At 29.5% G+C, this 120,323-nt stretch overlaps 9 protein-coding genes, 2 long non-coding RNA genes and 2 pseudogenes across 12 annotated transcripts in view; 8 read left to right on the forward strand and 5 right to left on the reverse strand.

Moving 5' to 3' along the window:
* Window positions 1-400, forward strand: part of LOC101500992 (protein S40-6) — a 1,198-nt gene extending 798 nt beyond the window's left edge. Inside the window, exon 1 of the mRNA XM_004486101.3 lies at window positions 1-400. This exon is cut by the window's left edge and continues 798 nt beyond it. Coding sequence (XP_004486158.1) covers window positions 1-2 — 2 coding nt within the window. The 3' untranslated portion in view covers window positions 3-400.
* A 9,575-nt stretch (window positions 401-9,975) lies between these two features.
* LOC101501306 (ATP-dependent (S)-NAD(P)H-hydrate dehydratase-like) lies at window positions 9,976-14,153 on the reverse strand (annotated as a pseudogene).
* A 7,451-nt stretch (window positions 14,154-21,604) lies between these two features.
* LOC101501623 (MYB-like transcription factor ETC1) lies at window positions 21,605-23,007 on the reverse strand. Its single transcript, XM_004486102.4, has 3 exons — window positions 22,830-23,007; window positions 22,636-22,717; window positions 21,605-21,930 (listed from the first exon to the last, which is right to left on the reverse strand). The coding sequence occupies exons 1-3, from the start codon at window positions 22,879-22,881 to the stop codon at window positions 21,837-21,839; spliced, it is 228 nt and encodes a 75-aa protein (XP_004486159.1). The 5' UTR covers window positions 22,882-23,007; the 3' UTR covers window positions 21,605-21,836.
* Window positions 23,008-38,194: 15,187 nt separating this feature from the next.
* On the forward strand, window positions 38,195-47,722 carry LOC101501937 (peptidyl-prolyl cis-trans isomerase CYP57). The gene is made up of 10 exons (XM_004486103.4): window positions 38,195-38,624; window positions 38,783-38,961; window positions 39,302-39,403; window positions 39,540-39,646; window positions 39,751-39,892; window positions 40,168-40,390; window positions 42,192-42,243; window positions 44,785-44,980; window positions 46,692-46,832; window positions 47,123-47,722. The coding sequence occupies exons 1-10, from the start codon at window positions 38,405-38,407 to the stop codon at window positions 47,261-47,263; spliced, it is 1,503 nt and encodes a 500-aa protein (XP_004486160.1). The 5' UTR covers window positions 38,195-38,404; the 3' UTR covers window positions 47,264-47,722.
* A 155-nt stretch (window positions 47,723-47,877) lies between these two features.
* Window positions 47,878-50,839, forward strand: LOC101501724 (probable inactive receptor kinase RLK902). Its single transcript, XM_012712774.3, has 2 exons — window positions 47,878-49,479; window positions 50,031-50,839. The coding sequence occupies exons 1-2, from the start codon at window positions 48,165-48,167 to the stop codon at window positions 50,558-50,560; spliced, it is 1,845 nt and encodes a 614-aa protein (XP_012568228.2). The 5' UTR covers window positions 47,878-48,164; the 3' UTR covers window positions 50,561-50,839.
* A 2,849-nt stretch (window positions 50,840-53,688) lies between these two features.
* Window positions 53,689-63,993, forward strand: LOC101502269 (uncharacterized). 2 transcript variants are annotated; one of them, XM_004486105.3, is made up of 11 exons: window positions 53,689-53,882; window positions 53,964-54,089; window positions 54,373-55,882; window positions 55,998-56,352; window positions 57,515-57,599; window positions 57,834-57,890; window positions 59,841-59,900; window positions 59,986-60,213; window positions 60,659-62,125; window positions 62,329-62,406; window positions 63,039-63,993. In XM_004486105.3, the coding sequence occupies exons 3-11, from the start codon at window positions 54,445-54,447 to the stop codon at window positions 63,522-63,524; spliced, it is 4,254 nt and encodes a 1,417-aa protein (XP_004486162.1). In that variant the 5' UTR covers window positions 53,689-53,882; window positions 53,964-54,089; window positions 54,373-54,444; the 3' UTR covers window positions 63,525-63,993. The 2 variants fall into 2 exon arrangements, with proteins under 2 accessions (XP_004486162.1, XP_073225773.1); XM_073369672.1 differs by lacking the exon at window positions 53,964-54,089.
* On the reverse strand, window positions 57,947-60,661 carry LOC140920828 (uncharacterized). The gene is made up of 3 exons (XR_012163391.1): window positions 60,376-60,661; window positions 59,821-60,270; window positions 57,947-59,425 (listed from the first exon to the last, which is right to left on the reverse strand). It is a non-coding gene; the product is annotated as an uncharacterized lncRNA (long non-coding RNA).
* Window positions 63,994-64,377: 384 nt separating the features above from the next.
* On the forward strand, window positions 64,378-66,221 carry LOC101502783 (ATP synthase gamma chain, chloroplastic). Its single transcript, XM_012712899.3, has 2 exons — window positions 64,378-65,893; window positions 66,024-66,221. The coding sequence occupies exon 1, from the start codon at window positions 64,685-64,687 to the stop codon at window positions 65,813-65,815; it is 1,131 nt and encodes a 376-aa protein (XP_012568353.1). The 5' UTR covers window positions 64,378-64,684; the 3' UTR covers window positions 65,816-65,893; window positions 66,024-66,221.
* A 3,781-nt stretch (window positions 66,222-70,002) lies between these two features.
* On the forward strand, window positions 70,003-86,370 carry LOC101503104 (starch synthase 3, chloroplastic/amyloplastic). The gene is made up of 16 exons (XM_004486106.4): window positions 70,003-70,317; window positions 70,429-70,480; window positions 70,564-71,910; window positions 72,672-72,886; window positions 73,703-73,973; window positions 77,211-77,386; window positions 78,371-78,478; window positions 78,846-78,955; window positions 79,574-79,679; window positions 80,398-80,568; window positions 81,016-81,144; window positions 83,339-83,521; window positions 84,039-84,170; window positions 84,281-84,392; window positions 84,579-84,702; window positions 85,858-86,370. Exons 1-16 carry the CDS (start codon window positions 70,243-70,245, stop codon window positions 85,991-85,993), a joined length of 3,447 nt encoding a protein of 1,148 aa, XP_004486163.1. The 5' UTR covers window positions 70,003-70,242; the 3' UTR covers window positions 85,994-86,370.
* Window positions 74,845-76,078, forward strand: LOC113784076 (cationic amino acid transporter 1-like; annotated as a pseudogene).
* Window positions 86,371-88,257: 1,887 nt separating the features above from the next.
* Window positions 88,258-90,465, reverse strand: LOC101502053 (nuclear transcription factor Y subunit C-3-like). The gene is made up of 2 exons (XM_004486253.3): window positions 90,314-90,465; window positions 88,258-89,086 (listed from the first exon to the last, which is right to left on the reverse strand). The coding sequence occupies exon 2, from the start codon at window positions 89,070-89,072 to the stop codon at window positions 88,401-88,403; it is 672 nt and encodes a 223-aa protein (XP_004486310.1). The 5' UTR covers window positions 89,073-89,086; window positions 90,314-90,465; the 3' UTR covers window positions 88,258-88,400.
* Window positions 90,466-100,253: 9,788 nt separating this feature from the next.
* Window positions 100,254-101,387, forward strand: LOC101503430 (protein S40-1-like). Its single transcript, XM_004486107.4, has one exon. It carries the CDS (start codon window positions 100,675-100,677, stop codon window positions 101,164-101,166), a length of 492 nt encoding a protein of 163 aa, XP_004486164.1. The 5' UTR covers window positions 100,254-100,674; the 3' UTR covers window positions 101,167-101,387.
* Window positions 101,388-108,458: 7,071 nt separating this feature from the next.
* Window positions 108,459-109,943, reverse strand: LOC101503768 (uncharacterized). Its single transcript, XR_012163393.1, has 2 exons — window positions 109,075-109,943; window positions 108,459-108,989 (listed from the first exon to the last, which is right to left on the reverse strand). It is a non-coding gene; the product is annotated as an uncharacterized lncRNA (long non-coding RNA).
* Between the last annotated feature and the right edge of the window lie 10,380 nt (window positions 109,944-120,323).

Consider the following 120,323-nt stretch of genomic DNA (forward strand, 5'->3'; position numbering starts at 1 on the left):
GAATGTCCGGTTCAGGTGGTGGCTTTTTTCTTGTCTAAAAAATGGTTATTGCTTCCGCCTTGTTTGTAATTTTGTTAATTATTAGTTAGTTGTTGTTGTTATTAATATTGTGGTTAATTAATTAATCATATTCCACTTGGTGGTTGTTGGTTAATACTCCTACATTTGTTTAATTATTAGAATGGGTTGTTTATTTTATGTGGGCAATGATTCGGTTGGGTGGACTTGGCTGAAGAGAGTCCAACTCAGTGGCCAGTGAGCCTAACTAAGCAGCAAGCAAATGCTAATTAGCATGCAATAATTGGAACAATAAAAGTTGTAATTTGAATTGCTGAATTCTGATTAAGAATTCAACATAATGATCTCAGGCTAAGGTCACTTTAGTTTTGATTTTGGTTAATTGTGTCTTTCTGTTTGTTCAGGTGAATTAACTATTTTTTTAAGATGATTAGCTATTATTGTTAATTGTAAAAGAGAAAACAAGATACTTTGTATATAAACGATATGATATACTTCTTCCGCCACGAGATATAAAATAAAAATAATATATTTAAAATATATAATTTTATTATATTTTTATTTATAATTTGAGATGAAATAAAAAATGCTGAATATGTGCATAAATTTAGGTTTTTTTGCAATTTCCATTGACTTACATATATAAAAGCAGTTGCAAACAAAAAGAAAATTATTAATTTTGTGAAAGCTAAAAGAATGTAATTTATATTAAAGCTTTTATGCTTTGATGATGAGAAGAACGAGACAAGCCGCACCATCTTCTTTCTAAGGACACTTTGGTTTGGTCGGTTACCTTTGCAAATAATGAGAATCACACAAATTGTTGCTTTTTTGATGAAAAAAAAATTATATATATATATATATATATATATATAAAAGATTTAAATATAAATTTTAATTTCGTACACGGTATAAAGAAATAATTTTTTAAAATTTTTTTTTTCCTCCTAGGTCATAATAATGAAGAAAATACACTAGTTCATAATGTATTTTATACAGTTTATTATATGATGTCAATTTTTTGTATTTAAATAATATATTTGTATATATATTAAGTGGTCTTCTTGGTTTCATTTTTTTTAGACGAAGAACTAAAAACGCCGTTAGTCGTGTCGAAGTTATAAAACAAACCCATGTTAATTTTTAAATAAGAATATACGTTTCCTTGGCACAAAATAGTATTTGACTTGCTGGTAAGGTAAAACTTACTTGCAAGTTTAAAAAATGAAAAATCTTAAAACGTGTTTGATTAAAAATTTAATAAAGAACATTTTATATTAAATATGTATAAAAATTGTGAATGTATTTTTGTTTTAAGTTTAAATTGTGCATATATACTGCCATTATTTTATAGATTATGAAATTTATGGATGGAATAGAAAAGGAATAAATATATGTTTAAAAGAGGTGAGTAGTGAGAGAGAATTTTAATTAAATTTATGTTTTGTTTAAAGAGAGATGAGTAATTTTATCTGGGTTATAAGTTATTTTTATCCTCTTCTCTCTACCGAGACAATTAATTACATCAATATGTCTAAAAATACAAATTCACATATTAGAATTTGGGAACACACGCTTGATTTCAAAAGCTTAATTCTAAAAAGAAACAAATTCAAGGTTTTCATAAACTAAATAAGTCTTTTCATACATTTCGATGTTATTAAGATTTTGCAAATTTAAATGATTTAATTTTTCATCTCACTGTCGGTATTTTACTAGTCCAACAAATTTATCATTCTATTTACTTTCAAACGATCATTACCGTTCAAGTGAATCTAATTACTTTCAGTACAATTAATGAGTATATTATTATGATTTAATAATCGGGATTTGTTTGTTTACCATTTCACCTCTCCAACTATATATATATTTTATAAATTTAATTTCTATACATTGATAATAAGTATAGAAAATTTTATATTATTAATTCATTACAATTAATTATGTTTATGATTTTAGAGTTAAATATTTTTATTAATTAGACAATTATGTTTAATTGATAATATAAAATATATTTACACACACTTAATGTATATAAATTAAATTATAATTATTATTGATTATCTTATAATATAAAAGTAGTATTAATAAATGAAAACAAGACCCCAATAATTATCGGTATAATCATTTTTTTTTTCTTTTCTAATCTTTTTCTTATACTTTCTCTTACAAAAATAATACAAGGCAAGGACATAAAAAAAAAAAACAAAAAAGATTTCTTCATGTGCTAGCCATAAAACGTTTCAATTGTTTGCAACGGAACAGAAGTATAAATAAAAAAATGAAATTGTGAAATATTATTTACTTTTTAAAACATAAAAAGGCATAGGGCCCATTTTTTGTGTTTTAAATACAATAATTCTTATTATTTGGTCTTTCTATTTTCTCTTTTTTGTATCTCTCTTTTTCTCATATAGTATATATGATATTAACATCATTATTAATTTTTTCTCATCACGTAGTATATATATATGACATTGACCAATGCATGAAAAAATGGTATTGGACTAATTTTGTTTTTGTTTCTGTTTTTTGTAATTGATAGGTTAATCCACCGTAATTTTAATTTAAAAATAATGATTAATTTTTGCTCATGTAGTAGAGATGACATTGACCCACTCATTGAAAAAAATGACATTTGACTCAAATTTTTTTTAATGGATAGCTTAACTCAATGTCATTATCATATTATCATATGTAGTGTATTTACTATTTCTTTCTATATACAACTTCATCACTTTTTTGAATCACAAACATTTCTTTAAAAAACACTAGTTGTAATCTTTAAAAAAAAAAATGACTATCAGAACACTAAAACTATTCATCTCAATGTATGTGTTAATCACTATTACGGACCATTTCATTTCATCTAAGAAATGGTTGTATTTCACTTCTCTGGTGACTTTGAGGACTCTTAGTTTGAAAAAGAAACATTCATTTTCTACTAATAAAAATCTCCATCACAACAAGTTACATCAAAGCTACTAATATATTTTAAATGTCCTTATTATTGAAATTATCTACTACTACTACTACTACTACTACTAATAATAATAATAATAATAATAATAATAATAATAATAATAATAATAATAATAATAGTAATAATAATAATAAATAATAATAATAATAATAATAATAATAATAATAATAATAATAATAATAATAATAATAATAATAATAATAATAATAATAATAATAATAATACATTAAAATGGGATCGAACTAAATGACATTGTAAAATAGTGCTTATTATAATTAATATCTAGATAATGAATGTGCGGGCGTGCACGGCTGCACGTTTACGTTTACATTCACATTCACATGATATATTTTATTTTTTTATCTATGTATGCAAAAGAAAGAGAGAAAAGAAAAATGAAAATATTAGTAATAGTAATAATAATAATATGATCTTGTGTTATCTTGTTAACTTTTTGACTATTTTTTTTTATATGACTAGATTCAAAATATAGGGCCGAACCTTAACCTTGCTTGGCCAGATTTATTTGGCAATGATGGCCAATTCTGGGAGGACAAGTGGAAAAAATATGGAGTGTGTTCAACATTCATACCAGTGGACTATTTTCAACACACCATGACTCTATGGTTTAAATACAATATCACCAACATGCTTGTAGAGGATGGTGTCACACCAAGGGCTTGGTATACTCGGCAACAAATCATGAGGGCTATAGAGAAAAAGACTTAAACTTCACCCGATATTGTTTGTACGAGTCAATATTTAAAAGAGATATATGTCTGTCTGGATCCTACAACAGCAACAACATTTGTGGCTTGTCCAGGACCACCGAGTTGTCCTACCTGAATTGAGTTTTAGGCATGGTAACTATAATATATAATATATGCTTTATAGTTTATATATGGCTTTGGTTGTCCACTAGGACTACCTAGTTTTCCTGTCTGGATATACTTATAGGCACAGTAACTATAGTAATATATGCCATACAGTTTTTATATGACTTATGCAAAGACAATTTCCAATTGCTTTTGATTATATATATGCTTATAATATTTGTAGAATTTATATGAGTTTCTCTATTCTATTCAAATTTAAGTTATAGAAACTTTTAAAGTTAAAAACTTAATTCAATTTAGTAGATAAAATTAATGTGTGCCACGGGAATGATGATATCATACTATATATTTAAAATTATTTTGATTATCTTTATAATCATAATCTCATTAAATATAATTTTTAAAGGAATTGGAAGGTGGAACAACCCTTGTATTTCTTTTAAAAAAATCATTTAGTTGCTGAAAGAGATGCACTCATCTTTTCACAATGGTAACGATAATTCTAATGATTCTTTTCATAAGAATAGTTTTAACAATAACAATTCATATCATTCATTATTTAGAGAGACATAGCATTCTCTAAATACACATATTATCCAACTATATTACATAGATCTTATTTGAGTTAGATAATATATTAAAAAATATGTATTAAAGAATGTTTATTTCAATTAAATATAAAAATAAATTAAAAAAATATTAAAATCAAATATATGTTTTTGAGAACATAATTTTATTTGAAAATTACCGAAAAAATATTAAATTTGATTTTTCTAAAACTTTTGACAAACTCAAGATTTTGAATTTTTCAAAAACCACCAACACTCTCGATTCTTTCTCTTGTTTCTTTTCGAAAATCATGAGATGATGTTGGACTCCGGCTAAGGAAAATCTACGTCTCTCTTTTATTTATTTATTAAAATGTCAGTTGTTATGCCATTAATTACAATTTACAAACAAACAATGCATTCTAAATATTTAAAATTTCAGATTTCTTAGAACACATTTTTACTCTCAAAATCACATGTATTTTAAAAGATTAAAATTTTAGACGCAGTTTACTTTTAAAAATAATTCTAAATTTTATGTTCCTTTTAGTTTTGTTAATAAGGAAGTATGATTTATGGTTTATATATGACTTCGGTAAAGATAATTTCTTATTTCTTTTGATATAAGATGGGATCGAATGAATGGACAATATTGAATGACATTGTAAAATAAAGCTTATTATTATTATTAATATCTATATAATGAGGGTGCGTGCGTGCACGATGCACCTTTACGTTTACATTCACATGATATATTTTATTTTTTATCTATGTATGCAAAAGAAAGAGGGAAAAGAAAAATGAAAATATTAGTAATAATAATAATAATAATAATAATAATAATAATAATAATAATAATAATAATAATAATAATAATAATAATAATAATAATAATAATAATAATAATAATATTAATAATACATTAAAATGGGATTGAATTAAATGACATTGTAAAATAGTGCTTATTATTATTAATATCTAGATAATGAGTGTGCGGGGGTGCACAGCTGCTCGTTTATGTTTACATTCACATTCACATGATATATTTTATTTTTTATCTATCTATGCAAAAGAAAGAGAGAAAAGAAAAATGAAATTATTAGTAATAGTAATAATAATAATAATAATAATAATAATAATAATATAATAATAACAATAATAATAATAATAATAATAATAATAATAATAATAATAATAATAATAATAATAATAATAATAATAATTTTCTTGTATGCCCTAAGATAACTTTTACAACACCACATTTTCTATAGAACAAGTACATAATATTATTACTGCGTCAGGTAATATCTTTCTTTTGATACTTAAAGGTAATATCTTTCTTTTGATGTTTAATCCAATGCAATGTTAATTAATTCTTTTGATGCTTAAAGGCAGTATCTTTCTTTTGTTGCTTAATCGAATGCAATGTTAATTAAGCGGGTAAATTGAATTTTGTATGCAGCGATGGATTATAATATATGTCTCAATTTTGCATAGGAGATATTGTATGAAAAAATTGTATGGTTACTGATTTATTTACAAGATATTCTATGAAGAAAAAAAGCTTCAAAACAATAAAAATAATTTAAAATATTTGTCATATATATATATATATATATATAATAATAATAATAATATTAATTCTATTATAATTTAATGTCTCAATTAATTAACTAATCACTTATATTAATGCATTTATATTTTGTTTAGACATTGGCAGCTCCATCATTTCACCACTACACATCGGCTCAGTAATGACCACCAACTATTTGCTGGAATCCAACACGGAGATGCATATCTCAAATTCCAAATTTCTTCTCTATTCATGCCCTATGGCCATCGAACCAGTATTGGCCACACCCATCACAATGCAGTTCTTCTGAGATATTTGTTCTCAGCGATGTGAGTTTATCAGCTCAATTAATTCTCATTTATATGATCTTGTGTTATCTTGTTAACTTTTTGACTATTTTTTTTTTATATGACTAGATTCAAAATATAGGGCCGAACCTTAACCTTGCTTGGCCAGATTTATTTGGCAATGATGGCCAATTCTGGGAGGACGAGTGGAAAAAATATGGAGTGTGTTCAACATTCATACCAGTGGACTATTTTCAACACACCATGACTCTATGGTTTAAATACAATATCACCAACATGCTTGTAGAGGATGGTGTCACACCAAGGGCTTGGTATACTCGGCAACAAATCATGAGGGCTATAGAGAAAAAGACTCAAACTTCACCCGATATTGTTTGTACGAGTCAATATTTAAAAGAGATATATGTCTGCTTGGATCCTACAACAGCAACAAAATTTGTGGCTTATCTAGGACCACCGAGTTGTCCTACCTGAATTGAGTTTTAGGCACAGTAACTATAATATATAATATATGCTTTATAGTTTATATATGACTTTGATTGTCCTCTAGGACCACCTAGTTGTCCTGCCTGGATATACTTATAGGCACAATAACTATAGTAATATATGCCATACAGTTTTTATATGACTTATGCAAAGACAATTTCCAATTGCTTTTGATTATATATATGCTTATAATATTTGTAGAATTTATATGAGTTTCTCTATTCTATACAAATTTAGGTTATAGAAACTTTTAAAGTTAAAAACTTAATTCAATTTAGTAGATAAAATTAATGTGTGCCATGAGAATGATGATATCATACTATATATTTAAAATTATTTTGATTATCTTTATAATCATAATCTCATTAAATATAATTTTTAAAGGAATTGGAAGCTGGAACAACCCTTGTATTTATTTTAAAAAAATCATTTAGTTGCTGGAAGAGATGCACTCATCTTTTCACAATGATAATGATAATTCTAATGATACTTTTCATAAGAATAGTTTTAACAATAGCAATTCATATCATTCATTATTTAGAGAGACATAACATTCTCTAAATACACATATTATCCAACTATATTACATAGATCTTATTTGAGTTAGATAATATATTAAAAAATATGTATTAAAGAATGTTTATTTCAATTAAATATAAAAATAAATTAAAAAAATATTAAAATCAAATATCTGTTTTTGAGAACATAATTTTCTTTGAAAATTACCGAAAAAATATTAAATTTTATTTTTCTGAAATTTTTGACAAACTCAAGATTTTGAATTTTTCAAAAACCACCAACACTCTCGATTCTTTCTCTTGTTACTTTTCGAAAATCATGAGATGATGTTGGACTCCGGCTAAGGAAAATCTACGTCTCTCTTTTATTTATTTATTAAAATGTCAGTTGTTATGCCATTAATTACAATTTACAAACAAACAATGCATTCTAAATATTTAAAATTTCAGATTTCTTAGAACACATTTTTACTCTCAAAATCACATGTATTTTAAAAGATTAAAATTTTAGACGCAGTTTATTTTTAAAAATAATTCTAAAATTTATGTTCCTTTTAGTTTTGTTGATAAGGAAGTATGATTTATGGTTTATATATGACTTCGGTAAAGATAATTTCTTATTTCTTTTGATATAAGATGAGATCGAATGAATGGACAATATTGAATGACATTGTAAAATAAAGCTTATTATTATTATTATTATTAATATCTATATAATGAGGGTGCGTGCATGCACGATGCACATTTACATTCACATGATATATTTTATTTTTTATCTATGTATGCAAAAGAAAGAGGGAAAAGAAAAATGAAAATATTAGTAATAATAATAATAATAATAATAATAATAATAATAATAATAATAATAATAATAATAATAATAATAATAATAATAATAATAATAATAATAATAATAATATTCTTGTATGCCCTGAGATAACTTTTACAACACCACATTTTCTTTAGAACAAGTATATCTTTATGTTGATGTTTAATCCAATGCAATGTTAATTAATTCTTTTGATGCTTAAAGGTAGTATTTTTCTTTTGTTGCTTAATCCAATGCAATGTTAATTAAGCGGGTAAATTGAATTTTGTATGCAGCGATGGATTATAATATATGTCTCAATTTTGCATAGGAGATATTGTATGAAAAAATTGTATGGATACTGATTTATTTATAAGATATTCTATGAAGAAAAAAAACTTCAAGACAATAAAAATAATTTATAATATTAGTCATATATATATAATTATAATATTAATTCTATTATAATTTAATGTCTCAATTAATTAACTAATCATTTATATTAATGCATTTATATTTTGTTTAGACATTGGCAGCTCCATCATTTCACCACTACACATTGGCTCAGTAATGGCCACCAACTATTTGTTGGAATCCAACACGGAGATGCATATCTCAAATTCCAAATTTCTTCACTATTCATGGCCTATGGCCATCGAACCAGTATTGGCCACACCCATCACGATGCAGTTGTTCTGAGATATTTGTTCTTAGCGATGTGAGTTTATCAGCTCAATTAAAGCTTATTATTATTATTATTATCTATATAATGAGTGTGCGTGCGTGCACGATGCACGTTTACGTTTACATTCACATGATATATTTTATTTTTTTATCTATGTATCCAAAAAAAAGAGAGAAAAGAAAAATGAAAATATTAATAATAATAATAATAATAATAATAATAATAATAATAAATCTCTATAAAACGTAAGAAATTTTGTTTAAGACCCTACATAATAATAAAATATAATAAAAAAATCATTTTTGTCATGTGTTATAATTCATATTTTATAATTATTATATTTTTATTTTTATGTAGAAGATATAAAAAATTATTAACGTTGACTAATTGATTAATAAGAAATTATGTTCATGTCGTGTATGAATTATATGTTTCAATGATTTCTTTAGCGACTCATTGTCAAACAAACAATAAAAAAATTATAATTAGTATATTATAACTGTTCTTATATGTTGATGGTGTTAAAATAATACTAATTTTAACTAAATTTTTTATTGACAAACATTTGTCTCTGGATGATTTTTATAATACATTTGTAATTAATATATTATAATTATTCTCATTTTTATTTAAAAGATATAAAAAAATACTAAATTTAACTAATTAATATAGACAAACATAATGAAAACATGATTTTGCATTACAAGATCTCATTCAACAATCTTAGACCCTCACTTGGGTGAATGTAATAAGGATTGTTGTTGTTTTGTGCAAGATCAAGATTGACATTGTTGTTGTTATTTGATCTTGTCATGGTTGAAGATGATGAAGGTCCTTAAAACAGGCTCAATGATACCATATTATGAAACAAGATAAACTATTTTTATTGAATAATTTCTCATATATTGAAAAAAAAAATAGAAGAAATTACTTTACAATATAACATCTTAGTCTCTTTATATACAATGAGAGAGAAGAGATATGAAGTTGTGCAACAACCATAATTGAAATAACTAACTAACTAACTTATAACAACCTACTATAATATCCTATAAGTCATTACAAGCAAGCTTACAGTTAGCTTGACTGACTAGAAACTATCAAACTAACTGTGAGACTGACAATCTGATGCAAATGTACATAATTTACTATAATATTAAAAAAATTATTAAGTGGATTGGATGGATATCCATCCATTAAATAGTAATAATCAATGGATTGGATGAGTTTTATTTTTAATGGATGAATTTGGTTGGATTTTTTCTTAAGAATATTTTGTGAATTGTAAATGGATTATTTTGATAGTAAGGTATGTACCGGAATTCTTTAAAAAAAAGTTTTTTGGAAGTTACCGGAAATCTTTTTTCTGACTCCAGAAAAGATAAAATAGAAAAAAAAAAAAAAACAAAAAAAAAAAGTAACTATGAATTGGTACAATAGTAAAAAAAAAAATTGAGGGTATAATTGGCATTTTCATAAAATTATAGGGTTATAGGTATGGAAGTTACCGGAAATCTTTTTTCTGACTCCAGAAAAGATAAAATGGTTAAAAAAGAAAAGTAACTATGAATTGGTACAATAGTAAAAAAAAAAATTGAGGGTATAATTGGCATTTTCATAAAATTATAGGGGTATAGGTATAAAAATGGAGTACATGGTAAAACTTTCTCTAATCAATTATAGTAGGCCCAACAAATTCCTCCCTTAAAACTGAGTTATAAACACATGAGACAACTGCTATAAATTCAACGTCTAAGTGGAAAGGGTTACTACTGGCTACTTCTTTGCAAACCTGTATACAACTCCATATGCTAAAATGAAAGCATGCCTCGATGCAATTCTTCTATCATCAACATCTCATGCACAATCACTGTTTGTGTATGCCACTAAGTCTTATTTTTTTTACTGCCTGCATTGAATTCCAAGTTAATGGGGCCTCTAACATATCATAGAATTTGTTTTGCTGCTTGTAGATGCAATTCAATGGGTTTCTTCATGTATCTACTGATTAATTACAAATCAAACATCACCTCATTGTAATAGTAAAAGATACCTAGGTGCAGACACCTCAATGAAAGCAAAAGATTCAATCACAACAAACAAGGAAATGAATGATTGATTCCTCTCTTCCTATTTTTTTTTCATGGATGAAGCCTTTAAATATTTCTTCAGATTTTTCTAGACATCTTCATTTGTTTCTAGAATGTACTTATAGATAACAGTAACAAACTAACAAGGGAAGGAGAAGATAAATCAATGATAAAAATAAAAACTCTATATAACATAAAGAAGAACAATTTAAGTATAATGAGAATTGAGAACACCGTATGACATAAAAAAGAGCAATTTAAGCATACATACCGTATCATAAAGTTTCACAAATACTAGTATCATGAAAAAGAAATTACTTGTCTTCCAGAAAGGATGTCACCTTGGCCACCACATCGTCTAGAAGAACCATAGATGCTTACTGATTTGACAGCACAAATAACAGCTCAAATCAAATGGTTTCCACAAATAACATTTTCTCTCATCTATTGTAATTGTTTTTTCTAGAGCTATTCAAGGTAGCTTCTCAACACAATCCAAAATTTGACTTGTCGTTTTCAAAGTCTTAACCAGAACATGTAAGCTATTCAAAGTCTTATGTAAAAGTGTTTTTTTTTCAAAGAAAATGGTCAAACAAATGCAATCATTTGCAAACTTTCACTTTATTAGATTATCTTGTATATAACATGTCATTCGGCCACGTGCAACTGTAGTATGGCATGCGGCGTGAACATTGCATTCTTGTTGGAATTGAAAATGACATTCATAATCCCACCCCCCATAAAAAAAGAAACAAGATAGTAAGGAAACCAAGATTTTAATATATATCGAAGATCTACCTGTGTCACCATCACTTATTAGATCGGATTTTCCTTTTTTTAGGATAGTAACACCACCAATTCTGCAAAACGCAGTCCACAATTGTCAGTAAACTTCTGAACTTATTACCAGATAACAATGAGAAATCACTCAAAGTATCTGTAATCCAATCAGACAACTTATCCGGCTCTAGTTCTTTATGTTGAAAAAGCTGTTAATTATCTTTTACCAAGAAATCAAAGAATCATAATCAGCCTGAGCATCAAGCTGATTACACAGTTATCGATACAGTACATAATCAAGAAAGATTAAAAATTAAGAACTCATTCTAGTTAGAATTTAGAGATAATAAGTTCTCAGAGCTTTATAGTTACAGAGAGGGCTCAAAAAGAGTAGAATGATCTTACTGTTTGGCAAGAGATAGCACTTGCTGAGTGGCATCTTCATCATTTACTTCAGAACTCAGGACTTTCTGTACAAGTCTCTTATATTCATTGACATTTGGGGTTAGAACAGCTAAGGCATAGCCACTAACAAGGTCAAGATTATTTGTAACAAGAAAAAGTCCATCCTGAAATATGCCCAATACAGTAAGAAATAGACACATGTTAATTAATCAGACTACAAGGTGTCAAAACCTCAACATACATACCCCATCTATCACAATTGGGATGTTTGACTGTCTTGCATGTCTCATGATTTCACTCACACAGTCCTGATAACATTGTACAACTGTTAGTTAGTAGTAACGATGGAGGACACGGGCAACAGGTAAGGTAACAGATATATATACATGCATGTTAGCATATACATGCATACATACTGAAAAAGAGAACAACATTTATAACAAAGCAAACACAAGAAGCTAAAGATAAATATGCCATTTCCAAGTGTATAATAAAACCGGGATCAAGTGAATCTTATGAAGAGAAAGCATACTAGAAGAAATGGGTCTCTTCCAAGGCCTGATATCATTTTCTTGTCCTCTTCCCTGAAATCAGTCTCCCGTTAAAAACAACATTCACTTGGTATTGTTTGAAATGTGCAGTCAGAAAGATGAAGATTCCATAGAGGTCATACCTGACACTACGATTCTTCCAATACAGGGTGGACAATCAACTCAGGTCTATAGCTTTTAATGACATGAGCAGCATCTTTTGTACAGAATACATGAGACAAATCTGCACCCTGAATGGATGAAAAAAATGGTAGAATGATTTTCATTCAAGAAGAATAAGTATAGTAACTTAGAAAAAAAAGTAAGAAGGAAGAGTACAGATACTAACAATTTTTAAGGCTGAAATAGCAGCAAAATATGGGGCCCCTGTATATTCGCCAGCACCCACCAATAACAGCTATATTCCCTGATTTGAAACAGAAGTGAATGTTTTTTAGATATTTCTTATTCTCTATCAAGAAAGACACAAACATACATATAAGTAATACAAAGTTAGTCCTTGAGACATAATTGACAACATATTACTTTCTGAATTACCTTAGATAAACACAACTCACCACAGCCTTGGTAGGGCTCCAATTGCCAAATGAAATGAATGAGATATAAAAAACCAAGGACATGGAAATGTTTAGAAAATATAAGGCAAAAGAAGGAAAAGTCGAAATAAACTAAGATGTACAAGTAAATAGGCTACCACATGTCTCCGAGGCATAGCTGAAGTGGTTAAGTTAAGACACTAGAAGGAGTTTGAGAAGTCGGTTTAGAGTTAAAACCTTGAATATTAACATAACATACTAATACTAATAACTAACAACTAACATTTGCCTATTAACAGAAAGGCTAGCACACATGGAATGACATAAAGAAAACACATATTTTATTTTCCTTTGATATCATGTCATCACCATCACCATCACCATTTATAAAAAAAAAAGTGAAATATATTTGTAGTTCCTACAAAAGTTAAATTTTTTGTTTTTAATTCCACTACTAAATTTTCAGTTCTACAAATTAGAATGAAAAACATATTTATAATCCTAAAAAATGATGAGATGGATTTGCAAGAATTGTGTACCTGCCTGGCCTTTATGTCTACTAGAATCTAGGGCAGGAGTAATTGCTCTAATAATATTCTCAGCATCAACCTCAACAGAGTGCATTTTTCCAGAACTATAATTGGTGTGATGATCAATGCCACCTCCACCTCCAAGAGATCTTATCAAGAACTGTTGCCTTCTGAAAACAGGTGAACAATCCAGTAGCATACAATTGTTTGCACAACGCAACAAACATAACTTGGAATTCATTAACATCACCAAACAGCAATCCCTATTCACAACCCAGTCATCATTATCTTACAAACACGAACCCCCCATTTCTCATACCAAATTCATATAAAGACTTCAATTTTTTCACATAACATAGCACACCAACACAACTAGTGAATAAAGGGAACCAATTAAAAAAAAACTTACCAAAAAGAAGCCTAGAAAGGAACTAAGCTCAGAATTCAGGAATAGTGAGAAAGTTTCTCTCTTTTCGAATTGTTTTAACTATTTGTCATAGAATGAGTCACGTGACGTCCACGTGTTCCCAATTTGGAAGATACTCAAAACGACACGTCGTTTTCAACTTTTTTTTATACAATATCTAGAAACATCCACATTCAAAAGAGAGGAAATTTGTGGTTTTTGTTGTTGAATTGAAGAGGGTATGGCTCCGATTCCGAAATCAGATATGAAGATGAACGCAATTAGGTCAGGGATAGTGGTGTTGGGAGCAATAGCGTTTGGTTACTTGAGCATTCAAATTGATTTCAAGCCTTATCTCGAGAAAGCTAAACTTCAGCAGCAGCATCAAAATCAGCTTCACCAATCTGATTCTCATTCTGATTCTGATTCTGATTCTCACTCATCTTCAACTTTCAAGGAACCCTTCTCTTTCCCTGAACGCAATTCGTAAAATTATTTGCTTTCTTTTTATTGTATTTTGGGAATTAACTGCTTTTATTCTTTTTATTTAGTAATAATAATAATAACTGTTTTATTTCATTTGGTTTCATAATTTTGTGGTCATATTGTATATATTGAATCGTTGTGTTGCCTTGTGTAGTTTGAATTGGTAATAATGTTTTGCTCATTGATCCAAAAGAACAAGAAAAAATTATTCTGCTTACCCTTTGTATAGTTGTTTGTACTAGCTATTTGTAACTGTGTGAGTTTCTGAAGAATCTATTTCAGTTAGAGATTTGTTACATATAGTTGGAGTTGATAGTGTAAGTTAGTTTAATATATAGTATGTTAATTGTAATCATACTTTTCTATTGAATTAATTCCAAATAATTAAAGTCTTTAGCATAAGTTGTGTCAAGTAGGAAACAATGTCATATTTTCATGTGACAAGATGGTGTTGAAACTTTGTTATCTTTTCTCTATACGAGACATTAAATAGTTTGTGAATGTATATGAAAGAGAGAGAAATATAAACATAAACTAACATGATAGGGATAGGAACAAGAGGCAACTTTGGTAGTTCCTAATGTATTCATTGCATTATGTGAATTGACGCAGTCTCATAGTCGGATTGAGCAAGTATTATTCAGTCACAGAGAAGGTATCAATTAATTTCATGAATAAATTTCTAATGTTTTGAGTTTACAACAAGTTACAATTGTATTCAACTTGTTTCTTTCCGGTATTTTCTTAAAAGTACTCTATGTTAGCTGGTTACTATTGTATTCAAATTTTTTTTTCCCATGTTGTAATCTATGTTAAAATTTAAAAATAATGATATGTTAGCTGAAAAGAGCTTATTAGTTGTTTTTGCATATCATACAAATACAAATAGACACTTAAAATGCCTTTTCATAAAAGTTAAGACATGGTGCTTGACAATTGCATGACTCAATCTTTGACACTGACAATATGTATGTTAATTACTTATAAAATTTAAAAGAGAAAAAGAAACAAAAAAAAGGAAGACAAAATGATTTTTTTTTAAACAGCTAAAGGACAAAATGAAATTAAATCCAACATTCCTTAGTGTTTGATGTCTAAGAAACACTTAAGCAATAGGTTAATATTTTCAACCCATTTAATTAACATAACAATTAAAAGTAAAGAGATATTTTGGTCTATGCCTAAAAACACGTGTGACACATTAGTTTTTTTTTTTAAATAAAAGTTTTTTTTAGTTCCTGTAAAAATAAATATTAGAATTATATAAAATTAATGATATATACCTTTAAGTCATTAACAACGAACTTTCTATATGAAACTAATGAAATTTGTATATTAACAAACTAATAACAATTTGGGGTCATTATTGCTAAATCAATATCACATAGTATAGAAGTAAAAGTATCAGGTAGCAATAACTAAAATATGTCAAACATTATATAATAATTTTTTTTTATAATCAAGAGATATATTAATAATCCGCTAAAAAAAGTGAAATATGTTAATAATAAAAGTACAAGAGAATGAGAGATACTCCAACTCAATATATTATATTCAAAATGACGGAATTTGATTGATTATTTTGAGGGAGCGAATGTTTTTACTTATATATATTAAACAAAATACTTCATATATCATTATTTATATGATGGAATATTGATATAGTATGTTTTTTTGAAGCATGTGGAACACGTTTTAAAACATGCAAATAATATTTTTCCGTAATAAAATGTAAAATGAGCTCACCGATGGGGTTGAGTCTAGTCGAATACGTCTCAAATAATATTTTTTTCACAATAAAATGAAAAACGAGTCCATCAGTGGAGACTAGGTCTAAAGGAAGGGGTTAGACTCAACTCTTCAGGAATCGATTTTGCATCTCTAGGATAGCAAAACAAAACGTTATCTCTGCGCTACCCAATCAAAATTGACATTTGTGCGAACATTTTGATATATATACATCAGACTAGTATTTTTAATTTGTTTATTTTCAATAGATAATAAATATTTAGAGGAGTCGTGACCCCTACCCGCCACATAAAAAGTCCACATGAGTAGCTTTCTTTTGAGTCGCTAAACTTCTCATAAAGTGTAAACACTAATTAAAAAACATGTATACTGAATTCTCACCCTGCTTACAAATGAACTATCCCTATGATCCCACGTTTGTGAAATTGCACATCTTTATAAGACTTTTAATGGTATATCCCCAATCCACTTTTCCTCTCAAATAGTATTTCAGTGTCGGCACCAATTTTGGTATGCAACCTAAAAAACTCAAGTAGATGTCAAGCCTAATTCACCATTGAGGTAGAGTAAATCCGACAACCATACCATCAATTTGGTTTCAGGCAGTAGAGGGTTATGTGGTCTATAAATTAATAGACCATATTTATATACTAAAAACTCGTGTCATGTAGCATAATTTTCCGTTAACATCCCATCCAACACCATTTGATAATAAAGACATATTTAAAATTTCAATATTCTTTATCTCCAAACCACCACTCTTCTTGGTTTGACAAACCATATTCCAACTAACCCAATTGATTTTTCTTGTTCCGTTATCACCACCCCATAAAAAAACTCCTCTAGATATGAAATAGATCATCTAAAATATATGCATGTGGTCCAATATGCATATGTGAATCCAGTGAATTTGACTTCTTAATATTTAAGAAAATAGTGACCCTTTCCTAATGCATTCTTTAAGTATCTGAGGACCCTAATTGCTACTTGATAATGTGTCTGACTAGGACTTGCCATGTACTGGTTGAGCTGTTGGATTGCAAAGGTGATGTCAAGTCTTGTAGTTGTCAAGTATATTAATTTAGGAATGAGTCTCATGTATTAAATAACATCTACACTGGGTGTTCCGTCTTTGTAGTTGTAATCTTAAAGATGCATCATTGGTGTTGAAGTAGGTTTGCTGCCCAACATACATGTTTTTATCAATAAATCCAGGCAACACTTCCTTTGACAAAGGGATATACCACTCTTAGATTGTCCTACTTTTAACCCAAGGAAAAATATCAAGGATCCCAAATCCTTGATGCCAAAAAGCTCATGCAATTTATCCTTGATTTGTTGAAATTCATCCAGACTGTTCCTGGCTAGGATTACATCATCCACATAAATGGCCAAAGTTGTCAAAGTTTATGAATCACATTTAATGAAGATTGAGTGATTCGATGTTTCTTTTTGAAAACCATAATTCAATAATGTAAAGAGTAACTTCTCATGCCACTGTCTGCTAGTTTGCTTGAGCCCATACAAGGATTTAATTAGCTTGCAGACTTGGTTTGTTTTATTCCTAATAATTCTAGATGGTAATATCATGTACACATTTCATGTAGGTCTCAATGTAAGAAATAATTGTTGATGTCAAGTTGGTGAAGATGCCAGCGAAAAATGGATGACAATGCCAGTCAAGCTAGTGATTGGACTAAAAGTGTCAAGATAGTCCAATCATTCTCTTTGATTATATCTTTTTGCCACAAGCATTGTTTTGTTTTTGTCTATAGTTTCATCCTACTTAATTTTGAGTTTGTAAATCCACTTGCTCCCTATAGGTTTAACTCTAGGGACAGGTATGCAATCTCACATGTGTTGTTGGTTTCTAGAGCCTTCAATTCATCTTCCATGGCTTTATTCTAGTATGAATGTTTCCTTGCCTCCTCATAATTCTTTGGTTCTGTTTCATTTGAAATTTACAAAAAAAAAAAAAAAAAAAACTCCTTATGAGATGGAGATAAATTAGCAAAAGAAACATAATTACAAATAGGATAGGGTGAGTCTGGTTTGATTGTTGAGTGACTTGTGATTTGGCACTCATAATCTATTAGATAGGTTGGTTGGTATCTTGCCTATCCTGATCTTCTGATGCACTGATTGTCATTATTATCTTAGTCTTGTTGAGCAATGGAATTAGAACCTTGCTCGGGTTCATAAGGCTGTTGTGCAATAAAGTCAGCACCTTGTTCATATTCATAAGGTTGTGAGCTTGGGGTATGCTCCCCTTCCAAATCATAATGGGCTTTATGTTGCTCAATAATAGTAGGTTTACTTGTATTAAATTTCAGGTAACATTTCAGTCCTTTAACTTTTTTTCTCGATTTAGTTTTTTATTTAATTTTAAGTAACAATTTGATCATTTATATCTTAAAATGTCAACAATGTTTTCGTTTTTTTTACAAAAACTTCAAACAAAACCCTTAAAATTCAATACCAATTTCAAGAAAATTCATAGATTCATCAAATACATAACTCAAATACTCAAATAAACTCATATTTCAATCCCCAATAACATCAAATTCATCAAATAAAGAATGAAATTCATATAACACAATTGTAATATTATGATTTGTATTTTGCATAACATTTATATAAATAAATTCAAAAATAACAAATAAATCACAAAGTTCAATCATCTTAAATAAAAATTGAAATTAATACCAATTTTAAAATTTTTGAAACTAATATAATGGAGAATATCACAAAATAGTTTAAATAAAATAATATTTATTCAATTATGTCACTAAAAATCAATTTATTATACGAGTTATCAGAACATCTCTACAATAAATCCGTATTTTGTTGAGTCACAAATGTTAACTATACATGTTTGAGGTAGTTGGATCAAAATTAAACTATCTAAATTTTAATATCAAATTAACAAAAATAAAAACGACATCTAGTCTATTTCCTCCACAGCTATATAGATGGTGATGTTTGATTGGACACATCTAAATTTTTTTTACATAGACAATAACTATTTTCTTTCACTTACATATGTACTAGTTTAAAACACAAAAATTGATGGTTTTAATCTTAATTGAAGGGATTTTGATGACTCTTCATCATATGCATATTTTCCCACTGTTTTAGTCTTATTTATCTTCAATCATCAGTTAAATTAAGGATTTATTTGATACATTTTGTTGATTTTTATTCTTTGAGTTAATAAAATGTTTTTTGTTTTTATTTCGTTGATTAAGTAGGAATTTGTCGTAATTTTACATTGCGTTTTGTTTTAGTGCAGTGCTGAATTTTGGTGAAAAATCAACATGACATATGTGGAGTATTTCAGTCATATCTGGCGTTCTAGATGTCCAATTAGTGTCACTCCAAGTGCTAATGAAAGCTAAGATCCATACCTACAACTTTCATGAAGACACCGGGACCAAATTCAGACGCAAAAGATGAGAAAAATTCAAAATACATCAGACAACATATGAAATGCGCCTGGAGCGCGTCCTGGAGCGCTTGGAGCGCATTTCGCAAGATTGGACTCTGCCAACGCGCGCCTGGAGCGCGTTTTTCCGCGCCTAGGGCGCGCGACGCGCACCAGCAACCATAAAAACGCAGATTTTTACTGTTTTAGGGATCTTTTTGACTCTGGGGAACTTGGGAGACTTGTGCCCTAACATAGAAACTCAAAGACAGCCGTTTCTAACGCCATTGAAGCAGTTTTATCAAGAATCATCCATGAATCATTTTTGTAATTCTTCTTTATTCCTTATCTTTTGTATCTCTGTCATGAGTAACTAAACCCTATTTGTTAGGGATGAGTGTAACCAGATGAAACCCTTATTTTTCTGATTTGATTTCTAGTTATATGAATGAATTTATTGAATTGTTTTTCTCATCTCTGTGCTTAATGCTTTTTATTGTTTGATCAACATTAAAATGTTCTACGATTTGTATTTTGAAACGGAAGTGGACTTTACGAATGCTTGAGATGAGAAATTCATGAATTTGTAGTATAGGGATAGATGCAGGTCATGAAACCAATTAAATTAGTTGCAAAGCAATAATTTACAAGAGAATTTCTATACGGTAATGCTTAATTCTAATCTTAAATCCACTAAGAAATTAGGGGTTACTTTGGAATTAAAGGTTCTGTCACTAAGACATTAGGGCAAGAATAATAAAGAGAATTCGGTAATAATTCAATAAAGGAATTCAGTAACTAGGATCAAATTAGACACCAAGGTTGGATTCGAAGTGAAACTCATCCCTGACATTTTTCTCATTATAAAAGGTCAATTTTATTATTGTTATTAATTTCAAACATTATTTCAATCAACTTGGGAACGTTTTTGTTCAATTCTAGTAATCAAATATAATTCAATAGTAAAACGCAATCCTTGAGTTCGACACTCGGTACTACCGTTTTATTATTACTTGCAACGATTCAGTACACTTGCTGAAACGCTATCAGATTTACTCAAATCCGTGGATAATTTTTTTTAGATATATGAATGTTTTCTTGTAGTAAGAAGTATTATCAATATTGTTTTATGATTTTAAATGGTTGTAAAATTTACAATCTTATTTAGTATGATGGATAATTATATCATGTTAATATTAGTTAATTTCTAAATAATTTCAATCATCATATAATTTTTAATTTTTAAAGATACAATTTTTTTAAAACAAAATTATCCGTACTCTCCTTAGTTGTTTAGTAGTTCTATTGATTTGAGCTAAAAGTAGTTGAAGGAAAACTTGATGAATTAAATGAACCTTGATGAAATGTTAAAGGAATACTCATAACATGTTTACTAAACTTTTATATCAAAATCTACAAAGAACGAGACTTCAAACACTAGTGATAGAAAAATGAGAAAGTTCTATTCTAAATTAATTTGATATTTGTCGGTATATTTAATTTTTTAAATTAATAGTTAAATGTGTATGTTTGAAAGAAAAAATAAATTATTTCCTTTCATTTAAAAGATTACAATTATTACATGTTATTTATAAAAAATGTTATCAAAATAATTTTTTTTTAAAATTTTATTACTTATAATAATAAATATTCAATATTTTTTGCGATAAAATGTAAAAAATTAGTATAATACTTAAAAATAATGAAATAATAATGTCTTATCTTATGAAACGATATTTTTGAAGTACAAAAAATCTACAACTAACTCTTTGATTTATAAATATGATTGCTAATTTTTTTTATTTAAAAAACAAATGTACCAAAACTATTTAATTTGTAAATGTACCACATAAACTACTTAGATAAAATAGTAATATTTGCTGATAAAGAAAAATATGTATACATAATTTTATTTCCATAAAAGAGCTCATATAGCAATCCATTTAGTAGATTTTCATCATATAATATTTATCCTAAAAATGCAAGCATCTTAATAACAATTACAATAATAATTAAATAAGAAGTTGCTTAAATAAAATTACATAAGAAATTACTTTTATTTATTTATTTCGACAGAAAATAAGAAGTTTCATTTTAGGTAAAAGAAGATCTCCATTTAATTAACTTTGGATGAAGAGCCCTTTGAAGTCCAAAACTTTTCAATCTCTTCTGCGGTTCTTCCAGGGATTCTCCCAGCAATGAGATGCCATCTACAATAGGTCAAACACACTTTAGACCTTCACTGTACTTTTAAATCTTCCATACCAAAATTAATACAAATTGGATATAGGTACCTCATACTATCTTATAATTATATTTTAAAAACTATATTATACTTTGAGTTGAAACTTACATACTAATTTATTAATATATTAAATATTCTTAAAATTTTATACAAAAATTTACATATATAATCATAGATTGTTTAAAAACTATTATTTAGATAAATTCGATCAAAAAATTTAATACTTTCTCAAATCCTTAATATAAGAAGAAATTATAAAATCGTAAGAACCAATAAACTTATTTTATGCTATATAATTTAGATGTTATTCCAAATATACCCTAACATTAAATGTCTTATGTATATTATGTATGAGTTTCTGACAAAAATAAACCTTACATTAAATAAAGGTATAAAAAGAATTCTATCAATTAATTTAATCTCATACACACACACACACACTATATATATATATATATATATATATATATATATATATATATATATAAATATATATATATATATACATATATATTTTGTTTTTCTTATCAACAAAACTTGTATTCAGTTCAAACTAACTTATTCGAAAATCAATTTTTTTTAACTATTACTAACAATATATATATATATATATATATATATATATATTAAAACAAAAATTAAATATACAGTAGTATATGACATAATTAACCTTTTTCCAACCAATCTAAACATTTTTGCAACAATATCTTCCTCTTCCGGGGAGAATTCCAGCACAGCCTCACGTTTCATATCTAAAACAAACAGAGAGATACAAATTCATCATTTAGGAAGAGGTGAATAGATTAGTTAAAAACATGTATAAATATATGTATGAATATGAAGGTGGTGAAGTTGAAGTGGTACCTGAAACATATTGGGCATTGTTTGTAGTGGTTACATGCTTTGAGTCACTCATATTTTTGGGCAGGGAATGGGTAAGTATAGTTAAACTCAGTTTGTAGGGATAAGCAAACTAGCATAGGTTTGTATGTTTATATAAAGTGAAGTATGCTAGCTAGCTTGTTTACAAATAGACAAATAAAATGGGACAAAGCTAGAGTATATATTATAGATTATAGGTAATAGATTATAGATGTCCATGATAAAATGAACTATGTGTTCGGAAAAGGACGTGTATATTTTCTCCAAAGATAGGTTGTGGATGAGGTTATGTTGGAAAGGACTCGAACTTCGATATACAACACATACATTCTTGATAAGGGGCGTAAGGGTGAGGACTACTCAACCCAACCCTACAATTATGTCCTGTCAACGTTGTATTTGACCCACAAAGTACTACCTTTATGTAGGTAAAGACAACTTAATTAGTCAGGATCCTGAACAATTTGTCTGATCCAATTTTATATGTAGGTCAAGGTAAGATTCATATAATTCGTCTCTACTCATCTCTTATCTTTAATAATGACGCGTGTATAAATAAAATATTCTCGAATTTTATTTTATTTCAGATATAAATTTTGTAGTAAATAATTTAGATATATATATCTCGAATTCTTTAAACCGATGTAATTGATTCATGTTGTACATTAAATTTATCAATTTTTGTTAATAAAATAATAACTGCAATTATTTTTTATAAAAAAAGACTAGAGAGAGTATACGGTAACATATTAAAAAAATTCAAATTTTTTCTTTCACATTTTTGTCATGGTAAATATGGTTAAGTGTTTATTATAGGTATTTAAAGTTTGTTAAAATGGTCAGTACTAGTTACAAATTAATTAAGATATGTGGTTGAACTGGGACCATTATATCTTGTCAAAAGAAAATGGGACCACTAAATAAAATGTTTACTATGTATATATAATATTTTTTGTTAAATTCTAAAATAATTCAATATTTGTTTTTAATTATTTCTTTCTTTCATGATTCAACCATTGTAACATGAAATAAGAGTCATGACATCCATCATGAATGTTTTGTTGCATCCCCTTAAAGAGATGATGATCTTCTTCATTTCATAATATTTTATCAATCATATTTTTCTTCTCTAAGTTCTTGGTTACCAGTTTTCTTGCTGTTGTTGATGCCGCTCTTCACTGCACTTGGAAGGCTTTCAAAGGTGCAAAGGATCAACACATGAGTGTTATAGTCTTTAATGAAATTTTATTTAATGATGTTGTTGCAAGTAATATGAAATGTTTTGGACACCATAGGAACAATATCATGGAACTGGTTTATTTGTAAATGTTCTCATCCAACATTATATTCTCAAATTGGTTCAAAAACCCTTTGGCTTACTTTCGAAGTGATTAAGTAACCATTTTTTAATGGGTTGAGATATCCCTTGTACTTTCATTAACATATTTGTTATAAAATAAAAACTGATGGCTATCTATTTTCAAGCCTGCCTGATTATTTTTTGGGACATACAAGTTATTTTCTTTGGTGATGTCTCATTATTGTTTCATTCTATCCAGAGATTGTTGGCGTTGTCGGTTGGTTACTCATTATGTTTTTACTCTAGGGTAGTTACTCATTATTATTGTTATCATTATTCTTTCATTCAATATACCTACAAATTCAACATCTTATTCTCTCAATTACTCTCAAAATTTCATCTTATTCATCATTCATGTTGATTTTTGAGTGCAAAACTCCGAGTTTATGGTGTAAACTCCAACAAACTTGAGATCCTTGATTTTTTATTGGAGTTAGTTTCGTAGAAATACAAATAAAAAAATTAGTTCAAAATAGATCAACGATTTTTATGAAAGTTATGCACCTTAGTCAATACCATTTTCTTCATCATTTTTATGTTTAGTCAATGTAATTAAAATTTGTAATTTTTTTATATAATTTTTTTATTAGTTACAATGTATTTTCTTTTTTCTTGAATTGTACTATTTTTCCTAGATTGGAAAAATATTAATCCACACTTTCAACATGCGGGACTATTAGTGCCTGTCAATGTAACACCCTAAAATTTTCATATATATTATATGTGTATCTTTTAGTAATTGCTATTATTAAATTAATAATTATTCTATGTGTAAATAAATTAAATTAAATTTTATCACATTCTATTCTACCTAAATAATTATAATCTTCATTTTTATTTAATTGTTTTGACGTGACAATTACATGGGGACTATTTATGATGTCATTATTTCATAAATGGACATTTTTATTTGATTAGTTTCGATAATCATGAAATTGATGGGTTAGATATGTTTGTTTTATTTTGTTATGTGTGAGTGGTATTCTTGTCTTGCTTGATTTATTTTAGTTGATAAAATATTAGTTGAATTATTTAATTAAATTAGAATTTATATAAGTTATATTGTTTGTTAGTTTTATTTGCAACCAAATAAGTATTCATTTTTGGAGATATTATAGAGTTAGTTAAACGAACGTATAAGTGTTTTGAAAATATTTTTGGTCCATCCTATAAAAACAAAAATTAGTTACTTGATTCATTCTTTTACTCTCATTTATGACAAGATTTTATGACAATTCATTGTGTTTTTGGCATAATGTGCATTAATTCATTTTAAACACCTTTAATTTATTTTTAAAGGAAGATTATAAATTTAATTATAAGCTTTTTTGTGCAATCAAGAGAGGACACAAAAAGACTATTGTCCTTTTTGTATCTCATGCATTCATCTCTTTTAAACTAAAAATTATAATTTTATTATAATTGTCTACAAAAATAATTCTATGAAATTTTTGGTTTCGTAACTATTAGATAAAAAAATTAAAAGGGTGATGTGACAATCTCTAATTTATTTATTTAATTAAAATTAGTGTGTGACACCCTTCAATATATGGTGAACTCTATTAGTTAATCCAAATTAACTCATACATATAAATACACATGATTTCAATTGGCTTTGTAACAACCTAATAAAATTAAAGAAATAGTAATTATTGGTAGTATAATGTTGGAATTAAGTGCACTTCAATTTTAGACAAGAAATCAATGGTAATAGTGCAACGTAAATAGCTTATATGTTCATACGTTTCCATTAGGCATCTTGTTGTCACACCTATTTGTCATTCGTACACTCTCAAAATAATTTTCTGAGTCGTAAATTCCAATATCTATCGGTGTTGAATTCATTACTGCCCCATGAGCTATTTCTCGTGCAAATTTAGAGGTGTTAAGAAAGAAAGCGCCTAAGGTAAGGGCTTTTCCCCATGCAATGTTAGGCTAGATATTAAATTAATAGTTTGTAAGATATTGATATAAAACTTGTTGTCTTAAAAGAAAAATATTGATTTTTAATTGCCTTAAAGAATTTAACTATAATATTTTATTTTTATGAGTAATATGTTTGCTTTGATAAACTTAATTATAAATTTCGATTTTTATTATTATAACATGAGTAATATGTTTGATGTCATATATTTGATGTAAAGTTATTATTTGTGTGTTGTTTATGTGTACTTAATTATAAAGCTATGATTTTTATTATGATCTCATGAGTAATATTTTTTAAGATATCTTTTATTTAAAGTTTCGATTTTTGTGCTATTTCATTTCAAAGTTTTGATTTTTAAGAAATCTATATGAGTCTCGGGGGAATTGGTGAAAAATCTTTGTGGTTGCCTAAGTGGCTGGTGATTTGTGTTTTAAATATTGTTATCTTTGTGGTTGCCTAAGTGGCTGGTGAATTGGATTTTAAATATTGTCATCTTTGTGGTTGCCTACGTGGCTTGTGATTTATGTGATTATCTAATTGGGTGGTGATATGTATCTTTGAGCATCATTATCATTTCATGACATATCATATGCATCTTTGTGGACGCCTGTGTGGCTGGTTTAATTTTCCCCATTGGTATGGGTGACTTCTGTGTGGACGCCTGTGTGGCTGGTTATATCCGGATCATATATGTTTAGGAGCATGCATGACTTGCATACATTTTTATGTTATTTTATTTTGATCTAATTATTTGATATACGATTGCTACTTGATTTATTTAGATACATTCTATGACTTTCGATACATCTTTAAGAACTATTAAAGAATCAATTTTTTTAAAATCTTTTATTACGAAAAGATTTTATATTCATATTTTATGGTTGTTAATTTATTATTTGGTTTAATTTTGTTGTGGGATGAACTGACCCCTTACACCAATATTTAGGTACTAATGATATCAAAAGTCGTATGAATGATGTTTGATTGGTGCACGCGCGTGGGAAAATGAGACCTTTACTTTAAAAATAATATTTTGTATTACTAAAAATTTTTGTGGTACATCGTAAAGTTATTTACTTTTCATTATTGACTTTTAATAGAAATGCGGAAGTGAGATTCCATTTGCTGGTAAATAATTGAATGTAATTAATTTCAGTCAACCTTGCTTATTTGGAATTTCAATTAAAGAGATTTTATTTTATTTTGGAGCATAAATGAATATTGATCTAATAACTGGAATATTAATTTTGCAAATAAATGAATAAATAATATTTTAGTAAATTACATTACGTTCTTTTAATGAGAAAAAAAAATTAATTAGTTGTTTCTAAAAGAAAATAAATATTTTTCAGTAATATTCGTATAAAAAATTTGGGGCGTTACAGTCAAATACATATGGAGGCTTAAGACAAATTTTAATAAGTATTATGAAAGCTATAATATTATTACAATTAAATTATTATATTTTTATTTATTTTTTAAGCTTTAGAATGTAAAAAATCTTTTAGTAGATTAATATAATTTATTTTATATAATATTCTTTTTTTAATTTATAATATAGTTAATTGATTTAATATTTGCTGACATGATATGAGTTTTAGATAAGATTTTATTAGCCTTACATTTGGGCTAGCCCTGAGCTGTTTGTAAGTTTAATTACAATCACTGTATAACACATTTTCTATTTATATTTTAATCAACTTTGCTCGATCACAAAATAATTCAATATTTTTCTTAATTATTTTTCTTTTTCTTAGACTCAATTATACTTCTCAACAAAAAGTGTAATAAATTAAATTTATCACTATTATATTTGATAGCAATTTACATAATATTGATTTAAAATGAGAATTAAAAATAATAATAATAATAATAATAATAATAATAATAATAATGTTACAAAAAATTTAAAACGTAATTATTTAAAGATATTTTTATTTCGTTAATGTGACAGCAAAAATAAGACGGGATAAGACAAAATGCAACTCTATGTTTGTGTTTTGCACGTGTTTTTCAACTCTAGTTGCTTTTAATAAGTGAACAAAATCAAAGCACCTCGTTGTGTGAACTAAAGATACATTGTTACATATATGCTTATTCATTGGACATAATTTCATTTGAGTCTTGAATAAGTTAAGAAATAATGGTTTCCTTTTCTATCTTTATTTGTGATAGTCATTTATCCGAATATTTTAAAAAATCACTGTCCTTATTAAATGAGTTGTCTATATTTGGGTTCATTTGATCTTGTACCATAAATTTGACGTTTCACGCGACAATAAATGTAATTGAATTTGTCTAATATGAAGTGCAGCATCATGTTCTCAAGACTAAGTTAGCTAAAACTTACGACAGAATTATTGATGCCTCCATACATTGCCATAAAGAAACCATATAGCAATGGCTATAGTACTCTTGTTAGTTTGTTTATAGTTCTGCGCTTATGGCCCCTTTAATTAACAACCACACATGTCTCCTCTACTTTGTCGGTCGTGTCAATTTCTCAACGGCGCCTTCTCTGTGTTTTTATGAGCTCAATAGTATCTTTTTTTTAAGGAGAATTTTCAATAGTTTATTCTTCTTCTTTTAAGATGGTGTAATTATCACTATAAATTTATTCACAATTATAGAGTTTTATATTTTAATTTATGATATGATGTCCAATTTAATAATATTGATATTTATCAGTTGAGTCAAAATTTAAGAAGAATTTAATAGTATCTTCTATTTATTTTACAAAAATATTTGTTTAAGTATATGAATTATGAGTTGTTTGGTTGATAGAATACAGGAAAAGTTAAAAATAAATGTAAAAATTTGTAAAGAAAGAAAATAACTCTAAAATATTTGTCACAATTTAATATTTGATAAAACAATAAAAAATGATAAATCTTGGCACTTAATACTATGTCAATTTAATAAAATTTGTATCTTGAATTTGAGCAGGTTAGAAACTATCAAGATACTTTTTTTATTAATTTATCTCTATAAAAAATATAATTTAAAATATAAAAATTAAAATATAATATCTAAAACAATATAAATAAATAAAACAAAAAAAAAGGAATTTGATATTAAATTAAAAATAAAATATGTACGATTTTATAGCAAGAGTAATCTATTTTATTTATATAATCTAAAAAATTAAAAACCAATTGATATCGAATTTTTTAAAATAAAATTATTATTAAAAAAAATTATGGATATTAATTTAAATTTCTTAACATTAAATATAATTTTTTGTACGAGTTGCCATTTACATAAAAAATATATTATGTATTCATTTAGTTTATGTAACATATATAACATAACGATTTAGTTAATTGTGATTTTTTTTTGAACATTTTTATTTTTATTTTTATTTTGTAATGTGAATGATTTTTTTAAGTATTTTTTTGTTAATTTATATTATTAAAAATTAATTTATAAAAAATACCTAATTGTTTCACAAAGTTAATTTTATCATTTAAATATAACATATATTATAGCATGTCTTTGTATTATTTTGTTTGTTAACATATGAATATCAAATATATTTATATTATATCATATTCTTATCCATCTATCTATAATAAATATCCTACCTATCAAACGAATCATACAATATAAAATAGTAAATAAACTCCTAAGTTGGATTTACGAATATAATATACTGACCATTTTGAGCATATTTATGGTGTGCAATTCACATGGTCCCAAATTTTTAGGACACAAAAGAATTTTATAAGTAATTTTTTTTTAGGTCAAAGTTTGATAGATCCAATTTGTTTTTAACTGTAAGTCCAATATTCTAATTTTACAAAAAGTTAAGCCTCTTTACACTTAAATTTTTCAAAGTTGGCCCCTTAATTAATTTATTTCTAGAGCTATAAATGGTCAGGTCGGTGCACTTATTTATTCTTCATATACTATTTCTCCTAACTTTTCTCTAATACTATTAATTTGCATGAATCCTTCGTCTCGAGATATGGTGATAAGGGAACGCAACCATTTTCAATTATTAAAAATAAATACTAGGCTAAAATTTTATGCAAATGGCCACAAGCAAACTTTTAGTGTGCTGACGAGTCTTCTGTTGAGGCACAATCATATTTATTATTATTATTATTATTATTATTATTATTATTATTATTATTATTATTATTATATATTTTAAAATTTAAACTATTTATAAGACTGTTTTTAATAATTTGTAGCATTTTATTATTAACTAAATAAATTTACAAAAAGCTTTAACTGTATTTCTTTTTAACTGTATCCATTTTCAGACTGGTTGACATATTTCCACCTAATATCTAATTGTGCTTTATGATAGTGAAATTCTTGCATAAAAAAAAAAAAAAAAAAAAAAAAAAAAAAAAAAAAAAAAAAAAAAAAAAAAAAAAAAAAAAAAAAAAAAAAAAAAAAAAAAAAAAAAGAGAAATCCATTCATTTGATACATTTTTATTTTGTTGATTTTTTCTTATTAGATCCCAAGTAATTTGATTCAAAAAATATTGAGTGTTAGCATTTGTACAACCCCCCCTCCCCCCCAATTTAAACTTATATCCCTCAATTTAATGTTTTTGAGTGAAATACCCAAAATAACTTTAAAAAAATCAGTAAAAGTCAAAATAAGAAAACAGTTTACCCCCACACTTGAAAAATCCGGAAAAGTGAGTTTTTCTGAAAAAAAGTTTTTACCGGAAATTTCAAGAGGATTGAAATTTCCGGTAGTTCAAAATGCATACCGGAAATTTCAAAAATGAAATTTCCGGGAAGACAAACCGGAAATTTGAAAAATCCGGTAGTTCAAAATCAATACTGGAAATTTGAAATTTCCGGAAAGCATTCCCTTCCGGAAATTTCATTTTTGAACTACCGGATTTTTCAAATTTCCGGTTTGTGTACCGGAAATTTCATTCCTTTTTGAAATTTTCGGTACACTGTGTAATTTTTTTATTTTTTTTTATTTTTTTATTTTTTTTATTGAATTTTGTTAGTGAGGACCAGAGGAGGAAAAACTGACGGTGATTATTCGCGAGTTCGGTCTCCTACACAATCAAATAGGAGAACTGCTATTGAAAAAATGAGAAAGAGAAATGAGGAAAGGCAGGCGCCCCAGGATGAGCAGCCCCAGCAAAATCCTATGTTTGATGCAGAACAGGATGAGCAGCCCCAAGATGAGCAGCCCCAGCAAGATCATGTGTTTGATGATGAACATGATCAGCAGCAGCAACAGTTTGATGATGAACATGGTCAGCAGCACCAGTCTGAAGAACCCATGTTTCTTGGAGGTCCTTATGATCTTTCTGTCCTTAAAGATTATGAGCATCATATTGCAATTAATGTGTGGAATGGACAGGTTAGTAAATAATTTATTTTATTACATATTATAATATATTTGTAGTATAGGTTATTTTATTACACATTATAATTTATTTGTAGTATAAGATTATAATATATTTGTAATTGTGTTATTTTTAAGGCTAAATTACATTTGTGGTCCCTTAACTTAATTTAAGATAACGTTTTAGTCCTTTATCTTTTTTTTCTTTCCGATTTAGTCCTTTATTCCTAACAATATCAAATAAAGTATGAAAATATGAGTTTATTTGCAGATTTGCATTACGAATTTGATGAAATTTGTATTATACTGAAGAATATAATTAATTTTATGAGTTTTGATTGATTTTTTTTTTGAATTTTTGTATATAAAAGGATAACATTGTTGAAATTTTAAAACATAAAATATCAAATTGTCACTTAAAATTAAAATAAAGGACCAAGTCGGGAAAAAAAAAAGATAAAGGACTAAAATGTTACCTGAAATTAAGTTAAGGAACCACGGATGTAAACAGGATAGACGTGCCTTGAAAGTTGTTTCGAATGGCAAAAAGCAAGACAAATTCATTGATATTAGATATCATTTACCTGCTCAAATAGATCATTGGATTAATATATCTGGATTACGTCATCTGAGAAGATGTAGTTTGCATATGATTGACGGTAATATGATATCTGCTTTTGCTAAGAGATGGCACGCAGAGACTAGTTCATTTCACCTGTCATTCGGTGAAATGACTATTACTCTTGACGACGTCAGGGGTCTTTTGAGCATCCCATGTACTGGAGAGTTTTTCACACCTCCCGCAAATGTCAATGAAGATTTGGCAATTGTTGCTGTTGTTGAGTTGTTGGGAGTTGCATATGATGAACTTGTCACAGAGACTAGGACCAATAGAGGGGCCTCGTATAGTTTTGAGTGGTTGAAAGAGATATTTTTTAAGAAACTTCATGAACGAAGATATGATTGTGCAGCTAGGGCATATCTACTTCATTTGGTAGGGTGTACCATTCTTGCTGATAAAAGTTTTACACTTGTATCTGCAAAATATCTCTTTCTGTTTCAAGATCTTGATAGTTGTGGTAAATGGCCATGAGGATCGGCTGCACTTGTTGTGTTATATGACTATCTTAGAGATAGTACATTGCCTGCAACCAAACAGATTGGAGGATATTTATCTTTGTTTCAGGTACTATTATATTTATTATACTTATCATTATTTTTTTTAATTATTTCATCACCTTAATAATTTTACTACATTTCAATTATTTACAGACTTGGATTTATGAACATTTTCCTGATACTTGTAAACGGGATATGGATGAACATATTTCCTCGATGCAGGATACATTTGTTGGTGTTTCACGATGGTTTTGTATTTACCCGAGAGGTGCATACGACATTTTGGGTATACTCAACACATTCCTCCTACACCACTGATGCTTGTTGCACGTGATGTCGACGTTGAACGGAGTATGTACCGGAATTTGTACGATCACTTCGAGTTAAATTGCACCCAGCTGCATATCCACATGAGTGTGTTGAGGGATACATCCAGTGGTATTATAGGATATCTCATCCTCAGATGATCCCTTATGTTGGTGCATATGCTGGTCCTAGTTATGATGCTGATGCTGGTCCTGGTCCTAGTCCTGATGCTGGTCATAGTCATGATGCTGGTCCTAGTCATGATGATGGTCCCGATACTAGGTATACACGGTGTCACGTAGTTGGTGGTCTTATACAGCAGAGTTTAGATTTGCATATGGGTGGTCCTGAAGATCAGATGTGTGTCTTATTAGAGAGAGCTTTATACATTTCTAGAGGAGGAGATTATCAATAGTATTATAGTTGTATTATTCAGACTTATTTTATTATTCGCGAGTTATTTGTTATTCAGACTTATTTTATTAGCGACTTATTTATTATCCAGAGTTATTATTAGCGACTTATTTATTATTCAGAGTTATTATTAGCGACTTATTTATTATTTATTAGCGACTTATTTATTATTCAGAGTTATTATTCGCGACTAAATTTCAAACAACATTTAAAGTGACAATCCTATCATTTAAAGCAACATACAAATTAAAAGTGGCAATCATCTAAATTGAATACAACATTTAAAGTATCAATCATATCATTTAAAACAACATACAACTCAAAAGTGTCAATCATCTGCCAAAGACATATAATCTGAATTATTTTCTAAATCTAAAGAACCCTAATGTTGTAGACGTCCTGCATAAGCGATGGCCCATGATGTAGACTCATCGCTACGATGCTTCTTCTAATGCCATGCAAGTGGAGGTAACAGACATGCAAATTTTAATTTAACTTGAACCCAATGATTTTCGTTAACAAAACCAACGCTGATAACACGATCACGTGACAAATCTCCATTATGTGCACCCCTCAATGGGAAAAAAGTCAAACAAAAAGTTTTTGCTAATGTAACAAGAACGAGATTATAGTTTGTTGCTATCACGTAACCCATATCATGAATGGTCATCCACTTCTCGTTAGCTTGGTTTTCCAACTCAGTTACAAGTAAAGACTCTGTCACTTCTTGCAAACATTCCTTGAATAATGCAGCATATAAATCAGGTTTGAACTTAATCTCTGTATACAACTGCCGACGTATAATGCTCCAGTATTCTTCACCATAACCAAGTAAAGCAGCAATAGCACGATATCCACAGTTTCCATCTGCTTTAACATTAACTATGTCTTCAATATATGGATGAATTAAAGAAGGAAACTCGTGGAAATATTTTTTAACCTGGTGGGAGACTTGTTTGGATGCTTGATGGGAGACTTGTTTGGATACCTGCTGGGAGACTTGAGTATCAACATGCTCAAAGTATGATGGGTCGCGATATACGTCATATCCCTTCGGCTTATTGCCTTTTTTCTTAACACCACCTTTTGTTTTGATTTTATCCACTGGTGCACACATTGATGTTGTCTCCGGATATGCTATTTCACGCAACTTGCTCTTTAAAGCCCTTCTTCCAGCAATATTAAGTATTTTCCATTTTTTCCAAATTATATCCATCTCCGATGTAATGTCCAACTCTGAATCATTTGTCAACTGGTCATTCTCTTGATCACTATTCAAGGTTAATTTCCTCCAATGTATATGAACAGCATCTAATGGGATTGGAACACCTTTCATCTTGTATCCTGCTAACTCACATGCACAAGGTAATCCATGAGTCTTTCTAAGTATACAACAACACACATCTTTGTCGTTACCGACATAACTGACTCTCTTGTATTCTTCAACAATATCACCTAAGGCTTTCTTGGATACCACCCAAGTCAATTTCTCAAAGAATGGATTGTTGTGTATATGCTTTTTGCGACCCTTACTTATCTCAAATGAACCTTTGATCTTAATAATTTGAAACTTCAACATGTCATTCATACCATTCCATGCCTTACAAAAATCTCCTTTATTGTGTTCCAAAAATCTCTTCAATAACCAATGAGCAGACTCAACTCTAATATTTAAACAAAAAAATACAAAATGTGAAGTTTTAATCATATATCATGCATAAAATAAAATACAAAATGTGAAATTTTAATGACATACCTATTAGTCGTAGTATTTCCTAGATGCAATACTCGATTGGTCCATGCTTCAACAAATCTTTCCTTATGAGGATTCAACCATGTGTCTCTGACGTAGTCAAAGAAAATAATATTATCGACACATGCTTACTCAAATATTTGCAAAAGTTCCTCGTACTCCTGCTCTTCAGAACAATAAACAATTTTCCTCCACAACTCAAGAATAAGTTCTTGCATGTCTTTCTTTAATATATACTGTTTGCATTTGGCTCCAACATTTTTGTTAATATGAAGTTGGCAAAGTAAATTTGTTGAAGATGGAAATACAACTTTAATTGCATTCATTAAAGCAAGTTCTCTGTCAGTCACAATCACCTGAGGAAATGGCGTGTTTGAAAAAAACAACTCTTTTAACTTCTCCAATGCCCACCAAAAGTTGTCTTGACGTTCAGAATCCATATAAGCAAATGCAACATTAAATGTCAACCAAGTTGAAGTTACACCAACAATTTCAAACAACGGTAACCTATACTTGAGGAAATGACGCGTTTGAAAAAAACAACTCTTTTAACTTCTCCAATGCCCACCAAAAGTTGTCTCGACGTTCAGAATCCATATAAGCAAATGCAACATTAAATGTCAACCCAATTGAAGTTACACCAACAATTTCAAACAACGGTAACCTATACTTGTTGGTTTTGTAGGTGCTATCCATGATCAATACAAGAGGGAACATGTTAAGCAAAGTTATGGAATCTGTGTGCGTCCAAAACATATCCCTCACAACGTTGGAGTCCTCATGAGTCCTACTCCAACAAGTATATTTCTCAGCTTCAAGTAACTTCAACAAATGTTGCATATCAGTTCTAGGTCCCATCAAATTCTTCCTGTATGTACTTCGTTGCTTGTAAATTTGATAGATACTAGTCACATTCTCTGTATTTTGATCTCTCAAATATGACAAGATGTGTCTCGGTGCAACGTGATATTTTGTCAACTCGTCAACATGTTTCTTATCTTCTTCTGTTAAGCGTCCCATAAATGCATTATTCTCAAAAGTAGCTACTAACTCATGGTTGTGAAGTCCACAAATTAAACTAATAATCCATCCTTCATCATTTTTCAGTGGTCTCGATCTAAGTTTAAACAGACATCCACACCTTTTAGTTGAAGTACTTGTGTCATTTTTATTTGACTTATATTGTCCACCTCTATCACAACCAATAATTAATTTTGACTTTCTTCCTCTCTTTCCAGTCTCTACGTCTGATCGAGTAATGATAACTGTTACTCGATTTTGTCGACCTATCTCTCTTGCCCATGATATGACAGCTTCTCGTGACTCAAAAATTTGATCAGTTGTAAATGCTTCAGTTAAATCTATAATTACTGGTTGTGTGTTTTCCACAAAAAAAAAAATTAAAATAAAATAACAAACAAATTAAAAAAATATTCAAAAAAATAAAATTAAAAAATAACTACCGGATTTTTGAAATTTTTGGATTAACTACTGGAAATTTCAAAAAACGAAATTTCCGGTGAACAAAAACTAACTACCGGATTTTTCAAAATTTTTGAAATTTCCGGTATTGAAAATACAACTACCGGAAATTTCATTGACCAAATTTCCGGTAATAAATATAACTACCGGAAATTTAGTTGCAAAAAATTACTTACCAGAAATTTCAACAAGGGTTCAAATTTTGAAGTAATTTTTTTTTACCGCTCACGTGAATGAATTTATTAAAGATAAAACTGAGTTTTTAACAAATTAGAGGTACAAGCTTAAATGGGAGTACAAAAGCTAACGGTCAAAAAGATCCCAAGTATAACTGATTAGAGCCCAATACGAAAATATATCTATATACTATTTTAAATTTAATCAAATTCCGCTTATTTCTATAATTTTATTTATTTATTTAATCATTTAAATTATACATATTTTTATATATATTCAAATATTTGATATTAAAAATTCTATGCAACATTATATTTCTAATACAAATCTTTATAAAAGCTTCACCAACTACTTTTTATGATTTTCTTTACAGTCATTCAAATATTCTATAAATTTAAAAATCAAATAATTACAATTTTTTGATTAAGTTTTAACATCAATAATTTAAAAAAATTAAAAATTAAATTAAATCTTTAATAAGAGAAAACAAATTACAACTTGCTGTGATTTTACTATTACAACTTTATGTGATTTTTCTATTACAACTTTTAACATTTTATTATATTTTAAAGTTTAATCGTTAAGGATAAAAAATCAATTAAAAATTATATTTTTTGCATTTATTTTTCAAAAATGCTACCTACACCCCTCACTTTACTACTCAAACCCATCTTTTTCAAAAAAAAAAAAATAGATTACCCAAAATACCTTTACCTATTGTCTACATCTTCATCTTCATCTTCAAAACCATAATCTTCATCTTCATCTTCAAAATTCTAATTTTCTTCTTCATCAACATCTTCATCCATATCCTCAAAACCCTAACATTCATTTTGCTCATTTTAAAAGTACGTTTATTCAGTTCAAGTACGTTTACGTGAACTCAGTTCACATACAAGCTGACATTTTTACAATTTTACAATGTACGTGAACTCAGTTTAAGTACGTTTACGTAAACTCAATTCAAGTACAACTTTAGATTTTTACAATTTTACAATGTATGTGAACTCAGTTCAAATATGTTTACGTGAACTCAGTTCACGTACAACCTGAGATTTTTACAATTTTACAATGTAGTAGTTTACGTACTATATGAGATTTTTACCATTTTCTAATGTACGTGAACTGAATTCACGTACCACCAATGAGTTTCAAACTCCATTAATTACGCAATCTTAAATCACGTACGTTTACGTGAACTTAAATCACCTATTATATGATATTTTTACAATTTTACAACGTACGTGAATTCAGTTCATGTAATGTTCTCAGATTTTGAAAAAATTTACGAACTAAAAAACAAAACAATAAATATAATGTGTGAGTTATGATGATTTTGTGATATGTGAGTTTTGAGTGGTTAAAAATGGTGATGAAAGAATAAATAAAATTAAAAAATATTATAAATATGTAAAGACAATTTGAGTATTTTATTTTTTTTTCAAAAAATAGAAGGAAAGTGAGGGGCATAGGTAGCAAATTTGTTTATTTTTTTTGGTCGAGGGAAAAATCATCGATTAATTTGATTTGTGAAATAGGGAAAAGTAGTGCGCGAATCACCGTTCTGAAATCGAAAAGAGAGAACCAAACCTCCAATTCCTTTGTGCAACTCACCGGTCACCTTACAGAATCAAAATCAGTTGCTGCTTTAGATTCCGTTCAGCAATTGCAATAGCAGCAGAAGAAGAAGATGTCAACGGTGTACGTTTTAGAACCGCCGACGAAGGGAAAGGTGGTCGTGAACACCACCCGCGGCCCTATTGACATTGAGCTATGGCCTAAAGAAGCTCCCAAAGCCGTTAGGAACTTCGTTCAACTCTGCCTCGAAGGTTACTACGACAACACCATCTTCCACCGTATCATCAAAGATTTCCTCGTTCAGTGTGGCGACCCCACCGGCACGGGCACCGGTACACAATTCTCTCTTCCTCTTTCCTTTTTTCATTTTTGCCTCTAAATTGAAACTCATTAGTTATCGTTTTCTTTCTGAATTTTTCTTGTGATTGATTGTTTTGGTGTTTATTTTTAAATGAAGTAAAATGAAATGAATTGTTTAATTATTGTGTAGGAGGTGAAAGTATTTATGGAGATGTTTTTGCTGACGAGTTTCATTCGCGTATCAAATTCAAGCATAGAGGTTTGGTTGCAATGGCTAATGCTGGAAACCCTAATTCTAATGGAAGTCAGTTTTTCATTACTCTTGACCGGTGTGACTGGCTTGATCGGAAGCATACCATTTTTGGAAAGGTAAATCATGCAATTGCAATGATTTTGTAGCAAAATCATTCTCATAATTATTATTGTTATAAGGAGGAGTAGGGGAGGTAGTAGTGGTACTTGTAGTATTAGTATGCAGGGTTTTAAATAGTGGTCGTGGTAATGGTTGCGTTGCAATCCTTAATATTGTGAAGAATCACAGTCAAATATGGCTGATGCAGCCTCAATTGCAGTTGCATCTTGGTTTCGGCAACATATAAAACTATAATGTTGCAGTCTAGATCGCAGTCGTAGAACCCTGATAGTTGTGTTTATGATTTGTAGGGATGCACCCAATCGATTGATTGTTCTTGTTGTTATTTGTTTTTAGGTGACAGGAGATACAATGTATAATTTATTGCGACTTGGTGAAGCTGAGACTGATAAGAGCGACCGGCCTTTAGATCCAGCCCCGAGGATATTATCAGTTGAGGTGGGTTGTGGACTTGTGATTTTGATTAATATCACAGAAAATAATTGAAGAGGTTGTTCTAGGTGTTGATGAACTTGAACCCTTTTGACGGGAGATTCTAACTTTCTTTGTATCTTCTTAAACTACTTGGTTCTAGGTGTTGTGGAACCCATTTGAAGACATTGTTCCAAGAACACTTCAGAAATCTCAGACTAAAGCTACACGTGATACGGATGGTAAAGATGCAAAGAAGAAAGGTGTAAAGTGAGACCTCCTTATCACCTATGATAACTGTCTTTTTAGAACTCAATGCAATGCAATAGGTTGCTTATTGTTTTTTTTTTTTTTGTTGCAAATTTAAATTGCAGAAATTTGAACTTGCTTTCATTTGGGGAGGAAACTGAAGAAGAGGAAAAAGAATTGGCATTGGTGAAGAAAAAGATTGTGAGCAGTCATGATGTCTTGAACGATCCCCGTCTTCTAAGAGATGAAAATCTTAATAATGAATTGGTAATAAGTGAGGCCTTTCATTTAGTTTTTCCTTCTGATTCCCATATAGAAATCTTTCCCGACATCCTGTGGATAATAATTACAAATTTTTATTATTATATCTTTCTATAATTTAAGGAAGCTGTTTTTGGCTTACAGCTCCCGGTGTCAGTATTATGTAGTTATTTACTTATTTTATTAATTTCACCCTGAAAGTTCATATTTTATTAAAAGTGTATCAAAATAAATTTTACATCAAATGGCCACACATAAGCGGGCTTTAATTTATTTTGCAGAGTTCTTCTGACAGTAAAGCAAAAAGGAATCTGCAGTTATCTGTAAGGGATGCACTTAACTCAAAGAAAGAAGAACCTCACAAAGATTCAGAAGCTGATAAGTTGGCCCATCTTAATTCCAGCGATGACGATGAAGCAGATTTTGATGCAAGAATGCGCATGCAAATACTCAAAAAGCGGAAGGAACTGGATGATCTCCCTCACAAACCAAAGTCGCAAAATGGTATCTTATTTACGTTCCATCTTTTACATTCTAACTTATAGAATCTTAACCTCTGATTTAGGAAGTGTTTGGTTCTACCGTAGATTTTTCACGAGCTTTTAACTTTGACACTGTGTTGCTATAGTAACTTTCCGACTACCATGTTTATTTTCTTGACATCCAAATAGAAGATTAATTTATTGCCAATTGTTTGGGTCACTTCCTACCTAATAGCTGTAAAATTTGAATAAATTAAGGTGCTTTCTGATAGGAACTGAGAAGAGGAGTTGGGCCAGCTGCCACCCAATCATGTGGCCTGGCGTAAGATATGCCATGTTTACTATAGGAAGCATCTTAAGATTAGGAGGCTGAGCTGGCAGGAAAAGGAGGGAAATGACAGTAGTCGGATAGTTAGTTATATAAGGAATAAGGGGAGGAGTGAGAGAGGTATGACGAATTCTGTTATAGGAGAGGGATCACCGAGAATTTTCTCTGTTCTTTAACCCATCACTTGTAAAGTACCAACTTAATGGAATCGAACTTCTCCCTCTTTTGACAATGTTGTCTCACTAGCATTTGTAGCATATAGTAATGGTAAACATCTGAAAATAGAATTAGGAAATTGTGAAAGCACAAGGTCAAGTAAAATCAAGTCATAAAAGTGGGCATTTGGCACCTGTCAAAGGGAATATTATATTTGAATGACATAAAATGGTAGTCTTTACAGATGATAAAATAGTTAGAAGATGTTAAGTTTACTATGTGAATAATTAATTGAAATACCTACCATTGTTTATGGCATATTGGATTTTTATGTTTGCTATGAACTATAAAATTCCTTTTTGCTTTATCAACAGTCTAGTCTAGGAGAATGTTTAATTCGTCTAGAAGTTGCAAAAGCAAATGGAAGTGCCAAACAAACCAAGTTGCTTTAAATATCATTATCATAGTGGTAATGAATTAATGCTTACTGTTAGTGGGATTAGGTAAGCATTTTAATTTATAAATCTGATAGAACCAAGCACACAAAAAGAATATAAAGTAGCTGTATTGCAATTAACTGAAAACAGGGGATGTATCCCTTTCTTATAATATGGAAAAGTATGACCTAACAAAAGAAAATGACTCATGGACTCTGGAATCGAGATGAACTCCTTGCAAGATGATCAAAATATAATGACCGATTCTATCTAAAGAGAGAATAGCTCTCTATTAACCCCAGTTCCTTCCCACAACTCCACAATTCTTGCCTAACCTCCTATTTAACCACACCTCTCCATTATTGGAAACCGTAGAAGAGGGAGTTAATGGGACTTTCCCATACAACATTTTTACAAAAATCCACTTCCTTTTTATTGGAATCGAGATATTGCAATGCTTCACTTCAGTACATCAAAAAGTACATTAGAGTTGGGGTTGTCAAGTCTACTGTGCCACATAGACAATAAAGTGGAACTATGTGTGGAAACATTGTTATTTACATGTAAATGTAAATTCTGTACTAGAAACTGAGGGACTGAGTGGTTATTTGAAAGTAAATTTGTACTAGGTCTTGTTCAAACCCAAAAGCTAGCTCAAGTGATGAGGATTGTCTAAACTCTAAACCTTGTAAGGACTATTTTGGCCATATCTCTTGTCGACACGGAATGGGATGTCTATACTTTTAATGCTGTAACCTTTAAACTTCCCAACGCTTTAACTACTCATTCCTTTGAACAAATAATAATATCTCATTATTTTATTTATTTATTTTTTTAATATTTTTCTTATTCAAAATTATTGTTGTATTGTCAATGCTTGACATTTATCATTTCATATGCAGGAAGGTCCAGGTCTAGGTCCAGTCCAGACAAAAATACTGTGTCAAGAGCCAGGTAATAGTTACAACTTTAGAACTTGAATATCCGTTTAGCAGTTGCCACAAAGGTATCAATGCACCAACATTTAAATGGTGATGGTTTAACTAATGGTATAAAACAAACTTAGGGCTTTTAAATTGTATGAGTTGAAATTGTGGGATTTTAGAGAAAAGGAGGAGAGAAAATAATAAGGGTTTGAATATTATTGATAATAGTTTAATGCTTACTTGATTACAATAGGTTCAATATTAATCTCTATTTATAGAGAAACATAGACTAAATCCTAAATTAGGAATAAATCATAATAATAATAAGAGATATTCTAAGATTCTCTATAATTATAAATTGATCATAGAAAATAACTCAAGATACTCTAATATAATATAAAAGATATTATAAGATATTTTCTAATATTCTAACACTCCCCCTCAAACTAAATCTTACTAAGTTTTAGCTTGTTACAAGAAAATAATGTTTTGCTCTGCAAAATAATAAAAAGGATGGAAAAGCAACTCAGGGATGCAGGTGAAGTCGGAGAGAATTGCTATAAATATAGCCTAGCCAGATAGCCGATATGATCATCAGCCTGAGAGAAATTCATGGCAAGCAATTGAACAAAGCGAGGTCCGTTCTTCTAAAAACTGCATTTGGAAGCTTTAAACCAATAATATTGGAGAGACGTGCTTCAAGGAGAGAAAGGCAAGGCCAGTAAATCTGGGACAAAGATGGGGCCAGTGCGTCTGGGACAAATTGTCATGCTAAAGTGTGAGTCATAAAAATAAAAGACATCGTCAGAATAATCATCAATGGGAAAATAAGTCATCACTAATATGATTCATCAGTGGGAAAAGGGACACCACCGGAATGATCATCGGTGGGAATAGAAGCCACTGTTGTAATCTATTAGTAAGAACTAAATTGCATGACAAACACCAAAGAGGAAGCAGCGCGACTCTAATGAAACGAAGCCATAATCGACAACCGAAGTGAGAAAATGCATCCAAAACAGGAGAGACAGTGGTTGTTTCGGAAAACTTTTCTAGCAGCGACGGCAGGCAGCAGCAGCAAACGGCGGCAGCGGCAGTAGCAGACGGGGCAGCAGCGATGATTGTGGACGGAAGTGATAGTAGTCAGAAAAAGGAATGATCATGCTAGAAAAGAGAAACTAGGATTATATTCCCAAACTGTTGGGAACTTAGCAGCGGAACAACGACAAGATTGTTCAAGGAGGATCGAAATAGGCTCTAGATACCATGTTGAAATTGTGGGATTTTAGAGAAAAGGAGGAGAGAAAATAATAAGGGTTTGAATATTATTGATAATAGTTTAATGCTTACTTGATTACAATAGGTTCAATATTAATCTCTATTTATAGAGAAACATAGACTAAATCCTAAATTAAGAATAAATCATAATAATAATAAGAGATATTCTAAGATTCTCTATAATTATAAATTGATCATAGAAAATAACTCAAGATACTCTAATATAATATAAAAGATATTATAAGATATTTTCTAATATTCTAACAGTATGATTAGTCTCATTTATGTGTAGCCTGTGGCTAGTATTTGCTCCTTGTTTCCCTATGGGCATGGTGGGGAACAAAACTATTTGAACTTGTGGCCATGGAGGACACAAGGTGATAGGAACCTGAAATTTAAGAGAAGAAAACATTGTATTACTGATAGAAAAAGAGATGTATGACAGAGATAAACCCCTGTAATCCCAGAGTTATTGCTCCTCAAAAAGAGATAAAATCTCCCTTTGCCCAACCTTTGACGGTTCTAAATTGAAAATGGTGATAAATTGGTCACACACTATGTGCACCTCTTCACACCCGTTAATAACCGAATTGGTCACACTCTATATGCACCCCTTAGCCTCTGCCACGTCACAATCCTTCCCTTCATTCCTATATTTCAATAACATTACTCCCCACATAATAGGCTTGGGCAACTGGTTATGCCTATTTAGGCCCACATTCACATATGGAATCCTAACACAAGGTTGAGGCGTTTTTTTAGATGGTTGTACATGGATGCATGTCACATTAAGTTCAAACAAGGAACTGTACCTGTGCTTAATCTCATACATGGTTAGTAATTCCTAAACATTAAAATGGTTCTTGTAGTATGTTATCCAAAAGTCAGTTATTTTTTTTTTTTTGCATATAAAATCAGTGATCGTTGACATATCTCCTTAAAAAATGTTGGAGATTCCTAATTCTTGGTGCGTTACCTAAGAAATCCGCTTCAGTTTGGTCCCTGTGTCTCGATTTTCGTCTGGCCCTTAAAAGTTGCCAATGTCTAGCACTATTTATTTAGAGAAGCATTATCCGCCAACAGAACATTTTTAAAATGGCTTCTAGTTTGGCTTACCAGCTGTGAAGTTTGCTCATAGAATATAGATTTAACAGTTATATACTAATTTTCCAAATATGGAGTTTATGATATCGATTGGATGTCCTACATATGTGAGCTTGTTTTGGGGTCTTACTATTATCTTAAATGGTTTGTGATTGGTTTCGTAAATGGTTGAATAACCTCTTGCCAGGTCCGGTTCTGTAAGTGCTGATGAGGATCAACCGAGAGTAGAAAAATTGTCCATGAAGAAAAAGGGAATAGGATCCGAAGCAAGAGCTGAACGAATGGCTAATGCAGATACAGATTTGCAGCTACTGAATGAAGCTGAGAGAGGAAGACAATTACAGAAGCAGAAGAAACGCAGACTTCAAGGGCGTGAAGATGAAGTATGTTGTTATTTTTTTATTTATACTTTCTTCCCTCTGAATTCTTATTCCCTCGCGTTCTTTCTACCGTCTAATGTGCTAGAATGCTCTAGACTATCAAGAGACATGATCAACAGGGGATGGTAACTAGACTGATAATCTGAAATGATATGTAAGAGTAATATGCTGTAAAATTGTATATTAAGAAGAAAAATGCCTGAGCTAGTTGAACTTATTTTGATATGCCAAATCAATGCTCCATGAAACTTCCCATTTTTAGATTGACATAGTAGTTGTGTTTTTACTGTCTTGAATTGAATTTGATTCTATGTTGTCAAATAGCAGCTACTGTGGAACTATATCGTTGCAGCGTAGTGGAATTTGAACAAACTGCTATTTTCTGCAATCACCGATTGACAGCATTTATCTGAACATTTCTTGTATCGTTTACAAAGAATGTTACAGATATATATACAAGAGAAACGATGTCCACATTCCTGAGTTTTGGGATCAAATCAATCAGCCTAGGCTATTTATGGTAAATATGAAAGTTAATACAAGAAATAAGAGGAAAAAATGACAGGAAGAAAGAGTTAATATTTAATACTAATCTTAGGCTAATCTTATAATCAGCTACCCAACTAATCTAGTTATATTGAGAAGATAATTTTACTTTCTAACTAATCTTCTATATCGGCTTTGATTAGGAATTTAGGATAGGGTTCCCTATGATAAGGTGGTACATTTGGGTCTATATCTCTAGTTATATTAAGATAATTTAACGTCCAAACCAATTTGCTATATCAGCTTGGATTAGGATAGAGCTGCATATGATAAGGTAGAAGCTCTACACTTGTATTCATAGGAATATCAACATGATCAGCGTCTCTTCCAAAATATCAAGGTCTTTTTTTTTCTTCCCGAAAAGTAGTTATACCTGTCTTTGATTGAGCTGCTTCATTCCCAAGAGGAGTTGGAAGAATGGTCCGTGTATTATTGGATTCCAAGGTGATCATCTCATCAGTCATCTTCATCACCCTGGATGGGTACTGCTTTCTAAACATTATAGAAATGGTAGCATATGATAAATCATAGACACAAATCACAATGGGAAGGAGATAATCACTCTAGAATGCTGTAAATGACATGAGCATTAGGATTACCATGTTCACCTTTGTAGAGTAAAATAGGTAGGTGAGTAGAAGTTTCAGCTGGACTGTAGTGGAAGAAGGAATTAAAGTGGGAGCTGAAACACAAGAATCAATAGTGGGAGCAATATTTGGATCTTCGTGATGTCGGTACTCTGAAGAAATATCAACTTGAATGGAATTTGAATATTTCATGTATTATTTACAAAGAATTGTACAAACACATATACAAGACTAGAGTGTCGAAATCCCATAAATTTGGGTTCTAACCAAGCAGCCTAGAATATCTATAGCAACTATGAAAGCCTATCAAAAGATAAGAAGAATGAATAATTTCTAATTGTTATTACAATCAACTAACTATTTGGAAGTGGTGTTATGTAAAATTATCTTGTCAAAGGAGATCACTAGAGTGGAGATAGTAGTAGCAATGAGTATATAGCTGAAAACGTTCATATTATGTCATTTATGTTTTGTTAAGTTTTTAATTTATAATCATTTGTGGGCTTTTTTGTATATAATATATGGGTACTTTCAATCACTATTCATGTGTAACATTCTTCTCTCTGTATCTCTATCTTCAGCTTCTGGCAAAACTTGAAAAATTTAAAACCTCTTTATCATCAAAGGAGACACCTACAACTGCTGAATCTAAACATGTTAATGATGAGGAATTATCTGACTGGAAAAGTGTTAGCTTAAAATTTTCCCCTGCAGCTGGCAAGGTCAGTTTTCTCTTGCCATTCCATGATATGAAATCATTGCATTTTCCATCTACATCGGCGTGTCTTACTTATCTTTTGAGTTTTAAATGCATAATATTGTTGAAATCTGCACACTCATGTGTTAAGACACGTTAATTTTATAATTTGAAATAACCCTTTCTGAATTCTACCACCAAGTTAGTTCTTTTTTAAAATAGCAACACAGGTCTCTTTTAGACGGAGTTGTCTTATTGATCAAACACACAGTTACTCCTTTTCTACTGTCTTAAACTTTTCCTGTAAATATGCAGGATCATATGTCTCGCACCGAGGATCCAAATGATTATGTTGTGCATGACCCTCTTTTGGAGAAGGGCAAAGAGAAATTCAATAAGATGCAAGCCAAACAAAAGAGACGAGAACGAGAATGGGCTGGGAGATCCCTTACTTGATTTTGCAAGTGTCAATCAACTATGTGAATTTGCAAAGCTGATTGGTTTTCATTTTTGAAGGTTGATACATCCTTTCAGCTGTGGGAGCACCTTTTATGTATTAAAAACAAAAACTTGCCCTCAGAGAAACTGAGAACTTGTTGCACAGAGGATGGTGGGCTTGGTAGGCAAAGAAACTAATTTGAAATGTAGGGTTAGTTGAATTCAAATGATGAAGATCTAATGAAAGGGTACCCTCATGAAAGGACGTAGTTTGACATAATTGTAGTTTTGGTGCAATGTTCATAGATGTGTTGTTTAGCTTTTTACAGACCTACTTGTTATTATATTTTTATTTTAATATATTACACCGGATGATGTATTATTATTGTGGAAGTTGGAACCAACGTGTTCAGTGGTAGGCTTTATTTGCACAACAATTTCTTTGTTAGACTAAATGAATCAGAACTTTATGGTTGATGTGGGTGGGAATTTCGAGAGGTTCTATTTGTAGCCCTTATTTGAATAGAGAATAGACTCGTCCAACCCTTCAGGTATTGTTATCAAACGAAATAAAATCACATTATTTTTCAATATAAAATGCTGCTGTTTGAAGTCCTCCAACTGTTGTCTAAGTCAGTGGAGATTTTAATTTTAATATCTTGGCATAGCACTAGTAAATCGTGATGTCAACATCCTTGCCAAATGAATGAAATTGAGAAGGCGGTGACATTACTAATTCCACCTGCCGGCCTATATTTGTCAAGTATTAGTTTTAGCATGGACGGCTTTAGGATTATAAATCAAATTTTCATTGTAATATCAGCCAATTGGACCAGTTCCATTTCCTGCAAAACAAAAGCAGAGAGCTTATTAGTCCACATAAACTTATGCATCAAACACCATTGCATATTCAGTTCAAATGGAAATAATTTTGAATATCTTGTTGGTCTTCTTGGTGACACCCTTTTTCCTCCTAAACATGATTAGTTGTGAGGATGACGAGGTGAAAAAGACACTGATACAGTTCATGACACAACTCTCAGGCCAGCAGAATAACAATTCCACTTTGGTTTGGAAACTAGAATCCGATCCCTGCAAGGACCGCTGGTATGGTGTATACTGTGATGCTCAAATGTCTATAAAGAGGTTGAATCTTTACAGGCTCAATTTGTCAGGGACTCTTGATGTGGCCTTGCTATGCAACTTGCAGCCTCTAGCTGCATCTCTCACCTTTCTTAGTCTTGATGACAACAACATCAGCGGTCGAATAACGTCCGAGATTGGAAACTGCAAACAACTCACCCGCCTCCACGTAAGAGGAAACCAACTTACTGGAAACCTTCCTACTTCACTTGCCATGTTGAACAACTTGAAAAGACTAGACATTTCAGACAACAGGTTTTCGGGACTGTTGCCGAACGTGGCAAGAATCTCCGGCCTCAACATGTTCTTAGCACAAAACAACGACCTCAGTGGAACTATACCTGCATTTGATTTCTCCAATTTCGACCATTTCAACGTTTCCTTCAACAATTTCAGTGGCCAAATTCCAGATGTGAATGGTCATTTCGTTGCCGACAGCTTCCTCGGTAATCAAGGACTATGTGGATATCCACTACAAAAAAATTGTTCTGAGAAGCCTCTGAGTAGTACTGTTAGTCAAACATCAGAAGAAAAATCAAAGGGTCCTTCTAAAGAACAGATTCTTATGTATTCAGGCTATGCTGCATTAGGAGTTATCGTAATCCTTTTTGTAATCTTGAAGCTGTGTACAATAAAAAAGACAGGAAAGAAAGTTGAAGCAGCACTGAATGGTGATATTGAAAAATCCAGCTATGTTTCAAGTGAATCCAAAGCAGAAGAGTTAAACAAATCTGGATTTTCAGTTGCATCTGAAAGTGGAACGGTCTCACAACAATCACTTATAGTTCTTTCAAAGCCAGTGGTGAATGAATTGAAATTGGAAGAGTTGTTGAGAGCACCTGCAGAATTGATTGGAAGAGGAAATAATGGAAGTCTTTATAAGGTGATGCTAACCAATGGTATAATAGTTGTTGTAAAAAGGATTAAAGGTTGGAGTATTTCTAGTGTTGATTTCAAGCAAAGAATGCAACTTTTGAATCAAGCAAAGCACCCTCATGTTCTTTCACCTCTTGCTTTCTATTGTTCTAAACAAGAGAAGCTTTTGGTCTATGAATATCAGAAGAATGGAAGTTTATTCAAGCTTCTACATGGTAAATTTTTAAATACCAAATTTTCATTTTGTTTTCATTTATACTACACATTATTTGTTTTAACAAGGAACTCGTCTCTATTTTATTATATATAAGGTGTTTTTGTTTGGATTGATTTTTTTGGCTTATCTACTAATATAGACATTTGTTGAACTTTTTTGGAGAGCTTATAGAAACAACTTATATTATCTCTATAAATTGTTTTAAGCTTTTTTTTCATAAGTTCTCCAATATAGCTTATGAAAATCATTTATAACTTATATGAAAATTGTTTGACTATTTTATCTTTTGTTATAGAAATAAATTATACCTAAGCACTTACATGATAAATGCTTATCCTATAAAGCACTTAATTAAACTCTTTACTATTTGTGTACACAACTTTGAAAATGGGAAACAAGGTAAAATCATGTGCCCATTTTGCAATTAAAGTGAAATCAGAAAACGTTTTTTTAAACCACAAAAAAGATTATTAATATTTTGCTTGAAAAGTTTAATAAATTTGTATATGAAGCAACATGAGCTAGCTAAAGTGCTACGTATGCTTTCAGGTACTTCAAAAACCTTTGATTGGACCAGCAGACTTGGAATTGCATCTACAATAGCTGAAGCATTAGCTTTCATGCACCAAGAGCTAGGCCAACATGGTATCATTCACGGCAACATAAAATCATCAAACATTTTGCTAAACAATAATATGGAACCATTTATAAGTGAGTATGGTGCTCTTGGTAAAAATGATCAACAACAAAGTTCAACTCCTATTGATACATTCAAAGGAGATGTTTATGGCTTTGGTGTTATTCTTCTTGAACTTCTTACTGGAAAATTGGTGAAGAATAATGGAATTGACTTGACTGATTGGGTTCAATCAGTTGTAAGGGAAGAATGGACAGGGGAAGTATTTGATAGATCATTACTTTCAGAGTATGCAAGTGAAGAGAGGATGGTTAATATGCTTCAAGTGGCTATAAGATGTGTTAATGATTCCTTAGAGGCTAGGCCAAGTATGAACCAAGTGGCTCTTATGATTAATACTATTAAAGATGAAGAGGAAAAATCATTGATTTACCAAGTTTGATTGCTTAGGATTATTATACATGAAACAATAAGAAACAAGTGGAGAGTCTTATATCCTCTAAATCAATTTCTTTTAGAATATTTATAATTCTATTTGAATAACTTACTTATCGATCAGGAATGCATAAAGTCAAAACTACATATTATGCAGTCAAGAGTTTTTAGCCATCCAATTCATTTAAATTTCAGATTATTAAAATAGTCAATCAAATTTAAATTTAAAAGACTACATGTTGTTTTAAATACATACAATACAAATCCGGATCGAAACACATATTAGTAAGAGACTTGTGAATATATTATTTTTACTTGAATTTTATTATGGACTGTTTAGTTTAACTAATAAGTTGCTTTGTATTAAATTGTTAAATTTATAATTGTATATGAGTCAGAGTTCCTTTGTATTCCATTAATAAACTTTTGCTTGTAAAAAAATTACTTTTTTTATTCCTAAACGATGTAAATACATATAAAAAAGTATCTTTAAATGTTGACATATAAAAAAGTCTCTTTAAATGTTGACTTAAGAGAATCTCATCCCAACACAAACACATATAAATATAATCAATAAACAACTTAAGTGCATTAGTTTCTTTTAATACTAATCTTCCCTTAACAAAATATCAAGAGATTATTATCATACCATAAATTCTACAATACATTCAACAGTTCTATGGGTATCGATGTATATGATCTTTAAATCAATAGTTAAATTTTGTTTTAAACAAAAAACTAACTCCTGTTATTTAAAAAATTATAATAATTAAATAACATTTACCTAAAGAGTTGGTGAAATAAATTTTTTTTTTTTGAATTTTTATTATTCATAATACTAAATATTGAATATTTTTTACAATAAAATATAAAAAATCAGTATATTGTTTATAAACAATGAAATGAGATTTTTTTATATGAAGCGATTTTTACTAAAATATAAAAATTGACAAATAACTTTTTAATTCATAAAAATAATCATTAATTTATAGGTTTAGAAAATAATATACAAAAATTCTTTAATTTGTAAATATACCGTAAAATCTCCCTTATCATAAAACTAAAATAAAAATCAAGAGATTAAATAATGTTTCCTATATTTGAATTAAGATTTTAGAAGTGAAGGAAATGTAGTTAAACATGTTTCTCTTATTGGAGCCTTAATTATAAGAGGAGTGGCAGCAAATCGGATTGTAATTTTAAAATATAATTTATGCAACATGTAATTTTAAACAATTATAATTAAAATGATAATGATAAGTTTCTAGATAGTCTATTATGATAAATTCAATCATTTAAAGCACTGATAATACGATAAATATTGGAGCCGATAATAAATTTAATTCCTGTTAATATAAATTAAAAGAAATAAATATAAATTATTTATAAATATTAACTAAATTTTAAGATTTTCTTTTTATATTTTTTATGTTAATTTGATTTCCTTCATTTTTAAAAATTAAATTAAATACATTTTATTTAAAGTATCCTTCACGGTCCAATCAAACACCATGTATGTGTTCTTTTACCCACTTGATACTAGAGTATCCCTATAACACGTTTCTTAATTAAATATGAAAAATCAATAAGTTACAAAAAAACACTGATTAAAAATATACCACAATATTATTTTCAAATGTTTAGTAAATATTATAATAATATTTCAAAATAATGAATTCAAAAATATGATTGAATTAGATATTTGTTGTAACGAAATTACCCAAATTTAAACAAGTATAAAAACTTAAAAAGGCATTTTGGACTATAATGGGACTGCAAATAGTTTTCTTTTATGTTGTTTTAAATAATTTGACAATAGTCAAATATAAAGTTTCGGTGGTGCAAGATGGATCCACAAATTTTAATTAGTTGAGTAAAATCATATACTATTGTTTATATTTATATATATATATATATATATAAATGAAAAAATAATGACATATGTTTTAAGTAAAATTTAGCTATTACAAAATTATACTATTATTTACTCAAAGAATACAAAATGTCTATTAAATGTAAATTATATATAATTGATCTTTACAGATCTTTGTATTTTTTATTTTATTTTTAATACTATAATTTTTTTTTTGTTTGATGATGAACAAAACATTCAATAATTTATTTTTCATGTTGTTGTACATTTAATTCTTTATAAACAAAATTATTTAATAATCTTTAATGTATATACTACTTAATTTTTAGTCTAGAAAAACAAAATCATTCAATAACTAATAATGAAATTAAAAATATAGTTGGACAACTATCATTAATATCTTTAAAATTTAGGACGAAATTTTGATTGAGAAAGTGGTTTCTTTAAAAAATGTAGTTGCATATTATTCTTACCAAATAAATTTAAATGGTTATTTTATCATTAATATAAGATAATATATTAATATATTTTTTTAAATAATTTACGATAAAAGATAATACCTAAATTAAACTTTTTATTTTAAAATATTATTATTATTATTATTATTATTATTGTTATTATTCAACTTTTCATAATTTTATATCTTTCAAGCATAATTATTTGTTTGCTTTATAATGTTTTAATTTAACCATACTATATTTTATATATTATATATGTCAATGTTATATAAATTTTTGTTTTAATTATTTTATTGTAAAAATTAAATCTCTCAATTTTATAAAATATTTTATACGATAATACAAATAATTAATATTTATATGAAATTAATGATAGTTGTCAATGTTATATAAATTTTATTTTTCATATAAATCAAAAATTAATATATTTTATATATTATATATGTCAATGTTATATAAATTTTATGATTTGAATTATTTTATTGTAAATTTTAAACTACCTTCAACCCATATGTTTACCATAATTACCAAAATAAAACTAGTTTATACTATGCATCGCGCGCGTTGTGTTTATAAGTTTCTTTTGACTTATTGTTAATCTAGTTTTTTTTAATAATTTTATATATTTAGCTTTTTATTTTTAAAAAACACTACAAATCATGACTTTGGTCGTAGATTTAAGATTTTTTTAAAATTGTCGTAATTTTTCAACACATTATTATTAACAGATAAATTTAAAATTCTTATTTTTTGCCTCAAAATTTTTCTTTCCTATTTCTTTTTATAAAAACAAAATATAAACTTATTCGGAATTAATTCTCTTCCCTAGAAAAAAAAAAGCTGTTTGCTTGAGAAAGAGCATTTGATTTTCCAACTGAATTTGAATTCAGAAAAAAAAAATCTTAAAACTTTCACTACTTGCTTAACCACTTTTGATTCTCACCTCATACAACTTTTTCCGTCTTTGATCAACCTCGATTCTCAGAGGGGCAATCTTGGTAAATTTCAATCTCCCTCACGCATTTGTGTCACATTTATCGATTGTGATTTATAATTCAATGGTTTGGTTTTGGATTTAGGGTTCGTAAATTCTGAAATTCCGTCAAGGTTGTATTAAACAGAAAACTTTTTGACACGACGGTAACGACTTGTCGTTTATGGAAGTTGCCACGTGCTGAAAACGACGGTAATGGAAGTTAGGATTGGTGAGTATATATAATGAATAGACAAACTTTGTTACTGATTATTGTTATGCTTATAATACCTAGATAAATTGTTTTCTGCAATTTAGGTAATGTTTTAGTTATATGGTTTAATTTGTTTTTCAATAAAATAGCATTTGATTTGAAAATTGAAATCAAGTTTTATTGCATTCATTTTTGAAGCAATTGGACTAGAAGATGCGTGTAAACGTAAATCACATGTATGCATTTGATAGTGGATACCTAATTGAGTTTCTTATTTACATCTGTTCTATGCTTTCTTCAGGTTCTTCAGTGAAATTGACTTTGGTCTTAAGGTTCTCAAGCATAGAAAATTGATATCTATTGTTTATTTACAATGCCTTTAGGCTCTAATACTGGGTCGGTGAAAGTTGAGTTTGCTGCGAATCAGAATGCACTTTCGACTAGTGACATCCGTGAAAGGGCTTTGAAACCTGAGGATAAAGAGGAGGAGGAGGAAGAGGAGGAGGAGGAGGAGGAGGAGGAGGAAGATATAGACTTTAATCCTCTTTTTTTAAAGGAAACACTTTCAGAAGCTTCATCAAGTTTGAGTTCTGAAGGTGATGGTTTGGATGGTAATGTTGTCGATAGTAGGCCATCTGTGGGTATAGAGTTGGCAGAGGTTACAACTAAGGAGCAAATTTGTAGCGCAGTAGATTCTGAACATGGTGAGGAGGAAATTATTTTACAACCGTCGGGTATGATCTCTCAATCGGAGACTGATAAAGAGAAGAACAATGACTTGACTAGGGATACTAGTAATGGTTTTAGGACAGGAGAAATAGGCAACACAGTAAAATCTCGAAGCACTATAATAGATGTAGATAATGAGGATGCTATCTGTATGCGAACCAGAGCTCGTTATTCACTTGAAGGTTTTAGTCTTGATGAGCTTGAGACCTTTCTTCAAGAGAACGATGATGAAGATGATCTTCAAAATGCCGATGATGAAGAAGAGTATAAAAAGTTTCTAGCAGCTGTGTTAAAGGGTGGAGAAGGTGATGGTCTTTCATCTCATGAAAATGAAAACCCAGATGATGATGATGAGGATAATGATGCGGACTTTGAGTTAGAGCTTGAAGAGTTGCTGGAGAGTGATGGTGATGAGAATGCAGTGGTAACAGTTCGGAACGAGTATGATGGAGCTGGACGACGACCAGAGACTAGGCAAAATAAGCGTCGAAAGACCTCTGCCCAAAGTGATGGAAATACATTAGGAGAGGTTAGGAGGCCATTGCGCCCCATTTTGCCTAGTTGGATTAATGGACACCTAGCTTCAGGGAATGGTTTGATAACTGAAGCTACTCCCAGCTTTCAATCTTCTGCTTCAGGAAATGGTCTTGTTAATGGCTTTACTCCCCAGCAGATTGCTCAGTTGCACTGTTTGATACACGAGCATGTGCAACTTCTTGTTCAGATATTTTCTCTGTCGGTTCTTGAACCTACCCACAAACAGGTAGCTTCTCAAGTTCAGAGTTTGCTTTTTGAGATGCTTCACAAACGGGATGAAGTATTAGCTTCAAAGAGAACACCATATCCCGCTGTTTGCTTTACTCCATATTTTTCCTGTGCATCTGTATCCAATGGGAAGTCCAAATTCGTCCCAGGCCAGTGCAACATAGAATCTGCTTCTGAAGGTTTGAATGGGCAAATAAGTTGTTTTCAAGATACTGAGGGTTCTTTCTGGTTTCCTTTTGTAAGAGGCCCTGTTCTATCTATTTTAGACGTTGCTCCTCTTAATTTACTAAGAAGATATGTAGATGACATTAATTCTGGTAGGTCATATTAAATATTCTAAGTATTCTCCATGCCTTTCCATTCTATACTGGCTCGTAAGATCAACTTTTACGGTTTACTTATTCAAGCATTGGTTTGAAATTCCTTTTACAGCCGCACAAGAGTTTCGAAAGCGATTCATTGAATCTGGTTATGATTTAGCTATTGAAAAGGAACCTCTATTTCCTTTTTCTTCATCTGTTGCTGGAGCCAACAATGAAGTTTCAAGTGGAACCATCTCTGGAGTAAATAGTACAGTCTCATCTTCACCTGGTAAAAAAAAACCCAGGAAAACATTGGCTGCTATGCTCGTTGATAGTACCAAGAAGCAGTCAGTTGCTTTGGTACCAAAGAAAGTTGCAAACTTAACTCAAAGATTTTTGGCCTTTTTTAATCCAGCATTATTCCCTCATAAGCCACCCCCAGCAGCAGTTGTAAATAGGATCCTTTTCACTGATTCAGAGGATGAGTAAGTTGCATTTCTCCTCTTTGTGCTAGACAACTATGTTAAATGATTTACTGTGAAAAAGCTAGACACTTAATTCTGTTTACATGGTATTAACATTATCATTCACTACGTATTTCCATATGTATGGTATTTTTCTTAGGTAAATGTTTAGGTACTCATGAGTTTGGTTGGTTCCCAGTATCCTAAGGCAAAGTCAACTCAAAATTTAAATTATTTGTTAAATATAAAATAATGACGTAGTTTTATATGATTGGTTGAATACCATATCCCATAGGTTCCCTCCACCGAGAGTAATCTTATTCAAGACGCGTCGGTCACTAAATGTAGATACATCTTCCAGCAGAGATTCGAACCCAGATTCGCTGTGTTGTGAGAGTCTAATCCCTTCTGCTAGACTCAATTCCGTTGGTGTTTACCTTTTTTTAATGTGTAATATATATGTGTGGGGTAATTTTTGTGTGGGCCAGAATCTTAGTCCTCTCTATGTGTGGTATTTTTTTTTTTATTGTGTGCAATATAATAATAGTATGAAGAAAAAAAATCCCCAAATCAAAGTGGAGGCCATTGCCTGCACAATGGCTAACGTGGGGCCGTCCCTAGCTCCGCTAGGTTTAAAATTTTTGGCGACTCATGCAATGCTTCTTAAAATTTTCACTTTCACCTATCATGCTTTAGGTGAAATAGATGCAAGATTGATTTTACTTCTCTAATAAGTTCCCCTTCTCAACCATTCCTTCCATTGGTTAATAAACTTTCTAATTAGTATGTTTTCCAATTTTCACCTATTAGGATCTGGGTTTATTGCTGGACTTGCATTCATATACTCTGTTTTACTTATACTTCGGCTGACATCATAGTGTGTTCCCAAGATTTATCTCCATACTTCTAAGTTAACTTTCCATTTATTTCTACTCTTGACTCTCCAACGAACTATGCCATCCGCAAAAGCATGCACTGAGGTACTGTCATTTTTCGAATGACAAAAATGCCCTGCAGACCAACATTTTCTGTGATGCAAAATCCGCTTTGTTCTTCCATTGCAGCCCCGTGGCCGCATAATAGCGCCGTGTCTCTGCATTTTCAGCACTTAATACAATTGTATTCTCATTGCTCAAGATAAGCTTGTGGTTTTTGCATTTCATACCTATATATTTTATTGCAGATTACTTGCCTTAGGGATAATGGAATACAATACAGATTGGAAAGCAATTCAACAAAGATTTCTTCCCAGCAAGTCTAAGCATCAGGTGACTATTACTGTTGGCTAAATTTTTTAACAACTTCTTTTGAATGTGAGACAGTGGGTGGACTCTTTTCTTGCATATAAATAATAAATGCATATTAGTTTCTGTTGTATGCTTTCTTGAGATATTTCTAACTTGTGAGCATTCTCATTTTAGTTGAATAATTAGTTCAGCAATTTCATTATGGTGATCAAATTTGTTGCATATCTAATATGACACTGAATGGTCTGGTTACAGATTTTTGTCAGGCAGAAAAATCGTTGCTCTTCAAAGTCATCAGATAATCCAATAAAGGTAAGTAAACATATATGCTTAATCCATATATAATCAAATACAAGGTTTTTCTAATTAGTTCAAGCTTTGCTATCTCTGTTTCACCATCAATGATAAATCAATATTTTCCTTTGAAAGAAACTGCATACATTTTTTTAGCAATTGTGCAACACTAAGATGATTTAGATATAGTTTGGAATGTAAAGAACATCAGTGGCAATTTTCATAACTCCTGGTTTTACAGAAATTGTCCCCTTTTCTTTTGCTTTCAACTTCACCATTTCCAAGCTTAACTTTTGGTTGAAATGATCTGTCGGTGGATGTAAAAATTACAGATATTTCCGTCTCGTGGCCAGTGCAGCCACTATCAATGAGCCAAGCATTCAATTCATATGAATTGAGTGCTTGTGATGCCATAAACAAATACTCATCATTGTTGTTTTCTTCAATCACATTTACATGTTGCTTTTATTGCTGCTGAGACTGTTTTTTCTTGGCTCTGCAACACTTCTCGTGTGGCTGAGTTTATTGCAAAAATTATAGGAAAGAAAAGGTTTATCTTTGTACCAACAATCTTTCTCAGCATTATTGGTTCTTTTGTGACGAGAACAATGCAAAAATTACCCTTTCTTGAAGAACCTGCAGCATTCCTTTTATTGTTATTGAAAGACTGGGTTTTCAAAATGACTTCTCTTGTGTATTGAACATCGCTTCATTCATAGCCATAGGAGTTTGGCTCTTTGGCACCACTTTTGGTTACAAGGGGAGCCGAAAACATTTGGGAGATGGAGATCTCCTCATTTGGCTAAGAGTAACCATACAAGTGGTTTGGATACATTTTTCTCTCCAAAATTTAAGGCATTGAGTGTATGGATCCCCTAACTTATATTCTGTTCAACATACTCATTTCAATATAATGTGGGAATTCTTACTCACATTTGATCCTCCAACAATCTCCCTCTCAAGCATGAGTCCATCCATGCATCTTGTATGCCCCCCGGTATGCAAACGAATTTTCATCAACATACACTGGCATTTTCGTTGTTGCACATACATCGATGGGACGTGCCACCATACTTCCGCATTGCCAGGGAAACTTTTGATACAAGGAACTGGTCACTTTAATTCACCTCCAAGTCTAGTACCACTGTTCATAATATATTTGAAAATAGAAAAGATTATAGAACTTGCAGAGAATTTGAGACATTAGATTTGAAGAAGGAAAAGTGCAATATATTTGAACTGAAAACAGAACATCCTTAAAACTGAAACACAATGGCCATGTATAGCTACAATCAACACAAAGTTCCTTAAAAATCTGAACTCCCATAAGATTTTTTAGTTAACTGAAAACAGAACATAAAGGATACAATTCTGCAACAATAACAAAGACTAACTAAAACTTGTTCAGATTTCAAATAAGGCAAAATTCCATGTCTGCGCCTATTCTTGGAATGGGGATAGCCTCTCCTCAAACTTGAACTTTCAGCGGAAAAAACTGCACGAGGCAAAGTCGAATGTGATAACACCTAGACGAAGATCCAAAACAAACTTGCCTAACAGAAAAGAAGAGAAATTTATGGTTAAATACTTTAAATTTAAACCACTCAAATGACGTGTTTTAAAATGTAAAAAGGTAGTTATCATGCATGTGAATCCTAGTTAATAGATTCTTGGTTTGAAAGTCATGAATTGGAGGTCCAATTGGCTGAATAGCAAATTTAATATTTGCACATTTTTCATAGTATTACATGATTGATCTTTCAAAGTGACAAATATCAACAATTTAAGCCAAATAAAGCATCATGTACCCTAAATTTGGCTTAATTAATTTGAGATCAAGTCATATAGGCTTGTCCTACTAGGGTTTTTATTTTAAAAAAATTAGATAAAATGAATGAACTACAGAACTGAATATATGATTAATTAATTAATTCCTTATACTATTTACCTGATTTTTTCTCTATACAGGCAGTTCGAAGAATGAAAACCTCCCCATTGACTGCAGAGGAGATAGCATGCATTCATGAGGTAATTCATTCTACAGCAATTTGGATTTTGAAAATTTTCTGCTAGATTGCTTATAACATACTTATGTATGACAAAAAATAAACAGGGACTCAAGCATTATAAATCTGATTGGATGTCAGTATGGCAATATATTGTTCCACACAGAGATCCATTCTTGCTTCCACGCCAGTGGCGAGTAGCTCTTGGGACTCAAAAGTCTTACAAGTTAGATGAAGGAAAAAAGGAGAAACGAAGATTGTATGAGTCACAAAAGAGAAAGTTGAAAGCTACTGCAACTGCAATAGAATGTTGGCAACCTATTCCTGATAAAGAGGTTTGTTACTGTCTGAAGCTACGAAACCTGTGTTTGAATATATCTCTCAGGTCCTTCCTGCATATGAGATGCTATTAGCTGTCTTAAATGTAGTTTCGGTAACTGCCTGCATGGCTTAGGACGAGTAACATACAAATGCACAATATAAAGTTTTTAGTTTACCTTTGTGCAATCTTGCTCATATGTATCTGCACCAAAAGTATATAAGAATTTTTAAAATCATCAGAATTTGATGTTAGTGTGCTTGTAAATGTACCAATATATGTTTCCATGCATGACATGTGCTTACATCTGCACTAGTTAGTTCATCAATCAATGCAGTGGACGATGGGCCCCTGGCTAAGTATGAGCGCCCCTGGTTTAGTATGAGCGCTTAGATTATCTAGGCTTTTATATATCAGATTTTGGATTTACTTTTGTGTGTTTTCTTTGGAACTTATTGCAGGATTGTGAGGCTGAAATTGCAGATGGCATGGATTATTCAGATGTTCCTTATGTCCACCAGGCATTTCTGGCAGATTGGAGACCAGACACATCTACTCTTAATTATTCAGAACGCATTTCCTCGACATCTTTAGAAGTAAATCTTGGTCATGATGCAATTTCACAAGATATTCAGCTTTATAGAGGAATTAACAATTATGGCTTAAGTGGAAATGTTCAACATCAGAATGGTAATCAGCCTGCATTTCCATCTGCATATAAGCTTCCCCTGCTTTTTCACTCTACATCAGGTTTTAGGAGTGGCATGAAAGGTACTCCTAGTGCAACTATTCCTAAAAACCCAGTTTTTGGTGCGACCTCTAGCTCCAAATACTACTGTCGACCCTATCGGGCTCGTAGGGCAAATACTGCCCGCTTGGTGAAATTAGCACCGGACTTGCCCCCTGTAAATCTTCCTCCATCTGTTCGTGTAGTTTCTGAGACTGCTTTTAAAGGTTTCCCGTGTGGAACATCTAAGAATTTTCCTCCTGGAGGTGGTGTCACTGATGTTAGAAAAGATAATTCTGCGTCTCAAATTCCTCATGGTGAGAAAATTGGAATCGATCATCGTGCTGGTGCAAGATCTATGCCAAAAGACAGTGTCGTAGGTTCTCAAGTAGAAAGGTCTGAAACTGCTGAAGGCAGATCTGTTGTGGCAGAGAAAGCCGCTCATGCTGATCTCCAAATGCATCCTCTCTTGTTCCAAGTCACTGAAGAGGGTCAGACACCTTATTATCCATTTAAATTTAGTTCTGGTCCTTCTAGTTCCTTCAGCTTCTTCTCAGGAAGACAGCCACAATTAAATCTGAGTCTGTTCAGTAGTTCACTGCAACAAGGGCACATTGATCGTGCTAACAAGTCCTTGAAGTCAAAGAATTCCTCATTAAGGTTAGGAGGCATTGATTTTCATCCACTTTTGCAGAAATCTAATGATACACAAGCACAATCTGGTTCTGATGATATTCAGGCCGAGTCATTGGTTAATAATAGTGGTGTGCCTGATACAACTGATAGATCTTCTGGCCTTAATGACAAATCCAATGAACTTGACTTGGATATTCATCTTTGTTCTGTATCGGAAGGTGACAAATCTATGAAAAGTAGACAGCTAAAGGAACATGATCCTATAGCAAGTTGTGAAACAGCAATAAATGCTCCATATTGTCAGCACGGTGGTAGAAATCCTTCACCTAGCAGATGCGAACTTGCTTCAAATGACCCTTTAGTCGCTCCTGAAGATAACATTACCAGATACGATGTAGATGATGTTGGTGATCAGTCACATCCTGGGATAGTGATGGAGCAAGAAGAGTTAAGCGATTCCGAAGAAGAAATTGAAGAACATGTAGAGTTTGAGTGTGAGGAGATGGCTGATTCTGAGGGAGAGGATGGTTCAGGATGTGAACAAACTCCCGAGGTTCAAAATAAGGTAGCTGCTTTATTTTTTGCAGTTAGTTTTAGATTTTAATTGTAAATTTTGTGATTGTACTTGTACTATAAGTTACAAATTTCAAAATTGAGGAGAAATACATTCTTCTACTTTGGTGCTAGGTTTATATTTTTAGATAATTAGATAGTTTTTTAAAATATACTTTTTCTTCCCGTATAACCTTGCTTTTAATCTTGTTTTAGTTTGAGTGCGAGGAGGTGTCTGATTCTGAGGAAGAAGATGGTTCAGGCTGTGAACAAGCTCCACAGGTTCAAAATAAGGTAGTTTGCTATATTTTTTTCAGTAAGTTTTGTTTTTAATTATGTGTTTATTACAAATTCAATATTGAGGGAAGATACATTTTACAAATTTCAATAGTGGTGAGAGATTGCATAAATCTTCTCTTATACGGATATAGATTTTTATTTTTTAATGTTTTCTTCAGCTTCTATCTTCCAAATGCAAAACTGAATATTTTTGTTAACCAAAAATATGTGTTGAACCACCAATTGTGTTTTCATCAGATATTTACAATGAGTTGTGGTTCTTACTACTTACTATTAAAATTCACTTTTTTGCATTGAGTTGTGTTATGTTATGATTTTTTTTTTTTTTTTGAAAAATCATTGCATCATGTTTGAATACATGTGAAAATATCTTATAATATCTTGATATTGTGTTAGAGTATCTTGGTTTATCTCATGCTTTAGTTGATATGTTTTTCATCAGTCTATTAACTATTTGTTTTTGTTGCTTCTTGGTTGGTTACCACCTGATGCCAATCTTACTTTGTTGACTAAACCTTTATGCTAGGTGGTGGTTGGTCATTTTACTATGCTTATATTCTTAGTCACTCTATTAAAATATATTATTTTCTTCCCTTACAACCTTCCTTTTAACTTTGTTTTGTTAGGAGGTCCCAATTTCTTTAGAAGATGTTGTAAAGTATGCTGCTTGTATGAACAAACCGTATGAACCAAGAGCCAATTCTGATATTCAAGTTGATTCTAGTCTCCCTACAAATAATGGTACACCAAATATGGCTTTGACTTGTAAGGGAATGGATGACAAAAGTTGTTCATCATGGCTAAGTTTAGACTCAAGTAGATCAGAAAATCCTATAATATCAAAGGGTATGCTTCAGCAGGTAACAACTGGTGAAGGTTCTGCATCCAGAAACTCTACAATTGGTAAAGCAGTTGCAGGGGAGGGACTTACCTTTGACATTGTACAACAGCCAAGCCTAGATCCTCATACAACACGAAATCCCAGGAAGCGTCGTAGAAAATCGAATGCAAATACAGGATTGACTGTTGAAAAATCAAACCGTGATGGTAATGGTGAAGATGGTTCATTGAAATTTTCTGGCAAGTCAAGTGTAAATCAGATTCAATGTTAATGAGTTCAGGACATGATGGTAATGATAAAGACTTTTGATTGATCCACCATGCCACCATCTAAATTCTGATCTAACTGGGATTTTGTTGTTGTTGCTGTTGTTCATCACCATCTAATATTATTGCAATTGTTGGATGTCAGTTAATCGGAGGTTAGGTGCTACAGGATAAAGAAATGACAATCACTTTTTCCCCTTCCCTTTGTCCTTCGATGGGTGGCTCCTTCATATTGTTTAGGTAGTCTGTGAAGAATTGGGACTTTAGATTTGTATAGTTACTGGCAAGGGTACAAGTAATGTTTTTTGTCCTTGTAAATATGTCGATAGAGGTCATGGCCAAAATTGATCTTCACTAGTTCATGTTCATGGCGGAACTATTGAGTTGTATAGAATTTGTTCGCTAATTTTGATCTCCCAACATGTAACGTCCAAAAAGTGCCAAAAAGTTACTTATCCACTGGGATCTGCGGTAGTGCTTTGAATCTTTTTTATATTTTATTTTTCACATAACATCGTGAGAAGGATTTCTAAAAGTGGGGAATTTAATCATGTCTTAAACAATCCAAACAGATTTTCTTACTATAATCATTTGATTTTCTTCATTCCAAGTTCATCTCTCATAAACATTAGATATATTCAATTCATATCCTTTACATCTAGTGTAACCGAACAAGTTGAATGACTGCTTATAGTATGAGTTAATCTAATTACTCTTACGAGTGTTCAGATATTAACATATGTCAAATACTCAATCACGCCTTGCTGCAAAAAGTACATGTGCTTCATAGACTATTATTTTTTAGCTTTAAAAGAAAATAGGGTTTACTGAATAGATTTAAATATATGCAGAAGGAATCAGAATCACCACTCGAAAAGCCGCATATACCCTCAAAAATTCAGCCACATCAGATTGGACCCACAAATGGAAATCTACTGATATCTTACTCTCTCCACCAACACTCAAAATCGTTATCTCAAAACCTCATCCACTTCTTCTCATTCCCTCCACTCATTCCCACTTCTCATTACTTCCATATTCCAATACAGATCACAGAACACAAAACACATTAACATTACTACAAGATAAGACATCACAAAAACTAAAAAACCACACACTGACACCCTCTCTTTCTCTGCTATAATCTCTCTGCAGAGACTCAACAATGTCTTGCTCCAATGTCACCATGTTGGTCTCCTCCAAACCTTCTTTATCAGATGCCTCTAACCTCTCCTTCCGTTCAGCTTTCAACCCTTTTCAGCTTCCTTCACAAAACTCATCTACTTGCACCCCTTCAAAAACCTCTCACACCCCCTCAATTCAGTGTGGTCTAAGAGAACTCAGAAACCGCATTGACTCTGTCAAAAACACTCAGAAAATCACAGAAGCAATGAAACTTGTCGCGGCCGCAAAAGTCAGAAGAGCTCAAGAAGCTGTTGTTAATGGAAGACCGTTCTCAGAGACACTTGTTGAAGTTCTCTACAGCATCAATGAACAGCTTCAAACTGAAGATGTTGATTCTCCTCTAACTAAGCTTAGGCCTGTGAAAAAAGTTGCACTTGTTGTTTGCACAGGTGACAGAGGTCTCTGTGGTGGTTTCAACAATAATATATTGAAGAAAGCTGAAAGAAGAATTGCTGAGTTGAAAACTCTTGGTCTTGATTACACTGTTATCAGTGTTGGTAAAAAGGGTAACTCTTATTTCATTCGTAGACCTTATATACCTGTTGATAGGTTTCTCGAAGGTGGAACACTTCCTACTGCTAAAGAAGCACAAGCTATAGCAGATGATGTTTTTTCACTTTTTGTTAGTGAAGAAGTTGATAAAGTTGAACTTTTGTATACTAAGTTTGTTTCATTGGTGAAATCAGATCCTATTATTCATACTTTGCTTCCTTTATCACCTAAAGGTGAAATCTGTGATATAAATGGAATCTGTGTTGATGCTGCTGAAGATGAACTTTTCAGGTTAACAACAAAAGAAGGAAAGTTAACTGTTGAAAGAGATACTGTTAGGACTAAGACGATTGATTTTTCGCCTATTTTGCAGTTTGAGCAGGATCCTGTTCAAATTCTTGATGCACTTTTGCCACTTTATTTGAACAGTCAAATCTTGAGGGCGTTGCAGGAATCACTTGCTAGTGAATTAGCTGCTAGGATGAGTGCTATGAGTAATGCTACTGATAATGCTGTTGAGTTGAAGAAGAACTTGTCGAGGGTGTATAATCGGGAACGTCAGGCAAAGATCACTGGTGAAATTCTTGAAATTGTTGCTGGAGCTGATGCCTTACAATAGATTGTGTATTATATTATATAAGGGCTGTTCTATTTCTCTCATCCATGGTTGGAACTTGGAAGTTGGATTTCTTTGTAGGTAATTTTTATAATGAACATTGCCCTTTTCATTCTCTCTATATAAATATGCTTGTATAAGACTGTTATGCTATGCATGCAAATTTTACAAATTTATTGTCTTTTCCTAATGTGCAAACTTTTTGTCCTAGGAAAACTGCAATTTATTCTGATGAAGCAGACTCATTTTTTGTTCAGTTTTTTGTTCACTTCTAAGTTATATAATATATGTATGTAATAACAGATCTGTATAAATAATATTCAGAGAGTTCTCTGTGTTGATTATTATACCATAAGCATGGCTGTAATCTGATATTCTAAAGTGAAATTTCAATTACTACTTTTTATGAGTCACAATTTGTTCTACTGCTATGTGATGATTGTGTTTTGATACTTGGACAAATTTTTTTTTTGTCTCTATAATGACTCTTACTTATAGGTATTTATATGTCTAAACAATTAGAGTGAGGAAGTAACCTCTCATATTAATTCTATTAAATATAATAATGAATATTTCATGTCTTGTGTAGTAACACATAGGTAGTAAGTAATTGAGGGCATTGTGTTCACATGATTCCTTGAAATGAAAAATGCAGCTGAAAAAGTTGGGATACCTAAATTAGGCAACATTTTTATATGGTTAATGTACTTCACTCACGTGTTAATGAGTGTATCAAAATCGCATAAATTATTAGCGAGCTACTAAACTTTATTAACTTTGAATTTGAACTTATTATTTAAGAAAACAATGAATTTAAAAGTTATTAATCACAATTACAGGTGTTTCTACTACATGTAGACTTGAGCACTATCGTGGTTAATCACATTTAAATGTGTGGTTAGTGAATGTAATTAGGTGACTTATAATTCAACTAATGTAATAAATAGGTGTTGTAACCAATCAGTTAGTTAGTTGATTATAATTCAATTAGTATATGTGTTAGTTGGTTAAGATTGATTCATGTATAAATAAGCTTACAGCTTATGAAATAAACAAGTCTTTATCATTATGTTGTGTAGTTTTACAAATTACTTTGAGTGCAAATAATAAGCTAAAAGCTGCATTATTAAAAAAAACACCATGAAGCTGCACATGTTTCTCCTATGATGGCTAGGGGTGGTATTTTTCAAAATGCCAGGATGCAGCCTGGGCCAAGGGATAGGCAACTAAGGCATGTATCTAAGGCTTCGTTTTCTTCTTCTTATAATGATAGTACTAATACGAATAATTATAACAACACACTATTTAACACATATTTTCTATTATAATTTCTTATACATTTTTTTTATTGATTAAAATATATGTGTTTCACTAAATTTATGTGGTACTCATATATTTTGGTGGGATCTATGTAATTTTAACTGATCAAATAGAATGTGTTAAAAAATGTGTTGTTAACACTCTCGTAATAATATTAGTAGCCAAAATATGCAATAGTTTCTCGTTCATGTCAATTTCATTAATATAAATATTAATATTAATATTAATATTAATAGCCAAAACGTGAAATAATCGATAGTGAACACATTATTGTTTCTTTCAAAAAAAATCGCAATAATTAAGCCATGTATGTTCACAAATAGCTTTAGGTAATTTGAGGATTTGCATCACATAAGTCGGAAGAGCTTGGATAACCGATTTAGCTAATGTGCCTTTACTTGCAATGGATACATTCTTAGTCTTCAAGCGCTAAGCCTTTAATGATAAGTGTATGTATTAGATTTGTGTTTGTGTTTTCTATGGAGTCTTTCTTCACTGTGACAACATGTTTCATGGACTATATAACTTCAGTTTGGTTCACTTTTAGTATCTTCGGTGGATTATCCTTGACATATTTTTAGTATGATTATGTCATGTGTTATATTTTCTATTTCAAACGTAGACAAACTTAGAATCTATTAAGTTATAGGATGAGGCAGAGTATTAAATTATTTGAAAAATATTTTATAATATATTTGATAGTATATGAAAGTATTTTAAGTTATTTTCTATGATCAGTTTATAATTATAAAATATTTTTTACTAAGTATTATGATTTATTCTCGTTAAGTATTTATTTAGAATTGAGTCTATATATTTTTAGTTATGAAAATAATTACTATTTAGTTTTTTATATCAAACCAATATTAATGTTTTATTATCTTTTTGGTTAATTGGTTTAGATAAACAACTCAAATTTTATTAAATTAGTTTAATAGGAATTTTATTTTAATTCAATGAGTAAAATATGCTTAATAATATAAAAATAATAAAATTTATATGTCACCAACCACATCATTTAAATTGTCTATGTGATTGTACTAATCAACATTCTATTTTCACATTAAGGAAAAATTTATAGGAGAAACCAAATATTGCAAATAGCGCAAAGATTGAAAACTAAAAAATCAATAAAAATTTAACAAGATCTAATTTTAGAAAGTCTTAATTTACATGTAATAAAAACATATTTATGCCTTTAAATTTTTTTAATCTTACTAACAAGGTTCTAAAAGCATTTTTTAGAAAATAAAAATAAGAGTTTATTAAATAAAATGCAACTTTCAATAGTTTTTAAATGGACCTCTTAAAAAAAATTAATTGAATATTTCAATATTCAAATTCCTTGATTTTCTCGGTTCTTATAGACGCGCAAAGCTACACGGAAACCAATTTCAGAGTCTTGTTTTTATTATCATATAGAATATATAAGACATTCTAACTAAATTGACAACCTCAAGACAATACATCTTCTATAGTTTACAATGCTTCAAATATTATTAAAGTAAAATATAATTGAAATTCAAAATATGCACATGATTGTGACAAAGACATCCATAAATTACTGGTTTCATTTAATTGAAGATTTCCTCCCTCTCTCCCTCGTCAATTATTTATTTATTGCTTCTTACCCTTTCATCCGATTAAAAGTCGAACAACTGTACAATTCAATCATATATTGGTGAGCTACTATATAATTTCACTCACTCACACACACATGCATGCATATGTATCATAAACTAAAACAAAGCTTTTTCACAAGAACTATAAAAAAAAGTCGTGTTCAGTCTTTAATTATATCACGAACTTTTTATTTATAAATTTCTCCGAAGTTTATATACTTTAATTCTTTAACAGACTTATAAGCATTTTTCCTTTGACAAAACAGACATGAAAGTTGTAATGTACAATATTTTAATTTTCATGATTATGTATTTATTATTGTCCAACACTCTTAATGTTTTACTTTTTTAGCATAAACTTTTTTATTATATTTTTAATCAGGTAATTTCATTAAAATGGTAGTTATACTTTATAACAGACTCTGAGGCAATTAATATAGAATCCTTGTATTTATGATATTGTCCATTTGTATATATTTTTCTGGGTAACGAGGATATATGTATTTATCATATTTTAGGACTAAATAATTTGTATAAAAAATACTTTAGAGACAAAATAGATGTATTTATAATATTTTATGGACTAAATAATAAAAAACTGACAAATTTTTACACGTAGGGGACCAAAATAATGTGTCAACTTGACACTTAACAAACAAAACTAATGTGACTAAAAAAAACAAAACTATTGATGAAGAAATACTTGGGGGACTATTTAGTATTTTCATAAGTTTAGGAAGGGAATCGATGAGAAACTCATCCTATCCTTTAAAAACAAACTAAGGGTTTATTCTAGAGTTAAATTCCATTCCATCTTTTTTAATCATTATACCCACTAAAATCAATACTGTATTTCGACACAGTATACTATCTGAATTAAAATGAAAAACACTCAATGAACGAGAAAATGTAATATAATATATAATCCAAAAACCATAAACAAATACATAATTTTGTGTCAAAACATTATTATTTTTTAATATAGAAGAGAGATATGATCGAGTTGGAAAAACTTTGTGTCTCTATTAAGAAATAATAATATTGAAGTTGGCAGTATAGACGACAAAACATGAAAACAGAACACCACATTCCATCTTGCAATAGCCACTCAAATTAGAACTCATTTTAAAGCGTCAGATTTTATTATCGTGTAAAATGTCGTTTACCTATTTTTCCCCCAACCAATGAATATCCATCACGATGCACAAAACCACCCTCAACAAATACAACTTGACAAATAAAATAAAATAAAAATAAAAATAGCATATCAAATAAGAGTATATATTTTTTGATTTGAATCAAACACAACACTTCACACTTCACACTACTCTGATTGAATTGAATTAAATTGAACACCACCGCCACACGCACTACAACGTCGTTTTTGTTTTATTCAGTTGAAACTTGAAACCTTCATATTCATCATCAATCAAATGCTCAGATAACAAAACGAACCGTCGTTTAAAGCAAAGTTAGTAACTAACTACGATGGAGATGTCGTTGCAGCTAAACTACAAAACGCCGTTTTGTTTCAAGCTCACTCCATTTTCTGTTTTAACACCTGTAAGTGCCTTTCAACTAATTCATATTCCTGTGATTTTTTTTTTTAATATAATAATAATTTTGCTATAATTGAATTCGTTTTTTTGTTTGTTTGTTTGTTTAATTTTCCAGTCTTCATGGCACAAAGCAAGTATTCGAGTTTCTTGCGTTAATGCTAGTGCAGGTTTATTTGTTAGTTACACTTTTATTTGTATCTTACGATATTATATTTGATTTTTGTATAACTAGGTTTTTATATTTTTGTAGATTTTTCTAGGAAGAGACAACAGAAGAAGAGTTCAATTGCGAAGCCAAAGGGTTCTAATCCAAAGGGTTTTGTTCCAAAATCATCTATTGGATCAAGCAGTAAGAAAAATCCTAGAGTCAGTAAGAAGGGAGATTCTTTAGCTCCAGTTGTTAGTGAGGTTTTGGAGGATGATAATAAACAAACACTTGATGTTATTATTGATGATGATGAAGATGAATTTTCGGTGGAGGAAAAATTTGTGGTTGTGGATGATAAAATTAATAAAATTGCTCGAGAGTTCGGGGAATCGTCCTTGATAGATGAGACATTCGATGTTGAAAACATTCCTATAATTGATGATGTTCAATTATATGAGGAGGGAAATTCTTACGTTGGAGATGATGGGAATGTTAAAGATTCAGAGGGAAGGAGATTATACTATGCTGAAATTGATGGAAATCTTAGAGGTACATATACTGATACTAATGGGGAAATAGCTGGGAATATCGTTGAGGAAACAAGTGCTGCTATCGATGATGTTAAAATTAACGAGGAAGCTTCTCGGATGTTGAAGTTGAAGTTGGAAGAAAATTTGCGAAAACAGGAAATAGAGAGGATTGCGGAGGAAAATTTTTTACGAGGGGCAAAGTTGTTTGTATATCCTCCTGTGGTTAAACCTGATGAAGATATAGAGGTGTTTCTTAACAAGAACCTTTCGACACTAAGTGATGAACCTGATATTTTGATTTTGGGGGCGTTTAATGATTGGAAGTGGAAATCTTTTACCATTAGATTGAATAAAACACATCTTAAAGATGATTGGTGGAGTTGCCAATTGTATGTGCCAAGAGAAGCCTATAAAATAGACTTTGTGTTCTTTAATGGACAAAGTGTTTATGACAATAATGACCAAAAAGACTTTTGTATACCAGTTGTTGGTGGAATGGATGCATTGGTGTTCGAAGATTTTTTGCTCGAGGAGAAGCGTAAAGAATTAGAAAAACTTGCTAAGGAGCAGGCTGAAAGGGAAAGACAGGCTGAAGAGCAAAGGCGAATAGATGCAGACAAAGCTGTAAAGGAAGAGGACAGGTTGCAGGCAAGGATGGAGGTTGAAAAAATGCAAGATACGTTGCTGCAGTTGATGAAAAATGCTGTAACCTCTATTGATAATGTTTGGTATATTGAGCCTAGTGAGTTTAACAGCAATGACTCAGTCAGATTATATTATAATGGAAACTCGGGTCCTCTTCAACATGCTAAGGAAGTATGGGTTCATGGCGGTCACAACAATTGGAAGGATGGATTAACAATTGTTGAAAGGCTTGTCAAATCAGGTTTGAAAGGTGGTGCTTGGTGGTATGCTGATGGTATGCTCTTTTACACAGCTACTCCTTCCTTATCTTTGATTTTTAATTCATTTCATCAAAATTAATCTTTTACTGGACTTGATAAGTGTATGAATAGAAAAGTATGTACCATGATATAACTTGGACATAACTCACATTATACATCAGAAAACCAGGATTGAAGTCAATTGATTCTATGGATTTGCCATGCCCATCATTTAACTTAAACATTAGAAGGTTGCAGATTTTAGGGATCGGTGTATCTCTTTTTTTTTTTTTTTTGTCTATAGAAGAGGTGGTAAATACCACCATAAACTCACACACACAACTGCGAGGTTCCGGGTTAAAACCTGGGACAATATGTCCAACGTAACTATATCGACATTTATCAGTTGAGCTAGAACTTAATTGTTGTTTCTCGTTTTGGATTCATCATTTCATTTAAAATAATTTTGTGAGAATTTTGAACTTTAAAAGTTACACAACTATTTCTAAATTCTCACTCCATGCTACTCATTACTTTGGATTTTTACCTTTGTGTGCATTTGTTTGGCTGACGTTTCATTGAGAAAAAGATAAATTTCCTATTTCCTAAACAAAACATTAGGTGGTAACTTATAGACTAGGGTTAAAGTAACTCATATCAACTTTTCCAGCAGTTTCTAGATTGATTGTCAGCATAAGAATACTAGTCCAGAAGGCGGTTAAAATTTTGTTCGTTTCTTTTGGACTAATTTGAAGTATTAAACATTTTTTTCTTATCAAGTTTATATTTTATGCAGTTGTTGTACCTGACCAAGCTCTTGTCCTGGATTGGGTCTTTGCTGATGGTCCACCTCAAAATGCAGTTGTGTATGATAACAACCGTATGCAAGATTTCCATGCTATTGTCCCTATGGCTACACCCGACGCACAGTATTGGGTTGAGGAAGAGCAGCTAATATACAGAAAACTTCAGGAGGAGAGGAAGTTGAAAGAGGAAGTTATACGGGCGAAGGTTTGTTCTTGCCTGTGATGACTTCCAAGTTGTAGCATTGGGGCACTGCCTATGATGCTTGCCAATCATAAATATAATCTTTTCGGTGATTTATGTTCTTTCTTGTGCCCCTCAATGTACCAGAAAGATAGTAATAGCGTATGCTTTTAGAGAAAACCCTATTCTAGTTGGTCTTCGGTCCAAATTTAATGTCACTAATTAGTCGTCCAAAAAACATTAGTTGCCAAATTAGTTTCTGAAGACTTTGAAACTTCACTGCATTAGTCTTCTAAAAAAATTGTGATCAAATTAGCCTGTCAAAGATCTAAAACATTGCCATATTTGTCCTTATGGAGGATAAAGTGGTGACACAAAATAACTAACTTGGCTATACAAAATGATGAATTAAATCTTTGAATGACTAATTTGGTGATATTTTAGTTTGTAAGACTGATGTTGTAAGTTTTAGATCTTTTGAGAGATTAATTCGGTGATGGAAATCATTGGAGGACTAATATGACGACACATGTCGACAAACAACATAAAACTCCGCTGAATGAGTTTTAGGATATTATATAGTGGCTTTAGATCGGAGGACCAACTTGAGGGTTTTGTCTTATGATGTATAATCACTCGCATATTAATTCAACTTTTTTACTTTGGTTAGGTTGATAGTTGAAATTCTTTTGATGAGAGTGTGTTTTAGATGGATCCCTTTAACTGTTTGACTAAATTCTATTTTTCCCACTCAACCCTTTCTCTTAGGAAGAAAAAAGATTAACATATATTCAAGCTATTAAATACTCTCTTGTTTATTTGGTTCTGTTCATGTTGCAGGCTGAAAAAACAGCACAAATGAAAGCCGAAACAAAGGAAAAAACTTTGAAAAAGTTTTTACTATCTCAAAAGCATATCGTCTACACTGAGCCGCTTGATATTCAAGCAGGGAGTACAGTGACGGTGTTTTATAACCCCTCAAACACAAATCTGAATGGAAGACCTGAGGTTTGGTTTAGAGGCTCATTTAATCGTTGGTCTCATCGTAATGGTCCATTGCCACCTCAGAGAATGTTGCCTGCTGAGAGTGGCACACATGTCAAAGCCTCTGGTGAGTATCTTCCTTTGTTTACACTTGAAAGATGACTACACCATAGTCATCTGGCAATTATCAATATCAAGGATTTAATGTCCCTTTGGTTGTTTAATTTAATTTTTTTTTCTATTTTCAAATGTTACTTGGAGGGTATTATTTCTAAAATATGATCTGTCTTCCAAATATACTGCATTATGACTTAGGATATTTTCACCATATATGATATGCTAATCTGGTTAGCAGATAACTGATGTTAAAGGCGACAAAAACTGTCAGCAGCTGTCCAGACTCCAGAGCCTTCAGATTGCATATGAATTTGTGCATAAAAACTTTGATATGAGGCTGCATAGGTTGAGAGACAAATATAACAATGCTGAATTTGTGCAAATGTTTTTATGTTTGTGTTAGAATATTAAAAAATATCTTATAATATCTTTTATATTATATTAGAGTATCTTAAATTATTTCTTAGGATCAATTTATAATTATAGAGATATCTTAGAATATCTCTTATTATTATTATGATTTATTCCTAATTTAGGATTTAGTCTATGTTTCTCTATAAATAGAGATTAGTATTGAGTCTATTGTAATCAAGTCAGCATTAAGCTATTATCAATAATATTCAAACCCTTATTATTTTCTCTCCTCCTTTTCTCTAAAATCTCACACTTTCAACATGGTATCTAGAGCCTATTTCGATCCTCCTTGAACGATTCCGCCTCTATTCCGCTGTCGAGTTCCCAACAATTAGGGAATCGGTACTGTTCACTGCAAAAAAAAAAAAATTATTATTATTATTAGGGTTCTATAAACCTTTCTACAACCCATTAGGGTTTGGCGTTGCAACCAACTGAGCTAAAGAGCTAATAGCACATAATACCCCATGAAGGTAGCTCTTATAGGTAGGGGTAACAACGGGGTGGTAAAGTTTACTTTGAGAATCATTATCATTTGCATACTTAAGGGTAGAATTGGGGGACTTTGTGGCATTTATAGCAGCTGGAAATATACAGAGCTCCAGAAGACTTTCGTATAATTGTCCATAGCATGAACCCTGACTATGGCCATCTTGACCCCATTGCTGTTGGTGCCCCATTGCCATCACTGCCCTTGCTGTCTACAACACCAAAGGCTCTTCTATTTTCAACTACGTTGCTACTGTCTTTCACATGTTTGTCATTGTCTTCATTATTATTGTTGGTCTCATCAAAGCCAAACCCGAAAACTACTCTCCATTTACTCCTTTTGGTGTTCACGGTATGATTGATGCTTCTGCTGTTCTTTTCTTTGCTTATGTTGGCTTTGATGCTGTTTCAACTATGGCTGAGGAAACCAAGAATCCTGGCAGAGACATTCCTATTGGTCTTGTTGGATCTATGTTGATTACCACCATATTATATTGCTTACTAGTTACAACACTTTGTCTCATGCAGAATTATAAAGATATAGATGTTAATGCACCTTTTTCTGTTGCATTTAGTGCTGTTGGAATGGATTGGGCTAAGTACATTGTTTCATTAGGTGCCTTGAAAGGAATGACAACTGTATTGTTGGTTGGTGCTGTTGGTCAAACTCGTTATTTAACTCACATTGCACGTACTCACATGATTCCACCTTATTTATATTTTCCCTTGTGGCCTTAGCACTTTTAGTAAGGCGTTATTATTCAAGTGGAGTAACTACAAAAGGAGATCAACGCAATTTCATTGTGGGTCTTGTGTTGATTATTGGCTCTTCAATTGGAATTTCAGCTTATTGGAATAATAGTACTGATGGCTGGATTGGTTATTTAGTTTTTGTTCCACTGTGGATTTTAGGGACGGGTGGTATTTGGCTTTTTGTACCAATGGCAAAGAAGCCTACAATTTGGGGAGTTCCTTTGGTTCCTTGGCTACCTTCTTTGTCTATTGCTATTAACATATTTCTTCTTGGCTCTATTGATAAAGATTCATATATAAGATTTGCAATTCAATTGATGGGATTCTTCTTGGTGCACGATTATTCTCTCTTCGATGGTTCCAGATCTGCCCTTACTCTCCAATTTTGATCAGCGAAAATATGTGTCATTGTTCAAACAACCGTTTTGTTTCGTTAGAGTCGCGCTGCTTCTTCTTCGGTGTTTGTAACGGAGCTTGCTTTTTTCAATTGCCTTCCATGAATTTCTCTCAGGCTGATGATTAATCAGACTATCTGGCTAGGCTATATTTATAGCTATTCTTTCCGACTTCACATGCATCCCTGAGTTGCCTCTCCATTATTATTGGTTTGAAGCTTCCAAATGCAGTTTTTTAGAAGAACGGAGCTTGCTTTTTTCAATTGCCTTCCATGAATTTCTCTCAGGCTGATGATTAATCAGACTATCTGGCTAGGCTATATTTATAGCAATTCTCTCCGACTTCGCATGCATCCCTGAGTTGCCTCTCCATTATTATTGGTTTGAAGCTTCCAAATGCAGTTTTTTAGAAGAACGGAGCTTGCTTTTTTCAATTGCCTTCCATGAATTTCTCTCAGGCTGATGATTAATCAGACTATCTGGCTAGGCTATATTTATAGCAATTCTCTCCGACTTCGCATGCATCCCTGAGTTGCCTCTCCATATTTTTTATTATTTTGTGGAGCAAAATATTTTCTTGTAGCAAGCTAAAGCTTAGTAAGCTTTAGCTTGAGGGGGAGTGTTAGAATATTAAAAAATATCTTATAATATCTTTTATATTATATTAGAGTATCTTAAATTATTTCTTAGGATCAATTTATAATTATAGAGATATCTTAGAATATCTCTTATTATTATTATGATTTATTCCTAATTTAGGATTTAGTCTATGTTTCTCTATAAATAGAGATTAGTATTGAGTCTATTGTAATCAAGTTAGCATTAAGCTATTATCAATAATATTCAAACCCTTATTATTTTCTCTCCTCCTTTTCTCTAAAATCTCACACTCTCAACAGTTTGTGTACAATTAGCTTTTGTGTATCCTAATCTGTATCCTGGCCTTGGATTTGAGTGCTGAGAGTTCATTGTCTCACTGGTTTGGAAGAAAGCTGCACGAAGTTTATTATCTATATCAACTATGGTTGAATTTAGATTTCATGTTAACGGATTGTGTATAATAGATTATAAATAGCTTTTCATGATGGATACTTTTACTTCTGCAAATTTGGCATTATTCAATAAGACATAAAGTGTAATTACTTTGTTCTAACTACAAAATCTTGAAGAAGCTTAATGATTTTATGTTTGTGCAGTTAAAGTTCCATTGGATGCATACATGATGGACTTTGTATTCTCTGAGAGTGAAAATGGTGGAGTTTTTGATAACAAATTTGGAATGGATTACCACATACCTGTTTTTGGAGGTATTGTGAAGGAACCTCCTATGCATATTGTTCATATTGCTGTTGAGATGGCCCCAATTGCAAAGGTAAGCTAACCTATTGCATGAACCATTGAATTGGTTATTCTAGGAAATCATAAATTTTAAGATTTCTACTTCCCATTTTTTCTTTCACTATGATTTCTTGTTCCACTTGTTTTGTATGCTAACATTTCTGTTTTAAGAAGGTCGTTCCATTGTTATTGTAATCGCTCCAATTATTTTCAATGATAGTAGGAAGATAAAGAGAGGTCAAAATTAAAAGAATGTAATCTTTGAAGAGACGATAGTTGTTTATCTTATTTTTGTGAGAAGATACAGTGATTGATCATTGAGTATATAAAGGCAGAGTTGGTAAGTAAAATACCAACCATTATGCTACAACTTAGGAAAGAAAAACAAAAGAGAAAGGTAATAGCAAATACATGTAGAAAGAGAAAAGAGGAGGCATGATAATAATGTCATGGATACACTATAAATCGCAGTGACGCGTTTATATTAATAGGTTAAGAAAGTTGTACATAAGAAAGACATGTAAGTCAAGCCCATATACTCAAGGCTTGTATCCACGTGTCTAGCTTTCCAGTTATTTCCTTTCTCGACTCTTCAATTAAGACTATTTCATCTGCTAAAAGCACGAACCATGACACTGTCTCTTGGATATGTTTAGTATTCATGTCTAAACTAAGATAAAAAGATAATGGGTCAGAGTTAATCCTTATAGGAAATCAATATGGAAATCTTTGATACACCTTGTCTTCTCACATTAGTCATTACTGCCTTAAGCATATCTTTGATTGCTCAAATGTAAGCAATCTGAAGAGAATTCTACTATATAAATTTGTTTAAATGAAGACAATTAAATTGCATCCTGACATAGCTTGGCTGCTTCTAAAAGATAATTCTCTCCTTTCATCAGTTGTTATGGCGGTTTTTTTGTTCAAAAACTGGTTTATACTTGTTATTAAAGCAGAGAACATTTGTGAGTTTTTTTAACCTATTTTTTCTGTTTCTGATGGTCATTTTTGGAAGGTTGGAGGCCTTGGTGATGTTGTTACTAGTCTTTCCCGAGCTGTTCAAGATTTAAATCATAATGTGGATATCATTCTTCCAAAATATGACTGCTTGAACCTTAGCAATGTAAGCTTTTTTCTTTCTTTCACACTTGTATTACATCTTCTACTCCGCCATAGATATTTAATGTATGTTCCTTAGTTCATGAGTTTTCTGGTCTCTCCCTAACTCGATTGAATACAGCATGATGTTGTGATTATAAAAAATGATATAGTTTGTTGTTAGCATTCAAGTATTGTTTGACATGCATCTGCAGGAAATACATGGCTTGTTAAGAACATTTCTTAATATTTGGCTATTGAGCTCCTGCATCAGTGGCTCATAAAAGATATAAATGGCTATTATTGAGCACTTAACATTTTGCGGGAAAATGCAGATTTCTTGTTTTTGTTAATATTATTCTTATCTGTTGAACAAATGGCTTGTGATGCAGGTAAAGGACTTGCAATTTCACAAAAGCTATTTCTGGAGTGGGACTGAAATAAAAGTATGGCACGGAAAGGTCGAGGGCCTCTCGGTCTACTTTTTGGAGCCTCAGAATGGGTAAAGACTATGGTTCTCAACTCTTTTCTTACAAAAAAAAAGTGCTTCTTTTATGTTGGGGCATCATATTTTCTTTTGAAAAAATGCCTCTTTCACATCAACTTTCTAGGTTAGAGCAATACCATGTTGAGATAACATGCAAGATTTTACAGTTAGTGTGTCGCTATCAAGTTCTAGTACACAAATTGTGAAAAATTATATTTTCTGTATGTTCAACCATAGTACACATATATTATATGTGAAATAAGATCGGAAGAAACAAAAAATAATCAAATTGTGTCTGAAACCAATCAGTTGATCTTTCTTGTTGTATAAATTTTGCTTATTAATTGTATAGCAGAATCAACAGTTTGAATCGCTTATTATTAACTTGTGTTTGGCATTCGGTCTTAAAAGTTAAAACTATATCTGCATTATGATTATTTTCCGCTGTTGTATTCCATATCCAGAAGTGTAACTTGTTCAATCATTTGTCACTACTTTCTTTCTTTCTATTTGTTTTTTGGGTAACTGCAGTTTTTCTCTTTTTGAATATTGCCATTAAGCTAACATGAAAACTTAAAATGCTTTATAAATTGAACTATGCTATGCTTTACAAATCAATATTCTTTCGTGCAGATTATTTTGGGTGGGCTGTGTATATGGTCGTGCAAATGATGCAGAGAGATTTGGTTTTTTTTGCCATGCCGCTCTTGAATTTCTACTCCAAAATGGAAGTCATCCTGTAAGGCATATAGTTTGATTAGTTATTCAGCTCTTTATTTAATTTTTAATTTTTGACCAAAGTGTTGCTTCCTACTCCAAAAGGGAAGTCATCCTGTAAGGCATACAGTTTGATTAGTTATTCAGCTCTTTATTTTATTTTTAATTTTTGACAAAAGTGTTTATTCATTAAATTTCACAATGCATTTCCTTTCTTGACATGGGTGAAACTTAAAGTGAAAATTCTTAGGATGATAACTAAATATTCTCTTTCATATACTAGACCCAAAAATTTGATATGCGTGCAAATATTTTGAGAGAGTAGTCCAAAGAAGGAATGCTGACACTAAACTTTTGTCCCTATTTATTTTGGTTGTACTATGTTGTTATTTTTTACACATTAACTAGATTGATTTTATATGTTACTCATTTTTCAATTGTTGATCTATGCATATCTGCATGAATGTGTAATTAATATCCTATTCATAACATGGACAATATTCACACAAGAAAAAACTGTCTTTCAGAATACCATTTGAATGTGTAATTGCGACTATATCCTATTCATAACATGGACCAATAACATCGCACAAGAAAAAACTGTCTTTCAGAATACCATTCTAAATATGAAAGTATCAGAACCACCTTTCCAAGTGATCGCTCATTTTCTGAAGACTTTTTTTTTAATTAAATTAATTGTCTCCAAGGATGTATTGTAATTAGCTCTTACCAATGGGCAGGATATCATCCACTGCCATGACTGGTCGAGTGCTCCAGTTGCATGGCTATTTAAAGAACAGTATACACATTATGGTCTTAGTAAGGCTCGAGTTGTCTTCACAATTCATAACCTTGAATTTGGTGCCAATCTCATTGGAAAAGCTATGGCATACGCTGACAAGGCTACAACTGTAAGTGCTGGATATACCATAAATTTGTTAATTTCCTTATAAATTTTCAAACCGTATTTTATTATCCCAAAAGCTTGAGTTGTTTGATTTGAGCAAATGGAAGATTGTTTATATTCCATTTCTGGCCGGCCTCATCTCATAGCCACTTTGTGTTAAATTTCGATATGCCATAAACAACCTACCCTGAATGCAGTTCTTGCACACTTAAATATTATAGCAGTTATTGTCAAGAATTTGACTGGATCTCCTTAGTCATCTGCATGCTTAAAATCTATTTCAAACAAATATCTCCCCTTCAGAATATAATGTTATAGAATTGTGACATCAAATAGTGTTTTGAATGTTAATTATAATTTGAAAAGAAGCAAAGTGATTGTGATTTTCGCATCTTTATCAAATTCTGATTTTCTATTATTGAATAAGCATCTTGGCCATATATGCTTGCAGGTCTCCCCCACTTATTCAAGGGAGATTGCTGGGAATCATGCAGTTGCTACTCATCTTCACAAGTTTCATGGTATAATAAATGGAATCGACCCAGATATATGGGACCCATTTAATGATAACTCCATTCCTGTAAGTTGACTTATGCCCAGATCCTTCTTTATCTTTTTACTTATGTCAGACAAGAAAGACACGGTAATAATAGATAATGATCGGCCTCATCCTATCAGTTCTTATTTATGCTCGTAAAAAAAAGCAACTAATTAGGTTAAAGATACTTGCATCATCTGCATCATCTTTATTCTGTAACTTTCTGAATGTTTGTAATGGACCATCAATAAGAACATATCTATCTAGTATCTATTATAATCTATTAAAACACAACCCCAAATTATATTTGTGACAACTCATCTTCATCTATGTCACGAACTCTAGTGATGTGGCATCTTCCAAAGCACACTACTTTTTTCATCTTCTACTTTCATTCTATTTTGTTTCACCAAATATGTAACGCAAACCTTTTCACTTGTCCATCCAAGTACAATTCTTCCATACGTTATACAATTTCAGCTTTAATTTATCACTCAATGACTTATCCAATACACTTAAACGCTCTAATTACTCATCAAACGTTTCATTTCAATAACTCATACAAAAAAGAATAAATCATCCAATATCTTCAAAGTATCACAATGCAAGTTTGACTACTTACGCACATAAATATCCATCTTCTGTTTTTCAACCACTCTCTAGCATTTGGTTCAAGTAATGATAAAGACATTATGAAATGCAACCAAGCTACACTCATTTGTGTGACACATTCTCAATTCACATATACTTCAATAATAATGTTTCTCTGTTGTCATTTATTGTTGAACATCATATATAGCTATTATTGCTTAGGAGGTGAGTTTTTTTTCCAACATGCGTCTCTCATAATTTTTTTTTTCTTTTTATAATTAAAAAAACATAAATTATAATCGAAACAACAAAAAGATAAATAATATTAAAAATTTGGAAATAAATAATTTCTAACTATTTCACTAACTTTTAACCGTTTCACTATTCACTCGAAACTTTTTATGTATTAAGCATCCACAAACTTTTTTTTTCCAATAATATTTTGCAACTCACTCTTGAAGTTTCTTGATCGTGTCAAATAATTATTTGAAAATTCTATTTCATGTTCTAATTGTTTTGACGAAACAATAGTTAAAGTAATTGAAACTGTTCTCCATCTAAAATATCATAACTGGATAATTTGGTTACATTATGTATTGAATTTTTATTTAGCTTGACAATTTTGTGTAACTAACATTTTTATTGTATAAAAAATATTATTATTATTTAATGTTTTTGAACCTTGAGAAATTTCTATTTTGTTTTGTAGTATTCCTTCCATATATATCACCTATATTTTCATATGTGAAGAATTATTTCAATATTTTGAACGTTATTATGAACATTGTTTTTAACAAACTACCACTTATGAATGAATGTTATAATAAACTGCAAGGCACACAATGCGCATGCTTAGATTGACGGTGAGATTGACAGAATTACGATGAGCATATAAAATTGAAAATGTCAAAAAGTACATAAATTTATAAAATCTAATGTTTCAAAACTAATATAAGTCATATAAAATGAATAATATATATAGTTAAATGTACAACTTTAATAATAAAGAAACGTATAATTATTTAAAAAATATATTATTAGAAGTAACACTTCAATGAAACCAAGAAATTTGAATAAATCAATTCCACATTTAAACAATATTAAAGACAAGAGTTGCATCTTTAAAGTTGCAAAATCTTATGAATATCTCATAATTCAATATACTTTGCATGGATTATATTAGTCTACTAAAGCAAACCTAGTTTATATATAATTATTCAAAAATATATTTACCTTTAGACACATAAATGTCTGAATATATTCTATTCTAAAACAAAAATATAATTACTTTTAAATGACATATTATTGTTATTTTATACTAATATATTAAATTTTACCGGGTTAGCATCTAGTTCACTGTAATAATGCTTCTTGCTCAACTGTTGCAGTCTCAAAGTGCACAACTGTACTCAATTTTCCCATCTGAGATTCTGAGTTTAAGTGTTTAACCTAGAAAAACTTAAACTAGACCTCTTTTGCGCAGATGGAATGGACTCGTATATGCAGTTGAGTTCCGTAGTGACTGCAATGAGTCAGTACTACCACTACTCTACCCCCTGCAACTGACCTGTAGTTTAATATATACAAACTATTTGTATTTTCCTATTGATTTTGTTATGACTAGCTTCAATGTCACATTATTCAGGTACCATACACAGCAGAAAATGTTGTTGAAGGAAAAAGAGCGTCCAAGGAAGCCTTACAACAAAAGCTTGGTTTGAAAAAAGCTGATCTTCCTTTGGTGGGAGTTATTACTCGATTGACTCATCAAAAAGGGATCCATCTCATCAAACATGCCATATGGCGTACCCTAGAACGCGGTGGACAGGTCTTCCTATTTCTATTTTACATGCCTATTATTCTCCTACAAACCCATAGTTGCCTGCATAATGGCAGATTGTTCCGTAGTATATGGACACTAGTAGAACAAATTGGAAACGTTTCAACTATTTTTTATTTAGTATAATCATAAAAATCATTCTTGTTGCTATATTTGATACTTCATAGTCTAAGCTTTTAGGCTAAATGGTTCTTTGACAACTGATTCCGTATTAAATATTTTACTAAGTTGTGTTGAACTTAATCCCATCACCTTTGTATTGGAGATAAATAATTGTGCCGGATTTATGATATCCGAGACTTGGAACCCACCTCCTCCCTACATACTTTTCAAGGAAAATTCGATAATTCATGTAGTTGCTATTGATATTTATTATAATAAGCCAAGGGTAAAATCAAAGTAAGGCTTTTAAATTTGTTATTAGATTCTCTTGTTCGATTTAGAAACTGTTTACATATGTTGCATCGTAGCAGGTGTCTTGACTGCAAAAAAAATTTGAATGCAGGTCGTATTACTTGGTTCGGCTCCTGATCACCGTATACAAAATGATTTTGTGAATTTGGCCAATCAATTGCATTCCAGTCATAATGATCGGGCAAGACTTTGCCTTGCATATGATGAACCTCTTTCCCACTTGGTAACTTATGGAACTAAAAAGTTTTTGATATCAAACATTTTATCTACTACATCTGCAAGTACTACTCAATGGGGCGCTGCTTCTGACTTGTTTAATTTTTTTTGTGCTAGATATATGCTGGTGCTGATTTCATTCTTGTTCCTTCAATCTTTGAGCCATGTGGACTCACTCAACTCACAGCAATGAGATACGGTTCAATACCAATTGTTCGAAAAACTGGGGGTTTGTACATAACTTTATTTTTAGCCACTAATATATTTCATTTAAATGGTCTTGTTGATTTTCTGACCTTGAATAGTACACTGAGCTGATCACTAACCATGTACTTTTTATGTTTTCCTTTTCAATTTCTTTTGCTCGTCCATTTAGTTTTGTCCAGTTGACTTTCATCTTTATATAAATTTGCAGGACTTTATGATACGGTGTTTGACGTTGATAATGATAAGGATAGAGCACAAGTGCAAGGTCTTGAGCCAAATGGATTCAGTTTTGATGGGGCTGATGCGGGAGGTGTTGATTATGCTCTTAATAGGTTAGTAAGTGCCACACAATGAGCCAGCATTATACCCAAAAAAAACCCAATGTGCCAATAACATCCAAAAATAAAGAAAATGCAATAGTACCAACTTATGTTGGTCTGAACAGTTTGAGTCGTTAAGAATGCGGATTTGTATTTGTTTTGGAAAGTCGTGTAAATATAAAGAATAATGTTAGAAGGAGTGTCTACCTGTGATTTTAGACCATACCCCCATGATTAATCTTTCAACTGTTCGATGAAAAGATACTAGGGTAAAAAAGCATACATATTCAGAAGTTAAACCATATTTTAGTGATCTAAGTGAATATTTAAGGCCAGAAACTTGACTAGTTGGCTAAAAATCCTTCCAAAACTATTTTTATATCAATATACAAGCAGAAATAATTCTTAAGTGTTAATGGATTCTCCTTAGTCTGTTGTTGATATTTTGTAGAAGATAGAATTTTCTCTTCCCTAATATTATTGTTATGACCAAGAATCATTAAGCTTTTCTTCACAAGGTGAGGTCAACTATATGGATCAATTGACGCAATAAAGTCTTGTCATGTATTAGTTAGGTACAAAAATTAACCATTTGCCTCTAAATCCTTTTTAATGTGGTCTGGTGTATAGTTTTTCTTGGTCTACCACCTTATTGGTGCTTCTACAATTCGTCCCCATACATGCTCATGTAAGCTAAGACAAGTCTATACTATTTTTTGTACAATTGGGATTACCCTAGTTTTCTGTCTAGTGATTGTATTTTATTCTTGTCTTCTGTGAACACATCATCCAACATAACATTCTCATTTATGCAACATTAAGTTTATTTTCTTGTTGCTTTTTTAAAGGCCAAATTTTTCCATAACATTGTATGAAGTGCTTAGGAGAATCCCATAATTGTATATTTAGAATACATGATCCTTTGAAACAGTCGCTATATGCCGAATCTCTTGCACTGGAATTTTCATGCGGAAAGGGTTGGAACCTGGCTATGGCATGGGTAGAGGAAACGCGAAACGTTATACTTGCACCTTTTGATTTTGAACTGTTTAGTCTTCTTGGTAGCTCACATTGTTGGCACACACGGCTAACAAGCACACGCGGGTACTTGTGTTTCTGAATTTTTAAAGTTTAAGAATGCAAGATTAATACTATGGACTTTTTCAGGGCAATATCTGCTTGGTATGATGGCCGTGAGTGGTTTAACACATTATGCAAGACAGTAATGGAGCAAGATTGGTCTTGGAACCGCCCTGCTCTCGACTATTTGGAGCTTTACCATGCAGCATGCAAGTTGGAATGAGAGTTTAGTGAGCGGGAAGCCATGCAAATTAAGGTTCATCGCCGTTGTACAGCTTTAGTCTAAAGCAAAATTAGTGCACATAGTTAATCCTAGTGAAAAGATAATAGCAAAGTGACATCATTTGTAGACACCAGCTTCTTGTTCATTTTTTTGTTGGCACACAATAATGTAGGTAAATATTACATAGTTTTAGTATAGATGCTGAGAGATTGTCCTCTTAAATAAATGAACATGAACTTGTGAATAATAATCCAGTGCAAGTTCTTTTTTGTTCATAACAGAACTGAAAATCAAGGGGGGACAATTTATCATATACCGAACTAAATGTTCAGTGTAATATGAAAGTTATGATCCAACTTGATATTTTTCAAGAAACAGATTCTGCGCTCCTTTTGATAGTTAGCTTGATCTTGAGAACAAGAAGAGCATGTAAAGGGGAGTATTACCTATTTTGCTTGAGATGAAAATGCAAATAAAGTAGCTGAACAAGAGAAGCTAATGGACCAGATGACATGTAGTCCTGCGTTTGGGGCATTTGAAGCCAATCGGAGGTTCTAGATTTTAAACTCGTATTTTTAAATTTAATAATAATAATAATAATAATAATAATAATAATAATAATAATAATAATTATTATTATTATTATTATTATTATTATTATTATTATTATTATTATTATTATTATTATTATTATTATAAATGCTTTGACTGCAGAATTGAACTGCATACAATCTGGTTCTGAAGCAAACAAATAATAAAAGAACTTTAAACAAAATAATACATCATTAAAAAAGATTATCTCGTAAGTGTTTTCTAAAAATATGTGCACTTCTTAAAATAATAATTGTACTAATTTAATGATAAATTGAATTTATTTAATAAAGGACTCTTATTAATATAGTAAAGTAGTTAGGTGAGTTGTGATAAGATAAATATAGCCTATTAGCAGAAAATAATAATTAATGTTTTATTGATAATTTAAGATATCAAATAATGTGACAAACAAATAATTTAAATGTGTTGATTAATATGAGAAGTAATAATAATTAATAGATTGAGTAAATTTGGAGATAAAGGGAATGTTGGGGACATGTCGGCATCTAAGTAAAGTTTGCCTAAAGATTCTATCAGCGCGGTAGGCAAAAGAGCGAGACAGAGAGAGGTGGCAAGTGAAGAAGTAAGGGTGTATAAGGGTCATATCAGGTTGGGTTTCACTAAACCTAATATCTAACCGAATAAAATTCCTTTGGTTTGGGTTAGGTATCAACCCATACTTTGTAAAAACACCAAATGAAACCAACAAAAATTTTATCCTATACCCTCAAATTTGTATTTATACTTTCACAAATTTTTAGAAATGTCAAATATATTTTTAATTTTTTTACTATTTTATCAATTATATTTATATTTATACAACACTTTTTTTTTTACAACAGAGGGTTATACAATATATTATTATATATTAAATTTTTCAATGTTTTTTATTTTGAAGATATTTAAAACATAAAATGATAATCAAATATATATATATATATATATATATATATATATATATATATATATATTTATATATACATATATATATATTTGTTTTGTTTTTTCACATAGGATGGATAATTTTTTAACTAATTTATTGATGAAAAATATTTATCTTAAGTATCATTTATAGTGAGTATATTATAATTTTTTTTAAATATCTATGTAAAAGATAATAAAAATAAATAATATGTCGTTGAATTGAGTTGACGAATTTAAATTTCTAAAATTGTCGCCCAAACCAAACACACTTAGATTCAATTAGGTTTGGTCGTCAATAAATTTAGATAAAAAATTCATATTGAGTCAAATTGGTAATGAATAAATTAAATCGACTCGAACCTGTATTTAATGTGAATCAAAAATAGCACGTAATTCACTTAATTACCATATTTATCTTATAAAAAAAGGTTTTTTTTTTCACAGGTAAGTAATAATTGAGGATATAAGTTGCCATTATCCTATAATGATATTTGACAAATGCTAACGTACACCTCAAAAAAACATATTAATGAATCAAATTTAATTTTTTTTCTTGAAACTTGTGCATTTAACTATTTAAAACTTCAAACATTTTTAGCGAGACTTATTTTATTTTCATAATTCCTTGCTAAGTATTTATAAGTCTTGTTATCTATTATTCTCAAGGTTATATATTGTACTCATATTCACAACCCAAAAATAAAAATAAAAACATTTATAAATCTACAATAAAGTTGTCCACCAAGTTGATGTTAAAAACAATTCCACAACTTTATTATTAAATTCCCATAAAAACCATTACATGCACTTAACATAGAAGAAACAGAACCAAATATGGGTAGTTTTATTTAAAGACAAGCATAGAAGCACCACAATAAACATGAGGAACTCAATCAGAAGAATCACCATTTTCTTGATTTGGGTTTGGAAGCAGTTCAGGAGTTCCCATAAACATTCCTGGAGGAGCAGCATGATGAGGTGGCAAAGGGACATAATAATAAGGAACACTTTCTCTTCTTCTAAAAATTTCATGATCCATTGTGTCTTCTTCCCTTGGAACAATATCAACCAAGAAATCAAAAACATCAGTACTTGAGATTGCAGATGCAATGTCACTCTTTTGAATTGTTTTCTTTTGGTTCATCTCAGCATGAGCCCAAGATCTCATTGTCATTTCCATAATAAACATTTCACATGCCTTAGCAAACAGGACAGGCACCTCTGCTGATATCATACTCACTTGTTCGTCAGATTTCATCACTTTCTTAATCCTTGCTAAAGGCAAACAGTGATTTCCCAAATTGTTGCTCTCTTCAATTTCATGGTTTTGGTTTATCCAAAAGTTTTCAAGTTTTTTCTTCAGTTCTTGTTGTTTTTGTTGTTGGAGAATGCTGTGGCGAAAATATTTTGGAAGTTTGTCTCTGTTTAGGTAACATGAAAAAGCAGAAGCACCTGGAGTTTGTATTAGAGGCCGAGATATTGCCACTATTTGCTTTGATTCACTTTCACTTTGAGTTTCTTCATTTCCTTCTTCTTCTTCTTCTTGCCTCTTTTGATTCATAGTGTACTTATGGACTACAATGATTTTTTTTCTTTTACCATTTTAGTTGCGGAAAAAGTTAAAGGATATATGATAATCAATAATTAAACCTACACAATTTCCGACATCATATCTTAACACTTACGATAATAATTAAAGATACACAATTTCCGACGTTGTGTCTTAACACTTACGATAATAATTAAAGATACACAATTTTCGATATCATATCTTAACACATTACGTTATTGAGAGTGTGGACATATATTACTCTCAAGGAGAGAGAAAAAACAATTTAAAACTCGACATATTTTTAAAAACATTTGATAAAAATTAGTTGTGTAATTTTTGGAATTTTTAATCAATTTATGGTTTTTATTTGAATCATCAACTTAAATGTTAACATTCCTATTGACTATAATAAAGAAAAATTGAATTGATCTAAAGATGAATTTTTTATATGTATGGAAGAAAAAAAAATTAATCCATTCATTGTGTAAACACCATTAGTATGAGAATTTTTTTTGAGGAGAAATAAATAAGATATGTTGAAAGAAATAATAGAGAAGGTTACATAAAAAATCTCAATCAAAATTTAGGATTAAAATCATTTTGTTTATAATCAAAGGATCTTTTTTTCAAAGAATGATCTTAAAAATCAAATATTTTTTATCTGTAGAATAAAATGGTTAAGATAAAATAAAATAAAATAATAAAAAAACTCACACACAACGATTTTAAATTCAAGTTAATCGGGAACATCTATCCAATCTATCAGCGTACAATTGAGCTAGACCTATATTGTTTAAATCAAATTTTTATCCACGAGTAATAAATTTTTAAAAAGAATATCCGAATTAATGTATTAATTAGCATCATAACGGTGGCACCAAACTGTCTGAGTTAACATCATAATACTATATATTGAGAATGTGAGCTGTTTTTTTATGCAATGTTCAGAACCTTAAGCACCAAACAGTCTGAGTTAACTCAATGTTTGATATTCAATGAAACAACATGCAAGATCTTTAATGCTTGTCATATAAGAAAAAAATTCGCAAGAAATCTCCTCCATCCAATATATTTAATTTAAAATTTAAACAAAATACATCAATATTTTTATTTATAAATAGGAATAGATGGTAACTTTTATATATATAGTATGAAATTAATTTATGCACATATAAGCTATAGACAAGAAAAATAACACACAAATAAATAAATAAATAACACGCATATAAAGAAAGTAAGACGATATATACCTTAGCATCACAATGGAGAGATTGAGACTTCAGTTCAAAACTGAAGAAAGAGAAATTGATGTGAAGAAAAAGAGAAAGGTAGTGATGGATTCATAAGAAAAAAGTTTGTACCTTTGGTTCCTTTAGATGTCATGAGATGATATATTTATACTACTAGTATGAGGGAGTTTTTTTTACAGGAATATCGTTTTAAACCATTGTATTTTTTGGTTTTGATTTCGTCACTCAATTTTTTTTTCTTTTTCTTTTATTAATATTTTTTGAAGTGATACAAATAATTATTAAGGGATTGAAATTGCTAACTTAATTGAGACGTCTTTCACTTTTATGTATCTTGTTCGCTTTTATAGAAAAATGTGTACTCACGAGTCACGCTAAATTATTTATATTGTTTTATAACCAAGGTGGCAAAAAATAAGATGCTGAGTTGGAAATGTTTCCGTATCCAATAATCCAAATGGAAAATGGAAACTTAAAAAGAAAATTGTAGGTGCCTTTCTTTTTATTCTTCATATTTCTAATGTGAAAGATCATGTGTTTATGAAATGACAGACGAATTTAATATAAATATTTACTCTTTAATATTTCATTGCAATAATTCAATTTTTTCTATAGTTTTGTGTTTCATCTATATATTTTAAATAAAATGAATATTATTTTTAATAAAATAAAGGTTATTACAAAAAAATACATGAAATTAATAATTTGAATATTTATACTTTCTATAAAATAATTTATTATTATTCACATTTATAAAAAAAAATCACAAAATACATCGGTATAATAGACAAAATAGATAAACAATAGGCTGGATTATACATAGTGAAAGTAGAAAAAAATGAATGACATGTCGCATTATACCTACCTCTCTTAGATAGTTTTTTTTAATGATCTAACTTATATCTTTTAAAGTTTAATAAGTTTTTAGTTTTTAAAAAAATTTAAATTTTATTTTTATTGTATAGAAAAATTATGATTTTTTAATTTCTACAAAATTATTATGCAAACAGTTTTAATCTCTGTTGATAAGTCAACATATATTTTTGATATATTTATTTCATATATATTTACAGCATTGTAATAAGTTTCTGCATAAAAAAGAATAAGTTTAAAATTCAATTTTTAAATCTATGTTTTTTGTTTTTATCTTGACTTATTTTTCATTTAAAATTTTTATATTTAATTCATTATAAATTAACAAAAACTCTTAAATTTTGTAGAGAATTTTTTTTTATAATGTTTTAAACGTACTTACAAAAATTCATAAACAAATTTGAAAGTGGAAAGGAAATTAAAATATGCTTTGTTACTACAAGGAGTAAAATTGCTTACAAAATAATTTTGTAAGAACACAAAATTTGTATGTTTTACTGAGACTAAAAATAAAATCTTGAAATTATAGAGATTGAAATTTTATTTAACGTATAATTAATTAAGAATTATCAAAAGAACTAGCCTTTTGATGTGATTTTAAATGAATCAAATATTTGTAAATATCAAATTTATTGTTATAATCAAGAGTTAAACAAGTTTTTTATTCTCTATAAAATTTTAATACTTTTCTTTTAGTTACTATAAAAAATTAATTAACTTTTTAGTTCTTAAAAAAAATGTTTTCATTTTTTGTCTTTGCTTTTAAGTTAATTAATATGTATTTTTTTGAATATTTGAATGATTTTTTGTAGTCATAAGATATTACTAAAATTTAAATTTTTTTAACAAGGAGTGAATTCAATATAAACTTTTAAGATTTTGGCACTTAAAATTTATATATAATTCATATTTTCTTAAAAAATTATAATTTTGTTTAAAAGATTTTTATAATATTCTTAATAAACCTGCAAATGTAATTCAAAATTTTGAAGAGTACACATGATGAGTTTGACTTAAAATCAGAGATAAAAAATAGAAAATTTAAGGTGACTAAAAATTTTAAAAATAAGTTGTTAAAGTTTTATATGAGTAAAATTTTATATCAATATTATTATTTCTATGCGTTAAATGGAAATATATAGCATATAAATTACTTAATTACGATATATATGTATAACTTATATTTATATCTAATAAAACCAACAAAAATAATCATAGGCAAGTTATTGCCTAATGGGGGAGGGGTTGCCATGGTCCAACTTTTATTTTTTGTAATTCCTTACTGTTGCATTTATAAGTTTTATAAGTGTTAGTATCCATTTTTCTCAAAGTTAGACGCTTCTTATTTTTTTTAATAATTTTGTATTATTATTAAACAAAATACATGAAAGTAATACATAATTTGAATATTTATACTTCTATAAAATATATTTATTATTATTATTATTATTATTATTATACACATTTATAAAAATAAAATTAAAAATTCACAAAATACACGGGGTAACAAAACAAGCAAAAAGTATAAGCAATACGCCGGATAATATGAAGTGAAGCGAATAGAGAGCATATTTCCATTTTTACAACAACTTCTCTTAGTAAAAAGTTATTCAAAGTTAATAATTGTCTTTAAAATTTCTTCGGTTTCTTTAACCGCTAAGAGTCAGGTGGTTTTAAACTTGCATTCATCAATTAGGATGTATTTCATCAGGATTATTCACTTTCTTATGCATTAGCTTTTGCCACTTTCTTTTCCCTTTTTTCCTCATTTAATTCATCCACCTTCTCTTAGATAGTTTTTTTTTTTTAACGATCAGCATATATCTTTAAAGTTAAAAGTAAATTTTTAATTCATATAAAATTTTAAATTTTTATTTTTAGTTATTTTAAAAAATTTATAACTTTTTATTTTCTACTAAATTATCATTCAAATAATTTTAATCTCTATTGATAAGTCAATATATATTTTTGAAGGATTTAAATTTTGATTTTTAGTTCTTTAAAATGAAATTATAATTTTTTAGTCCCTATCAAATTTTTATGCAATCAATTTTAATCTTTATTAATAAATCAACATATATTTTTAAAGGATTTATTTCCCATATGTGTTACAACACTATGAAAAATTTATTCACAAAAAATGAGTCAAAAATTCGACTTAGACTATTGTATTTTTGTAATTCCTTACCATGCATTTCTAAGTATTGTTATCCATTTTTTTCAAGGTTGTACTTTTTATTTTTTTTTAATAAGATAAATGTTATCAACAAAAAAATGAGATTATTACATAATTTGATTATTTACAATTTCTATAAAATATATGTATTATTATTGTTATCATTCATATTTATAAAAAAATACCATGAAATATATTGATAACAAACAAAAGAAATAAACGATATGCCAAATTATATGGAATGAAACGGACAAAAATATTGTATTTTACAAGAACTTATTTCTCATACCGGAAAAATAGCATAAATATATAATATTTTTGTCCATTTCATTAATAGATGAATACATTATAATAAATAGCATGAATATATGAAATTAATACATAATTTGAATACATTACGAAGTGAATAACGAGCATATATTTCTTTTACAAGAATCTCTCTTATTAAAAAGTTATTTGAAGTTAATAATTATCTTTAATATTTCTTAGGTTTAGTTAACTGCTTACAAGCAACATGGTTTCAAACTCGGATTTATTTCATCAACGATTATTCTCTCCCCAAACATTGTGACTTATTTCTTAACCATTAGCTTTTGCCACATCCTTTTCCTTTTTTCTTATATATTAATTAATTCATCTAGCACTTTGTCTGATAGTTTTTTAATGACCCATCACATATAATTAAGGGTTAAATAAATTTTAATTCTATAAAATTTAAATAAAAAAATTTAATTCATGTACAAAAAATTCAACTTTTTAGTGCTTACGAAATGATTATGCAAATAATTTTAATATTCGTTATGTTGTTAAGTCAACATATATTTTTTACCCTTTCTTTTCAAAATTTTAAAAAGTTTATAAACAAAAATTAGTCTAAAATTAAATTTTCTAATCTATTTTTGTTTTTTGTTTTTATTTTAACTTTTGAACAGCTGAAAAATCATATTTAATTATTTATAAGTTTTAAAATTAAATTTTTGCAGATAAATTTGTATAACATTTTAAACGTGCATACTTGCAAAAATTCATTCAAAATTTTTAAATAAAGACTAAAAATAAATTTTGAAATTTTATAGGGAATACAAACTTATCTAACCCACTTGTTAATTATGAATTATCAAAAGAATTAGCCTTTTGGTGCTAAAAAAATTAATTCATCTTTTATTAAAAAATTGTAAAATTTTCTGGAAAGATTCTTATATTGTTTCAAGTAAGCCTTCAAATATAATTTAAAATTTTAAAAGGTACAGATGAGTTTTACATAAAAGCATGGATAAAAAACTAAAATGAAAATTTTTGGGTGACTAAAAAAGTTAAGATTTTTTTTATAAGAACTACAAGTAAAAATTATGACGAAACACATCAGTAAGAAATAATCAGTATGCCATATTATACGGAGTGAAGTGGACAAATATGTGACATGCATGCCACATTATACGGAGTGAATAAGAGCATCTACAGAGGTGAACTCAATATGGATTCTTTAGATAGGATCTATTGTGTCACATCATTTTAAAGCAATTCACTCATTTTTTACTTCAACGGTGAACTCAACATGATTCAAGTTCTACTACGTCAGATCACTATAAATCAACTCATTCATTTTTTACGGTTTAACTTTTAAAAAATTATATTATATTCCATTACTTTAATTTATACATTAATATTTAATTTTATTATAACTTAAAATATTAATTTAAATAAAAAAATAAATAAATAAGTACGTTAATAAAAACTTTAATAAACTTCTGTAACAAAAATTGTGAAGAAAAAGTATGAGTAACAAATTGTTTCTGAGCTAACAATCTTAATTAAAGGAGAAAAAAAAGACTAACGGTGGTATATTAACTAAAAAAAAGCTAATAGTTACAAAATTATTATTATTTAATAAATTAAAAAGAAGTTAACAGCTATAAATTAATAAAAAATAATAAATTTATTATTATTAATAAATTAATAAAAGGTAGCGGTTATAATTATATTATTATTAAATTGTGAAAGTAGATAAAAAAAAAACAAAAAAAAGGTAACTGCTATGAAGCACCGTTCCTGACAGTACCGTGATGACACATTGGCACAACTCCAACGGTAAACCCACAAAAAACTGGAAGTTAAGTAATTACATGCTGGTAGACGAGCTCATTTTCACTCCCGTTGTAGATGCTCTAACGAGCATACTTCCATTTTTGCAATAACCTCTCTAATTAAAAAGTTCATTGAAGTTGATAATTGTCTTAAAGATTTATTCAGCTTCTTTAACCGTTCACGAGTCACATATTTTCAAACATGGATCGGTAGGATGCATTTCTTCATGATTATTATCTCCCCTTTATATTCTGGCTCCTTTATGTACTAGTATAAAATATATAGGATATTATTTCTCTATTTGATTTATATATAACCTTACATAAATTGTGAATATTCTTTGAAAATTAGAAGTAATGGGAGAGAAAGACTTATAAAATATTAATGTATTACATATCTAAACTAAAATGAAGTATATATAAAGCATAATCATAATTGTAGAGACAATTTATTAAATATTCAATTTTATAAGTGATAATTTGTTATGTGTATAATAATAATTTTGAAAATTTTATTAATAAAAATTTGTCTTATATATGATTGTTCAATATCATAAATGACAGTTTGTATGTGTATTATAATTGTTTTCATTTTTATGTTGATAATATTAAAAAATTATTAATTTTAACTAATTTTTTATAGACAAATTTTTATCCCATGCACAACTTTTATAATAAATTATATATTATAATTAATTTGAATTTTATTTAAAAGATATAAAAAAATATAAAATTTAAATAATTAATTATAAATAAATATTTGTTTCGTGTATGAATTATTATACGATCCAACACCTTCTTTAATATTTCATTTAAAAAAATGTGAAAAAAACCATGTGTTAAAAGAAGGCATGATATTCATTTCAAAAAATGTTATGCTAACAACTGTCCCGATCCCCCGAGGAAATAAGTGACAAATATTGTATGAACAAGATCAAAATTTAAATATTTAAAATGTTTAATTTACAACTTTTAAGATTAAATTTATATTTTTAGTGTTTTAGAATAATTGTTCTCATTTTAAGTCGATGTTATTTAAAAAATATTAATTTTAATTAATTATTTAGTGATGATTATTTGTTATTTTTATTGTTGTATTTCTATTTCTTAGTATGACTTGAATTTTGAATTCGATTAATATATTTTTAAATGTTTAAAAAAAATTATAATTACTTTCATTTTTATTTATAAGATATAAAAAATATATTAAATTGATCTAATTAATTAACAACAAATATTTCTCTTGCGTATCTACTTGTATAGTTAGTGTATTATAAGTGTTGTATAGTTAATGCATTATAAGTGTTCTTATTTTTACGTTGAATATATTAAAAAAAACATCAATATAATTAATCATTTATTGACAAGAGTTTGTCCCATGCATGCTTTTTTTTAATAAATTGTAATAATTATAGTATAATTATTTATTTTACTTAGAAGATGTAAAAAAATATATTAAATTTAACTATTTAATTAGAGACAAACATGTATATAAATTGTATACTTCGACAATTTCTTTAATGATTCATTTTAAAAAAAGCAACATGAACAAATTTATAATTAATGAATTGTAATTGTTCTTATTTTTATGATAATGATTTAAAAAATATTAATTTTAATTAATTATTTAGTGACAAACATTTATCTTATATAATTTTTTATAATAAATTATAATTAATATAATATAAATATTCTAATATTTATTTAGAAGATATAACAAAAATATTAATTTTAACTAATATGTTTATGACAAAGGAAAATACCACCGATTATAGGAGAATCAAAAAGATATTTTCAATTATTATTAGCCACACTTTTCTGTTTTGCCACTGTTGCTTTCTATTTTGCTTAACTGGAAGTATTATAAAGAGAGAAAAAGATAGAATAAAACTGAAAATACTTTTTTATTGATTGAATAAATGAGTATATGTGATATTATAAGCTAAGATAGAAGGCTATTTATAATATACACACAAACACAGCCCAAGCCCAGCCCGTGAGCATACAGTTCACATTCGGATAAATTTGTGTTTAAACAGAGAGTTAAATTTAGTATTTTAATTATGTTTTAAAATAAAATAAATAATTATAAAATTCATAATTTATTACGAAAATTAGTACAGGATAAATGTCTGTTAATAAAAAATTAATTAAAATTAATATTTTTTTAATATCATCCACATAAAAATGAAAATAATTATAAAATTATAATACACTAATTAAAAAAATTTCATACTTTAATTTCTTTTTTTGTAAAAAGTCACTAAAGAAACTGTGAAATGTAAAATTCATATACAATATAAATATATTATTAATCAATTAGTTAAAATTAATATTTTTTTTATATTTTTTAAATGAAAAATTAGAATAATTAGAATATATTATTTATAATTTACTATAAAAATTATATATAGGCAAATATTTGTCAATAAAAAGCTAATTAAAATTAGTACTTTATTATTATGGTTGACATAAAGTGTGATCCATCATAATTGAAAATATCTTTTAGATTCTCATATAATCGGTGGTATTTTCCTTTGGACAATGGAAACTCATCTTGTTTCTATTGGGCTTGAGTTGTGGGATGGATTCTTATGGATTGTTTTCTGAAGTGCTAATGATTAGGCCATCTTGGTTCATAATAATTTGTTAGTACTCTATTTTTCTTTTTAAGTTATTGATGCGACTGTAATTGAATAAGAAGTTTTGCCATTAAAATAAAATAAATTAAGCGACGGTAGGGGAAATATATATTGAATCAGAATATGGATGTCACAGTTTGGACCAAGGTCAGAAAATAACAAACACTCGATGACATCCACGCTTTGGATCCCTCCTTCCTGATAAATATTGCTCACTTTATGTGTGCGTGAGTAATATATAACTGCACAATTTTATTTTCTAAAATAGGAACCATGCACAAATTATTATGATAGTAAATAACCACATACTAAATGCCACCTTAAGCTTTATACTTTCTCATACTAAGTGTCTTCCACAATGTCCACAAAATCAACAAATTTAAAGGATACTATTATACATGTATCCATTAACATTTTATTTACCGTGCAATCACTACGCCAAAAATGACATTTAACAACGCCCATTTTACAGCGCTTGCTAAACACAAGCGCTGTTGTAATTATATTTTAAAAATAACGGAACCTATTACAGCGCTAAGTTTTACAATAAACTACTCTAATAGATGGTCTAAGTCAATTAACTATACAAAATTGTCCTATATTTCAACTAATGTTGCTTTTCAGAATAATAAATTCACGGTTCTCTTGTTCTCATTGTTAAATTGGTGAAATTGTAAGCATTAATTTGACACAAAAACAAAAAATAAAAATTGAAAATATACTACTATTTCTAAAAATGAGTCACCTATAAGATAATTGGGGTGGATGAGCATGAGAGTTGAAAGTTGAAAATGTAAGTGTGACGTATGAGAAAAATCTGAATGCCATTTATGGTAGTAATAGAAAGACAATGGCAAGAGCCAATGAGAATGAGTTTGACTCGGTAAGCAGTTATGTGATAGAAGGATGGTACAAAAACGTAGCTGAAAATGAGCTTCTGGTACAGAGTTGAAGATAAGGTTTTGGATTTTGTGAGGTACGGAGAAACCAATAGTCACATACCACATCTCCAAATCAACATGCAACTTTCCCAAAAGATATTGAAGAGTGAAAAACAAAAAAAGAAGAGAAACTTTTGTGTTTCTGTTTCCTCATCTTAATTGGAAACTCTATGCTATCATGCTAATGCTGTATTGCTATCCTATGCTATGATGGGACTTTCTCTTTGGATTTCTCAATGCCTTCCTTTGCGCCCACTTCTCTCTCCATTTTTGTACTCTTGCAATTAACAACTCTTTTTTATTTTTTCCATCTAATCATCTTATTGTTAAATTCAGTAAACACTCTTTTTTTTTTTTTTCTCTTTACTGTCACATTGTCATTATAATTTTAAATATATTATTAATATTTCTTTCATTAATAAATTTATAAACTAGATTAATTATCAAAAAATATATTTAAGACTAAAATAATTAATGAAATATATTTATTTGTTTTGTACTTTTTTTTCGTACATTTAAAGATCCTTTAAGGACTAAAATAGTTTATTCGTTAAATATATGAACTGTGAGATTCAAGTTGAGACCCATCATTTTCTTTTTTTCTTTTACTATACAACCATGTACTTTTCTGGTCCAAACAATAATCCACGCTTATCTCATCTACATAATTACTTACTTTACATTAGATGCTTCTCTTGGCTTTTTCCAAGAGAAATTACAGCATTAATTTTGAAGATTCAAATTTTGATTTTAATTACACAGTCTTCTAAATTTCGTATTTTTGTTTGATGTGTGTAAATTATAAAAAGTAAAAAATAATAAAACATAGTTAAAGATAAATATAATATATATATATATATATATATAATATAATAATCGTGTCTATATATATTTTGATGCTCAGATAAGATAATATGACTAACTTTTATCCTCTCCAATGTGGGAAGTTTGGAATTACAAAATTTAATAATTTCATTATTAAATGAAGATAAATATTTCATACATCAAAATTTTCTCCTGCTCTTATCGTTGGACTAATACCATTAGAGAGTTTATGATTATGAAAACACTAATAAATTAAATATTTTAAGATTATAAAAAAATTTGACAACAGAGCTTCAACCAAAAATCTTAAAATATTTGATATATAAGTTACCTATTTTATGTTAGGTAACATTTAATTCATTTTTATTTATATATAATAACTAATCACATTTAAACTGAAAGAGCAACACACAAAGATTTGTGATTTGTCTTTTTGTGAATATTAGTGTTGTCTCGGATTACCAATGTTGTAGTAATTGTTGGTAATCCAATAAAGAATTTTGTTTATGGAAAAATACTAATTTTCCTTTTATAGGGTATTGAAGCAACAGCTAGGGAGATTCCTGATATTATTCTCTTGAACCTTTCTGCTTTTTGATTCCCAAGGACAATGGAAAAGATGTCCATTTTATCTCATTACAAATAACCACACTGTCATTAGTTGGAAAAATAGTTTCAGTTCTCTATGTCTATATATCCTCAAAATGGTAGTAAACATTTTTCATCACTACTCATAGCTCATCTCATCAATCTCTATCTCTTTATTTACTTACACTCCTCTGTCTTTTCATAACTACTCCTTTCACTTCATTCATTAGCAATGGCAGATTGGGGTGTTTTGAAGAACAAAAGCACTTGTTTTGAATCAACAATGAAAGACAATGATTTTAATGAAGAAGATGTGTGGAGTGTAGCCAATGAAAGGGAAGATTTTGGTTACAAAATCAAAAGGGTATCTAAGGATTCCTCTGGATCTTCCTCTGCATGGCCTTTACCTACTGCTCCAAAAAGGGTTAATTCTGTTTCTGATATTGATGACCCTTTTGTTAAAGGGTCTTCAGCACCTATGAACATTCCTGATTGGTCAAAAGTTTATGGTAAGAATGTTGGTGGTGATTATGGTAATGGAGATGATTGGCATGATGATGAAGATGGTGATATGGTTCCTCCACATGAATGGATTGCTAGGAAGCTTGCAAGGAACCAGATTTCATCTTTCTCTGTGTTTGAAGGGATGGGAAGAACACTCAAAGGGAGAGATCTTAGCAAAGTCAGGAATGCTATTTTAACCAAAACTGGCTTCATTGAGTAGTGTAGTTTAGTTCATGTGTGTTTGATTAAATCATTGAGTTCATGAGTTGTCAAGTTTAGTGGTTCGTAAACTAGTTAAGTACTTGAGTTTCAAATTTTGGCACCATTACTAGTCATTTCTTCTATCATTTGTATGCCTTTGGATCCCATGCATTTGTTTTGTTTTGTTTTTTTATTATTAATAATATTATTATCAATGATATATACATAGTATTTTTAGTATGATTTATGGTGTTTGGTGCTACATCAACTTATAATGGAAGACACTACTGAATGATGAAACCAAAGCTAGCTACTTTGTTTCTTGTTTTGAAATTTCTGGAAAAGTGAGATTAAAGGGAAAACCAATTCACAGTTTACAAGTTTTAGTTTAATATTTTGTCAAAAAAAAAAAAGTTTAATGTTTTACAAAGCAAGCTAGTTATGATTCATGCATGATCTAATTTACTTGTTAATAATTGTTATTAAAATTCTTCAAATATAACCTCTTCTTCTCATCATGGAATCTGGAATTGTTCGGTATATTTGTTTAGACCAAATTTTAATATACATTTTAATTATTTTTTAATTTAAAATCTACACTTGAAATTTGAACTATTTTATTTTAATTGAACAATTTTAAAACAATTTAACTCTCTTGTTAGACTTAGATTGTCAAGTATCTCTAATAAAATTTCATAATCATATCTTAATATTAAAATATTATTTACATATGCCACGTGTGATTTTAAGATTTATAAATTTGAGTTCCATGCATGTATAAATTAAGAAAATATAAAATATTGAATTGATAAATATAATATTTTAAGCTAAGAAGCTTTTAGTGATCTAATCTTCTATTCTTTTAAAGTAAAAATTGTGGGGTATCATAAATTTGATGAGCTGTTCCCCTTAAAATATAAAAGAAGTTCCTTAAAATTTTAGCTCTAGAAAAAACAAGAGTTGTTTTTCTTTTCCAAAAGGAAGAATCTGACATCCTTTTTCATTAGAATCAGGGGCCACCACTCAATATGGTATAAAACATAAAAGTTAAAAAGAGAATAATGCCATGCAGTCCTTCTTTGTTTGGATAGACATTCTTGCTCCCCTATCAATTGACAGTTCAATAAGAAAATTTTAACAATTTTAAAAAACATGCTCGTGTTAATAGTGATATTATTTCAACTTTTTAAAAAAAAGTATTTTTTTCAGAAATTTTTCAAGTAAAAATAGGTAATTAAAAATATTTTTTTTCAGAAATTTTTCTAACAAAGAAAATAAAATTTCAAAAAAAAAATGTATTTACTTAAAAAAATTATTAAAGTGGTATTAAGTAATTTAAATTTTAAATGATCATATATACATCTCTATGACTAAATTGAAGCAGCTCAAATTAAGAAGGAGATCAAAATTATGACCTTGTATTTTAAAAATAGATACATACGTATGAAATCAATTAAGATATCTATATAGAGAATATATCAAAAAGAGAATTCTTGTATATTTATGCTTAATTCTAATTTTAAAATTCACTAAGAATCTAGGAATTATTTTTGGATTAAAAGTTCAATTACTAGGAATTAGGAGAATAACATTAGTGAGAAATTGGTAACAATTCACTAGAAAACTTCAACACCTATAGTCATTTTAATAATTCAAGGGAGGAAACCTGTGAAATTCATACCAAGCTATTTTTATTACTATCAACATTTAAGATAATTTTGTTACCATGTTTTGTGATTTGCAATCCAACCAAACTAGTACCTTTTTGTTCTATTAACATACAACTCAATAGTATAACCCAATCTTTATGTTTGATATTGGATGTTTATCGTATTATTATTTGCAACATTTCTGTTTATTTGTTGAAATTACAATTATATTTTTTATTTCAAAGTTTTTCAAAAAAGACAAGTGTTAATAATGTTAATCTGATCGAAGTTATTGCAAGTTAACTAACTACTTTTGTTATTTGTAAAATGTGATTAAGTCTACCATTATAAAGAAAAATTAATTGATCAGACCGACTCAACTAAAAATTGGATCTATAGTTGGTTTGAGAAGTTTTTAGACTAAAAATGCTTCTAAATCGAATATCATATATTACATTGTTAGTAACTTAGGTTGGATCAACAAAATTTGGAAGCTTAGCTCAGCAACGAGTTCTGAGAAAATTCATCATGTCATTCACTTTAAGTTTTACTTACTTTTGACTGTGACATTTAGCATTTGGAAAAATTCAAGATCTATATTAAAAATAATAAAACTCTATAAGAGTTTAGAAAAAATTACATATTTCCATTTGACAATCCATCAACCTCATTTTGAACAAAAAAGGACTGATGAGACCTTGATTCAAATAAATTTATAAAAGAAATACATGAGATAGAAAAAGAAGAAAAAAAAACAAAGAACAATGAGCCCAATCAAGGCTGGACTACTGAGCCCCTTTCTCAATTGTAAAACCAAATTTTGTTTTAGTGGACTTGAGTGATTATTTGGTTCAACGAAATCTTTTTTCTTCAAAATAATGATACACAAGTTGAGAAAGGGCAAAAAGAAAAAAATACTGAGAAAGGGGCTCATTAATTAAAAATACCCAACGAAATTTAATTATTTAGTGTAACACAACTATCCCAAATTTTATATAAACTATCCATTTTATCTTTTTCTTTTTTACTCCACTAAATATCTGAAAAATTCAAAAACAAAATTTCTAAAAGATATTTTTTTTTAAATTGAACTTTGTATTAAAAAATTTGAAAATTTTTTTTCGATACACAAAGACTAAGGTTTAGAGTTTAAACCATAAATCCTACCAAAACACATTTGCATACTGGAAAACTTCAAAAAAAAAAAATTTGATAAACAAAATCAAATTTTTTAAAACCATGAGTTTCAAAAAACCTTCTTTTTAAAAGTTTTTTTAAATCAAGTTGAATTTAGTGGAAGTAAAAAAATAAAATAAATAAATAAATAAATAAATAAAATAGATAATTTGTATAAAATATGAGGTATGAGTATAACCATAAGAGTACAAGGTATAATTTTCAAAGAAAAAACTTACGAATTATGTCAAAAAAAAACGTAAGCGTTGCGGTTGCATGGTAATGGGCATGGCCCAATAGTGTTCTAATGCAATAAAATATGGGGTTTTGTACCAGGCACCCCCCAATTTTACCTGCCACCCCCCAGTCATGACTAAAAGACTATTTTACCATCCATCTCATCTATAAAAACCTAAAAAAAAATTTACTTTCATTTTTCACCCAACTCATTCGAGATTTTCAAATATTCGAATTTGATCCAACCCATCCCTCAAAAATTTGAAAGATTCGAATCTCAAAAGTAAGTAATTTTCGAAACTTTGCATTTGTTCGAAAGTTTCGAAATGCAATCCTCGAAAGTTTTGGAAGATTCGAAACAAGAAACATTCAAAAGTTTACCTGAATGTTCTAACATAAATATTGAATAAAAAAAAAAAAAAATTTTTTTTTGAAACTTTGACTTATTGTAAATATTCAAAATCTGATTTTTGAAAATATTAAAAATTCGAATAATAATTTCGAAACTTTTGTGAAAAGCCAAAATTTCGAAGCACAATTTCATTTCGAAATTTCTAAAAATTCGAATATACATTTCGAAAGTTTCGTGAAAGGCCAAATATTCGAAGCATTATTTTATTTTGAAACTTTCAAATGCAACTAAATTTTTGAATAATGTCCATTTCGAAACTTTGGTGTTTATCCAAATTTTCGAAAATTTGTATTTTTTGAAAGAAATTGCATTTCGAAGGTTTTAAAATAACAAAAGTTTCGAGTAACTTACTAAAATGCATTTCGAAACTTTTAAACTTTCGAATCCTATTTTTTTTTTTTCAAAATTTTCGAAAGTGGTGGGGTGTGAAATCAGAATGGTAATTTTTTTATGCTTTTATACTTTTTTATAGAGGGGTATAATAGTCTTTAAAAAATACTATGGGGTGGCAGGTAAAATTAGGGGGGTGCCTGGTACAAAACTCTAAAATATGCAAAAGAAAAAACACAATTTGGGATTCAAACCCATAAATTCATTTGGTCTCGAAGCATTTTTATGAGAATAATTGATTCACAAACGAGATTGGGCTAAAACAAAATATTAGCCCCCCAAACCACAACGTAACTAATGAAAATTTGATTTGATTTTTTTATTTATTAAAAAGTCGACATTTATTTATTTAAATTTGTAAAATATATCGAATATTAAAAATTTAAAATCATTAAAATAGATGAATATGCGAGCAAACTCAAAACATATAAGTTAATAGCTTAAAACGAAAATATTATACAAAATCACAACATGTTTATAAATATGACAAAATTCAAATTTCTGAAATATACATGCCTCTGAATTTATAATGTTGATGATGTCAAAATCATTGATTGAAATATGAAGGATCAAAACAACCATGTCGTTCTGAACATATAAACACCGCAAAGAGATGAAAAAAATTCAAAAACACTACACTAATACGACAAACAAAACGTCGCACTTAAACGATAAAATTATAGAAAAATACATCAGAAAAACTACATATATATAAAAATTACTTATTTAAATATAATAAAGAGAAAACTACTTAGTAAAGTGATTTCAAAAAGAAAAAAAAAAAAAAAACTTGTCATAAACCACCCATCTATGATAAATTAAGAAGAAAAAACAAACCTATGTATAGTTGGAGGAGCATCTCTTTGAATCCTAACTAAAAAATATGTTCACATTTTATGCGGAATAATATATTGAACAAAATTACCTCCCATAAAAAATAATATTTGAAAAGAATACGTTGATTTACGTTTACAAAGTTATTCATTGGCTATGATGGTGATCCAATACTTAATATCTTACGCAAGTCCTAGTCTAGTTTTATAGTCCTTAATGTGGTCGATGATCATTTCGAGCTAAGGTAATATGTACCTAAAGTAAGGTAAAGGACTAAATTTATGTTCAAGAATTTTTTTAACCCATCAAAAAGGTGATATCAACCTCTATTATAAAACTAACTCAAAATTTAAATTCTTATAAAAAAAATGATATAACTGTAAATGATTAATAATTAATTAAATATTTAGAAGTTGAGCATGCTGGTATAATACAGGCGTTCCTACACTAATTATATTCAATAAAAGTCTAGAATATGTAAATTGTCAACATTTTATATATTGTTTACACTTTTTAATTTAAAATAATTGTTCCATTTGTCAAAAAAATTGTCTAACAATAATCGACGCTTTCAATTTTTAATATTTTTTTTCTAGTTTAAGTAATACTACTTACATAATTTTTAATGTAAAATGATCAAATGATTTAATTATTTTAAGACAAATAAATAAATGTTTTTTACTTTCAATTCAGCATATAGTTTATTCAATAATGTAAACAAAATGATTTAAAATGTAAGTTTAATTCATCTAATACTATATATGGTGGTAATTGAGTCCAATTATTCACCTTCCATCTAATTCATTCAATTATAAATGCATCTCATTCATCCACCACACAATAAAATTACAACTTGCTCCGTCTTTGATATTTGATATTTTAATATGTTATTTTTGTCTCAAGATTTGATGCTTCTAAAAAAACTAAGATACAATTTTAGAATGTATTAAATCTCAAAAGTATCTTTAGTAATTTATGTTTTTTCTTTTGTATCCTTTAAATTTTAAAAATATTTATTAAATAAATTTTATTTTTACTTAATGAATAAATGATAAAAAAAACTAAATTTATTATTTTTTAATATTTGTATTCAAAACTAAAAGAGATAAAATTAAGAAGAATAGAGAAAATAATGAGATTAGATTTATCATATCCTTTTAATAGTAAAGGTGGTTATTGGTCCATCCAATTTTTAAAAAATACAATGAATCACTTTTTTTATTTTGATGAAATCGCATGAATCACTTTATTTTTATTTTTTCTACAAAATTGATCCGTGCCTTACATGTATTTTTTTTACTAATGTCTAACATGTTATAATCGGTTGAATATCACAAATCAACACTTATAGAACCGTGCCTAAATGGAAGACATAAATAAAAAACAACATTTGAGCATGGATTAGCAAAAAAATTGAAACTAACACTTTGGTAACAAACAAGTGAATAATAGTACTAGTTTTTGAGGAAAATGGCAGGGAAGTTTCTTTTTCCCTCCTTACATTCTTCAAAACTCACAAAATTAATTTCTTTTCTTTTTATTTTAACACAATTTGAATTAATCAATTGAAGCGGAATTTGTACCAATCAAATCTAAAAGTATAAATTAACTTCTAATTTTTCAAAAAAATTTACACTTGTGAATTAGTCAAAAGGAATAAAATATTATTTAAACTTCCAAATCATTTCAGATGTGTAATAAAAACTATAATAAAAAAAAGTTATTTAATATTTATATATTTTGATTGGTCAATCCAAAAGAAAGTTAAAATCGATAACAGTAAATGAATTTTTGGGGCTTTGAAAATGTTTAAGGTGAGAGGAGAAATCTCTTATTCATGTCAAATACTACAATACTAATTAATAAACACTAAATTGTCTTTTAATTAGTTGAAGTTATGAAATATTTTTAGGAATTTATTTTCACAAAGCAGCTTTGAGAGTGTTTGAGAGGTGCGTCAAAATAGAGCCCAATATTTTTAGGGGAACTAAATTTTTTTTGCTGAGTATGTATGTACTTGACAAATTCATGTTTTAGATTAAGGTATTTTTTACAAAATTATATTGTCATTTTCAAATAATTTTAAATAAAAAAATTACTCAATTGGATTCAGATTTTTGTAGAGCCAACTGTCTTCTATAAAAATGATATACTAAAATAATTTATTATGTTATAGTATAATATTCTTTCTTACTCTAACATAAATTAGACATGTAACATTTTTTATCCACCAGGAAAGTTCTAACCAAAATTTCACACATTCTAAAAAACAAGCTATACAGAAAAATAAAAGCATTTATTCACCGTCATTAATAGACAAGAGACAAATATATATATATATATATAGATGATGTATCAAGTGATAGAAGTTTTAATATGAGATAAGTAAATTTTGATCATATAATTATATATGAATGTTTATGATTGAAAGTGTAAAATGACTACTTAAAAGAATCACTTGACTTTATTTTTTAATGTTAACCATTAATGAATTGATTTATAGTTAAAGTTCATTTCTCTCATACCCTCGTCCTAAAAGCCTTTTTATTTGACATGTTTATTGTATATAAAACTTTAAAAATACAGGGCATTAAATTCATCAATCACATGACATCCAAAATCTTAAAAAAGACCCTATTAATGTAAAAACTATCGATACATCACAATCATTTATATATAACTTTAAAAAAATTATAATTGAAGTCAAATATTTGTTTCTGTAAGATGACAATTATGATTAATAGACAACAATAATATTCTTTATTGTGATTGTGTACATAAATTAAATTCAATGTTTTAAACCACCAAATCAGTGTAATTTTAGATGAAAATATTTTCCACAAATATTAATGCATGTATGTACCTTGAAAGCTCCCTCTCTGTTCATATAAGCAATAACCGGATTTTGTTACCTACTATAAAAGAGATGAAGCTTTAAATAGAACCATATTAAACATAAAAGATTGATTTGTGTTGTCACTTTAATTAAGTCCCTACCACTTAAAAAAAGAAAACAAAAAAGCTAAACAAATTTCATACCTACCTTACCAAATTCAATTTGAATCCCACTTCAAGGAATTGATCATCACTCCATGTTCGATTGTTACATGCTTTAATACACCTCATATGAAGATCCTGATTCATCTGCAAATAAAAAATCCCCAATTACTTGTACTCAAAACAATAACCATCACATAAGAAAATGAAAAAGCAATGAAAAATTTATAACCTTTGTCTCCTTAATGCGCTGCCAATTTCTAGAAATATAGATAGTTATATGTGATATTGGCACGGCTCAATCAAATAAGAAAGCTTTAGATTCATAAAACACGTCCTTTTGATTGAACTGTACCAATATCTCATACCCAATTAAGACGGTGATATCAAATTTCTTGCACTACATTTTTTTATCTAAGATGAAGAAATGGAATACGAAAACTTCTTAGAATGTCACCTGTTCCTGCACTAATGAATAAACAAAATAACAACATATAATAAAATATTAATATATCTATGTGACAAGAAAATATTACTAGCTTGTTACTACCATAAGTAACTTCAATATCCATCACCAGAATTTATACACAAAAAGAAGAACAAAGAAAGGTTTAACTTGACCCTATGAAGAAAAAAAACAAGGATGAAGAAGAAAGAAGGTGGCATGTTTTGTTTTGGAGTAACTATGTTGTCCTGTGAGATTCTTTAAAATTAATGTGTGAGAGAGGGGAGGGACCAATTACAGAGACAAAAATACAGAGTCTTAAATATGGTGACATTTAATTTTGCCAACAACCACACAACAAAAAGGAAATGGGCACATTAAATTTTGAGATTTAAAACAATAAGAGAAAAAAAGCATAATTTTTGAAATATTAATTATATCATATAAGCAGAAAAAGGGTCAGTGAGAGACAAGATGTTGAGTTTAGCTTTCAACAAAGTTCCTATATTTATGAGTTCACAGGATAAGTGTGGCTTTTGTTACCAACCACATTTGAAATTCAAAATAGTAATTTTTGGAAAGTTTTTTTTTTCTTTTTTGCAGAATTAATTTTGGAAAAGTTAAGTTTGTGGTTGGTGTGATGTGCATATAGTGCTTTCATTGAGTTTGGGCTTGTGGTTGTGAATTTTACATTGAAGTGAACTACAAGTAGTAGTTTATATTTGGGTTTGTCATACCCTTTATGTGCAAAAACTGGGTTCATGAATATGATCATAAGACCACTTTCTTCCACATTCAATGGCAAAGATACATGTAAGTGGAGTTAGTTAAAAAAAAGATATCAGCCTTTCGGTGTTAATCCATAAAAGGAAGCTCACATGAAATCAAAGTATATACATTATTCACACATATTTTCCTTTCCTTATATTTGTTTATTACTAGTTTTTAACAAGAATTTGTTCATTTATGTTCTTCATTAATTTGTACTTTCTTTGTCTAGGAAAGAAATAAATTAGACAGAAAATTAAGGGTCTATATAGTTCAAGAGGGAGAGAATATTGAATGCTTTTAGTGTTAAGTTTTGTTTAGAATTGGTATTAAGTAATTGAAAATTAAATTTAAATTTCATTCACTATCATCATTACTTACATATATATCTCTTAAATTATTGTTACATCATTAAATTAAAGCTCAAATTAAGAAAAGGATCAAATGTTTTACAATTTTAAAAATGAGAGACTAAAAATTGAGAATTTATTATAATAGAGGAACCAAATCAATATTATAGTCAAACTTTTAATATGGAGGATAAATAATTTACATTTTACAATATTGTAGTATTTATTATATATAAAAAAATTAATCCAATTTTTTGAAGAAAATTTCTTCACTCTCTTGACCCTCACTAATTCCCTCTAAAAATTGAATAGAAAAACTGTTGAAAATAATTTTCCAACTTGAAAATATTAAATCCTTAGTAGGGGTGGTTACATTCATTACTATTTTTCAAATTTGTGATATTCTTATTGTGATTTGTCATTAATCATATGAGAATGTCTTCAAGTGTGTTTTGGATGAAGTGATTGAAAAGTAAGAGGAATTTCATTTATTTTAGCAATTCAAATACTTCAATTATATTTGCTTCATTTTATTTATATTTTGTGTTTGGATAGAGCAATGACTTAATTAAAGCTGGGTTATTTTTATAAATTTTAAAAAATTTAAGGTTAAAATTTGGACCAAAACTAAATATATTGGGAAAATTGCAGGACCAATTTGCAAAATTATATTTATTAACGCACAAAGTTTGGAACATATAGGGACAAATTTTGCAACTTTTGAAAAACAAATAGATTGACTATCTTAAATTTAAGATTTTATAAGTTAAAGAGGGAATTCTTTGATTATAGGTGATATTAGAAATTTATTAAATTTAGCTTTAACAAAATAGACTAATAGTCTATGAAATTTAGTCATTTTAAAAATTCTCTTAATTTATCATACAAATAAATTAATTTTTATTAAAAAAATTAAATTATTCTAAAGAATTATTTTTCCTCGTAAAAGTCTCTTATTCAAATACACTATTAATGTTCAAAAAATGCTTACAAAAGTTGTTACATATAAATATTATCTACACGAGAGGAATATTATAAAGTTTTAGAATTTGATCATTGGAACATTCAAATTCAATTTAGAAAAATAAATTGAATATTTATAGAGGTTATTCGAATTGTGAAGATTAACTAACCTTCTTTTTTAATCTCATTTTGAAAGAAGTCACACTCTTCTAATATATAGATATAGATTCTTGCGACGTCTTTATAATCTCGTCAAATAGCAAGTGTTAATAACACTTGTAGTGAGAGTGTTATCATCTTACAACTCTAGAATAAAAAAAATGTATATAGTGATACATAAATTAAGGTTGAGATATAAATCATTATAATTTTATTTGAGATAATAAATATAATTTTGGCTTAATTGCAGTTTTGGTCCCCCTATTTTAGCTGATTTGCAAAAGTAGTCCCCCCATTTTGTTTCTCCCCAGTTTTGGTCCCTCAAACCGAATTTTGGTCCAAAACTTGATGAAATTTCATTTTTTTTGCATTTATTTAAGTTACATCATGCCTCAAAATCTCATTTGCAACAATTGTACCTGAAATCTATGATTATAAATGGTGTAATACGACTTTAAAAAATGAAATTTCATTAAGTTTTTGACCAAAATTCTATTTGGGGGACCAGAACTGGGGAGAAACAAAATGGGGGGACTACTTTCGCGATTCAGCTAAAGTAGGGGGACTAAAACTGCAATTAAGCCTATAATTTTTGAGATATTTTCACAGACGTAGCCAAAAGATAAAGAACCATATAAATTATTATATTTTCTAATTTTTTTTATTTGTGGTGTGTATTCCAATATAAAATTTTAGGTTATTGTGCAGAATTTCTCAAACAACACCTCTCAAATTTTAATATTTTAAGTAGATACATATGTTATAGTGATACTAATTTATCTTTATATAGTAAATAGTTTCCCCCATGTTGTTCACATATGGTTCGTGGTACAGTGGCAAGATTGTATTGCGAACTAGGATGGATGTAGAAATTTTAAGTAACGAGGGCATTTATATATCTTTTTCAAGTGTTGTCACATGCATAGTACTAAAAAAAAAGTTATTTTAATCTTTAAATGTTACAATATTTACATTTATTAAAATTATAATCAAATCCTTAAATATCTCTTTTGCTAATAATTTTATAGACTAAAAAGTGATTAGCAAAAAATATATTTGAATAATAAATTAATGAACTAAAGATACATTTAAAGACTAAAATAATTAATAAAAGACATATTTAAATTTATTTTTGCAATTTTACTACTTATTTCAGTACAAATAATTTTACTACATTTAAAGACTATTACATTTATAACAATCGTCACACCTTTAAATAAAAAATCAAAACACAGTGGCGGTATAAGTTTAATTTAGTTTTTATTTAGATCTTTTAAGTTATTTTTTTTTTTTACTTTTTCAATTTGGTCATTTAAGTTACATTTTGTTTGCAAAGTTATTATTTATGTTTTAGTCCATTAAATACTTAAGTGGCTCTAACATAAAGTACATGTCTCCTAACTGAAAAATACAAATCACCAATTTTATATATTTTAATAATTAATTTTTATTAGAAGTATAGATATCAAAATAAATTGTTAGAGTTCATCTTCTTTCCCAATCTCTTCTTTACCATTTTTTATTCAACTTTTAAAATAAGATAACACAAATTGTAGAAAAAAATGAATGCATTTGAGAGTATCAAAATGAGTTTCTTTGACGAATTGTATTCCTTCTTCATACGCGTCGGTTTTTTTAGATGAATTTAAAAGAAAAAACAGAAAAGAGAGAATTTTTTGTGAATAAGGGTTTGTGGAAAAGGAAGATAAATCTATGGTAGGAGTGAAGAGTAAAAAGTAGATATAAATTTGAAATTGAAATTGAAATTGAAGTGTAGAAAAAGGAAAAATTAGATGTTACTATTAAATTTGAGCCTGCTATTTTAATTAGTAAAAAAATAAAATGATATTAGCAAGAATGGTTGCTAGTGATTTTCAATGTTTTAATTTCTTATTTGATGCCAATTAATTTCATTTTTTTTTTTATATTTTACAATTTTTCATTTTTCAATTCATTCAAACTTAAATTTATAATTTTGATTGTCAAAATTAGATCTTAGTATCGTATTAAGTTACTATTTATATCTCATAAAAGAAAATTGTTATTTATATTATATATCAGTAATATTATAAATTAGATTATATACACTATAAGTATAATTGACAGATTTCATCCGAGATCCGCAAGTGATTATCCACCAAAGATTCCCTTATATAAACAAGACTCAACCTCACATTTTTGTAATATATAAAAGGAATTTTTACTAACTGGATCAAAACATGATTATCAAATTAGTGAAAGTATTGAATCATATAGGAATCTTGAGACTTTGACATAAATTAAAATTAGTCCCTACATAAAAATCGACATACAACTAACAATATTAAGGAAAAAGAATTAGTTGGCGAGTAGTTTAAAAACAGTGGTTTGATATAATTGTGGTCCCAGTTGTTCCATATAAACCCCTTTTTGTGGTAGAACAACAACAGACATGGTATTAATTAGTTTCCATGGCCTCTGTAGTCTCTCCGCGAGCAATGCCCATAAATGAGGGGGAGATTTGTGATCACATATTTTAGAAGCCAAGTTTTACGGTAGGAACACGTTTCTGTCAACAATATTATGCCTCTTTACTTTCTCCAAATAGTTTTTTCTTTTTACTTTTTTCTTTTGTTCTCCATATAGGTTTAAGCCCAACCAGAAAAAGAAAAAATATTAACAAACAGAACTGAGAAGATTACGCACACTTAAACTTGTTACTCTTTCTATCAATATAAAAATACAATTTTACCCTTTTAATCATTTATAAAATTTTTAATTTTTTTAATTTTTTATTTTTCATCACCTCTTTCGAAATTTTAGAAAAATTACCTTAATCAAAATTTTGAAATAACAATTTTCAGAATTTTTGAAACTTTCGAAATAGAATATTCTAAAATTTTCGAAACTTTTGAATAATTCAAAACTTTCGAAATAAGAGAAATTCGAAACTTTCCAAATTTAGAAATTTTCTATATTTAGAAACTTTCGAATTTTTCGGGATGTAATCCTTATTTCAAAAATTTAAAATTTCTAAAACTATCAATTTTAAAATTTATTATAAATAGTTAAAAAAATAAAATTATTTTTTCATGTATTTTAGAGGTAGAACTAAACATATAAATGTGAAACAAAACATAAAAAATAAACTGTGATACATTCTGAGATAAAAAAAATGAATATCAGTTTTTTTTCTCATATGGTAAAAAGTTATTACTATTTTTTTCACCAAACTCGATAGAATCATGATTTTATAAGTGGCTTTTGCATAACAATAATAACATTTATATGTATTTTGAGCGTCTAAAAATGAGTGTGATAGTCACAGTTATTAGTGCAAACAATTCAAATCTAGTAATCATATCTATTATTAAATCCTAGTCTGATACCAAAGATAAATTAATGGGTTATTTACAATTTATGCCACATAACTTTATGCAATTATATCTAAGATAATTAATAATAATAATTTCAATTTAATTCACTTTTTTTTTATCACGATTTTGTTTCAATTTTACTCATTGACATTCTGTCCAACAAAAATAAAAAATAAAACTTAACTTCTTTAAATCCCACATAGTAACAATAATAACCTGAAAATAGAAAATACTACTTAAATAAATTATGAAAAATGAATCCGTGTAATTATGAAAAAATGCAATTGAAAAACAATAAATATGTGTGACAGACATATATATGTGATATGCGACCGGTGTTACAATCTATTGCTGAAACTAGTAGTCATATTATTATGCAAAAGTATAATTAACAAAAAAAAATTAGATAGTCTAAATTGACTATTAAAAATACCAAAAGTCTAAAATAACTATTAAATTAAAACAACAAAGCCTCTTAAGTCTTAAGGTTCTATCACTTGAGATTTTGGTGTCAAGTGGTGATCTACTATAAGACAATCAATTGACATTAATTGCAAAACATTTAATATATATCTAATAAATTATGTCTAATTTTGAACATTAATATTACAAAATAATTAAAAACTTAAATCCCTAACTTTATTAGCCAGACGGTAGAGTCACCCTGCCATCTCCAAAGACTTGAGACCAACATCTCATAAATGTGTTTTTAATCATCCTATATTGTGATATTAAATGGAATCTCTTAAAGTATTATATTTAGATCGGTGGTATAAAATAAAATGTGAAATCAAATGATATAACATCAGTTTTTATTAGTCAAAAAAGAAACATTAGTTTTTAAAATACTAGCTTAATTATTTCCTGTAAAAGAAAAACTAGCTTAATTATTTGATTTCGCTTTGTTTCATCATATCACGAATCTAAACATACTCTTGAAGTAAAATAGTAGAGCATAATGTAGAAAGGCTTAGAGAAAACTAATCGGTGAACTTCATAAAAATTTCATTAACTACATTTAAAATTTATTGCAAAATGAGCACTTCTCTAGCATCCTCTGTATTTTTATTTTATCTTTTATATTAGATTTTCAATGGTACCTTTATAACCCAAGTAATTTTTCTTCACTTTTGTGTATATATATATATAGATTATGTTTGTACAACTTATGTGTAAACAATTGTTCATAATTTTGAACTAAGTTTTATGTCTCATGTTTGTATCATTAAAATTTCTCAACAAATTAAACAACACTAATTAACACTAAAATAAAAGTTACTTTCTACAAACAGTTTGTTCAACGTTCCAAACTTAACAATCATTCTTGAAATCAAGGAGTTATTTAAAGAAGAATAAACTATTTTCAATTTTGTACGTTTGTCATCTTTTTTCTTCTAGTTATCCTAAAAATCAAGGTAAGCCTAATAGGGGAATCAAAACAAGTTCAATAACGATTAAGGATCATGGTTGAGCCCAAGAAACAGATGAATAATTAAAAAGAAAAAGAAAATTTGAAATAATTATTTGAAGAATTGTTTTTACAATTAGAGTATGATGCACTTTTATATAGTACTATTAATGTAACTAACCTAACAACTTTTATTTAACCATAAATAATTTTAATTACCTCTAATAATGACATTTATATAATCGGTCGTGTAAGCTTGCTTATGAAGGTACAAATTCGATATTCGATCTTCAACTTGATAATGTGAATTAAGGGGTGGAGGGATGAGAGAAAGGGTAAAGATTCTTTACTGAATTCAAAGTAAACCAAACCCATTCTTGAATCTTGACCCACAACAAGTCACTATCCTCATGTGGAATCGTTTCTGTTCTTTCACCTTCTTCTACACCACAATTTTAATTGGGCAATGCATGTACATTCACATGAATATTATATCACAGCAATGTGTGTTGACAATAATCAATATTGGTGGTATTTTTGCCAACACAGTAACATAATAATGCACCTCTTTAGTATATAGAGCCTAGACCTCTAGTCCTTGAATGAGTTATTAGTTGTGTGGAAGTTGAATTAGGATTTAGGGGTAGTAGAAAAACAGTGATCCATGTTCTGTGGTGAGTGTCTTAAATTAATTTATTTGTTGTGTGTGTGTGTGTGTGATATGAGGAATTGTGTGATTGTGATGTGAGGTGTGAAGAGGAACAAGGTCATCAATGTAAGGAGTAAATTGCCTATGGACCAGTGACATTGTTGTCAATGTACAAAAGATCGAAACTTACACTATGGCCCTCAATGTATATGGTGGATCGTAATTGAAGAAGTTCTTTTTTTTTTACCAAAGGTAGTGAAAAAGTTTATGTGTGCATAAAATGGAGAAAAATGTTTTAATAGATATTATTCTCATTATGTAGAACAGAAATTTACCCTACAATGAGATTCTATTTAGGTTGGTGTTATGTTAAAAAGGTTAATAAGCACTTTTGTAGATGCTAAAAACATCTTACCACTAGAACAATTCTAAAGTTTAAATTTGTGGAGAAATATCAACTCTTAATAGGTATACTTTGGTGGCCCATGTTTTACCCTCCCATCTTCCTTCAGGATTTTGTAGTGGCTTTGATTTTCAGGTTTTTCCTGGTTTGGTTCTTTTAGAAGTTATTTCTTTTTTATTCCTTATTATTCCAACTTTTCCTCACACTAATTATATTTTCAAAGGGTTATTCATTTTCTATTGCACTTGTCATCTACAACTATGATGAGGCACTATCGACACTGATGAATAACATGGTAATAAACACTAGATCTACCACTAAAGTGCTACAAAACGTACATCTACTTATAAATTCTATGATTGTTCTGTTAGATAATATTATTATATATTAGTAGTAAGGGTATTTTAGACTATTTTAGACAATTCTATTTTTTTATATATATACTCATTGTAACCCTATTAACTTTGGTTTTGGTTCATTCTATGTTATGAAACCCTAGAGTGGTTGTTTCTCTTCTTCCTCTTGCTTTCTCTTTTCTTTGTTAACATGGTATCTAGAGCCTATTTCGATCCTCCTTGAACGATCCCGCCTCTATTCCGCTGTCGAGTTCCCAACAATTAGGGAATATAATTATAGTTTCTCTTTTCTAACATTCCAATATTCAGTGAGATTTTTTCGTTAAACCGTGCTTTACCCTTTCTTTGTAGCTTTTCGTTTATTTTCAGTAGATCAGTAAAAAAAAAAAAAGAATTTATTAGGGTTCTATAAACCTTTCCACAAGCCATTAGGGTTTGACGCTCTAACCAACCGAGCTAAAAAGAACAATGGGTGGTAAAGTTTACTTTGAGAATCATTATTATTTGCATGGTTATTGGGGGATTTTGATTGATCGTTATGAAGAGATGATTGAGAATTATCATCCTGGGATCTACCGTAGAGAAGAGAGAGAGACTATTTTGATAGAAAAGGCAACCACCAAAAGAAAAAAGAGAAGAGTAAACCTGTTCCCGATTTTGTTAAATCAGTCTCACAAAAACATCGATTGCGCATTCGTTAACCGTTGGATTTAGCTGATTTTTGGACAGAAGGTTCACAACATTCAGGTCTTCGTCTTCAACGGTCGGATCGGTAAAACAACGTCTGTAGGGGGAGAAATCGTGCTCGCACAGCATCAGGTTATCCCTAATTTATTTTGTCTCAGTGATTGTGTTTGTCTCATTATTTGTATGGCTTTGAGAGAAGGTTTGGAGGTTCATTGTGTTGTTTTGAAAAATGGGTTTTGTGTTAATTTGTATGTTGGGACTTCTTTGGTTGAAATGTTTGTGAGAAGTTTGGTTTCTTGGACTGCTGTTATTGTTGGGTTTGCTAGGTGTGGGGATATGAGTGAGGCCAGGAAGCTTTTTGATGTTATGCCTGATAGAGATATTGTTGCTTCTAATGTTATGATTGATGGGTATGTGAAAATGGGGTGTATGGATTTGGCGAGGGATTTGTTTGATAAGATGAAGGATAAGAATGTTATTTCTTGGACTAGTATGGTTCATGGTTATTGTGAGGATGATGATGTTGTGGTGGGTAGGTTTATATTTGATTGTATGCCTGTCAAGAATGTGCTTAGTTGGAATGCGATGATTAGGGGATATTGTGAGAATAGACGACCGCACGATGCGTTGAAGTTGTTTTGGGAAATGAGGGGACGTTTGGATGTGGAAATGAATAAAGTGACGGTTGTGAGTGTTCTTCCTGCTGTTGCTGATTTGAGTTCTTTGGATTTGGGTGTTTGGATTCATGGGTTTGTGCAAAGGAACCGACTTGATGAAGATGTTCATGTGTATGCTTTGGTTGATATGTATGCAAAATGTGGGGAAATTGGAAAAGCTAAATTGCTTTTTGAGGAGATGAATGAAAAAGATACATCGTCGTGGAATGCTTTGATAAATGGTTATGGTGTCAATGGTTGTGCGAAGGAAGCGTTAGAAGTATTCGCAGCAATGTTACGGGAAGGATTTGAACCGAATGAGATAACAATGACTAGTGTGTTATCTGCTTGCAACCATTGTGGTTTGGTAGAGGAAGGAAGAAGATGCTTCAAAGAAATGGAGAGATTTGGAATTGTGCCTCAGATTGAGCATTGTGGTTGTATGATTGACCTTCTAGGAAGGGTTGGATACTTGGATGAGGCTGAAAATTTGATCTTCTGTGTTGTCGCTCTGTCTGTTGCTTCTTCTGTTTGATTGCTAATCTCTCTAGTGATTTGCTTTGTTGCTTCTCTCTTTGTTTAGTTTGGTTTGATATGATTTAGTTTTGTTTGGTTCTATTTGGTTTGGTTTGTTTGGATTTGGTTTCGTGGTGCTACTTCTTTGGTGGTTCCTATCTGTTGATTTTGATATGGTTGTTGCTCCTTGGTTTGTTTGGATTTGGTTTCGTGGTGCTACTTCTTTGGTTGTTCCTATCTGTTGATTTTGATATGGTTGTTTCGTGGTGCTACTTCTTTGGTGGTTCCTATCTGTTGATTTTGATATGGTTGTTGCTCATTGGTTTGTTTGGATTTGGTTTCGTGGTGCTACTTCTTTGGTTGTTCCTATCTGTTGATTTTGATATGGTTGTTTCGTGGTGCTACTTCTTTGGTTGTTCCTATCTGTTGATTTTGATATGGTTGTTGCTCCTTTTTTTGGTCGCTCCTTTTTCGGTTTGATTTTGTGTTGGCTTGGTTCTTCTCTTTGATTGTTGCTTCTTCTTTGGTGACATCCCTCTTGTCCCCCCGGCTGTCCAACCAACTCCTGCGATTGTTGATCCTCCTCGTTACCCCTCTCGTCATCATCTTCAGCATAAAATCATTACTCTACCGTTTGTCTCTTCTTCTTTACAGATTGCTGATTTGTTCACAAAGATGCATTCCATTAAACGTTTTCGTTTTTTTTTTAGTTGACAAACTCTCGATGCTCCATGTTAATGCATCGTGAGTTTGAGGGGAGATGTT

Source organism: Cicer arietinum, chromosome 1, assembly GCF_000331145.2.
Source record: "Cicer arietinum cultivar CDC Frontier isolate Library 1 chromosome 1, Cicar.CDCFrontier_v2.0, whole genome shotgun sequence".
Lineage (NCBI taxonomy): Eukaryota > Viridiplantae > Streptophyta > Magnoliopsida > Fabales > Fabaceae > Cicer > Cicer arietinum.

Coding starts and splice junctions, on each gene's coding strand:
- LOC101501623 (XM_004486102.4), bottom strand. CDS start 22,881: ATGAGTGACTCAAAGCATGTAACCACTACAAACAATGCCCAATATGTT. Junction 22,718..22,829: donor CAATGCCCAATATGTTTCAG/GTACCACTTCAA, acceptor TGTTTGTTTTAG/ATATGAAACGTGAGGCTGTG. Junction 21,931..22,635: donor TTTAGATTGGTTGGAAAAAG/GTTAATTATGTC, acceptor GACCTATTGTAG/ATGGCATCTCATTGCTGGGA.
- LOC101501937 (XM_004486103.4), top strand. CDS start 38,405: ATGTCAACGGTGTACGTTTTAGAACCGCCGACGAAGGGAAAGGTGGTC. Junction 40,391..42,191: donor CAAACCAAAGTCGCAAAATG/GTATCTTATTTA, acceptor TTTCATATGCAG/GAAGGTCCAGGTCTAGGTCC. Junction 42,244..44,784: donor AATACTGTGTCAAGAGCCAG/GTAATAGTTACA, acceptor ACCTCTTGCCAG/GTCCGGTTCTGTAAGTGCTG.
- LOC101501724 (XM_012712774.3), top strand. CDS start 48,165: ATGGAAATAATTTTGAATATCTTGTTGGTCTTCTTGGTGACACCCTTT. Junction 49,480..50,030: donor TTTATTCAAGCTTCTACATG/GTAAATTTTTAA, acceptor GTATGCTTTCAG/GTACTTCAAAAACCTTTGAT.
- LOC101502269 (XM_004486105.3), top strand. CDS start 54,445: ATGCCTTTAGGCTCTAATACTGGGTCGGTGAAAGTTGAGTTTGCTGCG. Junction 57,600..57,833: donor CCAGCAAGTCTAAGCATCAG/GTGACTATTACT, acceptor GTCTGGTTACAG/ATTTTTGTCAGGCAGAAAAA. Junction 62,126..62,328: donor CTCCCGAGGTTCAAAATAAG/GTAGCTGCTTTA, acceptor ATCTTGTTTTAG/TTTGAGTGCGAGGAGGTGTC.
- LOC101502783 (XM_012712899.3), top strand. CDS start 64,685: ATGTCTTGCTCCAATGTCACCATGTTGGTCTCCTCCAAACCTTCTTTA.
- LOC101503104 (XM_004486106.4), top strand. CDS start 70,243: ATGGAGATGTCGTTGCAGCTAAACTACAAAACGCCGTTTTGTTTCAAG. Junction 78,479..78,845: donor ACTGCTTGAACCTTAGCAAT/GTAAGCTTTTTT, acceptor CTTGTGATGCAG/GTAAAGGACTTGCAATTTCA. Junction 84,703..85,857: donor GTTGATTATGCTCTTAATAG/GTTAGTAAGTGC, acceptor GGACTTTTTCAG/GGCAATATCTGCTTGGTATG.
- LOC101502053 (XM_004486253.3), bottom strand. CDS start 89,072: ATGAATCAAAAGAGGCAAGAAGAAGAAGAAGAAGGAAATGAAGAAACT.
- LOC101503430 (XM_004486107.4), top strand. CDS start 100,675: ATGGCAGATTGGGGTGTTTTGAAGAACAAAAGCACTTGTTTTGAATCA.